The 113,052-nt window shown below is 37.2% G+C and overlaps 2 protein-coding genes across 3 annotated transcripts; both read left to right on the forward strand.

Moving 5' to 3' along the window:
* Nucleotides 1–10,749: 10,749 nt before the first annotated feature.
* Nucleotides 10,750–12,957, forward strand: LOC139722865 (uncharacterized). The gene has a single exon (XM_071634146.1). The coding sequence runs from the start codon at nt 11,497–11,499 to the stop codon at nt 12,847–12,849; it is 1,353 nt and encodes a 450-aa protein (XP_071490247.1). The 5' UTR covers nt 10,750–11,496; the 3' UTR covers nt 12,850–12,957.
* Nucleotides 12,958–39,775: 26,818 nt separating this feature from the next.
* On the forward strand, nt 39,776–101,155 carry LOC139722866 (uncharacterized). Of its 2 annotated transcripts, none has more exons than XM_071634148.1 (4): nt 39,776–40,380; nt 44,406–44,900; nt 58,800–58,904; nt 100,751–101,155. In XM_071634148.1, the coding sequence occupies exons 2-4, from the start codon at nt 44,738–44,740 to the stop codon at nt 100,903–100,905; spliced, it is 423 nt and encodes a 140-aa protein (XP_071490249.1). In that variant the 5' UTR covers nt 39,776–40,380; nt 44,406–44,737; the 3' UTR covers nt 100,906–101,155. The 2 variants fall into 2 exon arrangements, with proteins under 2 accessions (XP_071490249.1, XP_071490248.1); XM_071634147.1 differs by lacking the exon at nt 39,776–40,380 and adding an exon at nt 43,311–43,792 and having other exon boundaries at nt 44,314–44,900.
* Nucleotides 101,156–113,052: the final 11,897 nt, after the last annotated feature.

Raw genomic sequence — 113,052 nt, forward strand, 5'->3', positions numbered from 1 at the left:
CCCGAACTCTAACCCCGAACCTAACCCTTACCCTAATCTTTACTCTAACCTTAGTCCCTATAGGCCCCTATCACTAACCAGTATTTTGTCGGGGGTAATTGCCCTCATTATACCGCTGCAGGAGCAGCAGGACTAAAACTATCTCAACGTTGCCAGGACTGGTCCCAACAAAACCTAGCAGAACAATCACCCAAAATCATAAAAATCACCAAATTTGGAAAAATGTAGTTTAAGCTTTTATTTCAAGACAACACGAAGTGACTAATGACCGATCATGTCACTAAACCTCTATCAAACAATCTGCATGATTGCATTGCGCGAGTCTTGGTGTTTTCCTATCACTCAACACATACACCAGTGTGTGTGTGTGACTATGACGGGTTCTGCAATAAAATATTATTGATAAATTATTATTGCAGAACACGTAGTCACACACACTATAATAATGTATGTGTTGAGTGACGTGACAGAAAAACAACGCACATGTTGTATTCTTACAGGGAATTGCAATTTAGTTTAAGTGGAGATCTCTTGGGGAAAATGTCCTTCAACTGAAGTGCAATATATGTGCTTACATCTGTATTTCCATTTTGTTTGAATTGTTTTGTTTTTATATTTTTCCAGACGCATACAGCTTCTTTCCCTTTCTTTCCTCCCTTTCCCCCTCTACTCACTCCTCTTCCTCTTCTCCTTTATCCTTACATTCCTCCTGCTCTCTCTTTGTGTCTCCCTTTTCTTCTCCCCTAGCCTTTGTTTTCTTTGTTCTCCTGTCTCCCCCTCACTCTGTTCCTGTCTCAGCCTCACACTACATGTAGCATCTTCTATCTCTCAACATTCCTCATTTCACGCCTCCTCCCTTATCATTCTATACCCTTTTTATTAGCTTAAAGGGTTGTTATACGTCACTAATGGAGGATATAAGATACATGTATGTAAAACGGGTTTGTTTGTTTTTTTCACTCAACTCTGTTTTGTTCCAATATACAGGTAATTTATATAATGAATGTACTTCCACTACTGATGTACCGATGATTTGTTTTGTTGTTGTCGTAATGGTTGTATTTTGTTCGTGTGTTGTATACAAATGTATGTAAGTTATTTTGTCTCACTGTATTTTTATCGATGTAAATCAGACACAATTCAGCCGTTCGGCTGCGAAGTTTGATCAATAAACCATTCCATACCATACCATACAAAATTTCGTTTTCATTAATGTGATTATTTTTCATTGGTCTTGATATCACCAAAAAGCTACCAAAAAATCATTAAATTGATATGGTTACAAGACTGAAATTTTGTCCCCAAGTGTTTCCAAAAGTCATAAAATTCCACCCTTTTGGGTTTCCAAAATCACCCATTCACCTACAATTCAAAGTAATAATCATTGATGAAAATTGGGTTCAAAATGGCTGAGATATCAAAAGCAAACGATCCTAATAGGCCTACGGTAAAAGATGTGACCACCTATTTTGCCCCGGATTGGGTTGTTGCTCTATTTTTGGATATCTCAGCCTTGTCAAAGACTATTTTGATAGAAAACAACGACTTGGAATTCCTCTTAGCATTGTATGCCCTTTAACATTTTCATAAAGTGGTTTCTAAGTACAATGTATCTCGCAAAATATAGTTAAAAGCTGAACCCTCATCTCACTCACAGGGCCTAGTGTCGTGTTATAGAGCCCTTTCTTTGGGTTAGGTTTGCTGCCCTCAACGGTCTTTCACTTTCAGGAGACCGGTCTTGTACGTTTTTGTCGATGCCTTTTTTTTATCCATGCCCGCCCGTACGTCCACCCACACGTCCATGTACCCTCGATACGACGATGCGGCTAATGCATATTTTTATGCGGGCCGTTTGTGTACACCTTTTACCGGCGGACTCTGCCTGCCCCTCCCCGTATGTTTCGACATCGGAGAAATTCTACGACAAATTTTCACGGGATTTTACACGGCTGGAAAAAAGGGATTCTTCATTCAGCAGTCTTACTGAAAGTTGTTCGACGTCGGTGCATAACATAGGGAAAACATTCGCAGGTGAGTGAGCTATGCTGATTCCTAGTTCTCAGCCTGCACGTCGGACATCGGCCGAATTACACTCGACTCATCACTGTCTGTAGTCTGTACCCACAAGCCCGGCCGGCTTGCCGCTCCTGCAGGGGCCAGCACAGGGCGCGGGGTCGGTGTCTCCTACGAGTGCATTTGTATACACTCGGCTAGCTTGGGCTTGGTAGGCCGTAATTTCATACCGCCGGTACCATCACCGATTCACTACTATTACAACGTTATTTCATACATAGACTCTGCAATCATGAATCACAAACGAAGCTGGCGTAAATATATAAATGAGCATCACTGCTACTGACGTACAAATATCCGCATAGGTTTTCTAGTCTAACAGTAACACAGGTGCAGACAGTTGTGATTTGTAGTTGTACTTCATGACTTCTCTGACCTGTACAGTACAGAGAGTGGCTGGATTTTAACTCATTGACATTGAGATGATCAATTTATTTACATTGTAACAAGTTAGTTGTACAGTCAAACTTGACTGAAATAGTGAAAGATCGGTCTGTATCTGGTTGTCGGGATATGTTCCCCGGAGACTGCACCTGGCTTCACGGAATCCACTCCATGTATACGGAAGAGAGCGATAACGTCAAAAAAATAAAAGACTCCTCCAGACAGACGGATCTTTCTGTCTACAGTCAAACTAGACAGAAAGATCCGTCTGTCCGGAGGACTCTTTTGTATTTTGCCATTAACGCTGTCCTCCGTAGACAGACGGAAGGTTGTAGTACCCATTGCTGTGTGGATGTTCTTAACCACTGTCTCTATGGAAAATTGGGTGAGGTACCTCACCCTTCTCGATTGCGTCTAATTCACGGCCCTAGGTCGGCAAATTTAAGCTTGAAGAATTAAATCAACTATTCAAGAATAGACTACACTCACCAGATTAATGAATAATCCAATATTTCGGTAGAATTTTCAACGCAAAACACACATCAACCAGCCCGTCGCGTCGTCACGTTCAAACTGCAGAAACATACAGTATGAATCTATTAGCCAATCACATGCGAGGTAGTTTCTACGTGTTTTTTTTACTAAAAAAAGTACCTCGCATGTGATTGGTTTACAGATTCAAAATGGCGACCTACGGCTAGCGAACGGCGATGTTGCGATATGGATAAAATTTCTGCATTATAACTGCGTTACTGTGAGTATTTTGATTGCAAAATGTGAGAAATTAACCCCAAATATTGCTGCATAATGTGTCATGTCATGTCAAACTTGTTTGAATGTAAAAAAGCTGTCTGAAATTTGGTTTATCGTAACGTTTGATCAGTGCGCGTTGCTCCACACAGGAGCTGGGATCATTGACTTCGGTCTGTAAACGGAGGGGATCCGTGAAGCCAGACGCAGTCTCCGCGGAACATTCCCCGACGGACAGATACAGACCGATCTTTCGGTCAACAGTCAAACCTGCCTTAGCGGCCACTGAAAACTTCCCCCAAGAGAATTCAAGAAAAGCCATGATACTGTATAGAGCCTTTGTATAGTGGCCACCTGTAAAGTAACGCGGCCAGTGGCCACCAATTTTGCCTCCCTTGGTAGACTTTAACCTGTCTATATATAGCGGCCACAGACCCGTACGGAACCGCAGCCGAGCCAATAATTCAGCACATTTTTCCGCTTTGCAGCTGAGCCTGTCATTCATGGCTAACGTTCATCAGTCATTGCCATCGCTACATTAACCCGCCGTTCAATCATAGTAGTGCACTTAATTTGAAAGAGCTCTGTGTTTATAAAGCAATGTACACACACAAAGGAGAGTGAACTGTCTAAAATAGAAAGGTTAGGAAGAAAGTACAAACTTGCAAAATCCCATGTTTCTTTCTTGTACAGAATGCAACCTTAGAAATGCCATCATTCAGTCAGGAGTTTAATATTAGTTGCAAGAAGTTTTTGATTATGGTTCCAATGTGGAACATTGAATCTATTTGCTAGGAACAGAACTGCATCATTATGATTAGGAAAGCTCTACATACCCTGATAAAAAAAATAAGAAAAAAAAAATGATGAATTAACACTAGATACGGTCTAGAGGGATATAATACATACTGGATGATAGAATGTAGCACATGTTTTGCTATACACATACTTTTAAGATCTTTAAAAAAAGCTACTGGGCAATTCCGCGGTTAGTAACGTTACATTTAAAGAAATTTAGATATTTATTTTTACTACTAAATCACCATTTATTCATTTCAAGTCAAAATCCTTGTAAACCATGTTCATCCTTCCCAGGTCTATGATATAGAAAAGAATGAGCACAATCCAATAAATATTAGAATTGCTATGGCAACTAAAAGGGCTGGTTAGTAACGTTACGAAAAAAGGACATGACAAAAAAATCAGTGTCTTGTAACAAAACGTGTGCAAAATTTCAAGTTACTTGAAACAAAGTGTTGCATTAATTTCGATTATAGCATCATGACAAATGTTCACACAAATATTTTTAGCAGTTCGACCGATAATTTATTAGCTAGACCCCCAAATGCATGGTTAGTAACGTTACGGTTAGTAACGTTACATTTGTCCGGAGTAATTCCGCAGGTCATTTCACCCTTTTGTAATTGACAAAATTTAACATGATTTCGGGAGTACGGGTATTTAAATGTATTCATCTTTTACCTTTTAGCAAAAATTTGAGGAAAAAATCTAAAAGCAACCCACTGTAATTTGCATTTAAGTGAATTTCAGCATCCCCAGTCCCACATGTTCATTTTAAATGATGGTTTTAGATCTCACAAAATCAATAAATACGAAAAATAAAATCTACTGAATTTGAAAGACCTTAGTGATTGGTGAACATCCATGGCATTAGTTGATACCTAAATTAAAGAGTAAGATAAAGAAGCACATTTCTTTTATCCATGTTATGTCCATCTAACTGCGGAATTGCCCTACTGTTTGTGAATGGTTTACCGTAAAACACGATATATTCACGGCATGAAATTTTTGCGAAATGGAGCCGATGGCCTTTTTTGCGGCATGAAATTTTGGCGAAATGTCACTGGCATTCAATGCATATAGTGTAGACAAGAACTTTCGCGTGGATTTTAATTTCGTGAATCTTGGCGCTCACGAAATTCGCGAAATTAAAATGCATGCGTACATTCCTCGTTTTGCAGTACTTGAATATTAAGTGTTCAATGTTAATTGTTCTTGTTATTGTTGGTTTATTTATATTTCATTCATTCATTTGTCTTTATTCATTTAAATATTTTTATATTGTTTGTCTTTAGAGAAGGGGGGGGGGGGATTAGGATGAAAAAAAAAAGGATGATCCTTATTAGTTCCCAACCCTAGACTGGCTTTATTAGACTAAAATCAGTCAACCTACAAGTGTTAAGTGTGAATGGCTTGATTATATTTTCCTTTCAGAGTGATTATTTGCCCCATAATCTATTAGCTTTTTAAGATCAGATTACGTGTATAATTCAAAAACTCATGCGGTGCACACACTATTCTGAACTAGAGTTAAAAACTACTGTCTTGAAAGGAGAAAAAAAACTCCTCCCAGTCTGTACAGTATGTAAAATGCATTGTCTCCCGGTATTGTATTATTTGTATTGAGTGTGGGCATCCACTATAACAGGAAATGCACTGGTTGTTTAGTTTTTTATAGTGCCTTTGTAGGTCATGATGTAATACCAATCTCAAGGGGGTAAACAATGGGATGGGGAGGGGGTAATGCCAGGGTACACACCTTCCTGTTTGCATGGTGACTGTGTGATATTGGATTTGTTGGCTGGCAGATTAGTACAGTCATGGCTTAACTAGCAGGTACCATACTAGCCAGGAAGTGGTACACCTTGCAATTATAGTATTGCAATCTTAGATTTTGATGCTGGGTAACCTTTGAATAAACAAATCAACAGCAGAATAGAATTTTTTAGACAACAGTATGCAAAGCAACCGGTTTTCATTGGTTTTCGTAGTATTGAATGCAACGTGTGCCAAATTTCAAGATTATGCATTGTCTGTCCGTACAGTAAATTGTACAGTGTAAGCCTTGCAATTTTCTTTTGATATGATGTTTCCAAGAACAATGTATAGTACAAAATGTACATCAAACAAATTACTGTAGATAATCACTAACTGCACATTGTACAGTACCAGGTACATGTACATAAGTACATTGTATGTAACAGAAGAGTGACACAGCTCTGTATTTAAAAAAGAAAGAAAAAATGCAAAGCTTGATACAGTGTACATGTAGTAGGCCCTATGTATATAATCAGTTTGTTGAAAATTCATAGTGTACCTATATTTTAAAAGGGGACTGGTTTGAGAGAAGAATGGAGTCTAATGATACTGATAACTCGAGATTCTACAGTTGAATCTTTGCTGTGTTTAAAATGCTTTGAGAAGGGCAGATATTAAAGGGACTGTACAGTACTGGTTGAGGTGGGGATTCAGGTTTATAACATTATGAGATAAGGAGAAACCTCAGATTATGAAATATGAAAGCGCATGTAATTTTAAGAAGGATTCAACGTTTTTTTGATGAAAATTGGTTTTCAAATGGCTGAGATATCCAAAAAAGTGATAATTTGATAAAAGGCAACAGGCCACACCTTTTATTAAAAGATCTCTTTGTTTCACCTTGTTTTTTGGATAATCTCAGCCATTTCAAAACCGATTTTTATCAAATAAACTTTTGATACCCCTTAGAATTGCATGCTCTTTGACATCTCATAGAGTGGTTTCTGATTATCTCGCAAACGTTAAAAGCTAAATCCTCACCTCAACCAGAACTGTACACACCCTTTAAAATTGATTTTCTTTATTTTATACTTGATTGTTTATACAGTAATAGCCAAAGTTTCTGTTTTCATGGGAAAGTATAACAAACACAAACTGAACATGTGTTCTTGGTCCAATCTTTTGTACAATATTTTATGCTATTGAAGGTGTCAGATTCCCCCCCCCCCCCTATGAAATACAATTGTACTATTTCATACTTTGTACATTGTATGGACTCACTCTGTGATATAAAGTACACTGTACATTGTAAGTTAGTAATGAATGCAGAAAGGATACAGTATACCAGTCAGAGAAAGGTGAAAGTTTGACATTTTTAACACTCCATCATGCAAGTGGCAAAAAGTGGGACACACTTTTGACCTTCTGATCTTCAAGATGGGTGTGATCCTTATTAAACCCGGGTTGCAAAGCTTTCATGTCATGAAGATTTGCAAACCAACCAGTGTGGTACGGTAATTTGAAAGGAGAAAAACATGTGGGGATGGATGCAACTGATGCAGGCATCACTGAAGACACTGTCTGTGGAACATTGTATCTAGGAGACATCTGGGGCAGTACCCCAGCGAATGGTAGACGTATTGAGTGCACATACAGTTACTGCAGCCAGCTGCTGCACACATCCAGAATGCCTTTCTGCACTCCTGTACGCCATGTATCAAAGGTTCCGCGTACTTTCAGAGGTGATGGAAAATAAATTTACATCGCTGAACACAAATCTCTCACACACAAAAACCACTCATATTGCACACACGGCAGTGTGTGCTCCAAAGAGCAGTATCAGGCCAAGGTGTACATGTAGGTGAGAGTGGCATCCAACGTTGAATGAGCTTGAGGGATGTTTTCCATTGCCTGTGATCAATAATGTCTAGACACCTGTCGAGTGACTCCATCTACTTTTTTTATAGTGCGAGGTAACACTAGAAATTAACTGGCTGCATTCTAGCAAGTCAGTCAAAAACTATCGTGAAAATTTCATGGAGGACTTGAGCCGAACCTCTCAGCGAGACAAATTTAAACACGTAATGTATGGCTGTACTTTCAGGATCTTTGCACTGGTCAGCAAATTTTTATTTTGAAATAGAAATTGGTTGCAATTTATTCCATTCTCATACCAGATCACGCAATGGTACGTTCATTTGTACGGTATTGTTTATAACATGTATTATTGTAGGTTACACTGTCTTCTAATGTCCAGCCCTTTCCTTCTGTAATGTACGTATGCACGTACAGTTGTATCGTCATGTCTAGAGGGATGTTCTTCCCTTGGAAACTATTTTCATCAAAATTAATTTAATCTGTGCTGATGAATGATGTGGACCTCTTTATCTATCTGAAGTTCATGTGAAAGGCCAAATCGCAATTTAGAATTAATTTTGTGGTTACAATGGTTTTTTTCATTATAAAATGTACAATTTTGCTTTTAACAGTGTCCCATTTACAGTGTAATGTAGTTTTATGCACTGTCCAGAACTACACTCAATACTTGTACTGTAGATGACGTCAATCAGATTTTTTTTTTTTTTTTGTACAGCATTATTCACCTCTACATTATCCTGCTGACATGTCGAGTACTAGTCCGAGTAGACCTGCAATATCTCTTATACCGGTACCTGTTTTTTTTTTTCAGAAATGACAAAAACTATAGTCGTTTTGTTTTGTTTAGAAAGTGCCTGGATTGTACAATATCTTGCAAAGTGTTTAATACACTGTAGGAAGAGAGAGGATTTTGAGAAAGGACCTTTGTCTTTTCGAAGCAATGTCCACTTCATTGATCATGTAGAAAGTGGCATTTTGTCTGCCACGGTATTTATACCAACAAGCATGCGTGACATGTACACCAAATAATCTCTTTTGCTCCTTCCTTTTTATCTTTTTTTATTCTAAACCTTTATACTAGTCCACTGTTCTAATACAGGCTTGCAAAGCAATGAAAGTGTTTAAGCAAATATTTTGTAGAGCTCTCAGTTTTAGCTTAGTATGTGCTAGCCGTGTGGTGATTTTTTGTCTTTTCGATTATTATGATCCAGGTTGTTGGAGCCATTCGCATAGAGCTTATGTGTAACTGCTTCAGCTGGGCTTATTTATCCTTCTACTTCTTCTTGGACCGACTTGTTGCAACAACCGACGATGGGTGAACAATTTGATGCTACTGATCAAGAGGTTGCAGCTATTGTGGTAAGAAACAAAGCAGTGACTTTACACCTTATACAGCGTACATGTATGACGATGTAATGCATTGTACATACAGTACTGTACCACCTTTTTTTAGAGAGAATTTATTTTTTAAAGGAGGTTTATAAATTCCTTTTATTCAATTTAGTATTTAATTGATGAAGTACAGCTTTGTATTCCTCGCAGGTTCACCGGTTCCTGATATCCTTCAATTACTGTATGGCCCAAGGTTTGTTCAACAAAGCAAGAATTACAGACTAACCTATAAAGATTGTGTAATTCGGATACTTACATGGACAGGTTTTAATTTAAAGGTCAGTGCATTGTGTTACATGCAAATCTTTTATTTATTTATTTTTTTTTTTTGTAAACTGCGTGCCATGTTATGTAGAGAGAGCACCCTGTGTATTTAAAATGTTATGTAAGTACATGTATGTACATTGTACATCGTGTATTAATTTGTAGCTTTAAAATAAAGTTCTTTGTGTCTCATACCATGCATGGATAAAGGAAGTTATCTGTACATGCTGTACAGTAGATGCTACCATTTTGCTGAAAGTCTGTTTCATATTATCAATGTGGTTGTTAAACTTCTACTTGCAGACTACAGGTAATCTTTGCTTCTGGGGCATATCAGAAATCATCTGTGGACTGTATGTTGTCTTCATTTTTTTTTGGCCAATTTTACAATTTTTTGCCAATTTTTACAGTTAAAAAAAAAAAATGTAATTTGAACACTAAAGACGTTGTACCTGGTATACTTGTGTGTGTGTGTGTTTCTTCTTGGTTCTTTTTGAGTGTAGCACTCCATTTTAGAACTGGTTAAAAATGGAAGCGTGTTCACACTTTAAATGTCCAAGTACAAGACCTAGTGAATATTAAATGTTGTTTGTTTGTAAATTGCTTTTCCAAAAGGATTATTAAAAAAGATCAATGCGGACCGGTGCAAAATGCGAGTATCACATCTGGCTTGATGTGTTGTTACTACATACATTGTACTATACATCATGGTACATTTACAGTGTATGTTGGGAGTAGATTTATATTTGAAATGATTTTAAAGATACTATAGGATGCACAATGAAGGACTACATTGTAGTTACTATCCAATTCTAATTAGAGACACATTCCTACAAAATTTGTATGCTAATCATCCCGTCATGTCTTTGAGTAGTATTAATGCTTTTCAGTAGTCATAGTCAAAGCACATTGCACAAATTATCAGAATTCAAGCTGCTTGTAACACAAATAATTATATTTAAAGCATTATGATAAAGTGTACAGATGTACAGTACAATAGTTTACATTAACATTTTGGTTTTTACCCACAGGTACACTGTACAATGTGTAGGGCATACCCAGCACAAATTATCAAATATTTCAAATAAGAAGAGGAAGGGGGAAAAAAAGTACTTTTTAAATACTAAAGTTTTGACTTCATCTGGTACATGTAAAAATAAACGATGTTATGAGTTGCAGCAAATTAGTGCTTAAAATAATGAAAATGGCATGAGGATATTAAAGTTCCAAAATTGTACAAATGTATGGGATTCATGTGCTGTGCTTTTCACTTTGAATACAAATTGTATGCACATTAATACTGTACACATTTAATGTACAACGTACAACATACATACAGTACTATCACTAGATCGTTACTCTGAATATACATGATGTGCATATATGTGCAACACACTATACATATTTATATGTAGTTCTGTACACACATGATGGAATAATATCTACAAGCGTGTAATTGAAAAAAAATTTCCTCCCATATTGGAGGCCAGATACCTGTGCACAAATGTGTATTATGTGCAATTTTAATGCACAACCTGTACAGGCTGTAGTAATACCGTATACATTATATGTATACCTGCACTACTATTGTAGAGCTGTAATTATGTTGAACTGAAATGTGGAATTATTAATTCAACCCACCCCTTTCTTGTAGTTTGTCTTGTTGTGGAAAGAGCCGTCCGAGGGGGAGAGAGAGACAGAGAGAGATTAGATTAATTCTTGTTGAAGCAATGTCACATGGCATTATGGGATTACAGTGTGCTTCAAAGGATTTCAATGTCAACCTACATTACACGTATCCGTTGAAAGCATCTCATTCCAGGGATGGGGGGTAATGTCAACATACGGTATGTAGTGTACAATGTACATAGTAGGCCTATGTGGGGTATGAAATTGCTAAATTATTACACTTGTACACATTATGCCTGCACATACAGGACTGGTGTACAATGTATTTTAATGTATCATGCGTGTACCATGTACAAGTTGTACTACAGGTCTGGTTGGATTGCAACTCTTGTCTATCCAATAAATATTATAGAACGGGTAGCGAGAATCCTGCGATCTGATTGGTCGAGAGCTGTGCGTTTTTTTTTACTGCACAGACGTTCGATATCAAATGATTATTACGATCACTGACGATCGCTGACGATAGCCACTGTAAACAAGCTATCGCTCCCATAGGCTACGAGCAACATGGCTGCGGCGGCGGACCCGGTTAATTTTGAACTGTTGAGTGACGGCGACATAGCTGCTTTACTTGAAGACTCGGACGCTGCAAGCACTAAAAAATCAATCAAATTTGGATATTCCAGATTGGAGAGTTTTGCAAGGATTAAACATGTGAATTTAACTGACATTTCTGTTCGTGATTTGGACACTCTGCTGACTTCATTTTATGCATCGGTACGTAAAGAGGATGGTTCACTGTACATTTTAAAGAAGTCTATGCAATACATTCGGTACGGGATTCAACATCACTTTCTTGACAAGCGTAATATTGACATCTGTAACAAAACTCAATTTCCTGAGAGTGTTCGTATGTTTAAGGCAGTTTTAGTTAAAATGAAGCGAGAGGGACTCGGCAGTACTAAACACAAGGACCCAATTTCTCCAGCTGACTTTGAAAAGATACAATCATCAGACCAAACGGATTGCACCAAACCACAAGGACTACAGAACAAGGTATTCATAGATATTTTGACCTTCTTTTGTAACCGAGGAAGGGAGAATGTTCGTGATTTTAAAGCATCTGACTTTACTGTGTGTACTGATGAAGATGGAATTCGATATGTGAAGAAACGTGATCAGCTCACTAAAAATCGCAGGGAGAATGACGATGAAGTTGGAAGTGGAGGGTTCATGTATGAAATCCCCGGAAGTGACAGGTGTCCTGTCAAATCATTTGAGTTCTATGTTTCAAAACTAAATCCATCTTGCCAATGGTTTTGGCAGAAGCCTAAACCAACTGCACCACTGAGTGATAGTGACCCATGGTACTGTAACATTCCAGTAGGGATAAACACTCTGGCCAACAAAATGAAAGTTATCTCAACTGCGGCCAAGTGCAGTAAGGTTTACACGAACCACTGCCTCCGCGCAACGTGTGTTACCACGCTCGACAATGCTGGATTTCCATCAAGAGACATAATGTCTGTCAGTGGACATCGAAGTGAGAGTTCGCTTAAAATCTACTCAAAAACCAGCGATGAAAGAAAGAAGGAGATGTCTAGTAAGATCGCAAGCAAGATTCACTTGGGTAACACTAACACTAACAGTAAGGCAAGCTCTTGTCCATCTACATCTACAACAGTGCCAGTGGATAATGCAGGTGATGTTGACGTTCAGAACCAGCAAGTGGCTCTTCAGACTGCACCAACATCACCATCTCGCACCCGAGCACCATTAGCAGCAGTACAACAATCTGTACAGCCTGCTCAACGCCAACTCGCCGTTTCACTGTCATCAGAGAGTAACACTGTATGTACTACCAGTCATAGTCATAACTTCAATTTCAACAACTGCGTAGTACACATCCATAACAGCTAGTCATGTTGCTATGCCTATGGACTTGTAAATGCGTTAACTGTTTGATGTGTATAGATGTACATGCGTTCTTGAACTTGGAGTTGAACTCGAACTTCCACACTTATACTATACAACGCTACTCGACTACAATGCAAGCAAGATTAGAAGGTCTTCATTTCATAAATGGTAAGTTTTAGTATTGCATTTTATGAAAATTGAAATAGAATGGCTGAAAATGTGTTATAATTCCATTTTTTTCAACCATGCGTCCGGTAATTACCGACGCATGGCTAGCCATACATCTGGTAAATTTGCCATGCGTCGGTAATTACCGGACGCATGGTTGAAAATATTTGATTTTTGGCCAAAATTTGTCCACCGTTCTATAAAACAGATGATGCACATGTCTTTCGTGTGTCGGTAGGAATTGTGTGCATGCGGTAACTATGGAAACTAGTCTAAACCCACTCGGCTGCGCCTCGTGGGTTAAACAGTTCCATAGTTACCTTATGCACACAATTCCTACCGACACACTCAGACCTGTGCATCATTTGTATACTGTAGCTCACGCTCACTCTGAGGTATGTTACAAATAAAGCTTGTGCAATGTATGGGATCAGCACATGTACTATGCCTTTATGCTGTCAATTTATTCATCATAAAATTCTCAAAAGCTGACTTTTTATGTTGTATTTTATATTCAGTGCTTGAATTTAATTTAAATTTCAGTTGATGAACGCTACACTTTTTTTTTGGTGGTTTTTTTTTGTTAAAGTGTCTCCTTTGTTTATTGTTGATCTTGATGTGTGAGCAGCTCCTAAAACAGTCTCTCCTTTTATACACTGTAATTTGGAAAGTAGCATGTTTTATGGCTTGTTGATAGCACCACAGAAGGACTGTTCAGAGAAAAATAAGTTGATATGAAAAATTAAGCCAGACATTGACAAGTTTGTGGATCGCAATTTATCGTTATTATGTACACTGTTTTACTGCTGGTCTCTGAGAGTATGATGTCTATGTTGAGGAAACCTCCATACAAATCGCCAATATGACATCAATTGATGTTATTTCCATGGCCACTGAGATAATGAGGGCATTCCATTATGTCCCCGAACTCATTCGGTGGCATGTATACGCGTACACCTCATTCACACGGATTCATTACAAGTGAGTTGATGGAGAGGAAAAAATTAGTAATCTATACCTCCTTTACAGAATTGAATTCTGCCAATGGGTCGACTGTAATGTGAAGCGAAGGAAGTTGTTAAAGAGTGCTCACCATTATTTGAATTTGTCTGGGAAATATTTCAAAGGTGATATAAAGCGAAATGTGTTTCATAGATTCTTGAAGAAAAAGATGATAAAACCCTTTCTGTACCGTTGACTATGGACAGTGTGTATTTTCTGTGTCAATCATCACTCTATTAAAAAGCACACAAAAGTTTTAACAAAGAGATCATTTGCTATCCTCTTGAACATTGTCTTCAGGACACATTCAAATAGAATGTAAAGCACCATCCATTGTGAATAACTGGATGACATTAAAACATTCAGACAAATATTTAAAAAAATTACACATTTTGTTTGTAGATTTGTTTGTTTGTTTGTTTAATAAGATTAGCAGTGCTCACAAAGTTACATACTTATCAATCAATATTTTTAAAGGCATTGTTTACACCACACCTTTGGGAGCAGTGATTTTAAAGAATGTTTGAGTTCACATCTGATGCATAATGTGTACAGTGTAGTTCAGTTGTAAAGTACGTGTACATGTACATCACAAAACATGCTACAAATGTACCATATATTGCAATGAAGCCTGAAAATATAAGGAGATCACTATTTTTCTCAATAAACCATAGTTCTGTACATCAGGGTTTGTTAGTTTCTAGAAACAACTGTATTATTTTGTTGTTTATGTTTTGTATACAATCGTTTTGCCAATACAGTACTTTGCATCCATTGATAATACTGATTATAAACATTTTTACTTCAAGGTTGTTTCTATCCCTACTTGTAACTCACTAAAAGCTGGGTTTTTGTTTCATCTGCAAATGGGCAATTCCACGGTAACTGACGTTACGCGTAAGGATTTTCATGAAATTGTTTACCTTGTAGTTTTGTGAATGAAAGCACCAGGGGCTTGCAATTAGCATTGATGAATAAGTTCATGAGAATGAAGAAATAGGTGGAAAGTTTTTCTCTCAAACTGCATTTCTTATCACATAGCAAGTGAAAATGTGTCGGTAACTGACGTTACGGAAAAAGGACATGGGAAATTATGGTGTGGATTTAAAATGGAAATATCTCATGTCCCTGACTTTTAACCTTTATGTGTTTAATATGGCAATACACTTAGGTTCTTAGGAACAGGTGTGCAAAATAATGTGCACTTTAGTTGTCTCCTTTTAGCACCATGCCAGTTTCAGTGAAGGCATGACGGTAACTGACGTTACGTAACTGACGTTACGCTTACATTTGCCATAGGGTTTACACATGCAAAATCATGATTGGGAATAGCTTTGTGATTTTTCATAATTCTGATCATTCAGAATGATTTGTTTGATATGGAGTCATGCCTTGGTTCATCAGTCATAAATACACAAATGAAATGAAACATTAGTCCATTTTCTTTGTGTTCTATGAAAACTTAAAGGTAAACATGTCAGTAACTGACGTTACACATATTTTGCCATGGGGTTTACAGAGAACTAATTTATTTAACAGGTTATCATACTGCTGCAATATAGTAACAATCCCAGGCAACTATATAGCAACAAATTAAAACAAAATCTAAAGACACAAATGGGTTGGGCCCTTAGGGAGCAACCCCCCCCCCCCCCCCCCATGCCATAGCACAGTTGGGCAAAAATAAAGTAAATGCACAAGAGGATATTTCTTTACATTTGTCTTAAGATTGAATTCTAATTCAACATTTATGATTACACAGAGCCATTAATAGATTAAGCACTTCCAAGTATAAATACATGTATATTGACATGACTAAGGGTTGTTTTTTTTTTTTTTTTTTTTTTTTTAATGAACAGGAAAGTTTCTATATCTAGAGTGCTCCACCCATAATACCTTGCACTACTACACAAAACATGTATATTTTTGTGCTTGAAAAAAAATATCAAAATATATTTCAGGTCATGGGGAAAACACACTTGTCAACTCATAAATATGCATAAATATATATGAAATCTATTATGATGTATTTCTTCTTCTTTTCTTTATTTTACTCCTCCTTCAAGGCATTGTTAGGGCTATAAATAAAAAAAAAAAAGGTCTCCATCATCAATCGATTTAAATGAAAAGTATAGCACTTTTAATATTTCTCTGTGAAGAAGAAAAATAAATGCTTTTTTGGTCAAAAGAGCATTATTGGTTTATTCCTTGCTCGAAGTAATGTAACCTGTTTTTCTTTTCCTTTACACTGATATATCACGGCTTGCTAATACATTCCAGATACAATTGTACCAAGAAATCAGACTTTGCAACGAAAGAATTCTAAGGTCAATATAAACAAAAAAAATCTTCCTGTTCATAATTATCATGTATTGTATTACAAAATGTCCCTGCATGAATAGAATAAAGTAATCAACAAATACACACTGTATGAACATTTTTTTAAACCCTAGAATCCCCTCTCACTTTGAGCAACATCAGTGTTAAGTTTCAAACAGTAATGAGTACATGCCTTACGTACCATAATACAAGATGCGCCATGTTAACTACACCACGCATTTAAGTGCAAGAGAAGAAATATCTGTTTGTGCATTTGCCTTGAGGTAGAAACTTGACTAAGTTTCCAGAAAAAAAGAGAAAAATGCTGGCAAAAGCAAACATTGGTGAAGATTGTAACTGTTGGTATAAAGCTGTGCACAAGTTTGCATGTTAACCACCTTTTCTATAAAAAAAAACAAACAATCATGTCACTGATTAGGCCTACAAACTTTGGAAGCTTTATCATCCCGTAGGACTGGGAATGTACTAATTTGAGTGCATATACTGCATGTGGCAAACTAAACTTCCAGATGATTTAGCCTTAAACTTGTGCTGAATCAAAAATCGAAAGCTCAAGCCCCCTCCCCCCCCCCCCAAAAAAAAAAGATAATCATGGTAAATGAATGAATAAATAAATTTAGAAATGAAATAAAATGAAAAAAAATATATCCATGGCATACCATGGTAATGACATCATTCCCTATGAAAGGGATTGCTGCTCTTTGTTGTAAGTTGACTTCCCAGATGTATTGAAATGGCCAAGAGTCAAAAATTTTGCCTCAGTTATAATTACTGTCATGGTAACTGACGTCACATACTCGTGTATGAAATTTCGGTAACTGACGTTATACATTTTGTAGTGATCATTTTGACTCTCCAGTATGCCAAGTATCCTTATTTCTGGTATTGAAATGAAGGCATATGGGCATACATTAGAAATCCCAAGTTACATCATAAAGCTCACTTTCTTTGATGAATAAAGTTAAAAATTCCTTGTTTTTGGTAACTGACGTTACATCCATCATTGTCAAAGTAATTAAAAGTTTTTATCAAATTCTTTAAAGCAACCAACTTTTTTTTTTCTATCGTGTGGTAAAAGACTTCTCTGGTAACTGCATACATATAAAAGATTGTTGTTTAGAGTACTAATAAAGTGGATATACAGAGAGTAAGTTATGCCACAATCCACTCTTTTCACCATTGAGTTATAGGCATATTTTGGCAGCCATTTTGAAAATCAAAATGGCCACTTTTATTGAAAAACATAATGATTCTTAAAACTTCAACTCAAGTACTGTCTGAAAATGTATGGTGTTTGAAACAAATATCATTTTGAATTTTTGGCACCTGTGTCCTAGTTACCGTGGAATTGCCCAAATGGTAAATAATTGAACATAATAATTTCATCAATGATGGCTAATGATGACAATATCAAAGTCATCCTTTTTTTGTGGGAATAAGTTTGAATTAAGAATAAAAAGCAGCAGACATTTTGAAATGGGAAAGAAGGAGTAATAGTGAGTATTAAAAGGAGCAAAATGAACGTGACATGTGCACATGTACAAATGCAAAAGTGTACAACCAAACACACGATATGGGCCTTGTAATTGGGCCTTGAAAAACCTAGGCATCAAAATACCCTGTAGAGTGAAAGGCATGGGTGCATGAGTAAGAGCAAATTTATGTGTAAAAAAAGCTGATGCAAATGCTCATAAAACTGAAATCCATTCCCACCCCACCCCCATGCATACAGCTTGTACACACATGTGCAACTGCAGTTGTATTGTACCGGTATGTACTGTACAAATGTACAAACTGTATTTATCAAATGTACTGTACAAGAGTTATGTTCCTTGAGCTATTATTGTAACACCTACAATGTACTAGGGAAACTCTTATTTTTGTTTATTTATCTAAATATTTATATTATTATTTCTTTTTTTATTTGATTAAACATGACTTGTACAAACGTAGAAATTTACATACATAGCTGTACAAGTACTGGTACATGTAGGTCTTTGTAAATCCTGACACAGTGGCATGATGGCAGAAAACAAGAACTTGTTGAAAATGAAAAACAAAATCATGAATATGTATTAGGGTGTTTTCCGCATAATTTCTCAGTCAGAAGTAGTTTTGATTTAAATCCATATTTCCATTTTTCTAAAACTTGCTTGTGATGTGTAAAGAACATTTAAAAAACATTCTTTGATAGAGTACAGATTGTCTGGATAGTCACCGAATGACAAAAATACAGTTCAATGAAGATTTCCCTGTAATTAATGATTGGCTGTCAGGGTACAGATACATTGTACCTCAGTGTACAAGACATGCTGTATTCAGCCCAGTGTCAAATGATACAATGCACAGGACATGTGTAGCCATTATGTGAGAGAACCCTGCTCGTATGGTGATCAATATTGATTGATTACTGGCTGCGCTGGCACTGTCTAGTGTGTGTTAAAGGGGGACATATGGTGCAAGTACTTCAATTTTTTTATCAGTACTTGACACATATTTGCCACATAATTACAAGCTCCTACATATTGTATAGATCTGTATCTATAGGAATTGTTGAGAATACAAGTAGTCTCCTTTTCCAGTCACTGCATTTGAGCTGCCAAATCTCCTAGACTCAGCAGGGGGCTCCCTGATATCTAAATTTCCTCTCTCTTCGTATCAAATGTCCTGAAAAGAAACCAGCATCCCTGATTTGAGAAATATTAACATCCCTGATTTGGAAAATATTCATTTTTTAAACTATTAAGTTTCATAGAGCACACAATACAATTATAAACTGTAATGTACTGTACACACATCTCCATTAGGCGTGCAGCTCTTTGGAACCTCCCTAATTTTCATGTACATTTGTAACCACATTGTGTGTGAATATTGGCATCTCTGATACTGTGCGTGTGTGCAATATGTATAATTGCTTTGTGATACACAGGATCGTACAGGGGGCCCATATTGAACACATCATGTATTCCATCGAACTTGATCGCTGCGGGCAAGGAGATGCATCGCCCTTTTAAACACACTCTCAATTTTGATATACAAGGTTGTACACATGTACAGCTGTATGTGCAGAATTGCAACAAATTTTCTATCCAGTAGGAAGGTCCAGTACATGTAAGGTACTTGGAATGAAAGTGATTGATAGAGTCCACCTTGAGTCAACAAAGTGTTCAGTATTTAAAGTGGAACATTTTAACTATTCAACACGAAGAAACCAAAAGAAACAAAACAATATGAAACAAAATAAAGCTAGATATTTTTTTTATACCCAATGCAAGTGAACATACAATGTATTGTAATTTTGATATACCTAACTATGCAAGTACAACTGTATGTACAATGTAGATGGTTAAAAAAAACAACAATATGCTGACATTTTAAATTGATCAGTGTTTTTTTTTTCACAAACAATTTGTACAATGTGGCATGCAGAGTGAAATGTAACCATGTTAATCCCTCAAAATGTGTACAAATTGTGCTGCATTGCATGTTTTCAACAAACAGTAGGTACAGTTGTACAGTACAAGTAGTAGTGCATCTTTTACAAGTTCCCATGATGAACGAAGTACGATATCAAATTACCAAAAAGTCAATCAATTAAAAATCAAGAAGAATACTGTACATTTAGCTGTGTACATATGGGCAAGTCCAAGATAAGGTCCCCTCAGAAGGCAAAATTTCATCTTTGCTCAATATTGACATATTTGGTATCATTTTGAAGCTTATGAGTTGAAGTTTTGATTTCCATGAAGGAAAAAAATGATATTATGTAAATTTATGCAAATTTCAAGGGCTTCATTTGCATAAATGTAAAACACAGCGTTACGTATGGGACATTTATAAATATTCATATTTATTCAAAGGAAAGCAAGTGATATTTGATTAATATGTGGACATAAGAAGTTCATCAAATAGTTTAACTTGGTATGAAAATTTAGGGATTATGCAAATGATTATGCAAATTAGCTCGTGTCCTATCATGAGATGTCCCATACGTAACAAAATGAGGTCATTTTTTTAGGTTTTTTCCTGAAATTGCTAGGGTTATTTGAATGCCTTTTTGGAAAGTTCTAATTTATTGTTTAGAGAAATTAAATACCATAGAAAAAAGAAAAAACAGTAAAAGAACTATCTTTTATTTGGCATTGAAATAATGTTACGTATGGGACAAATACGTTACGTATGGGACATTCTCATATGAATTGCATGTAAATGCATGCAGCTAGCTGGGAAGGTCTCTCAGTACACAAATGGTCAATCATCCTGAAGAAAGCATCCCAACTTTGTAGGTACTTTTTGAGTTATAGACACTTGAAACAATACATGTACTTGACTGAACAATTTTCAGAAAGGGGGAGGGGAAGACGGCAAAATACACTTATGAAAATCAGCATTAAAGGGATGGTATACTTTTTGTAGAAATGGGGATTCAGTTTTCAACATTTTATGAGATGACTGGAAACCAATAATATGAATTACTAAAGAGCATACAATTCTAAGACTAGAGGAATTCAAAGTTAATTTGATGGAGATTCAATATGAAACAGTTGTGATAACAAAAAAAAAAATATATTTTTTTTTAATTGCAAGTGATGTAATATTATACACAAATTGTCCTTATTCAGTTTTCAATAGTAGCCACAACAAAATTCATGGGTATACATACTGAGGTGTGACTCCAATCAATGACCTGACTGCTAGACAGACATCATATATCTACTCGATTACTGGAATTTCACACATCAGGTATTGCTCATCTATTAAAATTAATATTTCTTGTGTCAAGTTGTTTTTTTATTGAAACTAAATGGCAAACTGCCCTTCATCGATGGAAGTAAATACTTTAAACTATTCAATTTTTGATAGTAACTATCCTGATAAAAATAGGGCATACATATTCAGGTTGGTCATAAAAAATATAGAATATGATTGAATATGATTATGATGGTAAATATTTGGGGGATATTAATTGTTCCCTTCACAATCTGGATCAGTATTTGAGTAATTTCAACTGATTCCACCTCAATGATTATGCAAAAATTTGTTTATGGGTATTTTGCAAAATTATTTTGCAAAATACCCATGAACATGGTTCTCCACACACTAAACGAATGGGGGACAAAGGGCATGCATACTCAGGTTAGTCATAAAAATATAAAAATATGATTGAATATGACTATGATGGTGAATATTTGGGGAATATTGTTTCCTTGACAATCTGGATCAGTATTTGAGTAGTTTCAACTGATTTTACTTCAATAATTATGCAAAATACCCATAAACAATGGTTCTCCACACATTAAATGAATGGGGGACAAAGTGTCCCATACGTAACTGTCCCATACGTAACACGTCATGTCTGTCTTTAATTAGAACCTGTAATTAGAGCTTTTTGCCTATTGACATGAAACTTACCTGTGATAATCTTGAGTGTTGTGACTTTCATCACAGTGAGTTACAAGTTGTAGAATGAAATACTTTCAGAGAGTTTTGAGGTTGAAAAAAATGTTCAAAAAAACAAAATTTTTCTGGTCCCATACGTAACGGCGCATATTTTCTCTTCTAGAATATAATTGTCAAGGTCGTTTTTCTCAATTTTTTACATGATTATACTTCTCCTAGATATCAATCACCATGATAAAGTTCAATGTGATCAAAGGCCATTAACACTATTTTTCAGGTCATAAAAGTCTCTGAATGTCCCATACGTAACGCGCGTGTTATCTTGGACTTGGCCATATACGTATCTAGACAGGGATTGACAATGCAAATTATCCCCCCCCCCCCCCCCACACATCTCAACCCTACTGTCCAGTCTACTCTGGATGTCGGTACTTTCACCAGTCGTTTGCTCTGTGATATCCGCCCTGACATTTACAATTGTGGGTTGATTAATTTGTTTGTGTATGACAGCCATACCATCTGTGTGCGCCACAGCTACAGTGGTATTTGTATGATTTGTTTTTGTTTTAGTTTGCTATTCTTTCTCTGTGTCCTCTATTCTCATGTTGATCAATAATACGAGTACTATAGTGAATGTAACATTTGGCATAACTAGCAGCTGCTTACAGGTTTGTATCAAAGGAGAGCTTTCTCCACATTGGGGGAAAAAAACCTGTCCCGTAAAATGAAAGATCTGTTACAAAACATATGAACCAAAATTGAACCAGACATACACAGTCTACATGTGTACTGTACATAGTGTATCAAAGTGCTGTAGAATATCCATTCAGGCATGTGAAAAACAGAGATTATTTATACACAGTAACACAACAACATTGGTCTTTTGTTGTAAATATAAAGAGAGTTGATTAGGGATAAGACTTTTTCATACTTAAAAAAAAGAGATCTTTTTCTTCTTTTTAAGCATCTTCAATGATTATTCAGGGCCCTCTGTCTTCATTTTAACTACAGTATGTAAAAAAAAAAAACACACATTGTATGATACATGCATACTATACATTACAAATTCATGCATTTTCATTGTATGGTCCTCATGTTTTCCTAAAATCAAATTCATTTGTTCCTGAATGTATTCATTCATTTATTTATTAATGCACCATGTAATTCATTCATTTATCTTCCTAATTTTGTAGATGAGCACAGATTCACATTCTGGTAAAAACTAATGAGTACCAGCCTGGGCACGTGTCCTTTTGCATGATGTATGGTCCATGTACTGTAGTCTGGACAAAAGAGAGAGAGAGAGAGAGAGAGAAAGAGAGAACTCTTAGAGAGAGAGAGAGAGAGAGAGGAAAAAAAGAGAATAAGATAAGAAAAATGCTTGTCTTTGGCATGCATGCATGCATTTTAGTTTAAATAGGCCACTGTGTTTAAGGTGCAATTCCACACAAAGTAGCATACAAGTTGGCTTTGATGAATTTGAATTTTGAATCAGACAACTACAATGTAGAATACCAGAAGAGGTTTCACCAAAACATGGACTACATGAACATTTGTATGCTTGATCAAAAAAGTAACAATTAATACATGTTTTCACGTTCAGACAGTGAAATTACATATTTAGATAGTCATGATACAACTCTACCATGTGCAAGTTGGTCGTAGCTCTCGACATCCATTATCTATTCAGGTATTGCTTCTTATTCCATCGTATAGACTCATTAATCCAGAAATGGAAATAGATAAAAATAACAAACGACAACAATGAAATAATGATCACATAATAAAAATCAACTGATCTTATGCTCACTTAACACATGGTGCATACAACGTGTTACTAGTGTCCCTTTGCGCTCAAATGAGGTTCCTTCTTTCAAAGGTTTGTTAAACTGTATGTTCATTATTCTTTAATAGATTACACAAAATTCCATATCCTAGAGGTTCATTATCCAAATTTGAAAAAGGGTTTGTTAAACCAAACATGGTGGCATTATTCCAAAAAGGAAATAAGACCCTTATTTGTCAAGTCTTTTAATCCAAGTAAAATGGTTTATATTCCGAAGCTTCATTAATCCACCATTGAAATAATGTTCATTCTAATGCAAAAATCAAGAGAAGGTGTGCTCTATGAAAAGAACATTCAGGATAACGAACCATTTTTTCAGTTTTGGAATTTAAACATTATACTTTTGGAATAATGAACCTAATTTCATTTAGATTACTGGACCTTTGGAATGACTACCTTATTTCATAATTAGCCTGAGGAATAACAAAAATAATTCCATTTTCAGATTAACAAACCTTTGAAAGAATAAACATATGGAATGATATTACTATGAAAAATACTTTAACCTATTCATGGAGTCTTCATATGGCCACTCTCTTTAAAATGGGAACACAAATTTCATCTTCATTAGATTTTTTATTTGTTGACTTGTATTGGCACAAAATGTACTCTTCTATTTATACATTTACAAGCGATCGAGTTGTACATCATGATAGCTACAAATGTACAGGTGTATGATGAATATTGCTTGGGAAGAGGTTGAACAACTGTAGATTGCTATGTTACAGATCAATCAAAATGGGAGTTTTTACTGAGTGTGTACATGGACCTACAACGAATGTACAACTACACTGTAGTAAAAGCTTCCCAGATTGTACAGAAAGTTGTGATCATGCAGTGTAGTGCATACATACATTGTACCTCTTTAATAGGATAAAATGTATTGTTTGTAAACTTATTTGCTTTCCTTTGTGTGTGTCTGTGTGTGTGTGTGTGTGTGTGTGTGGGTGAAGGAGAGCAAAAAAGAGAGTGCCGGAGTAAGAGAGAGAATGTGTGTGTGTGTGTGTGTGTGTGTGTGTGTATGTATGATTGTACATGTTCTGTTTGCAGAGACATCGAAACTTACTTTTTGTATTTTTTGTATTATTTCTATCACCCTAAAAGGATTTGAATTAAAAAGTAGCATACAGTACATAACATACAGTGTACACAGGAGGTACATTTTATTATTTTTTATTTATTTTTTTCTTTTGGTGTACTTTGTCTGTTAACTGTTGATTTGATAAAATGTAATGAATTATATTATTTTTTTTTTGTACTGTTGACCTGATGTGATGGTACATGAGAGATGGTTTTGTAACAAACTCTACTACCATAGAGTTCTACACATACCTGTATGTACTGAAGTTATGTTATTCAATTAAGTTATGGTTGAGTGGAGATCAGTTGATCTTCAGATGATTTCATGAGAGATCTGATGTTATGTTTTCTTTTCCCAACATTGTTATGAAAATTCTGCCTAGAAGGGCATTCATCAAAAATTCATGTTTGTTCCCATATTAATGGTTTGGTCCCCGTAATAGTCGGTCAAGCCCTGAAGTACACAGAGACTCCAACTCTCCCGCTTTCGACGGGAGATCTCCCGCTGAAAGCCCATTTTCGCAAAATCTCCCACTCTCCCGCTTGAGATTTAATTTCTCCCGCCCTGGCTCTGCATCTCCCGCTTAAAAATGATCTTTCTCCCGCCCAAACACCTATGATTTGAGTCATTGAATTATTAGGCTTACTAGATACTAATAGTGCCAGCGTATGATGAAAAATAAGCCTGAGGTAATATAGGCTCACAAGAGAGCAGCTATAACTTGCAAGTAGGGACTTTGTGCTTTCAATAGCGCTCATGATGTGCACACGTTGGAGTCTCCAGGTTGTAGCGTTTCAGGTGGGAGAATCTCCGGATTAGAAGACCGTGCTTTGGTTTGGAGTCTCTGAGGATTTTATTAATTCTGCAAGTTGCTCTGGTTGACTTTCAGTAAAATGAATTTATCAGACAAAGAAAATGGTGTTTTTTATTCTGTGAAAACATGTAAAACTTCTTCAAACTTTCTTATTTTTTTTTTTTATAATGATTTTGATGAAAACTACTGACATTTTGTTGTGTACATGTATCTGAATACAGTTGAACATACGACTGTACATGTACCCTACTGTATTTAAGCTGTTATTTTCACATACAGATATTTTTCGCAAATGAGGAGGTCACAGACATTTTTCGCGAGATGTTGTTTTTCGCGAATTGACATCGACTCTGTCGTTAGTGCACTAAACCTAGTGCATGACAGCATTTTTGTGTGTCGTTAAATTTGCAATGCACTGTGATTCGTGAAATTTTCGAAAATTATATCCTTGCTAAAATAATGGCTTTAAATATACTGTAGTATTCATTAAAGCCAAGTTGAGCACCCCGTGGAATTGTGCTTGTTTAGAAACTAAGTTTGTCCAATCCACCTTTCATACCCGATGCTCAGTTGCATGTTACTGTTGTTTGCATTCTAATACGATTAGACCAACTACTGATTTGTTGTTTTTGTTTTTATTTCCCTTTGCTGAATTGATTGCATGAAAGAGCATCAAAGCCAATGCTTGTGTTATGTATACACTGTACAGTGTAGCATCTTGATATTAACTGAAATTTTCTTTAAATTAGCATGCAGTGTTGCTGTTGTTTTGAGACAATAACCTATTTACTACAATTTCAGTTGTTGTTTTTTTATACAGAGATACAATTGTACCGGGGAAAAGTTTTGATATGTGACAGCCATTTTTCCCATGATGAAATTTAAGCCCCTTGAAAATGACAGTATGGCAAGAGGCCCATGAGACTGGACAGTCTGGACACAACTTTGTTTTCTGATTCATGCCGGCTGACCAGTTTTCTGATACCCCTTGTATAATGTCCTTGTTATTGTTGTTTTCTAAAGCAATTCAGTTCGATTGTTTGAATTTACAGTTTCTTCCTCAAAGTACTTGTGCACATTGTGTATAAAAATAGTCAAATTCTCATACCGTACAAGATTAAAGTTACAATGTGAATTACATGTATTAAGCCATATTCCATTTAGATGTTTGCAAATGTTGCATTACAAAAATTGTATAAATGAATACTAACCAACACATCTTATCATTGGTATTTTGAATTTTGTTTGTTAGATATTAGTGTATTATAGCAAATGAGTACAGTTTACAATACATGTATGTGTACATTTGTACACATGCTAATATGACAGTGTCTTAAAAGCCCTTTGATATGATATTTATGTATTAATTATACATTAATATATTCCCAGTGTGTACGTATGTACACTTGTACATAACACCCGATTGTACCAAATGATAATCCTTTAATTCTCATTTTTCCCACCCACCTTTACCCCATGTACGTTGCTGTTGTTCCCGACTCCACCTCGATTGAAATTCGGAATGCGTCACCTCATGTTAAAAAAAATTTGCATGACAAATTTTTTTGGGTGCGTATATGATACACTGTGAATTTGAAATGTTCTGTCACTCTTTTGACGTCTCTAAACCAACCAACCAAATAAAACCAACCCCATCCTGTACTTTCTCACAATGACATTGTGTGTGACGTTGTTGTGTAAACTCTCTAATTCTAAATTTCCTCTGTCCAAATAACGATGTGAATTGGTATGGGGACATTTGATATAATTATCCTAATTGTGTGCCGTGTTCTTGACATCAACTCTCGTGCATTCTCACTCTCTGGACCCACTAAAAACTCGCTGTTGCTTGCCCCGGCGAACTGTCTCGCTTTCCTCGAAAATAACGCCTGCATACTTCCATTCTTCCCTTCCGACACAACAACAACAAAAATAACCCTCCCAATTGACTGTGTGATACTAACTGTGTGCTATTTTCCGTGATTGAAAACTTTTTCTCATTCCTATGCTTCTGTTTTATCTTCCGACATGTGTGCTTTTGTCTCTACGATCACATCTGAATTTTTGATGTGATGCCAACAATTTACATAATCACCCTGATTGACTCTTCTACTTCCCGACCTTGATGTGCCATTATGCGTATGGTGTAAATTGCCACTCTGCATTGTTGCTTCTCTTTTGTGGCTAAAATTTGATGGGGATTTATTGCCTTTTTTTTTTCTTCTTTCTTTTACCTGCAATGTTGGAATTTCATTCACACTGTACAATCGTGTGGATTATTGTCTTTTCCCCTACGTACGTGCGCACTTGGGGCCTGATTTGCATTTTCTTTTCCTGTTGTCTTCCTGTGTATTTTTTGATTGATTACACTGACATGAAATCACTTTGATTTCCTTCAATTTTGATGTGATTTCTAACAACTTCTGCAAATCAACAATTACTAAAAAAAAAAAAAAACAACAACAACCGGAATATTTCCCAAAAAAATCTTGACAATTTAAAACCTTTTCAATCAACAATGACACATTTGTAAAACTTCCTACACCTGTAAATCCTTTGGATATGCACTGTTCATGCCACAGAGTGGACTGTACAGGTTTCGCTCCAGAAGCAAGCCAGAGATCACAGACTTTCTTTCCCCAGGTAAAAAGTAATATGTGGGACTATTGGTTCATTTATCCCTGGAACAGATAAAGGGAGAGGTTGGGGGTGAAGTGGGGGAGGGGGTCTTGGAAGGGGATTCTCATACCTGTAAATTTCTAGATGCATAAGTTAAAAATCATGAATCAAAATATTTTTCAACATACACAAAAGATTCCCAGTTTTCTGTTTTTTATATCTATGAATTAACCCATTGGAGACTAGCCCGGGTATACTCGGGCAGGTGTCTATGGAAAATGTAGACGCAAAATCAGCAAAATCAGCTGGTTCTAAACGGGTTAAAACCAATAATATTTCACTTCAGTCTTGATATTTGTCGTTTTTGTTCTGCTCGAATTCTATTCCCAGCATATCAAAGTTTAGTCCCCCTCCCCAACCTCCCCCCCCCAAAAAAGAAAAACAACCAACAACAGAAACATACAAAAAATAAACATAATGTGTCAAGCCTCCAAATGAGGTGTGTTTTGTAAATTGATGCATCCACAACTAATTAGTTATTTGTAGGCTGCTATGGCTTTCTCTTTCGTTTTGATAAGGTATTCCTTGATTTATTTTGCACAGTGTATCTTTGGTACATGACAAAATGATGGGGTTCGGGCCTGGTCCAATTTCATAGAATTGAGAGGGAAAATGATAACATTGTATGCTGCCCTCTCAAGTTGCAGAGATGAAATGTTGTTAACTCCAAGCACCAGAAGATGCGAGTGGAGAGAGATGATTAAACACAAAGATGTAGTTGCAGTCTCTCAATTGTCTCAGAAACATGTTAATGAATGCTGCCCTCTTGTGGTGCACACTGCAAAATTTACTCTGTCAGTGTATCAAGCATTTTGCCGAGCTGTTTCAAACCTGTAGTGTTCATTTGCAGTATTACCTGCCTTTGAATACTGATCTCATCTGAATGTGTTGAAAAGAAAAGAAAAAAAAAGAAAGAATGCAAGACTAGTATGATGCTTCAATTTTGACATAGATCATTGCAATTTACTTTGGGTTTAATTTTAGAAATCTCTGGTAGAAAGAGAGGTCAATGTACAAACACTTGTACAGTGTAGTTGATCTAAAGTTGAGTTGAAAAAGCTGACGTTCTGTACATTTGTACACATGTTATGTATGAACTGAAAAGTCTTCTTGCTTCCTTGCCACTATCAATTCATCGTGGAACCATGAACTGTGTGCACTCACTAAAATACATGATAGAATCATAAGAAAGAAACAGCAAGTACTAATAATGCATTCCATCTTTATTACTTGCTATGTTTAGTCTGGGTATAGACTAACACTTAAAAATGCATCAGTTTTTTTCATTGATTCCTTCACCAGTTTGTTGTTCTGATTGACTTTGTATTACCTGTGTGCTGTGTTACTACTAGACTAATACTTTAACTTTACTGGTGTGATTTTCAACAGAGATATTTATGAGCGACAGGATAAGAGAAGCAAGAGAGAGAGAGAGAGAGAGAGAGAGAGAGAGAGAGGCAGAGACAGAGACAGAGACAGACAGACAGACTGACGAACAAACAGACACACAGAGACAGAAAGAGAGATGGATACACAAAAACACAGGAGACATGATAGAAATTTAGATAAAGCAGAGAGGAAGATAATTTTTTATGGCATGTTTTTTTTCTTTTTATAACAGTTTGTTTTTTTGTTATCTAAAGAAGGTGAACATAGAGGGAATGATATTACCTAGTAAAAAAAAAGTCAGAGCCACATTAAAGGGGATATGTAATGTAAGAATACTGTTAACCCAGAAATGTGTGCATATATTTCAATTTTGGAAAATTTTGCAAAAGCCAAGATCCGCGAATTGAAATTGAAATGCACACAAAAGTTCTTTACACTATAGGCCCAAAACCACTATTTCGGCACAATTGGACAATCGCAAAACGCGAAAATTAAAGTTTTTAGAATAGGTTTCATTTTTATACCAATCCATGACACAAATATTCAAGTTTGTAGTTGAAAAATATGAACACACAATCTTGCTTTATTTTTGTGGTGTGATAATTTCTTTCATAGGGCGTAGATTTCATCATGTAACATACGTTACCCATGTCATTCTATTTCAAATGCTTTAAAATTGGTGACTACAGTCTTTGATTGAGATAATTATGCGTCAGATGTGAAGTATACCATCGGCTGCCATGTTTGTAAATGCTGCCTGCAGATGGGAAGGATGGCAAATGACCTGTATGCTATACTGAACACAGCATGTCCTATTTTGTTAAATCTTATTTCATGTAATGTTCATTTGTTTTCTCGATAATTTGATGTCAGACTTTCTTCAGAATATATTTTCAACATTTATCAGTCCCAAATTGCCAACCAATTCTTGAGTATCATTGATGAAACATGTGAATCTATGTGCGCAAAAATATATTCGTCAGATTCCACGTAACGTATGTTTCACGTTAATGTAACGTAAGTTACAAAGATAATACTACTACATTGTGCAACTGATTTTGGTACTTTTTCTTTTTGGTTTTGGTATATATTCTTACATTAATTTCTCGTCAACTCTAAGTGAACGTATATTATAACAAGATGTCGCAATATCATGGTGATACAATTCTCAAAAATTACAATTGAAATAATTGTAAAACTGCAAGACTTTATAACATGTCCGCGTATAAACTCTGGAGCAGAACATTAATCCGTTACTGCTGGTATTTTGAAGACGATTGGCTTCATACTTATGAATTTATGGCATTGAAATGATAAGAGTTGGGAACATGCTTTCACGTGCCTGCACGGACGAAAATATTGTCATGATGTACGTGTAATATAAAATGAGTGGTGGGTAACGTAGGTTTCACTTCAATTTTATCATAATGGAAGTTTTCGTATGCTTGACGTCTTGTAACGTGTTATCTTCATATTGATGTCTTGTAACTTGTTATCTTCAGCTGTCACTTCATGCTCTTGAAAGATATGTTTCGAATCCATAACTTTACAGACTCCATAACTTTGCTGTCGCAACAGTTATTCTATGCAGGAACAGTTTGAAAATAGCAGTTGCAATACAATAGTATTCACAAAATTTGTAACACTTGTATGAAACAAGAAACGGCAGAAACGAGATGGTTACTCTATTAAAGTGTTTCATAATGAACAATAACGCCGTATTGCTTGTATTTGAAATTTCTGAACTCGGTAAACAAGAGATAGGGACAGAAGGAACCAAGAAATGCTCTTTGTTAATTAAATAAATGACCACTTTGCTAAGTTGACTATGGCAAATGAGGTCGATGAAATAACGTCAAATTACATAGTTGCATTAGCACAATAATGGGTAGGATGAATGAAATTGTCATTAGTGAAATGATGTACTCGATTGTCATTGTTTTGTATGCATAAGACAGTATAATCCACAACGATAACAAGAATAACAAGTCTTGCATTAATAATTCTTGCCGTATCTGGAAATTGTCTCCTGCATGGAAAATGTTTCTGAATCTTTCAAAAGAAAAGTGAAAGGACAAGTTGCTATACATGCACAACAAAGGTACTGATAATGATTACAGGCAGGCCCGTAAGTAGGATTTTCATGGGGTGGGGGATGGGGTCAGAGTTAGAAAAGTCGACTACTTCCAGTTATAATCACCTGACAGGGAGAAAAATAAAAGCTCCCGTGCCATTTTTTCTTTTGTTTCATTTCTTTTACCGGGTTTCATCGACTGACAAGCAAGAAAAAAAAACAGAAAGAAAAGAAAATTGAAGAAATATAAAGAAAGGCTTCAGCTTAATTCTATGCTGCCAGTACGAGCCCAATTTCATGTTTTTTTTTATTTGTTTATTTCAAACTGGGGAGGAGGATTCTGCGATTCATTTTTTTTCTTTTTATTTCCTTTTGTTTATATTTTGACTGCTGGCAAAGGGGCGGTGGACCTCGAACCCCCTCCCCTATAGTTACCCTGGTAGGGTAAATAAAAAAAAAGATGCGTGACTTTGCTTCTTTTTTTTTTGTCAACTACGCGACGGGTATATGTTTTTTTTTTCTTGAATCTTTGGTTAGAGATATGATTTTTCGCCAATCTGATTGCAGCTTATACGTTCCCTATATATGGGGTTTTAATCTCAGCACTGCTCTTCCCCATTGCAACTGCATTAACTTCAACGAGAAGGAAGAACAAAAAATGTTGATGTCTTAAACATATATCTTACTGAAACATACATCAGTATAATTATTATTAGCATTATTATCATGTAGGCCTAATCTATGATGGTATACTCAGTAATAGTTAAAATTATATTTCTTTAATGCACATGTATTTTTGTTACCTTTTCTTCATTCAAAGTGTGTTTTTCTTCACTTTGAGATCATCAACGATATAACGACACAAATTTGAGTTAATTTTCTCCGTTAAAAATAGTCAGGTAGTAGTTAGTCACCATATTGATTTATGATAACCGAAGATAAATATAATTGAAAAGACTTATTTCCCTATGGAATTCCTTCAACTATAGTTCTAGAACAATTAAATGTTATTTTTATCCACGCACATTCCTTAAAATATCCTTTTTCAATGACATGAAATGATGAAACTTACGTTACCAAAACTAGAAACTTACGTTACTATATTAATGCAGGGACCTGATCCAATAGTTTTGAAGTAGAGATCTGCGTAATCCCTAAGTTTATTAGCTATTCATTGAATTTTCTTAAAACAATGTTAAATTCATTGTTTATACCTGGAATATGACATCATTAAAGCCAAGTTGAACATCAACCCCACCAAACGTTTTTTTTTTTCAAAGATACTGTGATTATGTCCCCTTTTACTGCATCCTCCCAACAAACAAGAACATACGGCTGTAAATGAATTTGATATGTTTTGACGGAGAAACTCATCAACAACATAACTGCAACAATTAAATTGTCTCAAATTAAATGGGCTTTTCTGTGGATTGTCTGTTATCAACATGACAACATCTTGAAACTTACGTTACCAAAATTTGAAACATACGTTACGTAATAAATTGAGTGATTTATTTCAAAAGAATAAACCTGTACAGCAAAGCAATAACTGGATCTTTACGGTGGAATCTACTGACTTAATAAAGACACAATAAACAGAAGTAAAGCATGATTCTATGAAAAACAACAACACATTTCCAACAATCAAATACTTACTCAGTTTTTCAACACATCATGTAAAGGTATTTTGCGCGCTGCCAATGCTCAAGATGCCATTGAAAGAAGTTGCTGAGCTATCCCATGACCTCAAATCGACGGCACAGATTCGAGAAATGTACATTTAGGTGGTAATTAATGGTGTAATTAAGCTTTCTGTCATTTGGTGGTAACGTAAGTTACATCACGTATGTTACACTTGTGGATTAAATCGTATAAGTTAGCAACATAATAATGAATCTTTTGCCACCCATGGGTATGACGACAATCTACTCCATTAGTCTCAACTCTAGAACAATCATTCAGAGCCATGCACCTTCATACTTTTTACAAAGATGGTAACGTATGTTACTTCTCTTAAATCTACCTTTTTAAAATCTATATTTGCGAGATTAGCAGTCGCATGTCTTTTGAAGCTGAGTGATGAAATATCTTTTAACATAAACTTACACCCCTTTTGGTCAGAAAAACAATACAATTGTGTAGTACTCACTGTAATAGCATAACCAAGTTGGCAGTACAAAGATGGTAACGTATGTTTCAGCGGATCTGGCGACACATTTCCATCAGTTATTCTGTTGATAAAGAATGGTTAGTTTAAAAAGTTGTGTTAGGTTTTCATAGAACCTTAAGCCACTTTTCTGAAACCGTGAATAAGCTTCCTCTTTATGCTCATATTTTCCCACAAAGTTGAGAAAACATTAAAAATCATCGTTGGCGACATGCACTTTTAAGCCTGTTGGCCGAACTTGACCCTCCACCAATGGATTAGTGGTATAATTTCGCCTTCGAAATGATTTCAGTTTTTGTTTATATGTCCCTTGGCATCACATAAAATCACAGGGGCATTTTGAAAGAGCTTTTTATCTCTCCTAGGTGAGTAGGAACATAAGCGACACGATTTTTGACCAATTGCGCCGAAATAGTGGTTTTGGGCCTATAATGCATTGGATGCCAGTGGCAATTCGTGAAAATTTCATTGGCACTGTGAAAAAGGCTGACATTGGCTCCAGTTTGCAAAATTTCATGCTAAGAATACTTCTTGCTTTACAGTTAATGGAATAGTGTTACTTAGTTAAAAAAAAAAAAGAGAGAGAGAGAATAGCACAGAGCCATGGTTTAAAATCTATGCTCCCCATGTACTGTAATGGAGAAATAGCTGTTTTGCAGAAAGTTTTCAGGAGATTTAACATCTTAGAAAGTTAATAGAGCCTAACTATTTGCAAATGTACATTATAGTCACATACTGAAGCTCCAGAGTACAGCAAGTGTGGGATTGTTACTGCTCTCAGTTGGAATCCACATCTGACGTCACGGAAGGGCTAATGGTAGGTGAGGTAAAGGCCATGCCTGAATTACCATGAAAACTTGGCATTAGTGCCTCAACGTAAATCCTTCACCTGTACACTCCATTAATGCTGGTGGTCTCAAAAAGTACCAAGCTGATGATGTCTTGATGTGTTTCAGGGGTACAAAGTGCCCTTCGTGTATTGTTTTCATTATTAATTTTTCATCTCCCCCAGATTAATGGTATGAGTGTGACAGATGCTTTGAAATACTGATTACTGTAGAACCAGAAACAATCGCAGCATGAAACCTTTGTGAATTGGAGCGGACAGACTTTTTAATGGCATGAAATTTTTGTGAATTGCCAAATATTGATGTGCAGCATTGTGCTAGGAATCTATGAATCGTGCGGACCATTTTTTTCATTTTGTGTGTGTGCATTTTACTTTTTATTTATTTATTTTTTTGGTTGCAATTTTGACTCCTCATGAAAGTAAAAAACTTTGCTCTTTTTTTTTTTTTCCAAACACAAAGGAACCAAACAGGATCAGACTTCCAGTGTTTTGGAAACTGTTGATATAAATACATGTGCAACCACCCACTATAGATTTCGTGGGCATCTATTTTTGTCGGATGCCAAAATCAAAACCAAAACAAAACAAAACAAACCATGAGCAAACAGTATTTCCATGGCATTACCAAAATAATGCTGTGGCCCAAAAAACAATGAATGAAAATGTGATACATACAGTATAATAGAGGGCTGTTTTGTCATGAATGATCTTCATGCTCTCTGTTGTTCTTTTCTCACACCTTGATCTGCAAATTTATGATTTTTTTTTTTTTTTTTGACCACCACTCTATGGCTTGTGCATCAGTGCTTGCCCTCAGAAAAGCTTCTTGCAGGAGAGGCATGATTTTTTTTTTTTTTATTCCTCTGAGGAATGGATGCCTTGAGCTCCTGGCAAAAAAAAAGGTGATGATCGTTTTTAAAGATACATTTCCATTCCTCATTGGTTTGCCTACCCGAGGCCGCTTTGATGTCAAATTTCAGAGCTGTGCTAGGTAAATGTCAAGTATCCTCTACCGATTGCACCTTTTTTCCTATTTTTTTGTACTTGGGTATCTGCTTTAAAGGGTCAGAATGAATGATTAGATCTTTAGTAGCATAGTACTCACACACAGCAACAATAACGAAAAAAAAAAAATGAGTGATTTTTTTTTTCTTGGTCACTTTCAAGGACTGATTTTGTTGTGATTTCTTAGGTCACCTGGTGTATTCTACATAATATGAGAGAATTTATATGCAATGCATCCAGTGATTGATATCTGCTGTACATTTTAAAGTGGTTCTATTGCCAGAATATAGTACAACTTGTAAAGAGGTGCTCTATTTGAAAGACAAATATCATTTGTTAGTACATTATCACAGTCATCTTGACGATCATTACAAAAGTTCATAAATTTGATTTTTTTTTTTAAATTGTATTATTTCATAACTGCAGCTCAAAAGTGTGAGGGAAATAAAGTTTACTGTATAGTGTAAGTGTAATTAATGCTGGAATGAAAAGTTTTGGGATTACAATTGACAGTTTTGTCATTGTTTTTTATTCTCCCCCTGAATTCTTAATCTGTGTATTCAGTCTGTTATACTAGAGGCCCAGTAGACATAAATTTGGAATTACACATGTAAAGTATAATAGTATTAAAGTACATTACAGACAGTGAGTGATGAAATGAGAATGATACTGAAATTAGAAAACAGAATGGTAGTGATTACATGAGGTTTGGACCATGGATGATATTGGATGGGATTTGATAATGGTGTAATTATTAATCTGTTCAATTGCTCTCATCTGATCTGGTATTTCAGGTTGTCAGGGTAAAGAAAACACTTGTATTAATCCTGCAATTATTAAAAAGAGATTGGCTTCATATAGCCAAATATTTAGTGCCATCTCTATGTTCCTGATATTACATTTGTAGGGAGTTCTATCACAAGTCTGAATTCAGTAGACCAAAAGGAATGCAAATTGTGGGGTTTCATTTCAGTTTGATGCAAAACATGTTGTGCTGCAGAGAGAATCTGCATCCAAACACATGAGTTATGGGTTTTTGCATTCAATGCAAAAATAGATATTATTTCGTACTGTTCACACACACTTTGCGGGAAAAAATAAGTTAAAAAAAGAGTAAAAGAATCAACAGTGATGAGAATGTGACCAGGGCATCTGTGTGTTGTTTTTGTTTGTTTGTACATTTCCATCTGTGAAGATGGCTAGATAGCCCACATTCAGCTGTGTAAAGCTGGTCTTCCATGGGGTCCAGTTAGATGTGAGGTGGGACCACTTCACCGGGTAAAACACCCTGCTCTTTGCGATGAATGAATGAAGCGGGATCTTTTACGTGCATGAGTGGTGACTCTCTCATACACCGGACCTCCATTTTATGTCCTATCCGAGGGACAGAGTGTTTTACCTCTTGTTAGAGGGGACGGTATGCTTACACACAACATTGCTCATAGTCCAGATTCGGGTTCGAACCCGGGCCCATAAGATCGTGAGGTAGACGCGCTACCGACTGAGCCAACTCACCGCCCTTACTATGGTGAGTGGCATTATGGGATTAAAAGAATCAATAAAGTCTATGTGTGCCATTCATACACACCACACAGGGCAGATTACCTTTGATAGTTAAAAAAAAAATCAACGGTGACTGATTTTCATTTTGACGTGCGGATCACTATCATAAAGTTTTTTTCATTTGTGCCCCGATGAATAAACAGATTTTGCTGCATGTTCCTAAAACTGATTTTCAAAAACCATCATTTATTCTTTAAATTGTTATGTGTGTGTGAATGTGGCTACAGAAGGCTGGATGTAATTGCGCACAGCATGATCTGAGCTTGATCACAACCACATGTTGAAGGCGACCAGATGCATAATTGATGTTTCTAGGGGGGTATACGCTATCATCCATTCATCTACGACCCAATGATTGAAAGTGATGCGAGATCTAGATAATTGCACAGAGCATGTCTACTGTATACGCTGTTATTTTCGCGAATGACAAGGCCATAGACATTTTCGCAAGATGTCGTTTTCGCGAATTGACGCCGATGCTTAAGTTAATGCAATATTAACAGGGTGCATGGAGATATTCTCACGTGTTATTAAATTCGCGATCCAACTGTAATTCGCGAAATTCGCAAAAATAACAGCTTATACAGTATTCACTGTTACCAGTAGACATTACTTTCTTATCCAGACATAGACATAGTTTCTTTATCCAGTAGTTCCAACACCAAAACTTTAGAAATTTATAACTTTTGCATCGATTGTCCAATTTTCCTCAAAATTTTACTGATCAATGTGTTCTAATAATGTTGCTGCTTTCACTCAAGCCACATTTCATTTTGGATTTTGGTTTCCTATAATGAATAAGTATTGGGGATTCAAATCTTCCAGATATCCATCTCATTTTCATCATGATAGGGGTTTACTTTTTGAAAGATTTGGAAATATATTGATCATGGTTTTTGTGCGATTTATACTACATAAGTTTTGAGATTTAGTGAAATTATCGGTATGCATATTTCATCACATGAACAGTTTACTGCTATACTTGCTGCTTTTGACTGCAGATGTTCAAATAAAAACTAGAAAAGCACTTAAAATGAGAGTGCAGACGTCCGCCGAGCAGCCACTTTCCACTGATGATCTTGCTCTTCCATCTAGAGATCAGTGATTTCCACCCATAGTGTGCATGCTGAAAAATCGCCCGATTTCCCAACATACCTAGCAGAAGCCCTTGTTATGTCATAAACCCCCAGCTGCGCAGTGCGCCTCACCCTAGCAGAAACTAGAGCACGCACTTTAGTGCGCGTATGAAAACCTCAAAAATGCACAGCTTGTTCAGCGAGCTCATAGACCCGACCTGCCAAAATATCGAAAATCCTTCATAAAATCCATAAAAATTTCCGGGTCACTACCAAAATTTAATCATGTGTACCTTGTGTCATTCTCAACCTTTCCTGCAAGTTTCATCCAAATCCGTTTTCAACTTTTTGAGTTATTTTGCACACAGACAAACAAACAAACAAGCATACAAATCAACGCGGTGAAAACATCTTACTGATTGCCCATAACTCTTCACACAACTTCCTTCTGCGGTTTGTGGCTGACTTGAGCAAGATTGTGCATATTTTTTTTTTTCACTGTCAAAGATATATTGTGTTGGTGACAGTGATATCGCCATGGAATCCTTCATGATCAAGCAAGAGAAAATATGTAGAAGCCATACAACGGGGACCAAAGCAGTGTCTGTGTATTGCTCCTGTTTTTTGTTTTTCCATCGTTCACATCTGCTTTGACTTTGCCAACCACAGTTTACTGTAAATCCAGAAATGTTTGCGTGCATTTTAGTCGCGTAAATTCCGTGAGAGCCAAGATTCGCAAAATTAAAATGCATGTGAAAGTTCTTGTCCACATGTATATATCGATGCATTGAATGCCAGTGGCAGTTCACAAAACTTTCATACCGCGAAAAAGGCTGTCGGCTCCAATTCGCAGAAAATTTAATGCACAAAAATATCTTGCTTTATACAGTAATTGCCTTCGGCAAATATGTGACACAGAACACAGAAATGTTTGGACATACTATGTAAATTTTCATTCTAGTAGTCAGAAATCTGTAACACTTTCAAAAAATTGAAAGCAAAATTAAGATGGTATATTTATCATCGCTTTAATACACGCATATATGATATACCCATCTACCATTGGTGAGTTTTCTAATTATCTTTTTATTTGGTGTACTTTTTTTCTTTAAATCTATGATATGAAATAATAAAGTGCATTAGCATTGCATGGCATCTTTTTCCACAAGGTAAAGTCCACATACATATTGTATGTATACATCCCATGTTGAAAAGCAGAAAAAAACCCCCCAAAAACTAACAAAAACACACAATATATCTGATTAGAGGAAATAAAGAAAAAAATATGATATTTGATTTTGTAGTGGTTGAAAGTGATAGCAGCCTCTCGTGGTGGGCTGTCAAACACATCTATTTTTTATCATCTACCGGTGTGACATCATTAACCGCAGAAAGATGAAATGATAGAAAGTGGAAAGTAATAAAAAAGACAAGAAAAGACAAAAAAAAAAAAAAACAAGGATCAAGAACTTTGAACGACGGAATATCCAAGCTTCCATCTTTTGCGATGAAACTTGTCGAGTGCCATCACCCGGTATTGCCCAGCCAAAGAAAACATTTGTTTTGTTAAGGAAACTGATTAATAAGAGCCGCTAAAACACTTGAACTCATTTGTGTTTGTATAGTGCATGTGTGTCTGTGTGTGTCTGTGTGTGTCTGTGTGTCTGTGTGTGTGTATCTGTTTCTGTGTTTGTGTGTGTAATATATTAACCATTATCTTTAGCTAATGAGGACACTTTATCTGTTTTGCTTGTGGGGTCCAAAGTCCAGCCATGATAGCACTTGACTAATAATAGGAAATGATACCTAATATACCCTGCAGATTTGCCTGTTCATGTTACACGTCTGTTGCAATTGGTGTGCTTACATTGTATACTGGATGTAGCATCGAAGTTGAACTTTGCAAGAACCGGTGGATAGAGCTTGCAAGTTACACAAACTCGTCTTTTACCCTATAGCGGCCCTCTCTTTGCCTCGGGAACAATGAGGAGTGGATTATATCATGGTATTCGCTGCTCCTTGGATATAACTGCATGTCACTGTCAGCGCACGTTTATGGGGATAATCATACTGGTCATTGGTTAGAGGCATAGCTTTTAAACCCTTTGTCTTTTTTTACCGGTGGATCGGTGATCGGATTTTATGCAAACGTCTTTCTTGTCATTGAGATGGTCTGACAGTGTGTTGATGGCAGTGTGTGTTTAATGAATGTCAGTGCTGTGTGTGTGGATGGATGGATTTTCACGGTTTGCAGGCACACAAGTTCTGCTGATATTGATACAATGTGCCCCAAAGTTATATAAATGAGCAAGGAGCAGAGCAAGTGGGCAGATGTTCAATTTTTTTTTTTTATTTATCTATTCACTTATCTATTTATTTATTTATCTATTCATTATTATTATTGTTTTTTTTTCATGTATTTATATATTTATTTATTTATTTAAATTATTTTATTTTATTTTGTTTTATTATTTTTTTAATTTTTTAAATCTTTTTATTTTGATCTTTATTTTTTATTATATTTGTTTATTATTATTATTATTATTTTTTTTTTTTTGGGGGGGTCTTTTTTGGTCTTTTTCATGGGGGTGGGGGTGCCTAGCCTTGAGTGAGGTTAAAAACCAACGAAAAGTATTATCTGGGAGCAAGTTAATTTTATCTAATATCAGGAGTGTGTGGAGTATAGTTCCAGGGAATACCAGCAAAGAAATCAAGAGATTTCAGGAGAACTCTCAGTATGCAACTGAATGCATTTTTGTATGAATCAAGCGTACTGCTGCATTTTTATCAGTTGTAAAAGGCAATACTTATGAGAATGGGAACCATATATTGTTTCAGTAATGCCACCATTCAAATATTGGGAAGAAGGCAAAGAAAAAGTGAATAATTTTGTGTAGTCAATGCTGAGACTCAAGATAAAATGCTTTAATGCAGCAGATTTGAAAACTCTTGGGAATAACAAAACTGAACAGTTTTGATAGAATTTCCTTTTATGATAACATTTGTGCATGACATACATAATGTGAGGCAAACAACTTATATTCATGTCTCTTTCCATGGAACCTAATTTAGTTTGACCATTGTATAGTTGGAGGAAGAAGCCTTAAAAGACATTATGGTGATCCATTTTAGAGGACAATTCAGGGCCTATATACAGTGCAGCTATTTCTGTGATGTTTTTCACATTTTTCAAGTTATTTGTGACGATACTGTCAAGGCAACAGGGGAGGTAATTTTTGCGAAACTGAAAGAGAACTGAAAACAGAAAAACAATCCTGAATTTCAAAATAGGCCTTCATAGCCATATATCTCTCTCAACCCCTGATAAAAGTGACTAAGAAACAACAACAACAACAACAACAAAAACAGAAATAAAGTTACTTTGAACCAGGAGGCAGTCACACTGTTTGCTTCATTTTTGTAATCATGTATCATGTATTCTGTATAATGGAAAGGTCAGTACTTGTAAATTTGGCATTGTAGACCACAGCAAACTGGCAAAAATACTGCATATTCCAGAAAGCCAAGTAGTTCTTTGAAGACACCATAGGTAATGTTAAAGTGGTAATGCCTGTTGCACAGTACAAATCTGTTTGAATGTGCTAGCTCATAAAATAGTTTTTTTTTTTTTTTTGAAATATTATTATTATTATTATTATTATTATTAGTAGTAGTAGTAGTAGTAGTAGTAGTAGTAGTAGTAGTAGTAGTAGTATTTATTTATTCATTTATTTATTTATTCATTTATTTATTTATTTATTTATTTATTTATTATTATCATTATTTTTACTTTTTCATTCTGTTTTTTAGAGCAGTCAATACCATCATATCAACTTTGCTGGTTGGCTATCAGATGGTAAAAGTTACCTCATTTGTGATGACATTCAAGGTATTGGTATGCTTCCATAAATTCCTTTATCACAGATTTAATATTGGCTAGTTGGGCACTGATATGAATAATTAGACACAACAGCTGTGCCACGGTGTCAGTGTCCTGTCAATGAAATAGGTTAACTCTGGATTTTATGCAGGTGTACATGCAAGAGTCCGTACATTCATGCACCATGCTGTATGTTGTGTACACATCCTGTGGAAGTGAGTACAGTGTACAGTAAAACATCATTAAAATGAAGAGGTGGAACATGACAAAAACACTTTTAAAACAAGTTGAATTTGCAGGTCCCACTCTTTGATTTTTGCTTTTGTTTTGATACCTCGATATAGTGAGAAATCTGATATTGGCATAACGAGGTATTTTGGCATAGTTTATTTTATTAAGTCCTCATTATAGAAAAAAAAAAGGTTCAACTCTACAAAGGTTAAATAAGTTTTTTTGTTTTTTTTTACGTTGGAGATTAGGCTGTTCAGATGCCAAACCAATGCCTAAAATCAAGCACAACCAGCTTGGAGAAAAATGCCCTGAGACAAGGAATTGATGGAACATAATTTGCGATACCTGGCTACATCATGTATCAAAAACAAATGAAAAAAAAAAAAACAAGAACGAAAATAACAACAATAACAAAGAATCATGTTTTTTAATAGTTAGCTTTCTGGTGTGCGAAAATGCCTTTATTGTGCAAGAATGCCTTCATTTACTTAGTTTTTTGCCATTTGATACAACATATACAAATTGTATGTTTTCAACATGTTTGTTGTCCATTGTTTATAAACACGGCAGCATGGGGATTCCATGGTTGGCCCGATTCATTTGCTGCCCATGGGGGTACATTTGAAAAACGTGAATAGCAATGAATATTTCATTCATATGACTGGGCTCCATACTAACTTTTTTTTTTTTTTGGCCCGATGAGGCCACCAAAATCATCAATTTCAAATTTTTGGTGGCCCGAGAGAAAAATTTGATGGCCCCCCCCCCCCCCCCCCAAAAAAAAAAAACAATTAAAAACATTAACTCACTGCATGCATTTATGCATTTCTGGTGCAAAAAAATTACGAATTTATTGACATACTTGGCCCGAGGCGGGCCACCAAAAAAAAGATTTTTGGTGGCCCCGGGCCACCGGGCCATTGTTAGTGTCGAGCCCTGCATATGATATTTATATTCAGTGAAAGTGCGCTTTGAGGCGTACGCTAATCGGTAACGGTCGACTCCAGTGAGATCAGTGATAGAGCTATAAATGCAGTTTGTTGTGGGGGTTCTCAAAATAAATCTGTGGCGGGGCACCCTTCCCATTCCATGCATTTCACATGCTACAGGGTCTGTCAAGCGAGGGCCCGTGGTTGGAAGATCATGGTTGCACACAAGCTCCGTCTCAGCACATGCTTCTCATACATCGTTGACATTTATCACGTATGCAGCTTTTTTGCAGGCAATGTTCCCACAGGTGTTCCCCAAGCTCCCAGACCAGGCTGTGTGTACACCGATCAATCAGTTTGGACAAGTCCAAAGTCCGAGTACTGCTGCAGTGGCCCCTACCACCATCTACAGCAGAGATTTTTTTGCTTTGATAAAGATGGCAAACTTTGCAGTAAATGCTAATTGTGGCTTCAGCAATGAGTCGGTTTAGTTTATCACGTGTTCCTTGTGTTTCTAGTTCACTCATTAACTAAGTCGTTTTGTCACGGCGTCGCACAAGGCGCTGATGGTCCTATAGTTGCGCCATTTAGGAATTCCAGGTGTGGTCAGAAGTGTCACTACCACACACTCATCTCGTCAGTTAGATCGATCAGGGTGTAATCGTCGCTGCTTTTCACACTGGATTAAACACCGGGTTTAACATTTCTCGAATGGTCCAAGAGATGGGTGCAGATTGGTGTGCTTCGTAACGTCTTTTCTTGATTGCTTGTGTTGAATATTTTGATGGGTCCATTTGAAGTTCTTCATTGGTCCTTGTAAATAATTCAGTCACCCCCTGCACGTGTGAGTGTGTGTGGTGTGTGTGCAGATAACTTTGTATGTCTGTTTGTGTGTATGTGTGTGTTGCATAACTGTTTGTGTTGGTGCGTGTATGTGCATTCAAACTTTGGGTATATACGGTCATATTTGTAGTGTGAATATAACCTTGAATTTGACACGGTAGTGAAGTACATCTCACACCACTTGACGCTAAAAATTCACTCTGATTTCCATCACCACTGAAGATTGACGTGCATCTAACACCCAAGAATGACTGTGACGAGTCAAACTGTGCATGGATGAAGACATGGGATGAACAGCTATGCATCCCGTTTTCATTTTTAGCACGTGTGAGGATACTTGGATGAGCACTTGAGTGATGTGATGTAATGTTTGACGACCTGCCTTGGAAGTTTTACACTACTAAAACAAAGAACCCTTTCTCAACAACAACAACAAAAACAACAACGTATCACCTACTTTCTCCTGTATTGCGCAATCTGACTGAATTGGGTACCACCCCTTGCGGACGTTCTTCCCTCCTGAAACCCCCTGACCCTGCCCCCATTTTGCCTTCATGCCGGGTATGATCCGCTCAGCCCTGTCGCGTAGCCGGCGGGGCAGCGAGAGTGGGGGCGAGTCCAGCCCCGTCAACCACCTGGCAGAATGGCGGGAGCGGCTGGAGCGCTCCTTCCCCGAGGACTACCACCTGGGACTTCAGGACCGTAGCCCAGATGAGGGTGAGTGTGCCTGTGAGTGTGTGTTTGGGGATGGGGGGGTGGAGCCTGTGAGGCCCATGTGGCCCCTGAGACCTGTGAGGCCCATGAAGCCTGTTTTTGGATGCATATCATGTATTGGGCAAGAAAACTATTTGATGAGAGCACGCCAAAGTCGAAGTACATGTACGGGTGTGTGTGTGTGTGTGTGAGTGTGTGTGTGTGTGCGTGTTTTAAGACAGTCCCTACAAATCCAGGGAACTCAACAGTTTTGGTACTGATGGGTTCAATCTGAGTTGGGTGCAGACTTTACCCCTTAGAATCTCTTGCAGAACAGTGGCATAACAGCAAGAGTATTCATATAATTGAGGTTGTAAATCCAGAAGAAGATGTTTTCTTTTTATTTTCTTAATCTATTTATTTCCTTTAAAGCGTTGATTGACACTGACTGTGTGTCTGACCAGCAGAGAGAATCAAGTTTATGTCTGCAAGAGTTGAAAACAGCCATTGAAGGGTTTCTAACGTAATGGATTAAGATCTTGTAGTACTATAGTCTAAATGTTATGAGAAAACTCTTCAGAGTCTGAGAGACTACTGGGTACTTACAAACAGGGATAAGAGATGCACACACGAACAATCAGTAAATGCTGCTTTTCTCCAGTGGTTTTATTATGTTATGAAATCTCATCTACAAGGCGAGATTCTCTTTTGATAACTGAGTGAGATGGTTATTACCTCAGCGTACGACATGTGGGGTCTGCGCTGTGGAGAGGTGTGCCTTTATTGCCACTGGTCCACAGTAATTGCATGCTACCATGGCAACAGATTTAGATGGTTACAACTATAAATTTTTTGTTGCTTTAACTGCTGCCAACAAGAGGAGCAATGATTGTTTTATGCATATCATTGTGAAAAAAAGGCATTTTATGCCTCGTATCAAAGGAAATTTCCTAGCTCTGTCACATAATGCTAGTCATATTTACTTCAAAAACAGACTCCTTTAGTTACGTGACATACCATTGTTATTTCCCCCCCCCCCAAAAAAAAAAGGATTAAATATGTTTTGTTCTCTAGATCATGTGACCCCACTATTGGAGGGGATGAGTTATATAGTAAAGTAAAACAAATTTTTTTGCAAATTGGAGCAGACAGCCTTTTTCGCGGTATAATGTTTATAAAAATTGCCGAGATTGGCATTCCATGTATACAGCAGACAAGAACTTCCGCATTCATGTAATAATTCTGTGCATCTTGGCTCTCGCAAAATTTCTGGTTTTATACTATCTTTGTACTTTGAATGGCATAAAATAGGATTATAACATTTATTCTTGTTAATTTGGGGTATTTGCGATTGGAACTGCCAAAAAAAAAAAGAGAGAAGATATTTGGATATTTTAAATCATAACTTCAAGAATTTTTTTTTTGTTGTTGTGTAACAAGTGAGGTATCACTAGAAAGGTTTAGTTTGACACATTTCTCATAGACACTATGTCTGATTATTCTTGTAACTAGTCTTCAATGCACTATTAAGTGTTTGATTGTGGCGTTTAATCCGTCACGCAAATTGAACTCCTTGACAAATGTATTAGATTAGTCAGTGTGCATGAAAACAGTATCTTCACATTGAAAAGCAGCAAGTTTGGTCACATTCGGAAATCCTTCTTGAAAAGGTAAAACGTTCAATACGGATTTAAAGACTGTACGTGAGCAATAATATTGCTGAGTATACATTGTATATGGAACTGCATAGGACAGTTGGGGCATGTACATTTTGCCAGGAAATTCTAACCACAGAAAAGCTCTTGTTTTGCGCAGCGTCATATATTGCCAACTCGATAACTGTGAATCATCTGATAGAGTTTTATTGCCTTGATGCTATCATTACACACAAGAATGTTGGCTGTAAAAACACCCGTTTTATCACTTCATGTGGGTTGTAACAGGATCTTGGACGATAAAACACTCATTTTCTCGCTTCGTATGAGTCGTAACAGGGTCCCGCTCAATAGAACACATTGAATGTTAATCAAGGATGATGTATGAGATAGATAGTATGTTAGTGTCTGTCTCAAGTCCAGTTGGCCGCAGTTATTAGCTGGCGAAACTCTACTTGCAGAGTGTTTTGTTGTCGTGAGCTACAATGTATAGACTTAATGACAGATCAGAAGCCTTCATCTCTTTTCTTAATTACAGTCACAAGAGATTCAAATTGTTGCAGTACTGTTAGCTTCCGTCGGTGTAAAAACAGCGAAAGCGGCGAGAGGAGAAAAATGCCCGAAAATTCCATCTTATTTACTCAGAAGAGTTCATTCAAATTTGTCACGAAATTTGTAAAAGTTCATCGGAATAAGAATGCAGATCATTTGTGAACATATTGCAAATTTTACCATATTACGCTTTGTGTTCCAAATGAAATATGCAAGCACATTGTGCATCGCAACACACACACAAACACACACACACACACACACACACTCAAAACTAATAGATAAACCTTCTATTCCAAACATAGAAGTTGTTTTTGTGATTATTGATATCTCATGAAAGCTTCACCTTGCAGTCAAGTCGGAACCCTGTTTAGTATTAACGTCTTTAATATCAAGTTTCTCCTTTTTTTTTTAATAAGGTAGGCATATTTTCCTTGTTTACACTCATTAGTCATATACAGCAGATGATGTCTACGGGTGCGTTTATAAGATTTTGCGGGCCTAGAATCACTGTTTTGAAACACTGTTTTGAAACACTGTTTCAAATCACACTTTCGTCAGGAGAGCGTTTATAAGATTTTTCTCCGAGCGTGTTGGGGCTCTCGCTCAGACTGTGCCATTGCGCAACTCACTCTGCGCAGTTTTTCCTCGGCAAAAGGTCAAACAGGGTGCGCGCAAGGCATTGTGATGTCATTATAAACAGTGTTTGCGATCGCGGTTGCGTTTATAAGATTTTTGAAACACTGATTCGACAGAAACACTGTTTTGAAATGCACTAATTTGTGCGATTTGAATCAGTGTTTCAAAACACTGTTTCAAATCATGGCAAGTGTTTATAAGAATTTTTTTTGAGCTAGAATCACTGTTTGGCCAGAAACAGTGTTTCAAAACACTGTTTGTGGCCAAAAGAAAAATCTTATAAATGCACCCTAAGACAGACAAGAAGTGAGAACACTGTGTAATGATAATTTTAACCCCCACATTACCAGTAGTTCAAATTACTAATGATATCTCTATGCAATCAACTTGCCTAATGCACTGACAGGGTAATTATTACAGGGAACACTATACCCTCCCAGAAACAAAATTTACAGCTGTGCTTGCATCTTATGATGCTTACAGTAATCATGCAGTAAAGGCTCAGATTGGAATTTTGTGATGATATTGCCCTTCAATTTAATACGATAAAGCCTAATTTGGTATAAATGTAGGGGGGGGGGGGATGGGAGGTAAAGCAATTTTTCTTCAGAAATTAATGGGATGTTGAGCTGCTAGTAAGTTTCTAATCATCCATCTTCTTTAATTACATGAGACCAGTACAAAGTACACTGTGGACATAACCCACCAGCTTTAGTTTCAGTGGTATACATTGTAGTTCTGCAGTGTCACCTGTAGCAGAGCATTGTGCTGAACTGATAAAGGAAGGTCATTAAAGGCATACATGTAGTTAAAGGACAAGTTCACCTTCATAAACATAAGGATTGAGAGAATGTAGCAATATTAGTAGAACACATCATTGAAAGTTTGAGGAAAATCAGACAATCCGTTCAAAAGTTATGAATTTTTGAAGTTTTTGTGCAGTACCCGCTGGATGAGAAGACTACTGCAGTGTATGAATAACTTAGATGTCACATGCGTACAACAATATAAGGAAAATATAAAGAGAATTTCACAAAATTCCATCTTTTGAAAAAAGTACAAATTCCCCTGACTCGTTACCGACAAATGTTATGGGTAATATTATTCCCCCTGCATTTAGAAAGAGGCAAGTGAAGTGCTCTTTTATTATGCGAAAAAAGTGAAAATATGTTGAATTTCTTCTACATTTTCTTTATATTGTTGTACGCATATGACTCACAAGCTGTAGTAGTCTCCTCATCCAGCGGTTCCAACACAAAAATAAAAAAAAAATCATAACTTTTGCATCGATTGTCAAATTTTCCTCAAACTTTCACTGATGTGTTCTACTAATATTGTTGTATTTTCTCAATTCTTATGTTTATGAAGGTGAACTTGTCCTTTAACCATTTGCAGATGAAACAAAAATCCAGCATTAGTACTTTAAAATGGCTCTAAAATGTGAGTTAGGGACAGAAACAACCACTGGAAAAATTAAAATCTGTGTAATCGATGTTAAGTATTGTTAAATACACAAAATGTGAACAATAATTGTAATAAAAATGTTTCCAGACTAAACTGTTTACAGATGGTTTATTGAGAAAAAAATACTGATATCTCCTGATATTTTAGGTTTTATTGTGAAAATTTCATAGGATATGGTAGGATGTTTTGTGATGCAACAGGACTACCACACAGCATATGCATCAAATGTGATATCTTGAACATTTTTTAAGTCACTATTCCCAAAGGTAAACAGGACCTTTTAACACAGCAGTATAGAAATCACAGTCAAAGGCAAACGATATTACAGTCATATACCATACACACATTGCCCTGACAGTTCTTGTTATGGTCGACTTTCATTACAATGGAGTCCTCGGGACCGGCTACTTTCTTTTGTTATCATGTCAAAATTTTGTTATAACTGAACAAATAAACAACAAAAAACATAGAGCAAATAATGTTGGGGCCTGAATTTTTACTTCGTTGTAACCAGAATTTCATTATAACTGTGTTTGTTATAACGAAAGTGCACTGTATAATTCTTTGATTCTTCAGCTTCCCTTCAAAACTCTAGTGTGAAGTGTAAGTTTGTTGATTCTTTCATTATACATTGTATGTAGCACCTCATGTACTGTGCAAAATGTGCATCTAAGAATCATGGAATCTACTCTGAAGACACGCTCAAAATATTTCCACAGACTATGCACATCAGTTTGTTCCTGGAAGTCAGAAATATCTGCTGAGACTTGCCCAACATAGCGGTAATTCCATAGCACCTTCAAAGATTCCTGCTATGTGATTGGTTGGCTTTTCATCATGTGAGCAAATTACGTACCACATTTACATTTCATTTGTCATTTTTATTTCTGACTACAAAAGTATAAATGAACAAAACATATCATGCTGATAAGAAACAACATTATTCTAATTTTCTGAATATGTCAAAATATGATCACAATGTATAAAAATGATAAAGTTAAGATGTGAGATGAATGATGTTGACAATTAAGGGACAGCTAAAATGCAGGGCGTGCAATTGTGCATTCTCCTCAGAAAAACAAACAAACATATTATTGATAATGTACAGAAAAATGTACATTGTAATGTATAAATATGATATCAGGTCTCCACACTACTTTTCTTTTACTATGGTGGCCCATTTGGGCCACTAAAATATCAAAATATAAAACCACGGTGGCCAAAAAAAGAAAAGAAAAAAAGAAATGTAGTGGCCTGAAATAAAAAGAAGCATAACAAGCCGCTTTGAATTTTAAGTGCCCGATTGGGCCACCAAAAGATAGCCTTTTATGAAGTTTGGTGGCCCGACATCAATTCTTAGTGGCACCTGGTCACTGCTAATTTTATGTTGAGCCATACATTTGTATGATAGTGACAACATTGGACATTGGCAACAGAAACTAAAAACCATAACAAAGCCCAATATAAGGCCGTCATCTCGCAGAGTGCGCTCAATTACTTCACTGTCAACAATTTCAAGCCTTCGCTTCCTTGTATAACTGTGCCATGATATGCAACTATTCACTATTCATTAAAAAAAAAAAAAGTGGTTGCAACTTCTTCAGCATAAATTGTACGAGTTGTATGTCCAGTAATTGGCATTGACCACATTTGTTGACGTCAGCAATGTTGTATCCAATAAAGCAAATAACGAATAGCCTTTACTCGTGCAATGGAACAAGATTTCGCTTTCAGTGAAAGATGAGATGGTTCTATTCAGCTCAGCTCCGCCTCGTTGACCTCGTTGAATTTCGCACGAGGTGAAAGATGAGGGATTCTTATCAGAATAGTTTTTCGTAATTGGAAAATCTGATGAGAGTGCATGAATGGATGGATGGATTTGCTTTTTATAGTAGGCTGTTTAAAGGAAACCAAAACTCAAATATACATGAGTGTGGGTTGAGTGAAAGCAGCAATATAGTACTTAGAATGTAATATAAGTGAAAGTTTGAAGAAGATTTGGCAATTAATTCAAAAGTTATTAATCTTTAAAGTTTTGACTGCTTGCTGCACTTGATGACCTCACTAAGAATAATAATATAAAGAAAAATCAAGTTGAAAGAATGTGTACTTTTAATGAAAAATTAGATTTTGCAGAATTCTCCTTAAAGTTTCTCTATGTTGGTGTCCAAAATGACCTCATGAACTGTGGTAGTCTTCTAATATCCAGCTATGACATCACAAAACTTTAAAAAGAAATCATGAAATTTGAATCAATTGTTTGATTTTCCTCAAACTCGCAGTGATGTGTAGCTACTAAACATTGCTGCTGTTACTCAATTCACATTGATCCTTTTGTATTTGGGCTTTGGTTTCTTTTATATGGATGGTGTAATATTTCAGTTGAGATGGATCTTCAAGTTTCCAACTTGTTTTGATGATGATTTTTGAGATAATGAAAAACCTTTTATGAAATATAAAAGAGCATACAATTCTGCAAGGAATTCAAAGTTTATTTGATGAAAATTGTTTTTGAAATGGTGAGATATCCAAAACAAAGTGATCCTAATAAAAGATGGGACCCACCTTTTATTAGGATTACTGTGTTTTAAATATGTTTTTGGATATCTCAGCCATTTCAAAACCAATTTTCATTAAAATAAACTTTGAATTTCTCTTAGAATTGTATGCTCTCTAACATTCCATAAAGTGGATTCTAAGTCCTTAAGGTATCTGACAAAAAGTTCAAAGCTGAATCGTCACCTCAACCAATACTATACCATCCCTCTAAAAGTGTGTATTGCAATCTTCTGCAGTATCTGCAAAGAGCTTTCAGAATATGCATGTCTCATACTTTCAAGTTTATTATTGCTATTACTACTTCCTGGTATACTGTGATCACGCTTCCTGTCCCTGGGGTTTGATGACCTCAGGGCGTGAGGGTTACAATCTGACACACTTCCTTCATACGTAATATGATTACATGCACATTTAAACACCTCTAAAGGCATTATTTATCATTTGCAGATGAAACAAAAACCCAGCTTTAGTGCTTCGAAATGGTTCTGAAATGTGACTTTAGTAGGGATAGAAACAACCAATGTAAAAATTTTGAATCAGTATAATCCATGTTAAGTATTGTTTGGAATACAAAATGTGAAGAATAGCTATAATTAAACATGTTTCTGTAGACTAAACCATCTACAGTTATGGTTTAGTGAGAAAAATAGTGATATCTCCTTATATTTTTGGCTAAATTGTGAATTTTTAAATGTTACGGTAGGATGTTTTGTGATACAACTGACCTACATATATGCATCAAATGGGATATTTCAAACATTTTCAAAATCACTGCTTCCAATGGTAAACAGTACCTTTAAGATGCACATATATATATGCAAAGAAAAAAGAATATGGTACATGACATAAATCAGAACATGCAATATGATTACATGCACATGTAAACATAAGATGCACATACACAAAGAAAAAAGTATATATGACATAAATCAGAATTATATACACACTTGTATATTGTATATAGCTCTATCAATATGTGATATATATATGATATATATATATATATATATATATATATATATATACACATATACATGTATTATTTTTTTTTTTAAACTAAGATATTGGGTATCAGGAAGTTTTGATTTCTATAAAAGTGTAGCACTTGTGCAATACACTTGTAACATAATATTAGATTTAGTGATAGAATGTTTAATGAACACACTCATTATTTTTCACTTGCCACTTCATCTTGGAGGGTACTAAAATTGTCTTGCCTCAAGTGGCTTGCCTGAAACTCCTTCCTCTTGGAGTATAGCTTCCAGACATTGATAATTCATTAAACAGTTGCCCACACCAAGGCCCCGTCGTCATTTTTGCATTTGTCTTTAACGATCGCATGTGTATATCAAGGGTCGAATGGAAGATCGTCTACCCCATTTTGTATCAAGGGTCGAATGGAAGAACGTACACATGATGTGGATATAGTCAATTGTGTGCAGGATGTAGCTGCATCTTGAACACAGACGGAGCACTCAGTCACTCCAAAATTGGCAACTCATTTACAGGGTTCTGACGCAATGAGAATTAGATTGACATCATCATGTACTTTCCCCCAGAGAAAAGAGGACGCAGTGTATATATTCTAAAGTGCAATTCCATAGAGCTATTATCGAAAAGACATTATGAAATAGAGTTAATGAAACAAACAGTACGTTCCATGTTTTATAACTCTATAGTGTTTGCCAAAGTCTGATGGCACTGGTACCATTTTTTTGTGCAATTTTGCTCTACCCAGCTTGGCAGCCAACTTGAGCATGGAGTCAAGTTGTTGTTTATGTGGACTTTATAGGAAAACAACGAGCCTCAAAGAAAGACATAACAAAAACAAAAGCAAACATGCGATCTGTAGCAGGATTGTAGTGATTGTCATATCAGAACCACAGGTTGACATAAATGCAATATATGCCTGTAACATAATCATGACCCAGCACCCAGCAATAGTTAGTGTAGAGTGAAATTTGACAGTTGCGATCCAAGGCTGTCTCCAAAATAGTGGGTTGTTGTGATGCAAACAGTCAGCTTTATGCAAAGGCAGCAATGAAGGAGAGTATAGACTTGTGGGATTTGAATTGAATCTTGATGTGTCAAACTACATCACTTTCACAATGCTGCCCTGATATAAAAAAGCTGGAGACACTATTAACAGAGAAAGAAAACTGGAAAGTTATTGGGCATTTCCGTGAGTTGTGCGACATGACCACCAAAATTTTACCCGCATATTTCAGGACAACTAATAATCTTACTTTGTTAGCCATAGTTTGAAGTGTGTGAAACCAACTTTACCCTTAAGAAAAGTTCCCTTTTGTGCATTTTTATACCTTTTGAAACCAGAAAGCATTTTTTGACCTAAAAATCCCTAAAAATGCATTTTTGTTGCTCTTTGTGATTATTTTTTATATTTGAGGCTCAAATCAAACTTTGTTTGGTTTTACAAATCAAAAATATATTAATCTAGCAGTAAATAAAGTGGAGACCTCGATATAAGATATGTACTTCGTACACCAGCGTGCTCTTACATAGCTCGAGAAGCTGCTGTAACGTGAGTTACCGAAACATGAACTTTTTAACCTAGCAATTTTAATATGCCCAACTGAGACATGGTATTTTGGATTATCAAATAACTATGCAGCACACATCCAAGAAATATGATGGGACTTATAGTCTTTGTTTCAAATTCTCATAACAGAGGTCTTAAAATTGTAACGTGAGTTACCATGTAACGTGAGTTACCACAATGTAACGTGAGTTACCGACATGATTTTTCTTTAATACCAAGAAATGATATGAAGGTTGTGATTGTAAGTAACCAATGAGTACTGTACATGATTACTGAACTCTTGTATTAAGATTCTATTTCCAGTAGATTGTTATTCTCTTGGTCTCTCTCTATCACCAAACCAACTGGTCTGCATGTACAAAGTATTAATTACACATGTTCATCACATGTGCTTCAACAGGTTCCAAATTTACTATTTAATATTACAGTGCATGTATACTGATCTGTTACGAAAGTTGTTAAAAGACATTTCCTCTTAAGCTGCATGGACCTTGTTCCAGCAAATTATCAAAATTTTGTGATAACTATTAATAGCCTCCTGATTGGGATAATCACTGCATGATTACTCTTGAAAAGTTCTTGTTTCTGTAATTCAAGTGATTTTTATTTGACATTTCATAGTTTATACCTACCTGTATAGACCAAAGCTATTGTTTATGAGGCTGAAACATTTACATGTGAACAGAATTTTAAGATTGGAGCTCGCTTCCTGCTGTTTTTTCTGAGATTTTTGAGAACTGAACATTGTGAATTTGACACGCTTATGTGTTTTATACTATTCTACTCTGAGGTTTTAGCTATATTGTTGCAAAATCCTACAATGAAACTTTTCCATGTTTACTATAATTTACATTACATGCTGATCTATTACCAAAAACTTGTTGAATGTGAACCTCATTATCAGACATTTGCTTTAAGAGCTGGACAGTCATGTACCTTAAAGCAAACTATCAACATTTTGCGATATTAATAGTTAGCCTCCTGATCACGAAGTATTTACTATTCATGTTTTTCATTGGGACTTACTGCTTCAGTCTGCTTGATTACTCTAGAAAATACTGGTATACTTTTTACATGTTTGTACAATTTAAATAATGGCTACTTGACATTTCATAGACCAAAGCCATTGTTTTTTAAGGCTTAAACATTTATGAACATGTTTTATTAAACTGATCATTATTTACTGGTAGCAGATAACTAAAATTTATCTGCAGTTTCTGTAATTCAAGTCTAATTTCTGTACCAGTTTAGTATAAGAATTTGTAAACAAATCAAACTTACAAACAATTAATTATTGAGTAATTCAAACAATTATCAAATAATTGGAATATAAATTGCATTGTTTAAAAGTTAAAAGATTTATTGAAATATTCATTTCTGAACCTTTAGCTCCACAGACTACATGTACAGGTCTCTAGTCTCGTGACTCAGTGTATTAAATGGAATAGTTTGTGGACGACTTGTTTTATCTAGATAGCCTGAAATCCATTTAAATCTAGTAAAATAAAAAAAAAACAAATCAAATTCTCAATTAAATCCTCAATTTCTGATGCATTTGTTAACTGGAAAAGAGTGTAATTTAATGAAATAGACTCTGTTTCATATCATTTTGTTGAATACAATTTTTGTCTCAGTACAAATGAAAGCTTGGAAAATGACTCAATCAAAAATGAAATTTATCTTCAAGTTGGTATTCTAAATGTAAAGTTTCCTGCCTTTTGGTAATCTCATGGATTAAATGGGATTAATTACTGTCAGATCAATGTTTAAATCAATTTAGATTCTTTATTCATGGAGTTTGTTTGTGAAAAAAAGTTGTCTTGGTAAGTTTTCTTTGGATTATTAAGACAAAAAATTGTCTTGTGATCATGTGGACAAACTGTAACGTGAGTTACCGTAACGTGAGTTACCGCTTCACATGACGATACCTGGAGAATGTAAGACAATTTGAATTTTTACCATACTCGTTGATGTATGTTGTTAGTCCATGACTTTGACACAATAGACTTTAAAGTCTCTCTGTTTCTTGTTTGAGGAAACTTTTGAATATAAGACATGCCAAATTTTTGCATGTCCAAATTATGTAACGTGAGTTACCGACATTTGTAGTGTTTTTTTCTCATAGTTCTCATAAGAGTCTGTGGATGTAATGTTGCTGTGAGGTAGGATGGAGGTGCATGATACTCATTCACATATAGTAACTCATATCACTAATTAGGTTTTAAGGATATTGATCTCAACGACCTAATTTTGAGTTCAAAATGTAACGTGAGTTACCGTGGAAATGCCCTATTAAACTTTATTTGAAGATAAGAAAAATGATCATGTGTGTGCCTAGTTCTTTAAGATCTCAAAAGTGTAATCTCAATATTTATCACTTTTATTTCTCTTTCTCTGTCTTTTCTGTATTTTCTTTTCCATTTCTCGAAGACGTATATTTAGGTTTTGTTTTGCTAGAGTTTTCTTCTGTTTCTTCAGATCATGTAATTGTTTTTTTTTTCACCTGTAGTTGTAGAGTGCATTTCTGGTAGAAACATACAGGTGTACTCGTTGTGTTCTCTCTCGTTTTTCTTGTTGTTGTTTTTTTTTCTCAATCATTAATCATGTAATCTGTTCAAAAAAACAACAACAACACTGAAGCCTAGAGCACACAACCTTTAATGGACCAAACTTAATACCAAGCATGACACAGAGGTTCATGCAACCTGTGTGTGTCAGCCAGCCAAAGTGCGGGCGATTGGAGATTGGTTTCTACATGTACATGTACTTCAAAAAGTACAGTAACACCACAATCACACTTGTTGATCAGCCTGACTGTACCAGTACATGTCCAGTTGTATGGTTGGATAAGAAAACACACTCCAGAAAAATTGTGGTTCTCAGTTCTCATAATTTCTGGCTATATATTGGAAACAGCACAGTGCAAGCGTATACCACACTCATAAAGGGTGTCTAATTTTAAGTGATGATGACGATGACGTACATTATATATATAATGCACATAATTGATGACGCACATATCCAACATGGTGGTTAGACGTGGCAGATAATAGAAAAGATTTGTAATTGGCTACAAGAAATACCCTTGGAAAGCAAAAATAAAAGCAATCATGGGTTTGTTTGAAGAAATGGTTTACCACAGCAAGAGGGATCTCCTTTCTTCTTTCCGCATTTCTGCATGTTTAATGTTTCCATGTTGAGCTACGTCGTTTGCTCCTCCTTTTTGAACAGGTTTGATTCTCTTCTCTGTTTGTTTTGTCAGACATTTTTGTTTTGTGTTGTTATTGTTTTGCCGGCATAATGTATTTTGTGGGAGGTATGGAAATACATGTGTTTTTACTTTATGTGAATCATTTAACATTCTCCCTTGACATATTTTACTAAACTGAACGAGATCTTTTTCAGGTTCATATTCCTTTCTTGTGCTTGAGTATGTAGCATGGCTATGCCAGTGTGTGTATGTTCTTTCCGTATGCATCATGTCAGATGATATCTATTAAACTATTATCTATTAAACATGTAGACAACTAGATTTTGTGACAGTCATAATTTCTTTCGTTTCATTTTTTTTTGTAATACATAAAGCAATACTGTATACATCTTTTCTTCGGAGTGATTTTCTTGACAGAAGTTTGCAGTAGTATTAGATTGCCATCCTGCTCTTTTTGATGTTTTATATAGATACCGTAACTTCTCAATCCTATATCTCATAAACATCCTAATCACTCAACGCAAACTACAAAGCAAAGATGAGCGTTCTCATCTACATGTAGATTGTATTCTGTGGACAAGGATATGGGTGTATAAGGTAGCACAATGTACTGCATAAAGCATTATGTGTATGTGGAAAAGATCATGTGGAGAAGAAAAAGAAAAAGAGGAAGAAGAAGGAAAAAGAGAAGATGGAAAAAATAAAAACAGTGGCTTCATACTAAGAAAACCAATATCTGAATAAATTTGTCGATCCAATCCTCTATGAATGTGAAAATGTTTGCCATGATGCGATACTTTTGTTCAGTAAACATGTAGCATTTGAGTTCTATGTTACAGCTACACCAAAGACTGTTTCCTTTGACGCCCTATCGCAGATTGAAGAGTGATATTAGAATGTGAAACTCATCTAGTCCTTCAGAATTACCGTAGCTATTACTTTTTAATGAGCCACTCTAGAAAATGTCAGATGTATGTTCCTCTATTACAAAACAATAATTGAATTGTGCCTCCATGCAAAATGTACTGTAGAAACACATGAAGTACCAAAGGTATACAGTGAGATACACACACTAAGGATGACACGCTACATAATAGAAGGCTAGTTTGATGTCATTTTTAGTACAAAGTTTTGTGGATTTTTTTTTAACCCTTTCTGTGCCAGGGACTACAGACAATGTGTACAGTGCTATGGGGTTTTCTCTGTCAATCGGCATTCAGAGCATTTGAAGGGTTATGTAAAGTCGCATCACTACAACATGCTCTGCTTGCTTTCCCATGCAGGTTTCAATGTAAACCGACAGTCCGTGTCACCAGCCAGGATGCTGACGGGGAGACAGAAGGAGAGAGACATGTACGATAGCTCTCCAAACTATAGTCCCCTTCCAGGTAAGTCCAACCATCGCAACAGCCTCCCTGAGAAAGGGAGCTGCCCCCTGTCTCCCAACCCTTTCCCCTCCCAGAACCTGTCAACATATGGCCTCTTTATCATAAAAGTTCATTACACTTCGTAATACTCTGCTTTGTACAGATTAAAGCAAAGTACTCTAAAGTAATAGATGAGAGATGTGTAGTACAGATCTTGAAAGATTGGTCATAGACCCCATTTACAGTGAGCGAAAAGGCCGGACTCGGCCGTGGCCGAGCCCGGCCTCTTATCAGTGTAAACGCAAACTGGGCCAAATGCGGTACCAAATTTAGTCTGGCTTCCAGACCCTCTGCCCATACTATTTCGCTATTCAGGATAGTAGCCCCCTCAACATCGAAAACTAGTATAGTTAAAGGTGTCGTCGCCACGGAATCCAGCTGGCAAAGGGTCTGGAAACCAGACTATACTAAATTGTTTTGTTTACAAGCAGAGCGCCACTACAACAAAATAGTGAAAGGTTTGTATTAAAAGCCTGGGCCGAGCCTGGCACTGTAAACAGACAAAATTGCGGGGCTCGGCCCTGCAATTGAGGCCAGGCTCGGCCGCGGCTCGGCCCAGCCCCGCTCTGTAAACAGGGTCTAAGACAGCTATAGAAGTACAGACATTGCCTACCATTGTAGAGTGAAGGCAAAGGCTAAAGTATCAGTGCATTCTCGTTGTAACAAACACAGGAATTTTTGTTGCAATGAGGTAAAATTTCAGGTTACCAAATTATTGTCTTTATCTCTTTACATACTTTATGATTTGCCTATAACAAAATGTTGATATAAAGGAAGAAAACTGCCATTTGTCCAAGGACTTCATTATAATGGGAGTTGCCTGTAGTGTAATACACAGAATAGCAAGTGGGATGTGGGAGGAGATGAATTTTATAATCTCACTGGCTGCTTCTGTGGACAAGCCTCAGCACTTTGTTCAGGACAAGAAGGTAAAAAGGTGACTTGTTGCAATCCACCAAAGCATCAAGGTGTCTTTAGGTCTCAAATGAGGCACCCAGGGCAGTTTGGAGAAGTTGTCTCCCTGCTTTATTTTTATCCTAAAGATGGTACTTCAGGGGAGTTATAAGCAGTCAGTATTTCACTTTTATTCTCCTGAAAGAGGAGTCCTGCTTATGCGTGGGAAAGTTCACATCTTATATTTCTCGTCCTGAAGGAGGCATCGAGGTGAGTTCAGACAAGTCACCTTTAAGAATGAAAAAGGGGTAGTTTCAAGATGTTACCGTCTCATCCCAAAGACAAGGTGCCATCTTGCTGCCTTTTTTAAGCTTCTCTAGTAACACAGTGCACTCCCATGAACAAATATGGATATAGTGCAAATCTCAAAAGAAAGTAAAAGTTGGGGTCCCAAAATTATCATCCATTTTATCTTTATAAATTTTATTTTTTTGGCTGTTAAGAAATTGCAATGTATGAAAGAAGGCTGTTGGTTGTGAAGACTTTGCTAATAGGAGTCGCCTGTGTACATTGTACATGTATGTCTGAACAACGGAGACTGCTAGAGATAGAGAGAGAGAGAGAGAGAGAGAGAGAGAGAGAGAGAAAGGGGAGAGATGGTGATACAGACATACGTATATACAGACAGACAGACTGACAGACAGACAGACAGACAGAGACAGAGATGGACATGTAATTGAATTAAAAGAAAACTAAATCACTGAGATACATGTATCTACAAGATTTCATATCTTACTATGTTGGCCTGTGTTGTGATAGACCCCATTGCCTCGTGGCATAGGAATGTAGGCAGCTTGATAGATTGGGCTGTGACTGGAAAAGCAATACAGTGAAGCTAATGTGGTCAAATGAGATTCGTGTCAAAGCAATTTCCCTTAAACTGTCTTGTAATTGATTGAAATTGGGGACTAGTAGATCTAGACATATTGCTGGCTTCATACTAGACAAGGAAATCTGTGTGCTTCTATACATTGGATTATGGATGATTGATTAATTGTCAGAATTGTGTGTATAGTATTAAAAAAGTACTCCCTCTGGAGTTGTGGTACGGGAAAGGTTTGGGCATGTTGAAATGACAGGAGAAAAAAAAATCAACAACAGCAACAACCTGCCATGTTCTTTCTAGTCTTAGTTACCTATTTTGTGGTTTTGTGTATGATTTGTTTTCCATCCTGTACAAGAAGGAGACTAGGTATTGAAGAAAATTAAACTGTAAAACAGACTAGTGATATCAAATGTAGATGTGGACATGTTATTGTAGTTCCAGTATCACATACCGGTATGTGACCGTGCACCACAAAACGAACATAAAGTCGCACACACTGATTTTGCGTGAGAACTAAAAATAAGTGAAATGGGTCAACCTAGCTGATCTTGACTTTTTCATATTTTCTGAAAGAGCAAGTCTTCTTTTACATTATGCTAAAATTTGGGATCATAAAACGTGCGGGAAATTGTGTTTTTATAGTAGTTTATCTCGAACATTTTTGGTAGAGTAGTACGATTAGATGTGTCTTTAGAGTCCCTTTTTCATTTCTGAAAAACCTTGTACACACTCTTCACTTTCAAGTCTTATGACTTTTGAAAGGATAGTGCTACTACTTTGAAAGTTGGCATTAATTATGGACAGAATGTGTTAATGAGGCATGCTTAATTTCAGTTTAATCTGATAATCCCTTCATTGTTGTTACTCCTTTGGTTTACTTCCTGTTTTTTGTCCCATTCATCACACAGCCAGCACGGTTTGGTAAAGATTAAGCGCTTTACTAAATAGACACTGTACTTCAGAGCCTCTTTCCTCAGTTCACACTTTTCCTGAGTTTGTGCTTTCTTTCCAATATTTAGATAGGTTAGGAGAGTCCATTTGATTTGAGTTATACATCATTTTAAAGCTTAGAGTCTGCTCTTTCAGAATCTGGTCTTAACTAAAAATTCATGTCTGGCAACTTTTTGTTTGTTTTGTGGTGCAGGGTCACATATTACCAGTGCTTCTATACACACATGTATATATTCATGTGTATTACAGAACATGTTATAGTAAAGACTATGATATAAGAGAAAATAACACTTTTGTGCAGTTGATCTTTTACAGTGGGCTGAATTTACCAAGGTTGCTTGCTCATAATTTTGCTCATCTATGAATGTATTTCTGGGCATGTTTCAATATCACACAAATATTTGTATGTGGTTATTTTTCCCTATATTCAAGTACTAGGACATTTTAAAACATTTCTAAACAGAGAAGTATTCCTTGCTGAAAGTATTGCAAAGTGTTATTTTGGAGACAAGCAGAGTACACTTTTTGTGAGTTGTGCATTTATCACACACTGTTAAAGTTGCTATTTTTTATTTTTAAGGACAGATTTTTTTTTTTTTTTTTTTTTTTTTTTTTTTTTTTTTGCAAATGATGAGGTCACAGACATTTTCACAAGATGTTGCTTAAATTGTAATTTGACACCAATGGCATGTTGTATAAATTCATGGCCCAACAGTGATTTATGCGATTTACAAGATGATCAGACCTTTGTGGAAAAAAAAGAAAAGAAGAGAAGCATTTACAGTGTTTGCTGTGTTGTAAAAGGAGGGGCGGGGGAAGTGGTAGATCCTATAGTGTGCAGCAAGCAGCTAACCTAATGTCACACATACGTTGTAGGTCTACACACACACACACACTATCAACCCAGTGATGGATCGAGGAGGGGGGTGCACTGGGCGCGCACCCTTCTGTAATTTTAGTTATTGTTTGTTTGTTTTTTATACCAAAAGTATGCATGAAATGGCATGATGACCAACAGAGATCTAAAAAATCTTCTAACCGAGGGAGGGAGGACACACCCTCCACCTCACTCCCTTGCTTTGCGCCCCCTCCACCTTTTACGGAATTCCTTGATCTACCCTTGTCACGTACATACAGCTGTACATTTTACACACACACATGCACAATGCTAGACGGGATCCAAAAGATTTGCAAACAAGACCGATGCAATATTTCGGACATCGGCTCTTGAAATCCTGCTGGGGGCGGGACTGCCCATAGAAAGCCAGGATTTTCCAGACGCCCTCTCCTGTGCCATCTCATCCGAGTGGGGGTTTCATTGAGCTGATACCCAAGAAGATGCTAGAGGAGGGAAGGGGGGGGGGGGGTGGCGGCGGATGGGATTCTGGGAAAGAAAAATATCCAACTGTAGTCTTCCCTCCGCAGACCCCACTTCTAATTCTCCCTATCGCATATAGCCGATATCAAGCAATATCACCTTGCGATACCGATATCTGATCGATCGCTCTTGGGACGTACACTTCTGGTTTTGCGGTTTACCCCACAGAACTATTTGGCTTACCCATGTCATGTCCTTCACCTATGGATATTTTCCATAATTTCGTTTTTTTTGCATCATCGGCCCAGCATTGGGCCGCTTCGCAGAAGAATCCCATTCATCAAATTTAAAGTTACAGATTAGAAAATAACTCTATTATTCGACAGATTATAAGACGTTTCATACGATCTGTGAATATTGGTACTTTGGCGTTCAATGTGCATAAAAGTTTACATTTACACATAGCGCGTTTGTGAAGTTTATATCCCAAGAATTAAAGGTTAAAAAAATTAGAGCGCCACCCGCGTTCAGATTCAGAGAGCTATATGCGATAGGGAGAATTGACATGATCATTTCACTGCTATTGATTACAGTTTAGTTTTCGTTCTTTTCTTTCTCTCTTTATTGGGACATATGATTTAGCATCTACGTTTGCAGACACACATCAGTAAATGACACTCGTGATTATATTTCTTTTTTAGCTCACCTGAGCCAAAGGCTCAAGTGAGCTATTGCGATCGCCCTTCGTCCGGCGTCCGTCGTCCGTCGTCCGTCGTCCGTCGTCCGTCGTGCGTCGTGCGTCGTGCGTAAACTTTTTACATTTTCATCTTCTTCTTGAAAACCCCAAGACCGATTTTCATCAAACTTGGCAGGTAGCATCCCTAGGGGGTTAGGAACTCAATTTGTTAAAATGGGCACCATGCCCCACCCAGGGGGCCCCCAGGGGGCCCAAACCCCCCAAAATTAAGGAATCTGTAAAAATCTTCTTCTCTAGAACCAGAAGTGATAGAGCTAAGTTAATACTATGAGTTAGTACATTGATGACTGTAGTTTCAAGTTTGTTCATGGCAGAATCAGGGGTGCCCCCCCCTTGGGACCCAGGGGAGGGGGGTGGGGAAGGGTTCTAATGGGGCCTAAATTGTACATTTTCATCTTCTTCTTGAGAACCCCATGACCCATTTTCACCAAACTTGGCAGGTAGCATCCCTAGGGGGTTAGGAACTCCATTTGTTATAATGGGCACCATGACCCACCCAGGGGGCCCCCAGGGGGCCCCCAGGGGGCCCAAACCCCCCAAAATTAAGGAATCCGCAAAAATCTTCTTCTCTAGAACCAGAAGTGATAGAGCTAGGTTAATACTATGAGTTAGCACATTGATGACTGTAGTTTCAAGTTTGTTCATGGCAGAATCAGGGGTGCCCCCCTTGGGACCCAGGGGGGGGGGGGGGGGTGAGGAGGGGTCCTAATGGGGCCTAAATTGTACATTTTTATCTTCTTCTTGAGAACCCCATGACCCATTTTCACCAAACTTGGCAGGTAGCATCCCTAGGGGGTTAGGATCTCAATTTGTTAAAATGGGCACCATGCCCCGCCCAGGGGGCCCCCAGGGGGCCCAAACCCCCCAAATGAAGGAATCTTTAAAAATCTTCTCTAGAATCAGAAGTTATAGAGCTGAGATAATACTATGAGTGAGTGCATTAATGACTGTAGTTTCAAGTTTGTTCATAGGAGATCCAGGGGTGCCCCTCTTGGGGGTAGGGGGGGGGGGGGTGGTTGGAAGGGTCCAAATGGGGGCCTGAATTGTACATTTTCATCTTCTTCCTGAAAACCTCATGATGGATTTTTGTCAAACTTGGCAGGTAGCATCAGGTGGTCAGGATCTCAATTTATCAAACTGGGCACCATGCCCCACCCAGAGGGCCCCAGGGGGCCCCAATTCCCCCAAATTAAGGAATCTTGAAAAAATTGGGCCCTTATTGTACATTTTCATCTTCCACTTGAGAATGCCTCGTCAAATTTTGGTAGAGCTGTGAATAATTTAGATTAGTGACTGCGTGAAAGGTGAACTTGCGATACTCAGGTGAGCGCTAGACCCGCGGGTCTCTTGTTTTTTTTGGTGTGTGTGTTTGTGAGTTTGCTCTAAATCTACAGTTCAACAATAATACTGTCCAGTTATTCCCCTTTCACTGAAATGCTACCTATCCCTCACATGCAAACATACATCTAAGTTACACACACACATTCCTTCTCCTCTCCCGCAGCCTAGATGCATGCATACACATGATCTTTCCCTACGTCAATATTGAACAAATCTTGTCCGTAAATTCCCTTCCTTTTTCACAAGAGATCTATACGCAAGTACCCCTTTATGCACAAGATGTACAAACACAACACGTTCTGCATGACCTTACAGCTCCCCACCCCATTACACACACAAACACACAAATACGCAAGCATGCACAGCTTGTTCGTGTACACATACATTGTACATTTCTACACATTTGTACATGTGATAAAAATGTGTATTTCCCTTTTCAGCAAACAAAACAAATGAGAAATGTACAGAAACAAAAAGCTGTTATTCTTCCCTGTTGCTTTATTTGTTTTTCACAAAAAAAAATACACCCATGGATATCAATTTCCCTCGGAATTCAAAGAAGTACCATAGACAAACACAAACCTTTCTTTCCTGTTGTTTTGATAGTTGTGATATTTGCAAATATCAGTTTCTTCATCACACACTGTATATTAGTTTCATTCTGGAGGCATTGTCAATATTTAGGATGTATTCTGTATCAGATTTTTTTTTCTTTCCCCCATTCTGAGACTCAAATATTGTAAATAAAGAAAACTGTAGTGGTTAAAGAAATCAAATCAGTAAAGCAGAACATGAGATTAAAGGGACTGTACAGTGCTGGATGAGGTGGGGATTCCGGTTTATAACATTCCTAAGTGAGATAATGAGAAATCTCTTATGAAATATATGATAGAACATGTAATTTTAAGAAGGATCCAACATTTATTTGATGAAAATTGGTTTTCAAATGGCTGAGATTTTAAAAAAAGTGATAATAATAAAAGGCGACAGGCCAAGCCTTTTTTTAGGATCTCTTTGTTTCACATTGTTTTTGGATAACTCGGCCACTTCAAAACCGATTTTCATCAAATAAACTTTTGATACCGCTTAGAATTACATGCTCTTTGACATCTCATAGAGTGGTTTCTGAATATCTCACAAAACGTTAAAAGCTAAATTCTCACCTCGACTAGAACTAAACACACCCTTTAACTGTGTAATAGACCACTCAGTGCTAAATTTCTTCTGTTTTTTTTTTTTTTTTTTAACTGGGAGATCAATGTTGAATGTCTCGGTCCGTGTGCTTTCATAGCCTTTATTCTGTAAAACTGTTAATGTCAATATTTTTTGATCCATTGATTTTTGGCTGAGTGGCTCAAAAACATATTCATGGGTTCTTGAATTCAGGCTGTTTATTTAAACTGTCAACCCATTCAAACTGTGCAGAGGAAATTGTGGAGATACGTTTTAGGGTTTTAGAAGTTGCACTAGGCGAAAGTAATTCAAAATACATAAAAATGAATTGACTGTCAAAATTTCTGCATTTATATTGCATTGCCCTGCCCATACTATTTCCATGCCCCCACCTTGACAGTTCTCAGCATTTCCTATAAGATGCAGCAATACACTTGTAGCTCAATTATCAAAGAGAATGTACTGTTTTTCATGAAGTGATAAAATCTACCACCATTGAGGCATCAAACTCTTCCAAGGAGGAGATTGGAAATGTAAAATAGTTCAGTTGATATCCTTTCATTAGAAACTGAGGGTTTTGAGCATAATGCAATTCATCCATACATATGTGTATAGTTTGTAACGTTAATGTCATTTAAGCCCCTACTCACAACAACAACAACAACAATAACAACAAGAGTATGGGGGCTATGAAAGAATTGTCTGATCAAAAGATTCACACATCAGTCAAGCTACTTGAGTAGTAGAAATAGTAGGACCTTGCTTTGTGATATTTTGATGGCTGATGTAAAAATATTTACATAATCAACAGTCAAACCACTTAAGAAGAAACAAAACAAAGCAAAATGATAAGAACCACACCCTACCAGATTAATGCTATGATATGGAAAGATTTGCACTTTAGTCAGACCACTTCAGAAAATCTGAGTTATTAAAGACAGACCCCACTTGATAATGTTATGCACTGCTACAGGCCATCTGCAGGCAGTGTGTTTTTTAAAGGAGGCTAAAACTGAATGATGCATGCTTTTTGGGGGTGGGGTCATAGCAAAGAGTAACCTAAGATGATAAAATCACTTTGGGCAAATGCAGCAGTCTAGATTCCAGACTCATTTCACACTCCCTGGTCTGCTTCTACTTAACAGTTCGTCTACAGTATACTGTATATACAACTGTAGCTGTACCAGTGCAAAATATGGACATCTCACTTGAGACAGTGCCTCGATGCTTTCTTTGTGTGTTTGTTTTAAATAGTTTTACTGACTGGCTTCAATTCATCCTCTAGAGGAAACCTCCAGCTGTGTTTGGTCGTGTTGTGCCGGTCATTTCCAATTGCTTGTTGCATAGAATTTTGCATTTAAGAAGAATGCCTTCACTTTAAGGGTCTGAGCGGACAAGACTAGTGTGTTTCATGGCCAGTAGTTTCACATCAGGAGCTGATGAGAGAGAGAGGGGGAGAGAGAGAGAGAGTGAACAAGAGAGCAAGGTAGAAAGAGCAGTAGATAAAGAGAGACTTTAAGGTAGGTACAAGTGTAGATCTATGGAAAGAGATGGATAGAAAGAGATAAAGAGCAGGAGAGAGAATGAGAGTGAGAGAGAGACAGATAGGGAGAGATGGGGAGAGAGAGGGAGCAGGCGAGGAAAGGGGAGAGAGTAGAGAGAGTGGGAGAGAAAGGGAGAGATGGGGGAAGGTATATATCACTTCTCTCCACAGTCTACCCTATTTCTCATGAGATCAGTTGCTCGTTGTGATTGACTGAGTTCATCTCGCGCCGTGGTGAGCTCTTGAGGAGGGGAAGCTCTCGTCGGAGTTTGTGCAGTCGAGACTCGAGAGCGACCGTCTCAGAAATCGCTACCTGCGAAAAAAAGAACGGGCATCTTTTCTCTCCCACTCATCCGTGACCGTGCGTCACACGAAGTACGTTACCTCGCCAAAGATTTGCGGAGAAAGAAATCTGAATTGTTTGGCAGCTGGGATTGAATCAAAATTCCATGTTTCTGCAGTGTCATCACATATTTCCTCTTTTTTGTGTGTCATTCTACGCGAATTGTATGGCAGCATTTTTTTTTTTTTCATTCTCTGTTGATCGCAGTGAAGTTTGGATCCCTGTCGTGGGAAGATATCATCGACTTGGGAAATGGAACAATCAATTTGGATTATCCTTATTTCTGGAATGGAGTAGCTTGCCTGATTCTTGTTTGGCCTTTTCTCAGAGGATGTTATGAAGTTAGAAATGTAGTAGTCTTTCTGCCATTTCCATTCTTTTTTTCTTCTACAGAACGAAGAATTTTCATTGTGCTGGCTTGTAAAAAGGGTAAAAGTTTGTGCTGGCTTCAGCCGTCATCCCAAGACTTGCCTTGTTTTCTACCGTTGCATTTTTGTTTGCCTGTTTTTTTTTTTTTTGTGTGTGTTTTCAAGTGGAAACGAGCCAGAGGAGACACCATTTGCGTGATCAGGAATTACGGGATTTCACCGCCATCACGTTCTCTTTTTTTCCAAAGACCGCGACAGAAATCATATGTTCTGCATTGCTCTCTCTCTCTCTCTCTCTCTCTCTCTCTCTCTCTTTGTATGGTTTTCGTACTGCTGAAAATCCTTTTACTAGCATGTGTACTACTTTCAAACTGTTTCCTGCCATGTCTTTGCCAGTGGAAACAAGGGGTTTAGTCTACATTGTGCTTATGCTCGTTGATTGCAACACATATATACTGTATATAAAGCTGTTATTTTTGCATACAGATATTTTGGCGAATGAGGAGTTCAGAGATATTTTGGCGAGATGTCATTTTTCGCAAGATGTTATTTTCGCAAATTGAAACCAAAGGTATCGTAAGTGCAGTATTACTTAAGCGCAACGCAACATTTTAATGTGTTGTTAAATTCGCGATCTGACCGTGATTCACGAAAATTGCAAAAATTAAACCCTCGTGAAAATAACAGCTTATGCTGGAGTAATCTCTTCATTAATTGGTGGTGATGTCTAGAGACTAAATGTCAATTGATAGAGATTACCTAATTGCCCCTCTAACTATTGTGTCACCATGGTTTCCTGTTTGACTGTGATGTGCATTGCCATACTTGAATCCATGGGCTAGCTGACATCACAATTTAATAGGCGAAGGCTGGGGGATTTATGAATGCTGATGCAAAAGTTTGGCAAGTTAAACTTTTTGCCTGGTCTCATTCAAAGGGTGAATGTGCTGACTGTCCAGGAATCATGTTAAAAGTCTTAAAGCAACAAGTCAGCATAGTTGTTTGTGCCTCCCCTTTCCCCCTTTCTCCTTCCCCCGCTCCACCTTCTCTTTTACCTTCTTTCCTCTCCCCCTTATCTTTCCCCTCCCCTTTTCCTCCTTTCCCTACCTCTTCTCCCTTCTCCATCCCCCTTTCCCCCTCACTCAGTCCCCCTTTCCCACCCACTCTCCCCCACCCTCCTTCCCACCTCCCCCTCCCCCTTACCCTCCCCCCTTCGCCCTCCCCCACCCAACATTATATGTTGCCCATCAAATGACAATTTTGCTGTCAATGATCTGAAGCACGCATCAACCGTAAACTTCTCTTCTAGCTCAGTATCTCCACTCTCAAGAGTTTCGTTGATGGGTTTTCATAGAAATGACCCATCTTGTGAATAACTAGAAGTGACATCCAATTCATCGACCCAGAATCCGGCTCATGATAATCCGCAGACTTCAGGTTGTTAAGGTTATGACTGCAGTCTTAACGTGTGTGTATTATGTCAACATAAACTTCCTTGCATATCCGTTGCTTTAATATGATATAAGATATACGTAGTTTGTCATGACAAAATATTCACATAATTCATCATTCAAAAAACAAAAATCCAGTATAATTGGAAATTTCTGAATAATTGATGGCGTGTCATGCATGCATGCATGCGTATGTAGGACGACAGCATATATTCACAAAAATTTTGGGACTTCCCCAAATTTTGTGAGCACGATGGTCAAATTCGCTATCTTGGAATAAGGTGATGAACAGAGAATCATATGCATGCATGTTGCATTCATGTTGGGATCAGCAGATATATATTCAATTGATAATATGAACCCTGAAAAGTATCTGACATATTCAGCATTTGATTTCAATTGGTCGACTAACTTGTGCACAACAGCTGAGGACTGAAGTTATACCATTTTGACTAGAAGTCAAAGTGCATATTTCTATTTAATACATTCTTCATAATTTCTTGCTTCATTTGTAGTTTGTCAACAATATATTTATGGCTTCTTTCTTTTTATATCTTGTCTTTTGATCCAATAATAATAATCGGCATAAGAACATTTATGATTGGAATATATCCACATTCCATTTATTAAACATTGACTTAAATTCCTCAGTCATGCAGGAACTTTATTACTTGCGTACAGATGCAGGCATCATGTTGCAGTCTGCCATAGAAATAAAAAGAATGATAAAGTTTTTGATTGATAGCTAAATGGTGGCATGATCTCACAGTCATTCAAATGACTACTATCATGAAGTAGATTCTCAAAATTGAAGATGCATGAAAGATTCAGAGTGAGTCCCTTGGAGCATGTGTATCTTGTCATGGTTTTTGGTTTCCTGTGACAAGTATCATAATCTATGGCCCTCGACTAACGACCGCAGTCTGCACACAACGTCAGACAGCATATCTAGTGGCCTTTACAATTCAGCATTGCAAAAATGTGCAGAAATCATTTCGCCAGCTCTCTCGGGCTGTGTATTGGAAAGACATGTAGGCTTTAAAGGAAGTGTTCAGTTATTGCTTGTATTTCGCAGCAGCAATGGTTTACACTTTCTAAAGTAACTTTTTTTTTATATTCTAGTTACACAGAATCCCTCATTTTGTGATTCCTGAAATAGAGAAGTGCATTTAAAAATGCAGTACCAGCAACCTACCAGCAACAAAGAAAATGAATGTATTGTTTTCCCCTTTTCTATGGCTTCTGGTATTTTTTAAAATGGTACTGACTCCTTATTTATAGGATTCTTAACTTAAGAAGCAGTAAAGATTAGGGAAAAGTATTTTTAACAGGTTTTTTTTTATAGTCTCATGTATTTCTTTGTTTTCTTGGTCGGAAATTTGTTTTCCCTTTCCATTGAAAGAATACCTGACATACCAAAACAAACGAGCACATGGTTTTTAACAAAGAAAAACTGTAGAGAATTAAAAGAAAAAGAGAGTCAGCAGTAACACTCATGCCTTGTAATGATGAGTTCAAGATGTTTCCTTAATACCAAGTCAATTTCCATGTAAATCAAATAATACACATATATTGGTAGCTTCAGAATTTTTAATCCCTTTCTTGTTGTGGATATTGTGCAATAAGGTGTGCGTGAGTATTCACTTTGATAGACCTTATACTTTATGGAGTAGTAAGTTTCTAAAAAGTACTGTAATATCCCAGCTGCTTTGAATTTCTAAAACTTGCTTTTAATGGGCAGGGAATGGCCAGGATTGATGATTGACTAAATCATTTCAAAGCTTAGAATTTACTCTCACAAGTTCTGATTGTGCCCTTAAAACAAATAAACAAACAAACAAACAAACACACACACCCACAAACTTGATCTAGTGATTTTGTTTGTTTGTTTGTGTATGATGCCAGCTCACAGATTATTCTTTTTCCCCCTGTTTGTCACCAAAAAAAGTCAATTTATACTGTGATTTATAGAACATGTAAAGGAACATATCTGTGATGTTATACGTATCACATAATCAAGTTATGACACGATGTTGCAAAGATTTTCTGACATGAGGCGAAACGAAGTCATTAGACCGTGACCATGAAAAGAAACCCCATTCTGACGTTACAACACCACTTCTGTGCAGTTGAAGATTTTATGGTTTCTCGCAGTCAAATGATGGCTTCAGGCCACTATGTGATTAATGGGACTTTCATGGTAGACATTTATTTGAGGGTGCACACACTCAGATAACAAGCATACATTGTTGTGTGTTTTTGCATACAATAGAGTTTGTGTGTGTGTGTGTGTATTGTGTGTGTTCACTGTTGTACTATACATGTATACAGATGGATAGGTCATACCTTGTTTAATTTTAATGAGTGCCATCACACATATTTAAACCCTGCAAGATGATATAAAGTGCATTTTTGTTAAATGAATGAATGAATGAGTAAATAGATAGAAAAATCAATTAATAAATTACCGGTAATGAATGGAAAGATGAATAGGATTACGTAAATAGGTCTATAGATAATAGATTAGATGACTGAATAAATGAATGAGCAAATAAATGAATAAAGAAATAAAGAAATAATAAAGAAATAAAGAAATAATAAAGAAATAAATGAATGAATAAATAAATGAATAAATAAGTAATGAATATAGGAATAAATAAATAAAGCCATTCTTTACTGGTTTCTATTGCATAGTTTCTATTGGCCTTTAAACTTTATTTGATAGGAATAGCACATTTTGATGTACCGGCTCTGTATTCACCAGGTTCCAAGTACATTTTACTGTACAACATCTATCATGTGATGATACAGTGCTCTGTTGATAAAGACTGTGCAACATGCATACCGACTGGTATGGTTCAATTAACTTCAAATTGTGAGATGGACGGACAACTTTCTATCTAAAGTGACATTTCCCAACGAGATCTCAATGGGACTGAAATGGGTCAATGAGGATCTCTTCTGGCAAGTTAAGTTGTTATTTATTGAGGATCTCTTCATATGAGTTTAGTTGTGATTTCTTGTGGCAAGGCAAATTGCCCAGCACTTTTTTCTCTCTGTTTTTTTTTCCCCTTTGCTAGTTACGTCTTATGAAGTCCATCTCGGGTAGGAAGTGAAATAAGGTAGCGTATAAGCCTGAGAGAGGCCCAGATATATTACCTCAATTCAATACACTGTGACTCCTAACAGCATGTGTGCTTTATATTATGATTTTCCTCATTTGTTTTTTTTCAGTCAGTTAAATTTATTCTGTGTTCCCAAGCACCTTATTACATCTTACACAGACCTCCTTAAATGGCTTTGCAATCATGCTACCAAGTTTATGACATTGACTAGTAGTTTTTGTTTTGTTTTGTTTTGTTTTGTTTTGCTTTGCTCTGTATTTTTACTGCTCAAAACCCATCTCTGCATTATCCTAATCAAATTACAAATACAAAGGCAGAGAAGATGGTAAAAGAAAAGAATAGGAGATTTTACTGGTCAAATGATAACTTCAAATGGGTACATTCAAGTATTGAAAGTTTGGATGTGGAATCTTCCCTACATTACCATATGTTATCAGCTGCTGACATAAATTTCATCCCTCTGTGTGCTTTGAACGCCCATAATTTGGCACAGAAATTCCCGAAGCGCTGTTCATACACTGTCCAAAGTCCATGGCATAAAAAGGGTTATTAGTGCCATCAATCAGATGCATCAACACATGATGATGATAGAGATCAAGAAGGGTGCCCATATATTATCAATACTTATACAATAATAACTGTGGCCTTGAGGGAGATACTTATATAATATTGGATGCACTTGAGTGGTATATCAGATATATTGCATTCATCAACATGAATATTGCACGAGTCGAAGACGGGTGCAATATTCATGTTGATGAATGCAATATATCTGATATACCACGAAAGAAATCCATTATTATTATTATTATACATACAAACCACTTTCCAAGACATCACCGCATTCAATTTCCAAAAAAAAAAGAATTAAAAAGGGTTTCACTCATCATTGTTTAAAAAATCTAACTTTTCAACTTGCATACGGACGTGTATCTACACACAGTACAGTACATGCATATCAGCGAGCGACTGCCGCAGACAGCACAGATGATTTACGTGTACTACTATGACATTTCTCAACCTCTTCGCGCATTTCTCAACCTCATCGCGCAATGCCACTGCACTTTGCTTTCTTTGCAAGCGATACTGCGCGTGCGTATAAAGAAACATTTGAGTGCGATATTGACAGCAGAGTACAATATTGGAAACAATATTGTACTCTTTTTCTCCATTGATACGGGTAATGTAAAATGCATAGGTCAGGTATTATGCTAACAATATTGTATGTCATTAAGCAAACCCCATGCAGGAATATTGATACATGGTTTTATTGTATCGAAAAAGTGGCTTGTATGTATAATAATAGAAAATATTGCCCAAACTGAAAGAATATTGCCCAAGTCAGAGACGAGGGCTATAGTTTCAGTGCGGGCAATATTTTCTGGTGTCTCCCGAAAGAAAGGGCAGTCAATATCATAATTACTACCTATCCCCCAGGTAAATTAGGCAAATAGGCCAAGGCCTACTGTATGTACACACACTTACACACACTAACCTAGGCCTACTTCCCTACCTGTAAGTCATTACCAACATGTGACTACGAAGTGCACCTCATCTTTCACCGAGTGCGAAATCTTGTTCCATTCCACTTAAAGTATAAAAGACCATACACCATTTGTTTAATACAATACCTCGAAAGTCAACAGATGTGGTGTACACACTGTCAGATTCTTGAATTTAGCACACAAATGGCAACCGTTTTCCGTGAAAGATGAATGAGAAGCTGCAGTCACAGTCATCGTGTGTACACTAAACATACACATATGTAAAACTGGTCACTTGAAGTTGTTTACAAAAATGATTGACAAAATTATGCGCTTGTAAGTGCGCTTGTAATTGTTGAGTGCGCGTGGCATATGAAGTGCATATTTTCTCTTGGTGATTGACCAGAGTGTTTACATGTAAAGTTAATGACAAAGCCCTGAAGAAGAAAAATACCCGCTAATATTGCCCGCTGGAAACTGGTGATTTCCCAACCAAGCAAAATACCAGCTACAATTGCCCAGTGAAACTACCTAATATAGGTAATAATCTTATTTATTTACTCGCTCCTTGAATATTGATCCCAAAGGAATACATATAAGTCATAATGTAATACACGAACAGCATTTCATGCTGCTGTATTTTCATCTAGTTTTATGCCACAAATTTATATAATTGATCAATTCCCCCAATCTCTCCTGGTCGCGCTAATAGTTCGCATATCTCTCCTCTCTCCTCTTCAGTCAGATACCATCAGGTTCACAGAAAGATATATATAATTCTAATTTCCTGCAGAAACAGATGGCTTTTCATATACGTTACCCGCAGGAATATATTGTGAAAGAACTTTATTTTCGAGTATATTCCTCCACTGTACTGTGTATCTATTCAAGTTATACTCGTCTGTGCCCGTCTTCCCTTTAATACTTAGAGCAAAACCAATTTCATTTCAAGCCTATAGCCATTTGCACAGTCTTACGACCCACTTTATCTCCCCCTGCAATGCTGGATGCTTTTTCCTTGTTTTTTTCTTTTGTTGTTGTTGTTTTTTCAGCTCCTCCTCCCTCACAATCCATATTGCCCACTCAGCAGCTGACTTTAATTAATTTCCAGTAATAATCAGGTCCCCCCTCCCCCTCCAAGCCATCTGTCTTGGTAGGCTATCACTGAAAAGCAGCGTACTCATTCCATCACTGTAATTGTTGGAAATCCTGACTGCATTTCTCTCTGAATTTTCCACATGAAAGCCATTGATACTTTCACACTCAGGAGCAATGACAGCTTTTCGTGTTGCCATACAGGAATCAACTTTGTATTTGCCTCCGTTCACACTCGGCCGAAAAAAATAGAGCGCCTGGAATCTCCAGACCGCGCATGCCTGAACAATGATCAGAGTGTGACCCCGGGCACCCGAGTGTGTGGACGTAGTGTGGGGAGGAGCGTAATGGGATTGTTGTAATCGATGGGTTCTTCGGGTGTTGTTCACACGTGCCATGCGAGGCAGTTTATTGTGATAGTTTGAGAAAAGTCATTATGGACTGATTTTCGCATCAGGATATAAAAATGTATTTTCTTATAAATTGCTATTAAATTTTGGGTGTGTTTGAATGGAACTGATATAAACATGATGCAGCTTTAGGTTTTAAGAAGAGAATGTGATACATTCAAACCAGGATGACTATAAGTATTGAGTTTTTATACAGTCAGATATTTAACTATAAAAATATGATACAAACGGGACAGGGAAGGAAAGTTTAATCTGTTTCTACATGATGTCATGCATACATTGTGCGTCCATGAGTCAGCTCTGTTGTATACAAACTTTCAACATGGAAAATATGTAAATGTAAAATATTTTGAGATGGGGAATGCCTTTTTTTCTTCGAGTTTGTCTGAATGGGGTGCTTGACTGAACTACTTGTATTCGAGCAAAAATTATAAAACATTACTTTTCGGAGATAATCCTTTTTATACAAAATTTCTCTCATTCAGTTGATCGAATTTACTTAATTTACCAAAGTCAGCTCAGACATGAAGTTGCTTTTCTCGATAATTCAACGTCTGCATCCTTAAGATCACTTCCTCTTGTGAATTCCCCCCCCCCCCCCAAAAAAAAGGAAAAAAAATCACATCTGCTTCATCGATCTTATCGATCCCTGTTACTAAAACATGTCTGGTGTTCTCATCTGTATATCAGCAATCTATCTTAAGTGCCGCGCTAGGCACCAACAGCTTGACGATGTAGGAGGGATACGTGTACGTGTTCTCGAGGTTTCCAAAGTCTCCAACCATTACAATAGATGGCTGGCTGATTAGAATGCATCGGCCGAGGGCCCCATTTCAGAGATTCAGTGGCTGTGGCAAATGAATGGCAAACGTTTGGCGTAAAATCAATCCCGATCCTCTTGGCGGTGTTTCACACTTGCAGACAATCACGTTTGCAAATCAGCTATCTGAAGTGTGTTCCTTGTTAAAAACGTTCTCAGAGTTATGGTGTGAACATGCGTACATCCACTGACATGATTTTCCCCACCAACCACTAACTGTAAAAACGACTTTCCATGTAGCATTTGTGTCACAGACACTATGGCCTGTAGATTCATAAAATTAACATGCAACTAAATATGCAAAGAGTATCTGACAAAAGTGAATACGAGCTTCACCTCGTCATTTGTCTGTGAGATGTCAAATTGTTAAACTACAATTCCACCTCGTGAATCAGGCAAAGCTGGCCTGCTAAATACTTCTAGACCAACGAAGGCTGGCCAAACCTGATGTGAGATCGGTGTTTATGCCAAAGTGTCGCCCAAGTTTCCTTTCACACTCGTAAAAAATAATTCAATTGGCACAGAATAATTTTGTCTACACGTTAATGAATGCCGTCTGTTGTTGTTAATTTTTTCTGTGTGAAAGGTACGTACTTTAGAGATCGACAGTGTGTGGGTTGTAGCACTAAAGCCAGTGAAGAAGCTTGGCTAGACTGCATCTGACTACAGGACGAATGGGGTGTAATCTTGATTGAATATCTCTGCTTATCCAGCATGACCTTATCCCTTGATTGAGCTGGTTGTCCCATCTCCAATCTGGTCCGTGTATCGAAGGGCAAAAACAAATCTGTATCAAACTACAATGTATACTGAATCTTTGTATTCAGACTGCCTTCCCAGACTTTGAATGCATTCAATTGCCTTTTAATAGTTAATTTGTGTTTTGTTTTCATAATTTGTATTTCTCCACAATATTCATTATTAAAATATAGGTAGGATACTCTTGGTCATTTCTTCTCCTGTGGTAATGTATAGCATTTTCAAATGCCTATAAAGGGTACAAATGTACATGGTAGTGTACATATCACAAGTTAGGTGACAAATTTTGCCATCTCCAGATCTATTTATTAAATAATAAAAGTATTGTATTTCAAGTATGCATATATGCAAGCACATTTCATACTAATCATACAAGTTGGTGATGTGACCATATTAAACTAGGGGGATGAAGTTGCTGTTTGTAGTGCACAGTACACTGTACAAGTACTGTTGTTGTATCTTTCCTTTTGCCTCTTTGGTTTGTGGTTTATTTATTCATTTATTAATTATCTTTATTTTTTATTGACTGGTACAAATCCTGTGGTACGTCAACCCCAATTCTTGTCCTTGAAGACATATGGCACATGCACATGTACATATACAATTGCAAATTTCATTTTTGTTTTTAAAAGGGTGGTGTGATGCCCGCATTAGAGATGCAATTGAGCCCATGGGGAGGGGGGGGGGGGGGGGGGTCTTGAAAATTAAGAAACTGCAGCATTCGAACTATATCAAATTTAATACCACTCCATTGACTGATAAAATTGCATCATTATCATTTTTTTTTTAATTGAAAATATGTTTTGATCCGTTTCAGTGAAACATCTAAAGTTCTGTATGTTTGATATTACTTCTTTTATTTGAATAATGTTGAACCTGGGATAGACATAACCATGGAATGTGATCTAGTGTGATTGACAGGTAGATTTCATTTTGATCTCAAAGCGAAGACTACACTTAAAGGAGTCTGTATCCAAACAAGACAGGTATGCAAAGGTTAGCGGACTTTAAAGAGCGAACATCATCCTGGAATTTGAGAACTAGTTCCAAATTGGCTTTCGGCAGAAAGAATTACCGTATTTCTCAAGAGAGTAACGCTTTCCTCATGGCCCCACCATGTACGTAGAAGGTAAAGCGCTCCATCTCAGGATCCTCTCAAAGATGCTGTACCTTAGTATACACACAAAGTGGTCCCTTAAGCCATAGAATCCCAGAAACAGCATTTTTGGTTGTTTTTGTGCTCTTACATATCTTTTCAAGGACATTCTCCTGTTCATTCATAATGGCTTGTTAGCATAAGTTACAAAGATGCCTCTTATTCCACTGAGCCCTTTCTTGTGCATTTTAGGATTGTCAGATAATTTTGGTTGAGATGTGGCTTCAAGATTCCAACATTTTGCGTGAGATAATGAAAAAATGATGAAAATTGGTTTTGAAATGGCTGAAATACCCTAAAACAGAGGTCCTAGTAAAAGGTTGGTCCCACCTTTTATTACAACCTCTTTGCTTTACTTTGTTTTTTTTGTTTAATATAAAAGTATAGGCCATTTCAAAACCGAGTTTTACCAAGTAAACTTTGAATTGCTTTTGAAAATGTCTTATGAAATATGAAAAGAGCATACACTTCTTTTAAAGAGGAATTCAAAGTTTATGTGATGAAAATCAATTTTGAAATGGCTAAAATATCCCAAAAGCAGAGGTCCTTATAAAAGGTGAGTCCCACATTTTATTACAATCACTCTGCTTATTTCAAATATATAAAACCATTTCAAAACCGATTTTCATCAAATAAACTTTGAATTCCTCATAGAATTGTATGCTCTGGTTTCATCAAAATCACACCTTGAATTTAAACAAGAAATACAATAAAAATATGGAAATTTATTCAAGAGTTTCACATGGTTTCGTTGGCCAGTGATCATAAAAGCTAATCATTCTAATGATTCTTCCATTCACCTCACACAAATCCAGACTTACTTTTTTTTATCTACATTGTGCGGAAATTGTTGACATTGAAAAAACAAAGAGAAGAATTTTACATTGCATCTGTTGTATCAAATATTAGTTGTGTTGCAATAAAGTTTGCTCTGGAGCCTTTTGATTTTGCTTTTTGTTTGCAAGCAACATTATCAGCAGGATTATGCAGAATATAGCATGTAGTATTGATTGTCAAGCTTGGCTTCCATAGTCTGTTTAAGAGCCCACATGCTGCTGTTTTGCCGATAATTGCAAGCGAAGGAAGTTGAAGCTGTGCGCATCATCTTGAGTGCTTTTGATGTAGATCTGTGAGGCTTGAATGTGGTTATTATTTCATGAGTACGGAGAAATCTTTAATAACCAGCGTGCCTTTCTCGCTGAATAACTTAGTTTGTCGTATCACAGCTAAATTCAAAGGCATTACGATATATTAAAGAGGCATATCACAGTTTACACACACACACAAAAAAAGAAGCAGGATGGGTCTCCAAAGGTCCCCTTGCCTTTGCTTGCTTGGAACTCTTAGTTTTCGTGATGCTAGTCTTGCATGGCAACCATTTTGCAGTTTTCTCTTTTCATACAATTACTGCTAGCAAGAGGGTCTTAGAAAAAGGCTAGATCTATTCCTGCCGAGGAGCGTAGCAGTGGCTTAGACTTGCTTCAATACACCCTTTGCTACCCTGCAGTACTGACTACCTCGAAACCGCTTAGTACCGTTACAGTGCACCTGGAGATATTTAGGATTATATTATTACATCTAAAAGATGGAATGCTCTCCCACTGGAAAAGCAACAGATTTCAGTTTTTGTTAAAAACTTCTCTGATATCCTTACATACGCGCCATGGGCTTTCTATACTAAGAAATTCAATTCAATTCTATTCAATTCATTCATAATTTGGCTCGCTATCCAAATAATGTGATCCTTAATTTTTTTTTCTCTCCATACAACATATACATATTGCTACCAGCATACTATGTATGAACTTTACAGATGCACCTTCATATCATATTACCCAACAGCAGCAACTACACGTAGGTTCACTTTTCCTTTGTATGCAGATGTAGAACTGACCTTTGACCTTGAATTGAGTATCAGTTGGAGTCTTGTTTGGCAGTATCTATGTACTTCACTCTGAGACAGGGGGGGGGGGGGTTATAAAAAAAAAGTTCTAGCCTTTTGGAGGAAGATGCCCATGTTGATGAATACGGAACCTCTCTATTGACCTTTCTCCTGCTCCCCCTCTGTTTTTTTGTCATTTTTTTTTCTAATTTCTTCTTCTTCTTTTTAGCAAACTTGTACATGTAGACAATAATGGATGACAGATTTGATATGATGTTGTGATGCGTTGTAGAGGCTGTATTTCTTTTTTTTTTTTTTGACCTGAGAATGAGACATGCACCTCTTTGAAAACCTACTGATCCCTACATTCAGGCAAAATGAGACCGCTAGACTAGGAACAAGACACAATAGTCCTTAGCAAAGAGTTTGCACAGGACCTGTCAAGTTTGTGGCTAATTGTGAGTTTAACCTGTTCAGTGCCAGGGACTTGTGGACAGTGTGCATGATGCTGTGGGATTTCCTGTGCCAATTGTATGCAAAACACACAAGGGGTTAACTGGAGTTCAGTGCCTGTCCTGTTAGTAGGACACTGGAGTGTGGATAATCCATGCAGCGAAATATATTGAATTGCGCCTTTAGAGGAAACTCAAACCCAAAGAGCAATGTGGATTGAGTGAAAGCAGCAACATTTAATAGTAGAAACACATCAGTGAAAGTTATGAGGGAAAATCGGACAATCAATGCAAAAGTTATGCAGTTTTGAAGTTTTGGTGTTGGAACCACTGATGAGACTACAGCACTGTACTAGAAGTTGTGTCGTATTTGTGGACAACAATCTAAAGAAAATATAAGGAAAATTCCACAGAAATTAATTTTTAGCATAATAATAGAGCACTTGACTAACCGCTTTCAGAAAGCAGCCCTAGGGGAATAATTGCTATGTCAGTATCAAGTTGATGGAATGTGTAATTTTCATGAAAAATGAATTGTTGTGGAAATTCCTCTATATTTTCTTTATATTGTTGTCCACACATGACACCATAACCTCTAGTAGTCTCCTCATCCAGCGGTTCCAACACCAAAACTTTAAGAATTCATAACTTTTGCATCTATTGTCCGATTTTCCTCAAACTTTCACTGATACAGTATGTTCTGCTAATGTTGCTGCTTTCACTCAATCCACTATTCTCTTTGGGTTTGGGTTTCCTTTAATGTGCCTGAATGATATACAGTTCGTATTGGATTGATATCATTCCGGTACCGATGTGTTGCACCATGTTGCATTGAGTGAGAGACACGAAGGAAGTAGGATGGTATTTACATTATGTGTTGTTCTCATCTCTAAGACGCTGGTTTTCGAAGCATGCACAATGTATTGCAAGCGATTACGAGTGTGGCAAGATTGGTCCGTGTCGGCGTATGGAATTCTCATCTCCTATTCATGATAATGCCTAGTTGGCAACTTGCGTCTCAGCTAGCTCCCGGCGCTCCGGCTGGCCGGGGGGTAGTGTTGACTTGCCTCGAGTGGGAGCTACTAAATGTACAACTGGTGCAATTTGGGTGCTGGTTCTCCTGAAATCGCCTCAGTAATTTTCAGAAAGTGGACTCATCTCTCCCTTTCTCTATGCATACATCTCTCTCTCCCACCCCCCCCCCCCCCCACCCAGACCCTTTCCTCACTCATTCTCTCTTCCTATTTCTCTCTGGAGAGACTGACGGTAACGCAATCGATGGATAAGCAGGTGGAAATTTTCTGGGTCGGCCCCGAAGTTGCAAGCTTTTGTGGTCACGTGGTGACATAGGAATTACTGAGAGAGAACTAGTCGGAGTTACTCCAGCGCCTCTTCCCCCCCCCCCCCCCCCCCCCCCGGATATATTTGAGAGAATCTCTTGTTTTCCCCCCGCAAATTGGCTCTCCGCCTGGATCTATGACACTGTGCATACATCTTGTGTCGCTTTAATCGGTGGGATTCAGACATACAGCATGTTCCTACCAGCATTCCTAGCTTGCTCGGAAGCGATGATGCTTCGTTGGTGCAAGTCATCAGCGCTCAGCTTGGCTGTTTGACGTACGCATTTATGGTGGATCGTGGTGTCTCGTGTCGCTTTGAGTTGGCTGAGTATAAAGCCATACAGTGGGAGCTTTGGGGACTTCACTGAGTGCAGCCTCTTCAGTTGAGCGTATGGTCTTCTCTACTTTAATTATCACGAAATCCTTCCTGTTAGTAGTGGTGGATACACAGGTGTGACTTGTGTGATTAGCATCGAGTTGACAAGAGTTACCCCTCTGTCCACGACAAAGTATCTGGCAAGGATACATACAGGATATTACTTGGGATTTGCGCAGCAACATTTGCAGAATACTAGACTCAACAGACGTTTTATGCTTCAAGGACAACACAGAGGATCTTGCTACAACACTTATCTTATGGCAGCAACTGTCAACTACAAGTTGTACCTCCTTGTAATTAAAACTTATCGTGCAAAGGAGGAGATTTGAATCTGCTATTTTTGGGAAACAATGCTGAAGCTTGCACAGAACAGAGCTAGAGATGCCCAAAACCTGTGAAGTGCCCCACCCATAGGACCACGCCTACTTTTTGGGGAGGGAGGCACTTCAGACAATGCAGCGGCTGAAGATAGAAGGGAGACCGAGGGGGCGGTCTAAGAGCCACGCCCTGGTGGCCCCAGGTAAGGTCCCAGTCCAATGCCCCAGTCTCCTATGGCTTGCTTGTTTCCTTTTTGTTGTTGTTTTTGTTGTTGCTATTTTGACATGTTTGGTGACATTGTTGTTGTTGTTGTTGTTGTTTTGTGTCAATTTGAAGTAACTTCCATGTCTACATGTACATTGTATGTAATATGCATACCATGTGGTATGTGTCAACTTCATATGATAAAAAGAATATGAAATGACTGCAATTTTATATGAAACATACATTATCTGTATCTATCCAGAAGATACAGGGATTCACAATATAATAAAGTCTGTGTAACTGTCTACTCAATAAGGTTTATATGTGGTATCAGTGAAGATGTTGGAAATGATTTTATGGAGAATGTAAGTATGAAGAGCTTGACTGCAAAATGCATACAGGTTAATGCCATTTTATTATTAAAGTTATTCAAGTATTCCAGGTCATCATCAAATAGTGAAAGTGAAACGTTTTTAGCAATACTGTACTTGTTACATAACAAGAGATATTTTTGAAGATATTTGTAAGATTATCACATAAATGGATGTAATTTTTATGCCTCCGCCACAAAGTGGTGCCGGAGGCATTATGTTTTCGGGTTGTCCGTCCGTCCGTCCGTCCTTCCGTCCGTCCGTCCGTCCTTCCGTCTGTCCGTCCGTCCTTCCGTCCGTCCGTAATAAATTTTGTGGACAGGGTAACTATCAAAACCTTTTAAGGTATCCTAATGAAACTTGGCATGTATGTGTATTAGGGGGTGAAGTTGTGCCTATCAACTTTTGGGTGCACATGGTCGAGGTCAAAGGTCAAAAGGTCAAGGTCAAATACGTAAAATTTCACTATTTCCTCCATATCTATGCAATGCCGGAAGATATTTTCTTGAAACTTAGTGTATACATGTATTACCCAATTAAGATTCCCTGGTGAAAGTTTTGGGTCATGAGGTCAAAGGTCAAAGGTCAAAAGGTCAAGTTAAAATATTAAAACTTCGCTTTTTTTCTCTGTACCTTGGAAATTGTTCAAGGTATCTTCATGGAACATAGTATATGTACATGTACTGACTGGCAGTTATCATCTAGATAATCTAGGGTTCATAGGGTCAAAGGTCAGGGGTCAAAGGTCAAGTGCAACACTTCAAATTTTTACTATTTCCCTCATACATATGTATTTATGTAATGCCATTTTTTTTTTTTGCACTTGGTGTATGCATGTATAACCTAGATTATGTGGAAATTTTCTTTTTCTCTTTTTTTTTTGGGGGGGGATTTGCTTCAAAGGTCAAAAGGTCAAAGATCAAGGGAAAGTGCTGAACTAACTTTTTCCTCCATATCTCAGAAGTTGCTCAAGTTATCTTGAAACTTACTACATATTTATGCATGTTCTGCCTGACAGTGATTATCCTATGAATTTTAGGGTTAAAGGCCAAAAGAAAATGGTAACAGTGTACTTTTCATTACAGAAATTACACTTTTTCTCCATACCTTGAAAATTACAGTATTCATACACTTATGAATGGGTCAAAGTCAAGTTAAAGTCCTTGAATCCCCAAATACATGCTCTCCTATTCATCTAATTAAACCTAGGTAAAGGAAGGTGAACATTCAACACATTTGTGACAAACATGTAATTTCAATATTTTGCCAGTATTGTGAAAATGTAATTATACATTGTCCACATGTACTATAGACCTATTAGGAGAATCATGCATTATGGCGGAGGCATAGCAGTCGCCTTAGCGACATTTCTAGTTTTTTTTTTTTTTTTTTGGGGGGGGGGGGGGTTGCTTTTAAATTATCCGTATTTGTCATATCCACCTTGTCTCCTTTATAGTGGAGGATATTACCTTGCAAAGATTAGTTTCCAGTCCTTGGCTTATTTTATTCATCATTTCAAATTTGATCATGGATTCATTGATATACTCCTGTAGGCCCATTCAGTATTCATTGCCTTGGAGGATTTGTTATAAAAAAAAAAATACGACAAGACATTGTTTTTGTGTTTTGCTCAAAGGGATTTTTGTTTTTGTCGTTGAGGAGCTGCTCTGATACCAGGTTCAATTTATGCCCGGAGCATCACTAATCAATGTAATGTCACATTTTCACTGTGAGTATAATCTACCTCTCAGCCATTCCATTGTGACTCGCGTGACATTTATACAAAATTTTGACTTGTTATGGTTTAATACTTGAAAAATCTATTTTGCAGACCTGTTTAGTTTATATATTTCAATCAAGGTATGGACCCTTCACATTGGTTCATAGAAATTTTTGATGTGAAGTCATTCTAGTAAGAGATACTTGACTTTTTTTGTTGTGACTCGCGTGACGCGACACTATTGAAGATTTCTGACCTTACTGTACGTAAATGAATTTTCGTAAGAAAGTACTTGTCCTATGTACACAGAATTTTCTGCATTCAATTTTGAGACATTAAGCGATAAATAGTAAAAATTTTATCAGGCCTTGACTTTTCCTTGGAACTCAGATGGCATATAAAAAATGTGACTCGCGTGACACATGGGTGTGACTCGCGTGACGAGTATCATTCAGGACCAAAAGTTGAGCCTAATGTAATAGTTTTATTAGAGTAAAATGAGCCAAATGTTTAACCTAACATGTTACTTATGATTAGTTTCATCACACATATCTTTAAAACAAAGAAATCATCTAACTCCAATCTCTGATGGAATCATGGGAGCTCATAGCACATTTAATGCATAAAACATCCAGCAAAAAATTAACTTGAACCTCTTTTTTTTTCCTTGTCAAATCAAGAGTTCTGGGAAATCATTCTTTTTCAATGAATTTTCTTTTTCTCTCTTATTTACTATAATTGTATCAACTAGTGTTCTATTCAAATAAACTTTCTTTAGGTTAGCTTGCATATTTGCTTATGGATTTATATGAATCCACTTAAGCTCCTTTTGAAACAAAGTTATTTTGATGCACAAAGAATCCTCACTTCTTATAATAGATAATGTTCACACATACTGATACTCTTTTTCTTTATCTACCATTACTGAGTCTGATGTGAAGAATGATCACCATGTTTTGCTTATTTAATCATAGCAAACTACATGATACAGTATATACTTTATTAAGTTTTCTTTGCCAAAGTGTCTTCTGTAGTTTGAAAAAGTTTGTCACTGCTTCGTGGAGACAGTTTTCATGCCTAGTTTGTTGGGGCCATTTCATTTTTATTTTTAAGACTCAATCTTTTCATTCATTTAAAGTCTCCTATTGTTGACAAGATATGGCTGCCATAATTTGCATTAGATGTCAGATTCAGGCTGCCATGGCTCTTTTATACAGCCAGTGGAATGTATTCCCCTTTTCTCTAGGTGACTTAAAGTAATTGTCACTTCTGACCACTTAGGAGGCTTGTGCCAGAGATGCAGCGGGATGCTTTCTGCTGAAGGCAGTTGCCACCATCAGCCAATTGCAGGCCCAATGGTATCCTCATTTCCTCCATCATTATGGCCATTATTGGATAGATCACCACTGCTTCTCTGAGAAGTGAACCTTTTTGCGACAAGATATTCACTTTTTGAAGGTGATATATCGAAGGGATGATTAAGTTATGTGGTGCAGCTATATTCCAAAGATAACAGGCAGGTACAAACCCTCAGAACGATCTTCAACTTCCCTTCGATTGTGATGAAAGTTGTAGGAAGAGTTTAAAGAATTACAGCAAGACAAAATTCCTCAGCAGTGGAGATAGAGCACAAGATTTGATTTTTCACATAGCCGCAGCTCTGTCGCTTCAGGCTTGCTCCACTCAACTAGATCTTTCCCTTGACTTGTAGTGCTGAAATACCACACTACATTGTAGGTCAATGTTGTGTTTCTCCATTCAGCATAGGTAGGGCACTGATAACAAATCTATTTTGAATTGGCTTGCAGGACCATATAACCATATTTTGACTAACGCACTTCACTGCTGACCACTTAAAGAAGTTAATCCAAAAAATCTACAGTCTACAACATAATACTGTAGGCCTCATCATTGATGATGACTTGTAATAATTTTCTCCTGGGGTCACATGATTGATGTATATGTAGAGAGCTATTTGCACCTGATTCCAAATGGCAGATTGGACTTTATCTTTACTGGAGCATGAATGATTCTCAGCGAAGCCAATATGGAGTACAGCAAAATCTGAGGGAAGATTTGAAGCCATTTCTTGTCATCTTCATACAATGTAACTTGCTGATTGTTGCCACTTTATGAAGCAATGTTTTAAGAACTTCACAGAAGTGGAGCTGACATACAGTACAAGTAGATGTAATTTTCATGAAGAGTTCCTGATGCATTTTACTTTTTTGTTGATGAGGAGGCCACCCACCTCCTACCAGTTTTTCTACTGACCAACCAGACGAAAGCTGACAATCCAATTAGCTTTTCATTACTCATTATAACACTACTTATTTGCCAATTAACATAAAAAACTTACTTTTACTGGGAAAATTAAACATATTACATGATTTAGTTGCAGGGCAGAATTTATTTTTTAAAATCTCAGTCATTCTGGTCTTTAATTTTCTCAAACTTGTAAACTGTGACTCGCGTGACGACCCTAAGAAATCCTTGCGTGACTCGCGTGACACAAATGTTCTGGTGTTTTTTACAATGAAGGGGTTTACAAATGGAAACCTTATTTTCTGGTATGACTGAGGACTCTTAGATCCTCATTATTCATCAGCTAGAATTCATACAGTCTACTACTTTTTAAGCAATCTAAAATTTAGACTTATTTTTGTGACTCGCGTTACACATTTCGAGGGTGTTTTCAATCGAAAATATTGCCAAACCCATTACATATAAATGAAAAAAACAACTTGATATGGTAAAATGGGTATACAATAAGACCTTGCATCAAAAAATTATGAATCTATAAATAATAGAACATGCCTTAAATAGTGAAATCAAAAAAAGTACCAAAGAGGCATCATTTTTGTAGCAAATGTGATCTTTGTTCTGGGAGGTGTAACTCGGCTGTTAGGAAGTGAAAAGCAGTAAAAAATTAGATTTACACCCTTTGATCATATACCTACCCAAATATGAATGCTCTTTCTTAATTGCTTGAACTTGAAATTTTAAGGTCCTGGTGTCTAGTTACATGGAATGGCTGCTCTGTAGATTTTCAGTGCAATACTTTTATAATTTTTCTCCAATTGTGTTTTTTCTTCCCTTTTTTTTTCCTGAAATGCATTTCAGTAGCATTCAGACTGAAGTGCCATTCTTTAGGGCCCAGTGAGATGGTATCAGGTTAATACCGTAGTGTCATTCACAGTTTTCTCATTTTTGATATGTGTAGTCGATGATATCATGGCCTATAAAACATCTCTGCAGTTGGGGAAAAATGTTTACACAGTCTTGAATAAGACTATCACCACATAATTAATAGATGTGTCTCGGTTCTCACTCCCAAAGGATTGTGTCTGACAAAACGAGTCACTGTCCTCAACTTCTAGTGTATTCTTTTAAGCATATTATATTTCGTTTTCATACAATATGTAGTCAGTCTACTACTTTTTTGTCTCATATCCTCAGCTTTTCTCTGTATAGTTAGATATTTACCGTTTCAGTGTCACTTTGCAACAGTGAAAAAGAGAAAGAGAAAAGGTGTGGGTGTGAGAGAGGAGGGGGGGGGGGGGGGGAGATAAGAGAGAGAAAAGGATATGAAGTGACGTGGTGAGCTAAATGGGGCAGCCACGTACACCATAGGCTAAGGAAGTGACCTAAACGGTTGAGCCTTTATTGTGCATTGTATTCTGTCTACGGAGGTCCTACAGAACACTCCCCCCTCTTCCCCCCCCCCCCCCCCCCCCCGCCCTCATTTTTGTTTTGTTTTTAGTTATGTGTCACGTAGCCAATTACAGTTGCAATGATCTAGTTGCGCCACTGCGTACATGTATTACTGACTGAGGAACCCTACGCAGGCCACGTTAGCAATAATTCTACATGGTTCTGTTGGGATAGAAGCAGCCAATAGACACTAACAACTAAATGCTGTCTACAATGTATGTGAGTTGGAAACATCAGTTTTGACTCTTGTGTGCAGGATTAACAAGCTTGGATTGTGTACAATAATAATTGAGTTATTGTATGCTTTTGTAGGCATTTTATGTGTGTTCAAACTGAAGTAAGTAGAGATAATTTTATGTGCAGCAAACATGTTCATGTGTAAAACTGTGTGTACTATATGAGAATCTGAAATGCATTTATGTACTGCATCTATTTATGAAATGTCCCATTTTTAAGTGTATTTTTGCAGTAAAGGGATGGTTACTGGAGGTAGATATCAGGCTGTATGTCAGTACATAATGCATTATATGACGCACTTGATGACAATATACAGTCTAGGTGGCATTGTACACAGATTGAAGGGATAATGTTGTTTAGGCAGGCTTGTAATGCGAGATACAAAAAGGTACTGAAAGACACTAAGAAAATGATGGTTAAAACAAACTTTGATGTTTCCAGCTGTGTTCTGTGCTTGTTTACGTAACATAATTTTCCTTCATACTAGGTAGGCGATTTTCTCAAACCTGTTTTTGTCTGACAGCCGTTTTTCTAATCACTTCCATGATGGATGTTAAGACATGAAATGACAGTATCGCTTTATCATTGGAAAGCTTCTAGAATTTGATGCGCTCGTTAAAGACAAATCGATACCAAAGCCTGAAAATCGTTGCTGGGGATTTTCAGGGCATTGACTCCAAATTCTAGTTATTGTGAAATGCTGTTGATCGTTTGTGTTTTGCATTGTTTTGTTTTGTTTTGTTTTGTTAGATGTGTACTTTCTCACCTCTCATTAATGAGAATTCGAGTTGTTGGTCTCATGTTTTTCAATGTGTGGCCACATGCAAGCATGCAGGTTATAGAACGACATAGTTACTTTATAGTCTATTGTACATCCCCATAACCCCATCACAAGTGTAGCAGAGCTCCAAAATCTGTGGCAGGCAAACTCCTTGTTATTATCTTTGACTCAATTTTATTTTCTGCTGATATAAATGATAGAACGAAAGCAAAACAGAATAAGTCGTTTGATCAATTTTGCCAATGTAAGTTTGTTGCTTGTGTGGCTTTCATAATGCTGGATCATATTTCATTCTATTTCTGTATTTAAAGGGATGATGTAGTTGGGGGTGGTCATTTGAAAACCACTTTATACATTAAATATCTAAGAACATACAATTCTAAAGAGGATTTCAAAGTTTATTTGATGGAAATCAGTTTTGAAATGCCTGAGATATCCAAATAACAAAATGGTCCTAATAACAAGTGGGACCCACAGTCTGTTATTAGGACCAGTATGTTTTACTTGGTTTTTGGATTACCTCAGACATTTCAGAACCAATTGCCATCAAATAAACTTTGAATTCCTCTTAGAATTGTATGCTCTTTAATATTTCATATTTAAGTAGTCTCTAATTATCTCGCAAAAAGTTAAAACCTGAATTCCTATCTCAACAAACTACACCATCCCTTTAAAGATAATAAAAAGTTTTGGTACCTCAAAAGCTTCCCTGAATTTCCTTGTCTTGGTTTGTGTTTCGGGTTAAAGTACGTTGTCTGTGAGAATTACTCGCCCCAAAGTGCTCTCATGTCTTAGTAATCATGCAATAATGGTTTCGTACCAGAGCCGACGCTGACCAGCGTCGATAAATATTGTACGAAACCACTGACTGCGACCAGCAGCGTGCAGCCCATTGTACGCATAGCTAACTGCGACCAGCAGCCCCATACGCAGAGCATAATGGGGCTTCGCATTGTAGCATTCAGGATCATGACAGATTTAGTATCGCGGGTAAATGTCAACTTAAAATCCAAAAATTTCTTCGATTTGAAGACTTACCAATTAAGTTGAAGTATTGAAAACAGGCTTCGAACAACGTTTGGTTCTGCCAATAGTCCCTTTCTGTTCGAATTGATGACTGAATGTGACTCGGTCGAGAGGACCTTGGGAGAGCTACATACACTGTACACTGGATACTATGGCCAGCGCATGCGCACACAAACATCTTATCCGTTCATGGATTTGAAATTTGTGTGCGGACTGCATATGATGTGTTCGCAGGCACTGGCTGTAGTATTCAGTGTACTGTATGTAGCTCTCCTAAGGTCCTGTCGACCGAGTCACATTCAGTCATCAATTCGAACAGAAAGGGACTATAGGCAGAACCAAACGTTGCCCGAAGCCTGTTTTCAATACTTCAACTTTAATTGGTAAGTCTTCAAATTGAAGAATTTATGGGATTTGAAGCTGACATTTACCCTGCGATACTAAATCTGTCATGATCCTGAATGCTACAATGCGAAGCCCGATTACGCTATGCGTATGGGACTGCTGGTCGCTATGCGTATGGGGCTGCTGGTCGCAGTTAATTGCATGATTACTAAGACGTGAGAGCACTTTGGGGCGAGTAAGTCTCACAGTGTTAGTTATATGAAAGGTACTTTAACCTGAAACACAAACTAAGGCAAGGGAATTCAAGGACACTTTTGAGGTACCAAAACTTTTTATTATCTTTAAGAGAAATGTCCCCAGGTATAGCTGGAGAAAGCTATCCATCAAAAACTGAGTGAAAATGAAACGAGTGCATGACCGACAAGTATTATTATCAACCTAAACATGATCAAGGAAAGTGAAGCTTTGGGCTAACAGAGATCAATGGTTTTAAAGGGACTGTACAGTACTGGTTGAGGTAGGGATTCATGTTTTGAACATTCCTAAGTGAGATAATGAAAAGCCTCGTATGCAATATGAAAGAGCATGTAATTTAAAGAAGGATTCAACGTTTATTTGATGAAAATTGGTTTTCAAATGGCTGAGATATCCAAAAAAGTGCTAATAATAAAAGGCGACATGCCCCAACTTTATTAGTATCTCTTTGTTTCACCTTGTTTTTGGATATCTCAGCCATTTCAAAACCGATTTTCATCGAATAAACTTTTGATACCCCTTAAAACTGCATGCTCTTTGACATCTCATAGAGTGGTTTTTGAATATCTCACAAAACGTCAAAAGCTAAATCTTCACCTCGACCAGAACTGTACACACCCTTTAATGACAGCAATCACTAGCAAAGAGTTTAAGTAGCTTGGTTTGGTATCCTCAAGCATTTAAAATTCCTGGAACCTTCTGTTTTGTATGAGTTCATGTTTATATTGCCTGGTTTCGTGTTTATTTAAAAAAAAAACATTACCTATGACCCACATTGAGGGAAAGATGGCTGTTGTTTTCCTTGTGAATATACAGGGTGTTCAGACGCAAAAAAAAAAAAATGGACTAGAACTGTATAGCTATACCAAAACGGTATAGCTATACGATAAATTTATACATCTGAAGGCTAGCTAACGAAACGATGTATAATGAAACAACGTTTCGAACTAGAACTCGATAATGAATCAGCATTCTATCGTGTCCATTGTGCGTCTGAACGTATGGTGACCATAGAAAGGTATAACAGGGCGGGGCTTAATGGGAGCGAGCACGGAAGGTGACCTTCTACCTGTCACTCATAACCATAACAACATGTGCAGTGAGAAACTGCACATCTGTACGACGTTTTTTTCCAGAACGATCGAAATTAGTGTCTGAACGGTCTGTCAGCTATACGATGATTCTTTATATTTCGTTTCTTTTAATATTGAGTTTTGGTATAAACTGGCTTGCGTCTGAACAGGGGGCAAGGCACTGAATCTGTGTAGCTTTGTATGATGAATTGCTTTCCTTTCACACAAAGAGTTAACATAGTGCTGAAAGAATTACATTAAAGTGTACATGTATCGTGCATCACAACATGCCACTTTCAAATTGGGATATCATTCTAAATCTTTTTGATGTTTGCATAATTATGAAGAGTTTTATTGCAAAATGATCTAAGTGCCATTTTTAAACATTTCTTTTAGTAAGTTCATCATCAGAGTGAAATTAAGCCTTTCCAGTAATACCTCACTTGTAACACAACAAAGAATATTCTAGAAGTTATGATTAAAAATATCCTGTATTTTCTTATTATTTTCTGTGTTTTTTAGAAGCTTTTAATCACAAATAACTCAAGTTAATGAGATTGCATTGGTGATAAAAGTCTTCATACAACCTCATATGGCTGATCACCACCTTTGTTCATTATGAGGACATTTAACACTATATATAATGCCAATGTATAAAACTCCCTGTATGCCACATTATTCTGAGACCGCGACACATGAGGGGTTTTGGAAAACATACTATTTTTGAGAGTCATTTTAAACATTTTATAGAAGTGTTCATGCCAAAAATGCGATGCAGCAAACTTGCAGAGAAAATTGCAAGCTTTACTGTGATGTGAATTTTATGATAGAGCTACGTCGTAGCTGGGCATTTCCAAGGTAAACTGGTCAATTATAGGGATGTCAAGTTATTTTGTGTTTCCAATGTGCATTACCCCCAAATAGAGTATGATCTTTGAGAACACTTCTCTGAGAGATAACTTTGCCCAAATTGCTTCAAACAAGCACTCTATTTGAACTTATGCCAATATAATACATTAATATGATATAATATAGTATAAGAAATTAAATATATATATATATATATTTTTTTTTTTGGGGGGGGGGGGGGGGCGGGGGACCGTACATAACACTGGACTGATTCTAGACTTAGTTGTGAACGTACACAACATGGACTGAAAAAACAAAGAAAAAAAGTTGAGGCATGAGTTTTTGAAGATGAAACCTTGGCAGAAAATCAGAATTTCCTTAAAAAGTCCCTGTGGAACTCTGCAATTCAGTCACCATGCAACCGTTTAAAGAGCTCTCTATGTGTGAGGAACAGAATTGCGTGTGACATGCTCAATGTACCCTGGTACATTGTGATTTGTCAATCGATTTGTGCGTGGTTGCGTGTTTATATGCAAATCAGGCAACCCTTTGATTGAGTCTTGTTTACGAACATGGCATGTGAAGCAACATACTGCAAGGAAACTTCCTTAGTGATATATTCACTTTCCACTTTCTGATTTGTCAGTTTTTGAGCTATTGCATATAAGTTATCTGATAACTTTTGTCTTTCAAAGATCTGTTGTCATACATGTATGACATTTTACGGTAATATGTATAGTATTGTGATGAAAAGTGCCATCAATACTCGAATGGGACAAAAAGCAGTCATGTTAGGTTGCAACCGCATGTTGGTCTTAAACAAATATGAAAATATTGAAGTTGCTCGTGGGTTTTAATACTGGTATACAAATTGTAAGTTGTGTACAGTGCATGGGCTTTACGTTATGGTAACATCTGTTGCATTTAGGCACCACACAGTGGTAACAAAGTGATCATTTGTCTTTTGTCATTTGAGGGCAAGAACTTCAAACGAAGTATGGCCGGCGGAAGACAAATAGGGGTAATTGCGAAAGAGTGGAGGGAGGGAGATAGAGAGATGAAACTATGTGTGATAGGAAGAAATACTGTGAGATGGATGTGATGAGAAAAACACCTGACTTGCATTGTCACTTGTATCAATATCCCACTGTACAGATTGTTGAAGTGAGCCCTCTGTAGAGCAGAATGGGACAACAGAAGGAGATTCAGAAACGGTGGCTGCAAGCCAACACAGCGCGGTGCAGACTCTCCTGTAAATGGAAGAAAAAAACAAACGAATGAATGAAACTTTGCCTCCTTGGTTATCTGGCAAGCTTTTCCACCCCATGATCTCACCGCATGAGCCATTTTCCATCCCATTTGCATAATATGCTCTCTAACTCTAAAAGCCTGCGAGATTGACTGCTTACATCACTAGGTACAGTGTAATAGATGCACACACTCCACTGGCATTGATGCGCAGTCAGTTTGATATACATATCATAGTAAAACAGGCAGTAAAGTGGGCATCAATTTATGTCCATTCATGCAGATAATTGATACGTAAATTCCCAAGCCAACCTGCCAATTTGGCCATCTTTTTTTATACATGTACATGCATTTGTGTGGTGTATCTAATTTTCACATGGTTGGATGCATGCCAGACAATTATTGTGCATTGAGTGAGTGCTGTTTTTTCGTTTTGTTTTTTATAAATGTATGTGTACAATTCATAATAGTGATGTGTGAGAGTGAATTTATAATGGAAGAAACACCTCTGAAAATTAAAGTTAACAGCACGCTAATTCGTTTAAAGGGATAGTACAGTATTGGTGGAGATGAGAATTGGGCTTTTAACTTTTTGCGAGATACCAAGAAAACACTTATGATATAGTACAGAGCATACCATCTTAAGAGGAATTCACAGTTTATTTGATGAAAATCGGGTTTGGAATGACAGAAACATCCAAAAACAAAGTAAAACGAAGCGATCGTGATTAAGTGTGGGTCCCACACTTTATTAGAATCGCTCTTTTTGGATATCTCAGCCATTTCAAAACCAATTTTTATCAAATAAAAGTTGAATTACATGCTCTTTCATATTTTATAAGACGTTTCTCATTATCTCACCGAAATATGTTCGAAACCTGAAATTTGGTCTGAACCAAAACTGTACGATCCCTTTAAACAGGAACTTACAGGGCAATGTGTACCGATGCGATGATTTTGGATACCGTACAGTAAAGCAAAATGCAGTTTATTAAAGGACTGTTTTGAGTGCAATGACTATGATATGAAAATGAAAATTGCACTAGATAAAAAAAAAGAGAAAAAAGTTTTCTAAGAGTGAAGAAACAAAGTTCTGGAAGATTAATAAAAAATGATGGATTAATAGGGAAAAGACTGGTTTTACTCCATATGAAGTCATGCTGATTGTGGGATGGTGTTGGGCTTTATTCAAATGCATTAATAAGAGCTACCTCACTGGTGGATTTATATCATCAGTTAACATGCTGGTTGCATATCTGTAAGGCTGCATCGTAATAATCATCATTTGCTTCATGTACACAGTAGTATGTATTATTGCTGACTCATATTTTGATCACTCCCACGCTAATGATAGTGAAGATGGCATGTTAATTTGACCACCAGCAGGACAAGAAATGGTTTCCTTGATACAGTTTTTAAGCAAAAAAAAAAAAAAAAAAAAAATCTATTTTACACTTGCATGTAAAGTAGCAAATTATGGATTATGAATGGATTACAAAGTGATGACATGGTCACTTCAAGTACGAGGGCTTTGCTGAAATCAGTTGAATAATTTCATGCATTCAAGGTGACCCTCTTATACTTAAATTCTGATTTTATTCAAACTTAATAATGCTGATGCATCGCCAGGGTAACCAGTGATTTTATACCTCGTTCCCTGGTATTAAAGGCATAACTTACCATTTGCAGATGAAACAAAAACCCAACATTAGAGCTTTAAAATAGTTCTAAAATGTGAGTTTGGGATAGAAACAACCACGGTAGAAATTTTAATATATAATCGTATGTTTTTTAACATATGTGACCGTGCACCTCAAAACGAACATAAAGTCGCACACACTGATTTTACGTGAGGACTAAAAATATTCCAGTGAAATGGGTCAACCTAGCCGAACTTGACTTTTTCATATTTTCTGAAAGAGCGGGTCTTCTTGTACATTATGCTAAAATTTGGTATCATAAAACGGGCAGGAAAGTGTGTTTTTTAGCAGTTTATCTCGAACATTTTTGGTAGAATAGTGTGATTATGTGTGTCTTTAGAATCCCTTTTTCATTTCTGAAAAACCTTGCCCACACTCTTAATTTTCAACTCTAATAACTTTTGAAAGGGTAGTGCTACTGCCTTGAAAGTTGGCATTGATTATGGACAGAATGTGTTAATGAGGCATGTTTAATTTCAGTTTAATCTGATTATCTCTTCATTGCTGTTACTCTGGTGGTTTACTTCCTGTTTTTTGTCCCATTCATCGCACAGCCAGCACGGTTTGGTAAAGATTAAGTGCTTGAATAGACACTGTACTTCAGAGCCTCTTTTCTCAGTTCACACTTTTACTGAGTTTGTGCTTTCTTTCCAATATTTAGATAGGATAGGAGAGTCCATTTGATTTGAGTTATACATCACTTTAAAGCTTAAAGTCTGCTCTTTCAGAATATGGTCTTAACTAAAAATTCATATCTGACGACTTCTTGTTTGTTTTGAGGTGCAGGGTCACATATAGTCGATGTTAAGTATTGTTAAATACACCATAAATGTGAACAATAGTTAATATAAAAATGTTTTTAATCGTCTACAGTTATGGTTTAATGAGAAAAATACTGATATTTCCTCATATTTTAGGCTTTATTTCAGAAATGTTATATGGTAGGATGTTTTGTGATACAACAGACCTACACATATTCATCAAATGTGGTAACTTGAACATTTTTTAAATCACTGCTGTCAATGGTAAACGGGACCTTTAGTGTCCTCCAGAATGCATACCCTTCAAGGCACACTGCTTTCCATTCCAAGATGCTTCTGACAGAAAGCCCCATTGTATCACATCTAAGACCACCAAAATTGAGGGGAGTGCCTCACATTTTTTTTGACTGTGTACCAAAATTGAAGAATGCGTTGAGTTTCAAACGCATAGGGCCTACTTGCATCATTGTTTAGACATGGCAAAACTGTATAAAGAGCTATAATATTTACAATGTCATGCTTGATGGCTTTTCCTTGTATTTTTGGCAAGGTATCCCTTTTTTAACTTTGATGAGAGATAATTATACGTTTGAATGATCAAATTTCACCGTATATGCATCAGTCAGTGACAAAAAACGGAAAGAGGAATTTCCTGAGTGCCTGTTTGTGGTTATTGCGAAAGTTGAATTTATGATGCTACAAATATTGCACAGTTTCCAGTTTGTGTTGTCATGAAAAAAAAAAAAAAAATCATTTGAGCCATCACAGAAAGAGAATAATCAACTTTTCAGACCAGCATATAATTACATACTTGCCAACTAGTAAGATTTTATCAGATTCAGTAAGATTTTTTACGTTAAAAATAGCAAAATCAGATATTCTGTCAGAGAAATCAGATTTTTAAAAAATATTTTAGATATACCTTTATGTGTATTTTCTGAAGATTTGACTGAAAATAAGATTTTTAACTTCAGTGTGCATATAAAATAAGATTTTTGCAATCCACGAATAAGATATTTCATCTTGAAATGTTGGCAGGTATGCATATGTACAGTGTATAGATAGTTACAGGGCAAACATAAAGTTACTATGATCAACTTAGTGTACAAGTTATCAAAATCATTAGCAAGATTATAATCCTGTGTTGGTGTTTTTTTTTTCTTCTTTTGTCCTCAAGGAAATGATGCTACAGTCACTTCAGTTTATTACTTCAAAATAAAGATAGGAGTTGAGAGGTATAGGGGGGATACATTTAAGTATTCTGAGTTCACTTGATTTTTTTTCACTTTGTATAAATATACAATCGGAAAAATAAAGATATTGAATTGATGGTTATGATTAGGGGAAAAAGGATTTAAAAAAGAATGGATTTGACTGTAAAAAAAAACAACAAACAAACAAAGTAGGAAGCATCAAGATCATGCATGCATTATCAAGACACATTGATATTCATCTGTAGTCCTGCATGGCTTGACATGGACAAAGAAGGGTATGGAGGCAAAAGGAGAGGGAAAAATATGTGATATGTTGCAATATGCATCATTTCTGTATTTTCAGCATTTTGGTGCATGCTACAGTGTATAAGCACATATACTTGTTTATTTTTGTTTCTCAGTCTTATGTACAGTATTTACATTTTGTAGTGATTTTTTTTTTTTTTTTTTTTTTTTTTGCCCCATTTAGATACCAATGAGAAATTAAGGTTACATCATTTACCTGACAGTTGTTCTCATCACAGGCCCTTGTGATGTGTGCTATTACAATGGGCACATCTGTACCCGGTTGTGTGAAATACCATAATAGTCCCATATATGAGAAAACATGTGGGCGTTGCGAGCCGGATTGAATTAAATGTAGAGATTAATGCCAGCTGCATGCTTTCCACTGTTCACTGCTTGAGTCGTGACTTGATACCTGTCGCAAGACATAAAATTAAAGGACAAGTCACCGTAATACACAAATTGAGAGAATGCAGCAATATTGTAGAACACATTCGGTGAAAGTATGAGGAAAATCGGACAATCTGTTCAAAAGTTATGAATTTTTAAAGTTTCATTGTCACCAATTGGATGAAAAGACTATACCAGTCTGTAATGTCACATGCGTAGAATATTATACAGAAAATATATAGAAAATTCGGCATAAGTTTACTTTTCTTGCATTATAAAAGAACATTTCACTTCCCTCTTTCAGAAGGTACAATGTACACGTGTAGGGGAATAATATTACCTGTATCAACATACAATTGTACGTTGTATGTTGGTAAAAAGTCAAGGGAACATACTTTTTTCAAAAATTGAATTTTGGGGCAATTCACTAATTACACTTAAATGATTTTATGTATGTTACTTCATAAACTGTAAATGTACAGTTGTATACACTATATAAAAACTAGCTAAATTATCATTATTACATTTGTATAGGTAGTAGGCGCAATAGTCTTCTCATCCAGCAGTGACTGTGCAGAAACGTTAAAAGTTTACAACTTGTGAATGGATTTTTTTTTGTTTTTCCTCAAACTTGTACTGCGTGTTCTACTAGCGTTGCTGCTTTCATTCAATCCACATGTGTATCAAGGTGAACTTGTCCTTTAAACTCGTCAGTAGCTGTAGATACCGAATGAGACTACTTGATAATGCCATTATATGCTAGTTTATAGGACAATGAATGCCAACAAAAATACCACAGCATTGCTTTTCAACTAACCAAGTTCAGCATAAAGCCGAATTATGTCCTATTTTGTTTCTTATCTAATTTCTCTGTCTTATCTCAATGGGCAATATTACATTTAACATGTATTCCTTTGGAATTGACATTTTTTTCAGGATATATCCATACTACTTATTCTTTAAGAAATGTTTTACTTTATGTAATTTAAAAGTACAAACTATTTGTGCAATTTGCACCGAAATTGTCGTGTCATTCCCTATTACATGAGCACGGCTGAGATTTATGCCTTTTATGCAGTATTAATGCAATCAACACATTGTAATAACTGCTGAAATCCCCACACAGATGTGAAGGGCATGCTGATACAACCTTGCTTAATACATGGGATAGCCATTTCTTTGTATAAACACATATGAATTTATTGATAACTAGTACTTGAATTTCTATCATGCATTTATGTATGAATTTATTGATAACTTATTACTCTGTGTTGTTGTTGATTTTACCAATTGTATCTGAAGCCATAAAGATATTCACCAAATTGTTAATTATAAAACCCCTTTGACTTTCATATTTTTTATTTCCTTTTATCCTTGCAATGTGAACAGGGCAGGGAGCAGAGGAGCAAGATGAGTATTTTGCCAGAGAGCTGCTGAGAGCTTCAACCAAGTTTCAGGCACAGAGAAGTAGGGTGAGTGTGTGGAAAAAAAAAAAAAAAAGGCAAACAACAAACACACAGAGTATTGATGGGTCATTCGCATGAAATTCTTAGTACTGCTCTGATGCAGAATTCATGGTGGTATGAAGACGTAATGCAAAGCATACATCGCAGCGGTTGTGTAAAAAAAAAGGAGGTATGCGTTCATTGAAATGGTCACAACAGTATACTTTGTTTTACGACACCATAGATTAAATGAATATCTTAACGTAACATTTTACCATGCATTGATACTGTATTCCTTGAAGGCAATCCCAAGTTTGCCAAGGATATGCACGAAATAAGAGTGCTGTCTCATGGGTAATTCATCATTTTAAATGATATTTTTGAACCCATTTTGGTATATTAGTAAATTGGTTATGGGCTGATAAAAGTATTTTTGAAACACTATGATTTTGATACTTGATATTTTTGGTAATAATTTTAATCTTGAAAAAAAAAAAGGATGACAGGATACTTATACCTCTTAGATGGCAAAAGAGATCAAGATGTGAGGAAAAAAAATCCTCAAATTATACATTCATTTTTTTTTTCAATGCTCACTTTCTCTGATGTAAAGGCTATTTTGGTCTGATGTTTTCAAAGGCTGCATAAAATGCTCTCCTACCAATCCCCTTTGACCACAATGATTCACTGGCAATTTCAGGCATTTTGTGGTTGCTTCATGGTTTGCACCCTAGTCTATATGAAGCACGCTGTCATTCTTTCTGTCAAAACATTTGGAATCTTGTCATGTAGTCAGCCCACCGGCTGACATACAGGAGGTGCGTTCACATTTACGGTGAAATGCCGCGGCATTGTGTTCCGGTAACTTATAATGTGAATGCAAATTTATACGCCATGACTAATATACCTCACAAAGTACACCACAAAATACCGTGCAAAATGATGTTATATCTGGGATGGTAATTCACACTTGGTACAGAATACTGTATCACCAGAAATGTTTGTATGCGTTTTGATTTCGGGAATTTCGTGAGAGCTAAGATTTTTGAAGTTAAAATGCACATAAAAGGTCTTGTCCACACTATTATGTATGGAATGTCAGTGGCAATTCGCCCAAATTTTATGCTGCAGAAAAGGCCGTTGGCTCCAATTCGCACAAATTTCATGCCGTGAAAATACTGTATCCTGCTTTACTGTGCACTAGCAAGATTTGAGTGTGAATCGTGTCAAAGAATAGCGACGATCGTGCAGTGGTGCATTTTACGCGTGACCTGGCGCATGTCCTGGCTTCTCCCCGTACTAGATAATATGTGCATGCACAGTGCTTATTATTTCGGAGAAACAAACTTTAGGGCCAGAAATGTCATGATGGTGTTTTGTGAATGAGAATGATACCGAATGAATTACCATGGAATATATTATTTCGCCAACGAGAATGATGCCGACAAATAAACTTGATTCGTAGAATATCATGGTAATTCAATGTAAATGCACCTTGTGTGTGATGAGTGAGAGTAAGCCCTCAATTATGAGTAAAGATTGAAGCGTGGTCTCGAAGAGCAATATCAGTTTGTTCTTGTGTCAGGGGTGAAAGAAACCGCATAACACCAGTGCTCTGGTAGACCACTGCCTTGTGGTTGGGTGATAATATGACAAGGCTAATAAGATTAGCCCCAGATGTTCGTATGTCAGTCATGAATATTATCATCCTGTGGAGATCACTTCCCATTCCTTTTCTCCTTTATCATTTTTTGTCTTCCTGTTTTCTTCTTCCCTTTTCTTCCATTTTCTTCCATTTCCTTCCTTCTTCTCTCTCTCTCTCTCTCTCTGTCTCTCTTAATTATTCTTTTATATTGTGGGGGGGGGGGGGAGGGAGGGAGGGGGTTAAAGTGTACCAATACCCGAGTTTTATGTTTGCTATACACTGTATTTGTGGAATATACTTGAGACATGTCCACTGCACATGTGCCAAATTGTCATTTCAAGAGATATGATCTGATATATCGAAATATATTTTCAAGGGCTAACACAGGTGAATTGTGGCTGTTTTTTTGTTTTATGTATCATCGCTGTACACAAATTCAGTTTCCATGGAATTGGTACACTTTTAGAGGGTGGTGTCATAATGTTTCATTTCATACCCTACCACCTCCACCAACCCGGTATGTCCTTTGAAAATCAACGGGGATTTCAAAATCTGATATAAAAGGAGTGGGCAAATTTCTGTCTTATATTTCATGGTTTCCTGAGATGCTATTGACTGCAGCAACTGGCAACCCGAAGTCAATTGATTAGAAATTTCTCTCTGACTTCATCTTTGTTGTCTTGTTGGGCATGCTTTCGACTTTCTTTTTCACATTTCACTGAAGAATAAAGTTTTCTCTGTTTTCATCCAGTTTGAAGGAGAATCTCAACTTTGCCATACGATGTGTGATTTGTTTGAGATACGTCTGTACATTATATGTGTTCATTGTTTATTTTTTTAATCACTCCTTGTCGGTCATTGTTGTTTTAGCTACAATTGTAGCGAGATGGTCTGTGTGGAGGCACAGTGGGTGGTTACCCTGCACATGGGCACCCAAAGTGCTGGAACATTAATTGTGGGCAGTTTTGAAGGGATACATGAGCCCAGCCATGAGATTGTCTCTGTGTTGTATTAAAAGCAGCCATGGGCTTTGTGATGAGTACTGGTACTTTTTGGATGACTACTCCTTTGTGCTCTAAGCTGCTTTTTCATGAACTTTAAGGGAGTCCCAGTACCAGAGATTAAAAAAACAAAAAATTAATAGAAAAGAATGGTTAGGTATGTGTGTTTCATGCTAAACAGGCTATAAAAAACAGTGCGTTTTAGAGGAAACATTGCTTGCGTACCCTGAAAACGTCTTCCAAGGCCCGTCGTCAATTGCCGCCCGAGATGTTCTCCTATTGAAGGCAGTCTGACTGACTTCTGGGACCAACATTGGTTGGGCTCGTTGGACATTTGTAACATGCATGCAGGTACATGTACAATGTACAGTACCTGTTTTACCTGTTTTGTAGGGTTTGCAGTTGGCAAGCAGCATCTAAACATTCTGCTAGCTCCAAATGTCATCGGAAATGCTTTTCACGAACGTGATTGCAAATGAGATATTACAAGCTTTTTATTCTTTATTTTGTCTTTTATTTTTTGCCATCTGAAAATGTACTGCATTTGCTCGATAATGTTTCACCTTGTGTATCGAGGCAACGTAGGAAAACAAGGCAAGGTGGCATTGCACATGAGCTGCCTATCTCCTAAACAGGATGGGGAAGTTGGCAAGGGCACCAGCTAAAAGTTTGGTCTCGTTTTGACAGAAAAAAAAAAGGGTGAGGTTTTGAAATCTCATACCAGTTTTCATGATTACTGGTGTACGTGTCTGTGCGGGAAGTCCTACACTTGTGTTTCAGAGCTGTGCTACCTGCCGAAAACGAACTTGATTGTGAGACATCACAGTTTGGATAATCGCAACATGCCAGCTGCTCACATATTCCTGAAGGTACAAGTATGCGTTTCTTTTTAGTAGGTGTCTTAAAATGGCAGCATTAAAGCAAACTTTTCTTTTTAGTAGGTGTTTTAAAATGGCAGCATTAAAGCAAACTTTTCTGACCAGAGAAATGTTCTTGAAACCATTTTTTTGGTTTATATTTTGCTAAGTGGTAGTCGTGATCACAAACACAATTTTCAAACAATGTTTGTTTGTTTTTTTTTTTTCACTGTGGAGATGTGATTTAAAACTGTCTTCCACTAGAAACTCAGTTTTGAAAGTTTTAGAAACTCGACGATGATCTCAAACGTGGTTTACATGACATCACAGTTACAGTACCCTGTGTGGCCTATTTCAATTGCCAAGGGACAAGCTGCACATAATGAGATGTGTAATGGCACAGTCTGAGCACTTGTGAGCTGCTAGAAACATACTCAGGAGAAAGTTTTATAAACACTCTTCGGTCAAACCATGTTTCAAAACTGTAATTACAAAACCACGGTTTGATAAATGTGTTTAAAAACCCTCTGTTTCAAAACTATGTTACTTGATATATATAAGCCTATAGATGTATAATCTTGTATAAGGTATGCAGCCAAAGATAGTTGATTTGTCATTGTTGTGGCTGCATGTATAATAGTCATATAGCATAATACTTCTCTTACGTCATTCATTGTTTAATTTTCCAGATTTTTCAAGGCCTATCTAGAGGTAAATGATTTTTGTAAAATGTCATTTAGATTTTTTTTTTTTTTGGCTTTATTTAAAGGAATCTGTGCCAAAGGGTACTAAAGGAATTGAGGCCCTATATGGTCTTTACTGCAATTGTATTTACAAAACTGAATATTAAAAAGAAAATGGCTTAGAGGGCATAGATATTGCCAAGGGAAAACTAGGGATCAAAATGCAATAGACCAATTCAATTCCAGAACTGCCAACTAGTACTGATTTTCGATAATTTCTACTGAAATTGGAGAAGAATACTGAAGGTTGCAAGCAAATTACTGATTTTAGACGTCATTGTCTGTGATATATTCTACTGAAACTGTTAAGGATTACTGATTTTCACTAAAAAAGGTGCAAATTACTGATTTTCACTAAAAAAAGGTGCAAATTACTGATTTTCAGCCATCGAAGTACTGAAAGGCTTTTTACAAAAGTTGGTAGCTGTGCAATTCACCGTGGTGGATGGGGGTTTGACCCAGAGCGAGCCATGACTGCTCTTACTCAGTGCAGCCAAGCTCCAGTGATTAAAGGACCGCTCTGGGGCTCATTTGAGCACAAGTTTTCTCTTCGGTGTTAATCAATTCAGGAAAAACACTCATTTCCCCCGTTGGTTAGCTTTGACCTCGACTGCTAAAAGCTGTTCTCTCATGGGAAAGGAAGAGCATTCTCATGCTACTAGGACAGGAAGGGAAAAGAAAAATAAAGCAATCCCAACAATTCTAATTAGCATATCTTTGATCTCCATGCAGTTGTCATTTTTCAGTGTGCTAAAAACCAGACTTTGACTTTGACAGCTCTGATTTTAAAGGGAAACTCCACATCACATGTTCTGGGCCCGGTTTTTATATCAAAAGATATAATCGATTGTAAATTCCCTTACTACCTGTGTGCAAGCTTCCATAGACTTATGATCGAAATGAACTACATAATCAATTTTGGAAAGTGTACTGCTTACCCGGCAAAGGCACTACCACCAGGCCGTCCCTGGTTGCCGGCAGTGAAACGATAAACATGGAACAAATACCCAAGCTCCGAAATTCCGACATTGTTATGTTGCCTTTGTTCGATGTTTTGTATGCGTCTATGGGAAGTGCGTGTTGAAGCAATATAAAACCCTCCTCAACGGGTTAAAGGGGAAGTCCGGACGATTATCAGCCGTTTCGTGTGTAAAGAACAATATTTCATGAACCTATTACCCTTTTCCCGACGAGAGAAGACCATCAGATACATTTACTTTGATTTTTTTTTTAAATAAGGTAATTCTTCATGTTCGAATCCGTCGCGAGCTGCCCTTCGTACTATCTGTCCCAGGATGCATTGCGCGTGACGTATCGGGCGCAGTTTCCTCAGCTGAGAGCACCGCGAGCGAAGCCCAGCTACGCATCGATCTCCCATTGCACTGCTGACTGCGGGCGGTATCTGCATGTGTGCCTTGTCGGCGCTACTGCAGGAGACCGTACACCGATTTAGGAGTGCTGTTGCCAAACGCTGTATTCCTTTATTCAAATAATCTTCGTTATATATCCATATAAAATCTTCAAAGATTAATGTAAAATAGTTGCAATGCTATAACATTTTCGTTTAAATTGAAATATGTATGTATTATAATACTGCCGTACTTATTAGTGTCCACCCCATCACTTACAATGCATTAGCTGTTGTCGGGCTGTGCAGGCATACATTTACGTCTGCTGCTGCCAAGTGCTATCACAATCCGCGGTCGTTTTTTCGACTTCTGAGTGTGAACAATCTGAAATCAGCCTGTCAATGTCAGAATTATTGCCTCTTTTGTTGTCCGAGACTGTTGAAAAGTGTGTCTGACGGTGATAAAATACGACAGTATACATGTAACTTGAACCGAGGAAGAAACGCCAGCGCCAGCTTGGTACCGCCGCCGCGCCGCGCCGGTAACTACGACCAGCAGCCCAATACACACAGCGTAATCAGGCTCCGTGTTGTAGCATTCAGGATCATGTAAGGGTAGTATCGTGGATAGATATCAATTTAAAATCGAAATATTTCTTCAATTTGAAGACTTACTAGTAAAGTTGAAGTATTGACAACACCCTAACACTTGACACATCGGCATTTTTTTAATGAAGCAATAGATCATGCCGCGTGCATCCGCTGTGTGGTCAGAGACTGTTGAGCGGTACGCTACTACCGCTTGCTTGGCCCGTATCACCGTTGCTCAAGCAGGGCTCCCCCGAGCCAGCTGACGCTCCAAGCAAAAAGCAATGTGAGGATGAAACGTCACGCTGTCACGTGATCTTTCTCGCCGGCGTACAGAAATCGAACGGTTACGATTCAAAATTAGTGATGCTAAAAAATCGATTGTGGCGAGTTGGGAGGGTCTTTTTCAATGAAACTTAGTCATTATGGTCCTTTATTTATGTAGATTTTGGTTAATTTTTTTCAAAATCGTCCGGACTTCTCCTTTAATGCTGGTTCTGGACAACATATCCTTGCACAAGGCTATTAGGCTGTGGGTTGGGACCAGTCATGAGCATGGTTTGCAACCATTGTGTTCACAGATACTCGGGCTACCCGAGGTTGTGTAGATCCCGTTTCCATGGCGATGAATGACTGTGACGTCATGCTTCGCTGCCTTATTGATGAAACTGTAAAACAATGTCATGATGTAGAGAATATAATGTAGTGTGCTTGAATTCAAGGCAATACAGTAAAAAGGACAGCAAGATTTCTTTGTTGGCTGAACTGAACGGCCATGATATCATAACTTCAAAACGTCTGATGTTGCTCTTTCTTTTTTTTTCTCTATTACCTGTAATTCTTCCAAATTGGCCTCAGAGGGAACGTACCTTGCAGTAAAGGTTGGATAGGATGGCATTGATGAAATAAAACAACACAGTGACGTTCAGTTGGAGAGGAAATCAGTAGACTGTTGCAAACGTTTGCATGACTACAGCATCACTTCAAGTCATGAAATATTATGACCTTCATTAGGATTATCAAATTTGTCATCTTTTTCCAAGGATCCAAAATACCTGTGATACAATGTAGAGTTGTATGTGACAGTGCATCTCAAAACCAACAAAAAGTTCCACAGCCTGATTTTACATGAGGACTGAAATAGGTGAAATGGATTAATTGAGTCGATCTCAGTTCAATTTGGTATTTCATTTTCTGGAAAACAATTCTTCTACAAAAAGTACAAGTTTGGGAAAATATAACTCAGGGAAATTTTTTTGGCAGTTTTTAAAACACTTTTTTTTTGTAGAGTAGTGTGATAATGTATGTCTCCTAGGCCCCTTTTCAGTTATAAAAACAAACAAACAAACAAACTTTAAAATACACATACTCCTCACTTTCAAGGCTGATGACTTTTTAAAAGATGGTGCTAACTGCTACTGTATTTAATGTTGTTATCAGTAATGATTAAACTGTGCTTTAAATAAGTTTGCAAAATTTCAGCCTGATCTTTGAAACTGCCAAGATATCCAAAAATAAAGTAAAACAAAGCGATCTTAAGGAAAGGTTGGTCCCACCTTCTATTTGGATTGCTTTGTTTTGGATATCTCAGCCATTTCAAAACCAATTTTCATCAAATAAACTTTGAATTCCTCTAAGAATTACATGCTCTTTCATATTTCTGAAGAGGTTTCTCATTATCTCCCCCCCCCCCCCAAAAAAAAAAGTGAACATAAAAAATGTTGAAAATCTGAAGCTCCATCTCAACCGAAACTGCACCATCCCTTTAAAGTGAACCGGAGTGGGCGTGTCCAAACTGTTGGCAGACCTGTTATTGTGACACATGACCCCCGCTGCAAATATCAGGTGATGTGTCACAAGAGCAGGGCACACATGTGTTTGTGCAGACATGGCTGAGTAAGTCTGCACACTCAGTCCCAAGGCAGCTATGCTAGCCTTCTCTTTCCAGTCCCATTCTTTCCATCTCCATGATTATGGTCTCGACGTCAATGAGACGATGGTATGAACATCGAGGTGTCGTCTTCTCTACGCAAACCCAGCAGAATGAATGTAATGATAATTTGCTACTACTCCAGCTGGTACAAACATGATTTTGTTTTCTCTTTTACTCCCTCCCGTGGATTTGCTCAGAAGGACAGTACCAGTTTTACTCTCCTATACTTACTCAAACTGGTCATTTTGACTGTTTGGTATTATGTTGAAACCAACTGGATCTAGGCTTCGATATTTACAGCTGAGGGTCTGTGTTTGCAAGACTACTACTCCCTGCTGGGCTAACACACAGTGCTGTATGATCTGAATTCAGGGATTGGGGTGTAAGACCTATTTCTAAAGTGCATGGATATAATGTTCAGAAGTTTCAGTGTTTAGTTTCATATATAATGCACAATCTCTCAAATCATCTGGTATTTACAATCATACATGTCTGGATGGTGTGCCTGCCTTTGCACTGGTGTAGATAATACCTAAATGTACCTCTCTCCATCAGAGACATGAAAAAAAATGAAGGTGTGTTGGTAGCAAAACAAAGCAAAACTGGGTCAGGAGAGCAGAGAATATGAAAATAACGTATATAATAGAGAAATATAAATACAGCAAGAGTTATTTTTATCAACGCCCCTCAGCTGTAGGATTGGAGGGGCGGTGGAATAATGATGAATGAGTGGGAAGAAAGTGATGAAAAAAAAATGGTTGTGTGACTGTCGTTGTTCTGTACATTACAGTATTGTGTACACTTCAGTCTGTATGTATGCATGGTGAGTAGTAAATGTGTGTGTATGCATATGTGTGTGTGTGTTTGTGTGTGTGTGTGCAGGGAGGTGTTTTGTCTCACCTCCCTGGTGTGTGTAAGGTCGGGGTATTCATTAGGTCAGACGCAGAGCATGCAGTTAGGAAGAGCAGGAGATTTATTTTTGGCCACGGTATATTCACTTCCTCCTTTTTTTGTCCTCTCTCAGCCCCTCCCCCTTTTTTTCCCCCAACGCTTCCTCCCCCCCCCCCCCCAATCTCTCTTACTGCTCTCTCACATGTTCACAGTTTTTACTCTCACCTCATTTAAAGGGATTATCAAAGCTTTTGAAAGTCATTGCCTGATACGAGTGGTATCCTTCACACCAAGGCCTGTATACCCTCTGCACCATGCATGGAGCCCCTGCCAGCCAGCTCACGTGAGCGCCATCCGTGTCTACCTGTCGATAAATGATTAACTGGATGCCAGTCGGTGCTGCTGAGCTGACTGACGAGGGTAGGAGTATCGTGCTTGAGCCGAACACATCCTGGCTGGCTTGCTCATGAGTGTCCATGTGTATGTGTGTTCGTGTGTGTTGCAATAGCAGAGGTGATTGGCGTACAGCCTAACACTTCTCAGACTGTGTGTGTATTTAGAGGGGAGCTGCATCTTGCCACCGTGGAAGGGTTTCTGTCGACGACGGGGAAGCCTGTTGTAGCCAGCAGACCGTCAACTCTTGCATCGGTCGTCATTGTGGGCTCGCACGGTTTCCGTTCCTCTCTTTCTCTCGACCCCACCGCGCACACACGAGTGTGATTTAAATCGTCAGGGTTGGGGAAAGTGCACATGTGGAACGCATGTTTGCGAGTGATTTGGAGACTCTGTTTGTGCATGCAGCAGAACAGTCAACACTGTGTTCTCTTTCCCCCACCATCAGAATCGGTTGGAATTACATCAATCAGTGTCCATAGAGTTGAGTGCTAATCAGTCTGCTTAAGAAGGGAAAGGTGTCAACGGAGCGTGAACATGAGGCGCCGTGGAGCGGCGGACAACATGTGTTTTAGCAGTGGGAAGTCGTATCGCCGTATCTGAGACGCGAAACTCAATCTGCAATGCTTCTCCATCACTGGGCAATTAGTGCTACGAGGCGCTGCCCACGGCTAGAGTAGGGAGTCGACTGACCCCGACACACAGCAGTGGGGACTTGGCTTCGGTTGCCTTGTATCTCAATGTCACATATCATAGGCATGACACTGGCTTCGCATGCAGATATCAAGGTAAAAGACCATCTTGTCAGATATACGCTACTTTTTCTTTAGGAAGGGGAAAGGGGAAGGGGGGAGGGGAGGGGGAAAGAGAGGGGAGGGAAGGAGGAGGAGGGGAGGGGGAGGATGCGGGAGTGGAGGAAGAGGGTAGGAAGGAGAGGAGATGTTATGCGCAACAAATAAGAGGCCATAATTATTCTAGCAATGTCTTGTTGTTTGAGTCTTTCTGGACAATTTTGAAATACATATGATATCATACATGGATATATGGACATTATGTCAAATTTTTGATTTTTTTTGTGTGTGTATGTAAAAAGTATATTTCCTGTTGACATGTATTTCCACATACTCCTCACACTGTCTAACTTGGTGTTACAAATTTGTATGTGAGAGGAATTTGTGCAAGAGGGGTGGGAATCAACATATTTTGATATTATTTTCTGATTGACTATGGTTTTATATGTTGTGTGCATTATTATCCTTACCCTGTACCTGAAATAGTAATGGATCTGCAATGCCCTTGTGGCATTGTACCTGCACAAGTTCAACAGGCAGTCAATTACCCTGTTTTGAAAAACCATCAGTAGGCCTATAGGCTAGTCTGTTAATACACAGAGTTGAGAAAGGTGACTACCTTAGGTTAAAGGAACTCATCATACTTCAGTGATGACCCATCAAGGTCTAATGCAGGTTTACTAATATGATCTATGTCACAGAAACCTGAACATAAAGTGAATTGTTAATGATAGTAAGAAAGCAAGGAAAAACATGAACAAAAAAAAAAAAAGATATGAAGGGTTTGATTATGATGCATCTACTTTTGTGGGCATTGCTAACAGAAAGTACTAATGATATCATATAAAAAAAAATTGTAGAGAATTAAAAATATATATATTCCTATGCAAATATGATGAGGTGCTGATGTCATAGCCTCATTATTTGTTTGATTGTCATAGAAATTCCATCATTATATTGTGTGTGCTTGATTTTACTCTGCATACAGTGTAAAGTAATTATGGTTAACGTCAACATGGAGTGACAATGCTCTAGAAATGTTTACTGATATCACTGAATGTGTGACTCAATGAGATAAGATGTGTTTTCCTGCAAAGCAAAATAATTGGTGCCATAAATGTAATCTTCAAAAACCATACAGTTTTCTGCAGTAAATTTTACTAGATCGTGAAATGGATACTTTGTAGGCCTGTGTGATTTTGAGAAGCATTTTTTTTTTTGTATTTTCCTGTATAGTGGTACTATTCGTATGATAGAGGTGTGCTTGATTTTGAATACCTCTTTGAGATACAAGAATTTGTTAAGCAAATGCACTGACTCATAAAATGTGCTATACTGCTATACAGGCATGACACCATCAACAATGGCACCTATAGTAAGGTAATGCATCATGTGCTGTGACGCCTTTTGTGGAATACTGTTTCAAATGTTAGATTTACTATAATTTGAATATTCTCTGAATGCAAATAAGTTTTCACACTCTGCTAGGTATAATAAATTTCACATGTTTTTTAATGTCATGCGATATCAAATCATTCCATAGTGTCGCATCAAACAGTAGGCCTAAAATATTTGCATGCTTTTATTTCGTGCTGGTTTCTGTCACATCAAATTATGTGCAAAAATTTCCACTTTTACGGTACCAATATGCTCAAGGGTTAATAGGGAAGTATGATTGTGTATGTCGCAAAGTATGCTTCTCTCTTTTTTCTTTTTTTAACACACCATTCTTTCTACCTCTGACATTCTTCCCCTATTATTCATTTTTTATTCTCGGGGGGGTGGGGGGGGGGGGGGGGGGGGGGGGAGGGGGAGGGGGAGGGGGAGGGGTATATCTTCCAAAGTGTCTGCCAATGCCATAACCCATGTTCATCAGACCATAACTTGTAGTTTCAGTTATGACACCATAGTCTACCATTGCAGACCTGGTTTGGGTGTCTAGAAGGGCCTTGGTTTTTACAAGCAAGGGCAAACTGTGGTGTCATTAGTTCTAGTCCAGTGGCTCAGTTCTCTCCCCCCCCCCCCCTTCTCTTTCTGTGGTTGAATTTTTTTTGGT

The sequence above is a fragment of the Diadema antillarum genome, unplaced genomic scaffold (genome assembly GCF_040938485.1).
Source record: "Diadema antillarum isolate AM-2024a unplaced genomic scaffold, OU_Dant_1.0 scf00000174, whole genome shotgun sequence".
Lineage (NCBI taxonomy): Eukaryota > Metazoa > Echinodermata > Echinoidea > Diadematoida > Diadematidae > Diadema > Diadema antillarum.

What these genes read in the sequence shown, in the direction of transcription:
- LOC139722865 (XM_071634146.1), top strand. Translation starts at nt 11,497, where the DNA reads ATGGCTGCGGCGGCGGACCCGGTTAATTTTGAACTGTTGAGTGACGGC.
- LOC139722866 (XM_071634148.1), top strand. Translation starts at nt 44,738, where the DNA reads ATGCCGGGTATGATCCGCTCAGCCCTGTCGCGTAGCCGGCGGGGCAGC. An exon ending in GGACCGTAGCCCAGATGAGG is followed by an intron (nt 44,901 to 58,799) that starts GTGAGTGTGCCT and finishes TTTCCCATGCAG; the next exon opens with GTTTCAATGTAAACCGACAG. An exon ending in AAACTATAGTCCCCTTCCAG is followed by an intron (nt 58,905 to 100,750) that starts GTAAGTCCAACC and finishes CAATGTGAACAG; the next exon opens with GGCAGGGAGCAGAGGAGCAA.